The sequence below is a fragment of the Myotis nattereri genome (genome assembly GCF_964212035.1).
Source record: "Myotis nattereri genome assembly, chromosome: 9".
Classification (NCBI taxonomy): domain Eukaryota; kingdom Metazoa; phylum Chordata; class Mammalia; order Chiroptera; family Vespertilionidae; genus Myotis; species Myotis nattereri.
The window spans coordinates 24,747,630-24,891,808 of record NC_138084.1 but is presented as its reverse complement, the minus strand read 5'-3'; the positions used below and the strand labels follow the sequence as shown (position 1 = coordinate 24,891,808).

The following is a 144,179-nucleotide window of genomic DNA, read 5'->3' as shown; positions in this document are numbered from 1 at the left end:
AAAATATATTTTAAAAATGTTTAGTAATAACTGCTGGTATTCTGCTTTTTCCAAATAGCTTTATACATATTATTTAATCTTCACAGATATGAAGGCAGTTATATAACTATGAGGTAGTTATTGTCATCTTTCCCAGTTATTGTCATCTTGCAGAAGAGAAACTGGGCCTAACAGAGGTCAAGCCCAGAGACCTGCCTCAGGGCTCCCTGGTAGGAAGTGTCAGCAGCGGACAGCCTGCTGCTGGAGCCAATGTCCCTGCTTGCTCTCATCTGCTGCCTCAATCACTCGGCATTGGCCCACTGTTGTAAACTCAAACCTTTAGAGCCTGCACTCTCGGGAAAGAGAGTCATGTGTGAAGGTACCAAAGAGGTCACTCTGACAGACAAAGCTGCATTTTAAAGAGCTTGAATTTATTTTCTGTGCAAATTCCCTGAAAATCCTTTTTTCATGAATCCTGTATTTTTCCATTGTATTTAATCACCTCCAGGCTGTGTGCTGCCATTTCAAATGTTTTGAAAAGCATTTTTTTAGTTCTATTCTATTCCATTCTTTTTTTTTAAAATCTTTATTGTTGAAAGTATTACCTATGTCCCCTTTTCCCTTCCATTGACCTCTTCTAGCCCACCCCCACCCCCATCCCAGGCCTTCACCACCCTATTGTCTGTATCCATAGGTTATGCATACATGCATACACGTTCTTTGGTTGATCTCCTCCCACCTACCCCTGCCTTCTCTCTAAGATGCAGTAGTCTGTTGCATGCTATTATGTCTCTGGGTCTATTTTGTTCATCAGTTTATTTTGGTCATTAGATTCCACATATGAGAGAGATCATATGAGAAGTATTTTTGCAGGTTCCTTCCAAGGGGAAAAAAAAATTGTCAAAAGACAGACCATTTTGTTCTTTCCCCTAAGGATGAAAATGACTTCGGAGAAGACTGAGGTGATTGAAATAAGGAAAAAGATGTTCGTACAACAAAGAGCACCATACTGGTAATAAGTTAGGTGATGTAGGTACAGTCCAATCTGAAGGAAATAAAGAAAAAAAATGGAGAGGGACTTCTGCATTCTGAAGGCTCAGGCACCAAGAAGCAAGTGACAAGATGGCCCAAATCTTCATCCGTGCAAAATCACAGCTGCAGGAAACCCCAGGGTGATGGTAAAAGCTACCACTGCATGGCTCCCAACCTTTGCCTGAGACAGCACACATTTATCAGTGGTCTGTAATGCCTCACAGCAAAAAGAACCTTTAAATACTTAAACCCTATTTTAATTTTGAAAGGACACATCCTGCTATAATTTATTTCTCTGATTTTTCCACCATGGCCCAAGTGTTTTCTCTTGAGTTATAGTCGAATGCTTTCCTTGGTTTGGGATTCAAAGTGTAAGCTCTGCAAGGAGACTGCTGGAGATTTTTATGTTGGCTCAAACACCCACTAAGAGATGTGAACCTTGGATCAATTACTCAGCCTCTCTAAATCTCAGCTCTTTTATCTATAAAATGAAAGTGATTATAGCTCATTCCTCACAGAGCTGTTACTTGAGTTAAATGAAGTAATGTATGCTAAGTGCTTGAAATAGTTCCTAGCACATAGTAAACCCTCTAAAAAATTAATAACGGATACTATTTTTTATCAGTTTCCATCCATTTGAGAGAAAGATAAGGTTATTTCTTTCTCTCAAATGGATGGAAACTGATAAAGTAAATAGCTTATTTTACTTCCTATTCTCAGAAGTAAAATTCTGAGAATAGATGACTTATCAAACACTGTTAAGGACCAAATTTTGAAATAAACTGCCAGAAAAATGAAATTACTCTCCTGTGGCCACCATCCCTTCCAACTAGTCCTCTTAAGATGCTGGTTAACTTTATGCTTGTTCAGAGTCTAGTCCAAGAACTATGTTCTCTGGGTGGGACACTCCCTGAGAGGCTTTTTCCACTCAGTTTTTATCCTTTGCCCTGTCTTCCTGGTCTACAACTTTTCTCTCTCCATAAGGTTCTCATTCTCAAAATAATACTTAGCTGATAGGACTGTTAGAGGATTAAATGAAATGATAGGTATACTAAAGTCCTAGCACATAATAAGACTGTATGTTAGATATTAACGTAAATATTACTATTCCTTCCTTCCTCTTAACAGAAACAAAATTCTCCTACCTGTGAAACCTTGTGGCATTTTTGCTCTCTGTTGTAATATCAGTAGTGACCCTCAATTCCAGCTGCTATAAAAGAATACCATAGCCCTGGCCAGGTGGCTCAGTTGATTTGAGCATCATCCCATATACCAAAAGGTTGCAGTTCAATTCGCGGTCAGGACACATACCTAGGTTGTGGGTTCAATCCCAGTCAGTGTGCACAAGGGAGGAAAAACAATTGATCTCTCTCTATATATACATACTATATATATACATACTAGAAGCTGGTGCACAAAATACATACTCTCTCTATATATATACATACTAGAAGCTGGTGCACAAAATTCATGCATGGGTGAGATCCATAGGCCTGGCCAGTGATCGAAGCATGAGCATCTGGTATGGAAGGGCAGGTCCCCAGATGACCTCTGGGCCCTGGGCAGCAACTGGGGCCCTGGGCCCTCGCATGCCCCCCTTTGCCTTAATCATGGTGCCTGAGTCCCCATGTAAAGATGTGGTGAGCACGGCCAGATGCCACGGACCAGGGTGCAGCGTGGGCCTCTGGGCTGCCCAGCAACACTATACTAAAGCCAGACAGGCAGCATGCTCTCTCCTGCCAGCCTCAGAGATCGGCTCCTGGGCAAACCCGTGGGGAGCCAGACCAGCCCCTGAAATCCCAGTAGCTGCAGCCTGGCTCACCAGGAAGAGGCTGTGAAGGTGTGAGTCCTGGTGTCGTGGGAGAGGGTAGCATGGGGAGTGAGAGCGAGCTCAGTAGACACTCTGCATTCTCACCGCACCTCCGTCCCCATCACCCCCACACCCAGGAAGCCAGCGAGAGGTAGCAGTGCATCACTGACACCAGCCATGTTCCGCGCCACCCCCAGTGGTCAGCACACATCATAAAGACTGGTCGAATTCCTGGTCTCCTTGTCAAAATAATCAATGAAAATATATCCTTGAGTGAGGATTAAAAAATATATATATTAAACTACAAATATTTATTTCTCCTAGTCAGGAGACTGAGAAGTCTAAGATCAAAATGCTGGAAGATTTCATGTCTGAAGAGAGACCCCTTCCTGGCTCATAGCCTAGTGTTTTCTCACTGTGTCCTCCCATAGCAGAAGGGACAAGGAGGCCTCTAAGGGCATTAGTCCCACTCAAGAGGGTTCCACCCGCATGGCTTACTTACCTCTTAATACCATCACATTGGGGGGATAGAATTTCAACATATGAATTTGAGGGGGAACGCAAATATTCAGTCCATAACGCCTGCCCACACAATATATTTCATTTTAAATATCTCCAGTTCCTGGGCCATGAAACAATGAATAACTCATGGTGAGCATCTGGATCACTACTATCATCTCCTCCTGGAGGAACCTGTGACCCTTTCCCCAGTTGGTTAGATGTCCTGTCTTTGTACATTCCCCATCATAGCTCTTCTTACACTGAATTGTGTTTGCAAGTTATACGTCTATCTCTCCCCTATACTGTGTGCTCCTTGAGAACAAAGCACTAATCTTACTTATGTCTTTCCAGAACCTCATAGAGAGCCTGGTGTACAGTAGGTTTGCTAGATAATAAACTTATTTACATTTTTAGATAGAAGAATTCTTGGGACCTAGTTCAAATCATAGCACAAATATAGCTGAGTCCTGAGTCTACTTGAGGCAGAGCCACATCTTTTACATGTAGCAAATTTGGATGCACCACATTTGTGTGCAATTGGGTCCACTTTACTTTAAAACTCAACTCAAGAGATTCATGACCCCGGCTTGAAAACTACTTTGCCTGTAATTGGGTAGTGTGCACATTTTGTAGCTAAATTAACTGGGACTATTCAGTAGTAAATCCAAAAAGACCACAATGGAAGAAGGCTGTGATGGTGTGTGGCATTTGCCTATGGTACCTGGTATAGATCCCTGTGACGAGGCCTTTTATACCATCGGCCACTTTGGTCCAGGACACACTGGAATCCCTCAAGGCTTGTTACTTAGTATATTAGGCATATGTTAATGTTTATATATGACAGTGTCTATACTTTTGTTTTTGGCATCAAATATTTTGCTTTTCAATTTTTAATAGAAACCAGACTTCACGTCATTGATGTGTCATCAACAGCAGTGCCAGACTTCCTGAACTCCCTGGGAAGGATTCAATGGCTGGTGAGAATACATGGAGAAGGTCACCCTGGGCATTCAGCTCAAGTCTATGCAGACTAGAAAAGCACCATAGCCAGGGCTCTGATATGTACAAACAGCTTTGCACAGGTGGAAGAGTTGAACTGCTCAGAAGCCTCAGATTCTGGCAGATTCAGTGTCTGAACAGATAGGTATTTGCAAACTATATGCCAACATGTGGCTATATACTAAGATCACAGAGATGAAATGTGCATTTGCATACACATATAAAAATGGTACATTTCAGGAACTAATAAAGAATGATTTAATCTTCCAAAATGGTTAAAATTATATAATAATAGAGAAAACAGACTAATTATGGCATACTGATTGTGTAGATAAACAATAGAAAACTGTAGGTATATTAGAGTAACAGGAAAAAAAATAACCCTATGAAATTTTTCTGGCATGAATCCTATGTATGATTTTTCCTTTTTGTGATATTATAAAATATTAATATCATTGATCATTGTTGTTAAACAAGAAGTGCCAAAATGAGCTAGACGTTTTCTTGTAGAATGACTGAATATTTGCACTGAGAAAAAACACCTATTATTTATAAGCTAATAACTCTGTTGGCCTTGCTTGCTCATCCTGCCAAATGCATTGGAAAGAAGCTTATTTCTTTGTTAAGGTCTAACACAATTGTTTATAAAATGTTCATTGTCAACTGGCTGTGAGGTAACAACCCCCACCCACTCCAAAGAGTTATGAAGAGACAGGTGCTGGAGAACAGACCAGACACCTGCAGAATCTCCAGCATAAAGTCCAGAAATGTCCCCGGGTTCATTCACCCTAAGTGCATACTTATTCTGGAACAAAGTAAAAAGAGGGTGCCAAAACCGGTTTGGCTCAGTAGATAGAGCGTCGGCCTGCGATCTGAAAGGTCCCAGGTTCGATTCCGGTCAAGGGCATGACCTGGGTTGCGGGCACATCCCCAGTAGGAGATGTGCAGGAGGCAGCTGATAGATGTTTCTCTCTCATCGATGTTTCTGACTATCTCTCTCCCTTCCTCTCTATAAAATATCAATAAAATATATTTTTTTAAAAAAAGTAAAAAGAGGGTAAAATCTCCCACCTTCAGAAGACTAAAAGCAATCAGGGCAGTATTTAATCATGTCTGATTGTTGTACTTACTAAGGAAATGAAGAATGTGTGAAACTCTTTTGCTTATTTTGAAAACCTGAAATTTTATTCTCAGTGTAATAAAAGCATCACAGTTGTATCTGGCACAGAAAAAGTTGTCACCAGGTCATTAAAAAGAAACCTTCAGGTGAAAGGGAATAGCACTTGATAAGACAGAGTGAAGTAATAATAATAATAATAATAATAATAATAATAATAATAGTAATGATGTATATTTACTATGTGATTGTACTTAGTGCCATACTTAGGACATTTCAAACAAGCTTTGAATTAGAAATTCTAATCAACATTTTAGGAACGAGTCTAAAAGTTTTACAATTACAGAGGACCAAGTCAACATCCAGGATGAGATTTTATCAATTTCAGAACATTTGTTCCTAAACCTGAATCTACACCAACTCTTGGTGGAACAATGTGGACTGACCGAGCAGCTACAGTAGTCTATTAGTTCTGGAATATGCATGCATCTCTGGAGAGAGTAGTGAAAGTAGACTTATATTACTATTTATATTCAAGACTAATATTAAAATACAACAGATCATTTCATTATCACTACAATAAGATCAGTGTTTGTCCTCTTTTATGATATGAAGAGAAATAACCCCTACAATTGATATCTATCTTTTTTCAGCTTCATTGAGGTATAATTGACAAATAGAAATTGTATATATTTAAGGTATACAACTTGATGTCTTGATATACAGTGTGAAGTGATCACCACAATCAAGCTAATTAACATGTCCACTGCCTCACATAGTTACCATTTTATTTTTCTCCCTATCTCTCTCTTCCTCTCTCTCTCTCTCTCTCTCTCTCTCTCTCTCTCTCTCTCTCTCTCCACTTAAGTTCTAGTCTCTTAACAAATACCATGTATACAATACACTATTGTTAACTATAGTCACCAGGTTGTACATTAGATCTCAAGAACTCATTGATCTTGCATAATAGAAACTTTCTACCCTTTGACCAACGTCATTTTCTGGTCATCACTATCCTACTGTCTGAGTCTATGAGTCTGATTATTTTAGATTCTACATATATGTGAGATCATGTAGCATTTGTCTTTCTGTGTCTGGATTATTTTACTTACCATAATATCCTCCAGGTTCATCCATGTTGTTGCAAATTACAGGATTTCCTTCTTTTTTAAGTCCAGCTAATATTTTGTATATTGTATATGTTATATATTTTATGTGCAATATACAAAATATTATATCTGTGACATATATATCACATTTTCTTTATCCATAAACAGATATTTAGGTGTTTCCATAGATATCTATCCTTTATCACATTTTTTAAAACTCACTTGCACTAGATTGAATTAAACATACCCTTGGTTGATAATACCCACTTATCAGTCCATGTGCAGCCCACTTATTTGTTTGTTTGTTTGTTTGTTTATGTGGTTGGTTAGGTATTTTAATAATCCACAATTCCAACACTAAAACTCTTATATAACCTGTGTCTAACCATTTATTTCCATTCTCAGCCATTGCCTACTTCCCCCAAATAAGGTAATCATCATCATGAATCTTATGTTCATCATTCCATGGTTTTCCTATATATTAAATTTGTATTGCAAATATGAATTTTCAGTAAAAATATACATTGGTTTCATCTCTGTTTAGGATGCAGACATTGCAAAGTACAGATCAGTTACCACTGAAAAACCATCAGGAAAATTTCCTCCCACCTTGAATCCTTATAGAAAGAGGCACATTTTAGACTCCAAGAATCAAGGGGGAAAATTTCTGAAAAAGCCACAATCCTGAGACCTAGATCCCAAATTCTGTTAAGATTGGGGTAGGACTAATAGAACTGAGAAAATTCCATCCCACCCAACAAGTCCAGAACCAAATAAAAAAACAGAAGTCTATGCAGTGGTTGGCAAACTCAATAGTCAACAGAGCCAAATATCAACAGTACAACGATTGAAATTTCTTTTGAGAGCCAAATTTTTTAAACTTAAACTATATAGGTAGGTACATTGTTATTAACTTAATTAGGGTATTCCTAAGGCTTAGGAAGAGCCACACTCAAGGGGCCAAAGAGCCGCATGTGGCTCACGAGCCGCAGTTTGCTGACCACGGGCTAGGGGATGGGTGAGAGCATGGAAGGAGATTCCCACTGTAATACACATGTAGGGACTTCTGAAACAGTACTGTTCCAAAAGTGGAACAGTAAATTGAGAAAAACCCTTTAGTCATCCAAACCATAAAATAACAAGAGCCCACTACTGGAACAAATTAAAATACCTTGTGCATTGAAGATGATTCTAGCAATAGCAAACTCCAAACTGAGATCAACCTCTAACCAAATTTCTCAGTCCCTCACATGAACAGCCTGACAAAGACTTATGTCCATTTTCAGGTGTAAATATTATTTACCTCGGCTGTACTGTTTTCCTACATAGGATGTCCAACATTTAAGTAAAATTGATGACACACACACAAAAAAAAACAGGTTGGCTACTCATAGTGGTGGAAAGGACTGGAGAATAACATGTTTGGAAAGTACAAACAATAATTCAGTTATGGACATTGTATGAGTCAAGATCAGAAGTTACTGAACTATGGACTTCGGGCCAAATCCAGCTGGCCTCCTGTTTTTTGGCTTGTAAGCTAAAGATGATTTTTACATCTATAAATGGCTTAAAATAAGAAAAAGGAGAATGTTTGTGAAAATTATGTAAAATTTAAATTTCAGTGTTAATAATAAAGCTTATTGGAACACAGCTGCACTTATTCACTCACACATTTCCTGTGGTTGCGTTTGCTCTAAAATGACAGGGTTGAGCATTTATGACAGAAACCATATGTGGCATTAATCCCTTCACACTGCTCCTTGGTGCACTATAAATCACAGTGGCAGAGTTACTACTCAACAGCATTTCAAATGTCACACATATTGTCATAAGTTGATATTTTATGTAATTTTTATTACCAATGCATACCGCTCAAGTCAATAAAAGCAAAGAGAAAAGTAGACTTTGGATGTCATGCCTTTAACGCACAGTGGTGTGCAGATTATTTCATTATCAAACTGGAGAGCAAGTCACTGTGTTTCTTATGCAAAGAAATATAGCTATAGAATACAATATGCAATGACATATCCAGATTAAGCAGTTAGAACAATATTCACAATTCACAGGGGAGCAACGGTCCAAAAATTAGAAAGTTTAAAACTAAACATTTCATTACAGCAGAATTTCTTCACACAAATAAAAGTAAAGTTACAACCAAAGAAAATTTCCAAGTGGCTTATTTGTTAGCCAGCCAAACAAGCAAGTTATTGATGGTGAGTTAATTAAATCATGTTTGATTGCAGCAGCCAACGAAATGTGTCCAAAGAAAACTTGCTTAAGACCATTAGCCCTTCAGTAAAAACCATTGTTAAAAGAGTTGAGAACATTGGGAGTGACATCAATAGTCAATTAAAAACAAAACAACTCATTTAAAGTGGTTTTCATGGCACTTACTGAGTCAACAGATGTTACCCATACCACTCAGTAATTGTTTTTTCAAAGAGTTAATACCAAGTTTGAAGTGACTAAAGAATTAGCCTGCTGAAGACTGGAGAATTGATATATATGGAATAATTACAATCAGAAATTATGTCAAAATTGAGAAGACATAATTTAATATAACACAAAGTGGAATCTGCAAAGATGCATTACAACTAAGAATGATAAAAATATGGATGGAGAAGAAAGAGACACAATTTGAACAAATTTGCCAAACCCATAAGCACAGTGTTTATGGCCTGTATTTATTCATTGCATTATTCATCAGAAGATACTTAGCAGAAAAATCTTAGTTATTATGTGATATTAAACCAGTATAGTCAATGGAGCTTCCTTTCCTCCCGTGGACTCAATCACTGTCAGTTCTGTGCATTGAAGCTGTGACTTGCAGCTGAAAGCCCTGACTTTCCCTACTAAAAGCAATTCAATGACTCAGCACTGATTAAATTTCGTTGCTATTTTGTGGAGCTCACATCCAAGATTAGAATTTTTTTTAACAAAATGAGCCATTCCAACCACTCTGACCAAATACTGAACAGCTTTGAAAATTACCTTCTGTGCATGGCCCAAGATACCTCAATGTATAGAAGCTCAGTCAACAAGAGGAAAATGAATATGGGAAGGCCATTGAGACTTACAGCTAGAAGAAAACCAGGAAACTTTAATGTTACAAAATCCAATCAAAGTCATGCTCTGTAGCATCAGTTATCAACTATTACTATGGCAAGTCACAACTTCCCTGGACTGAATTTCCCACACCTGTATAATAATATAGTGATAACACTAATCTTAAAAGATTCATTATGAAGATAAAATGCAATAGTGTATATGAAAGTACTGTGATTCCTACACAAATTATGACATTAATGATCATTGTAGTCACATGCAGAAGCTCCTCTCCTTTGCCAATTCTTTTTGAAGAGTTGGAATTCTCCCATAACCTACCTCAACCATTGCCTCTAATTTACCACATCAGGTTTTACCAAACTGGTTTGGGTGTGGATACCACAATCTAATTGAAATTCAATGATTTCCCAGCTCAAACATTTCAGAGGCAGTACCAACCCAGGGATGTGAATCTCTCTTTCAGTAAAATGGGAGTGGTGTGTTAAATCCTTACGATCTTTCTGGAACAAAGATCTAACTCAAGCTGGCAACTCCTGTGCCTCTACAGACCATAGGTAGACACAGTGAGCTATAGTCTGTAACTCTGGTAAACGGTGCTTCGGGGAAATCATAAAAACAGCTGAATGAAAGCTGTGTTTAAAGCCCTCTGGCTGTTAGTCATGACCAACAGTTGAGGTAAAAATAAACAAATATAAATGTGTCTACTTAACTCTAGACCTTTCAATTCAGTTTTTTATTAAAACACATTTTTCCTTCATAGCAAAAGTACAAAGGTTAGATTGTGTTTTCTTTTTCTTTCCTTTTTTCACAATGACATATTAGAATTGTTCAATTGAAACCATATGTTGGGTCAATAATTCTCAATAGCAAAATGTGTGCCATTTTAAGACCCAATAAAAAAAAAAAGGAGGGGGGAGCTGGTGTGGCAGGATAAATACTTTTGGACAGATGGAGACACTGTGTTTCCAATCTGTTGTGAAAGAGAAAAAGCCACCCTTTTGATTAATCACCTACAGAAAAGAAATGTAATGCAACCAAGATCATGACACACTAGTGTATTGGTGGGAAAAACATAATTTGGAAAGAAACAAACCTGAGTTCAAATCTACCTTTCTTGCCTGTTGGCTTCATGTCCTTTTAAAACATTTGGAATCTCACTGAGACTCAGTTTCATTTCTTGTAATATGAAGACGATAATGCCAACCTTAAATACTTGTTATGTGGACTAAATAGATTTAACAAGATAAAGCACACACATGTCTGGTACATGGTTGGAACTTGCCACTAAATGAAACGGATACAACTTAAAGCCCACTCTAGATGCTGATACCTTCTTTGGTTTTGCTCTTTTTTGTTTTTTCTAGACATTAATTAAGGAAAACTGAAAAGTTAAATGTTATAGAAAATCCATAATATGCCACAACCTGAAGAATAAGTAGGAATGAAAATAAATCTGATCAGTCAGGAGCACCTACTATGTATCTCTCCACCCATTTCAACTTCTCCGAAGTTAATGTGCATCTCAGTTACCTAGGGGCCTTGATTCAGTGAATCTAGGGATGATTCTGAAATTCTGTGTTTGCAAAAATTCCAAGGTGATGCCAATGCTTAATCATTGGTGAGCAACATTTTTGTACAAGGGATAATTTAAGGAAAATAAAATTGTTTATAAGTTACGTTTTTCCCCAAATTCTCATAACTTGACTAAATTTCATAGGGGGGAAAATGTATGTTATTAGAATCCTGGGTGATAAAAATAGCCAATATTATTATGTGCTAAATGGCAATGCAAAATGTTTTAGAAATATGTTCTTATTTCATCCTCTCAAGAATCTATATGTACCCCTGCTGTATTAGTACCTCTACAATAAGAAACCAGTAGCCCAACGAAGTCAAATAACTTGGCCACAGTCATGTAAATATTAGAGGGTATATTTGTTTTTAAAACAAATCTGTTATATTTCTGAGCCTGTACAACTTTCTGCCTCTGGTTAACTGAAAAGTAAAATATCAATGAGAAATTAGGTACCATACTTTACAAAAATACTGTTACTAAAAGAGCAAATTTGAAATTGAGGGATATGGAAACTACTTTCTAATCTTTCTCTTTAAATAGAACTTTAGAGTTCACAAAGGGTATTTATATGCATTATATTATTTTATTTTTGAAGTTCAAATACAGTATTTTTATAATTTCCAGTTTATATCCAATGCCTAAAACAACATCTGGCACTTAACAGGTGTTCAGTAAACACTCACTCAGTTATAAATGTGATGAATGAATGGATTTACTGGTAGTAATTGTCTGAGGCTTTGTTGAGAAAGACATAAGGCTAAGATAGAGGCCATGTTATGATCGATTTGTTAATGATGCCATGGCTGTCACAGCCTATCTATATATATAAAAGGCTAAGTGTCCGTCCACCTGACTGGTAGCTATGACACACACTGACCACCAGGGGGAAGATGCTCAACACAGGAGCTGCTGTGACGCACACTGGCCATTTAAAAATAAATGCCACCATGGACCTGGCACTGACAAACCAATAATCAGCGTCCCCCAAGTGGGACACAGGCCCTGCCACCACCCCTGAGTGACACCCCACCAAATCACAGCTAACACTGCCAAGACCTCATGGCACAAAATGCAGCCCACAGCCCAGACCAGCCTGGAAATGGTCGCTGTGGACATCGGGTAATGACATCACCATCACATAGCAACAACCGGCTTCCTCTCCCTAGCGACTAGCCTCCTTGGAGTTTCTTCAGCCCAGGAACCCAACTTGCTTTATAGCCAGGTGCAAACATTTTACAATTTAACCAAATGTTTGTGAAGTGTTTTCACATGCCTCATCTCATTTGATTCTCACAGAAGTCCTAAAGTAGGTAGATAGGAGACTTGGTAGAATCCTATTTTCTTTTCATTAGCCAGAAAACAGAAATTTAGAAAGTTTAGAAACTTGACCCAACTGAAAAGAAGTAAGAAATGGTGAAACTTGACCATTGAGTATGATGTTGGCTGTAGGTTTGTCGTATATGGCCTTTATTATAGCCCCTATTCTCACTTTGCTGAGAGCTTTTTATAATACTTATTCTGCATCTATGTCCTTCTGACAGCTTAGGCCCACTCTCTGCAGTCTGGCCTCACTCTGCAGGAGGTGACTGGGCTGGCGACCAGGGGATGGTGCCGCCCCCATCACCCGCAGCAGCTGCCACCAGCCTCCCTCTGTGGGAGGCAGCCAGACCGGCTATGAGAAGATGATGCCAGCCCTCCCCCCTATCGCCACTCTGCCACCATTAGTCACTGCTCCACCAGCTCCCATTGCTATCCCCTCCCTCTGCCCACTGGCACATGCCTTGGCTGGCCTGGCACCACCTGCTCACCAGCTCCGCCCCCCGCCAACTGGTGGTTCTGCTGTTTGGTCAATTTGTATATTATGCTTTTATTATATAGGATAGTACTAGAAGTTCTAGCCACACTGATCAGACAAAAGGGGGGAAAAAGGCATCCAGATTGGAAAGGAGAAAGTGAAACTGGCATTGTTTGTAGATGACATGATATTGTACATAGAAAACCCTAAATACTCCACACAAAAACTACTAGATTCAATAATGAGTTTGGCAGGATACAAAATTAACATCCAGAAATCAATGGCATTTTTATACACAAATAATAAACTCTCAGAAAGAGAAACTAAAAAAACAATCCCATTTACCACTGTAACAAAAAGAAATTAAAATACATAGGAATAAACTTAACCAAGAAGATAAAAGACCTGTACTCAGAAAATGACAGGACATTGAAAAAAATAGAGGAAGATATAAACAAGTGGAAGGATATGCTGTGTTTATGGACTGGGAGAACTAACATCATTAAAATTTTCATACTACCCAAAGCAATGTATAGATTCAACACAATCCCTATTAAAATATCAATGGCATATTTCACAGATCTAGAATAAACATTCCAAAAATTTATATGGAGTCAAAAAAGACCTTGAATAGCCACAGCAATTTTGAGAAAGAACAGATTTGAAGAAATCACAATACCATGTATCACCTCATACTACAAAGCCACTGTACCCAAAACAGCCTAGTACTGGCACAAGAACAGGCAGGTAGATCAATGGGACAAAACAGAGACCCCAGAAATCAACCTAAGCCATACTCTCAATATTTGACAAAGTAGGCAAGAGCATACAATGGAGTAAAGGCAGTCTCTTCAATAAATGGTGTTGGGAAAGTTGGACAGTACATGCAAAAAATGAACTAGGCCACCAACTTACAGCATACAAATAATAAACTCAAAATGGATAAAAGACTTAAATGTAAGTCGTGAAACCATAAAAATGATAGAAGAAATCATAGGCAGCAAAATCTCAGACATCTCTTGTATCAATATGCTTACTGATACATCTCAGAGGGTAAGGGAATTTAAGGAGAAAATAAACAAATGGGCTGCATCAAAATAAAATCTTCTGCACAGCAAAAGAAATGACCAACAAAATGAAAAGGGATCCCACTGTGTGAGAGAACATATTTGTCAATGATACATCTGATAAATATTTAAAGAACTCATACAACAAAAGGAAGATAAATAATCAAATTTAAAAATGGCAAAAGACCTAAATAGATACTTCTACAAAGAGAACATACAGATGACCAAAAGAAATATTTTTGAAAATGCTCAAAGTCACTAATCATCAGAGAGATGCAAATTAAAACAACAATGAGGTATCACCTCACATCTGCCAGAATGGCTACCATCAACAAATGAACAAATGACAAAGTGCCAGTGAGGATGTGGAGAAAAGGTAACCCTAGTACACTGCTGTTGGGAATGCAGACTGGTACAGCCACAATGGAAAACAGTATGGAGTTTCCTCAAAAAATTAAATATGAAACTGCCATTTTATCCAGTGATCTCACTTCTTTGAATATAGCCTAAGAATCCTGAAACACCAATCAGAATGAATATATGCAACCCTATGTACATAGCAGTGCAATTTATAATAACTAAGATCTGGGAACAACCCAAGTGGCCATCAGCAGATGAGTGGATAAGAAAGCTGTGGTACATTTATACCAAGGAATACTATGCATCAGTAAAAAATAAGGATCTCTTACCCTTTGAGACACCATGGAAGGACATGGAAGGTATTTTGCTAAGCAAAATAAGTCAGTCAGAGGAAAACACATATCACATGATCTCACTTATATGTGGAATCTAATAAATAAAATAAACTGATGGACAAAACAGATCCAGAGACATGGAACAGACTGAGGAATCTCAGAGGGAAGGGGGGAACAGAAAGATATGAACCAAGGAACTTACATGCATATATGCATAATCCATGGACACAGACAATAGTGCAGTGAAGGCCTGGGTGGGCAGGTGGGGGAGTGGAGAGGAGGTCAGAGGGAGACAAGGGGACATCTGTAATACTTTCAACAATAAAGATAAATTTTTAAAAATATATTTTAGAGTCTTGATCAGAGCAGCATTTAGAATATGGTTAATACTTCCCCACCACTGGAACAAAATATTTTTTAGTAATCTACCCAACATGTAGTGAATTCTGAAGCTTTCTACTCTGCCTGGTCGGAACTGGAGTCCTTTTCAGCCCTGACTAAGCTCTAACAATTGTTGCCTCCAATCCCTTTTGGGTGGCTCTTTCTCTACTTCTGGGAGTTTCCTTTCATGCATGTACTGGTCAATGCTCCTCTGAAGACCAGAGGGAGACCCTCTGCAGGTGTATGGGGTCCTTCTCTGTGCAGCTGTACCTCTCCACTCCTCTGCTCTATGAACTCCAGCCACCTGGCCTCCCTGGACCTCTGGCCCCATTTTCTCAACTCAGGCTCCACTGGGTTCCCATTCCCGACACATGTCTGTTTTCCCATCTCTCAGGGATCACTGTCCTCCTTTGCTTGATGCCCAGTCTTAAAAACTCTTGTTTAATGTCCTATATCCAATGTTTCAGTTATCTCGGGTTGGAGGGCACATTCAAACTTGTTACTCCACCTTGGCCAGAAGCAGAAATCAATGTAATGCGTGCGTGCGTGCGTGCGTGCGTGCGTGTGTGTGTGTGTGTGTGTTTTCCTGTAATACCTGAGTTCATATGTTTTGATGATATTCTGCTTTTAGTTATTTGGGATGGCATTTTCTAATCAATAGTCTTTCTTCCTCCAACAAAAATACCTATAAACTTCTCCATGTTGAAGATTCTAAGGCTAGGATCCCAAAAATATTAACATATCTAGAGTCGGAACAAAACATAGACACAGCTTGCCTACACATTGCCAAACATCTAAAATCTAGATACATCCAAGTAGCCTGATGTTTGGTTTCGTATAGACCTAGCATCTGACTGTTAACATTTCCTCTTTCTTGTCCGTTGCTGGAGCTCAGCATCCACAGTGAATTCCACAGTGCAAACCACAGTGACTCCACCGTTCCAGAGCTAATCCTTTCTTCTCTTCAAGCAGCTTTGGAATGCAGCCATACCTGAGCCAAGGAGGGCCCAGGAGTTTAAAAATAAGAAAGACTTCTCATTCATTGGGGATGGCAAAAATCATTCTAGGCATGGAAAGCTAATATTTAATGACAAATCACGTTTAGTTATTTTTAAACTTATTTATATTATGCCTGACAAGAATATTTTTTCCTCCGGGGATCATTTTGTCTTTTTCCATTTGGCTCCTCCTGCTTTTGAGATAAAGCCATTATCAATAAAGCATTTGGAAGGAGAAAAAAGGAAGATGGCTCATCCTAGGCAGAAAGCCTCATGCTCATCTCAGTGTCCCTAATGCTAACTAAAATCTCTAAGACAGAGAACATTCTTGTTCTCTGTATCAAAACATCTTCAATCCTATTAAATTTCTGTACTATCATAACAGCAATGTTATTAGTCACGTTTTCCCCACTATTTACATATTATAAGTTGCTGCCAGTTTGTACCAGATACTGGCCTGCTTTGGGATAAAAAAAATGATTTTCTAACTTTATATACTGTTAAGAGTCTCTAAACACCATCAGTTACTTGGTTACTTCACAGACCTCCCTGGCAGCACATGGTCTATTTTTAAACTCTGTTAAAATCCAAGCTTCACTTTTATTCTTCACAGCTTTGCAAAAAATACTTCAGAGAATATTTTCCATGATTAGTTTTAAGACCAAGACAAATTTTGTCATTAACTTTATTAAAAACCTGCCCTCTTTATGTGTCATCTTTGGGAATAACAAATTATAACTTTCTCCCCCATTTTCTTTACAATAACATTTGTGGGCAACACACATCTTCAAACTGGTTTAAATATCCCTGAAGGAAACCTTCATTTCTATTAAAAGAGATGAAATTGAAAAAATATGCTAAGTATCTAATAATGTGAATTTTTTCTGGTGCACATGATACAATATAAATGAGCTTGTGCATTTAGGTGATGGTGTGAGACAACATCTGGAAAGCAGCAGTCTTAATAAATATATAAGGCACCTGCAAGTGAGAAAGAAAATAAGATTAAAACTCATGTGTCTTGGATTATTTAGCTTGACTATAATTCCTAGATTTTAGGGTTTCTGGTTAGAAGCTCACTACCTAGCCTAGTTCAGAGAACCTTTGTTACAAAATAACTCAACAATCCATGAGGATTGCATCTCCCCTCACTATGCCTCCAACCTAACCCATAACACTGGCAATAAAAATTCCAGTCCATGAAAATTTAGAAATTTAACCTCAATGTCTATAAGAATCGAACATGCTGATTTTATTTCAATCATGGACGAAGTCCATCAGCGGCTCTTGAATCCAAAGGCTCAGGTATCTGGCTTCAGAGCCAAGTGGTTTAAGAAACTAAGTCAGGTGAAACTCTGCCGTCTGCACACCCAGTATCAGGATGTCAGGGAAGCACAGCCGAAAGCACATGAAGTCAAGTTTCATGAGCTGAGGGCTTCCAGAACGTGGCCCAAGTTGTTATACCCCTTTGAACTACTTCCCTTTCTTTGTTTTTCTTTTTCCTCCTAAAATTTATAGTATATTAACCATAGGATTATGGTGGGCACTGTGGAGAATGCAAACCAAATTAAAGAACATAGCTATTACCTATACAGTAATCCACTCCTGGTCCATGACTTTACTTTCCATTATTCACAGTCAAACTGTGCTCTGAAAATATTAAATGGAAAATTACAGAAATAAACAACTCATATGTTTTAAATCAAACATTGTCCTGAATAACATGATAAAATCCTGCGCTGTCCCATTCCATCTGGCCCAGGATATGAATCATGCCTTTGTCCAGCATATTCATGTCATTTACCAGCCATCTAGGTGATGAGATTGACTACCATGGTGTAGCAGTGTCTGGGTTCAAGTAACCCTTGAAGCATTTTAATACCATGTCAGAAAGCCTGTGTCATTCATCTCACATCATCTCATCACTTGGGCATTGTATCATCTCACATCATCACAAAAAGAAGAGTGAGTATAGTACAATAGTTATTTTGAGAGAGAGAATACATTCACATAACCTTTACTACAGTACATTGTAATAATTGTTCCATTTTATTAGTAGTTGCTGTTAATCTCTTAGTTTGCCTAATTTATAAATTAAATTTGATCATAGGTATATATGTACAGAAAAAAAAATAACATATATAGGCTTCAGTATTACCTGTGGATTAAGGTATTCCCTGCGGGTCATGGAACACATTTCCTATAGATAAGGGGGAACTACTGTAATCCCACCATAGAAATAAGCAGGTACCTTTTGTCATATTACCGTCTTGCCTTTGTATTGCTGCTTTTGTTGTTACTGTTATTTTATTAACCATTTTTTTCATATGGTATTGTATAGTATTCATTTGCCATTTTATTAAAATATCTTTAAATTTAAACGTGCCAATGCAAATAACTAGATTGCATTGCAGAAATCTCTATCCATTAATACCCCTACCTTCAATATATGAGAATGGTTGTTTTTCTGTGTCATTATAGCATTAAGAAATATAATTATTTCATATTATGACATTAGGACAAACATTATCTCATTGTTATTTTTATTTTTGGCTTTTCATTACTTGCAAGGTAACATACTTTATATGTTAAGTTAGTATGTCATTTTCTCTACTGAAAACTGCCTATTCATGTCACTTACTCACTTATCTTCTGGGGTTCTAGTGATTTTTTTCTTCTTAAGCTCTATGAACACAATACACACAAAGAATATTAAACATTCCTTACCAAAATGTGTTGCAAATGTCCCAAATCACTTAAGGTGACTATAATGATTTTCACATATACTTTTTAATGAAAGAAAATCTATCTTATTTTCCCTTTATAGCTGCTTACATTGTTTTATTTGCTGTTCAGTCTTTACAGAGCTGCAATAGCATGCTAAAGGTATGGAAGGCTGTGATTCACTCCCAACAAATTGAGTTGTTGGTCATGAACAAAACTTTGCAGGTAGAATTCACCAATAAATAGGTTTTTACTTTCTAAATAATCTTTAGTTACACAGTATATAACCACTGTTGAAAAGTTTTAACCACACTAAGTCTATACCATTAGTCATCTCATTTCTATGGTTCAAAATATATGGTCAATATTAAATTGACATCTTCGCTTATAACCATTTGCCTCATACTTCTATCAACAAACATTTGTTGAGCACCTATGCTGAACTTGGTCAGAATAAAGAGTATCCCAATTTTGAACAAGAGCATGTCTAAATTAAGATTCGATATCTGGGGGTTTTTATTGAATGTATTGGGGTAACATTGATTAATAAAATTATATGGGATTCAGGTGTACAATTCTATAATATGTCATCTGTATATTGCATTGTGTGTTTACTACCCCAAGTCAAGTCTTGTTCCATCACCACTTATCCCCTCTGTACCCTCTTCTACCTCCCCAAGGCCCTCTTTCCCTCTGGTAATCACCCTACTGTTATCTCTGTCTATGAGTTGATTTTTGCTTAGTCCCTTCACATTTTTGCCCGGCCCTGAAACTTCCCTCCCCTCTGACAGTTGTCAGTCTGTTCTCTATCTATGAGTCTGATTCTATTTTGTTAGTTTCCTTTGTTCATTTGAATCCACATATGAGTGAAATTATATGGTACTTGTCTTTCTCTGATTGGCTTATTTCACTTAGCATAATTCCCTCCAGGTCCATCCATGCTGTCTCAAAGGGTAAGATTTCCTTCCTTTTTACAGCCACGTAGTAATCCATTGTGTAAATGTGCCACCCCTTTTTATTTCTCTCATCTACTGATGGGCACTTGGGCAATATCTAAAAAGCATATTTAAGTGAAATGTTTTATGGCAAACATCTAGATAAGCTTGTCCTTCTACCTCTACCTGTTTGACATTTAGTTTCATCAGGATCATCAGCAACAAGGGCCAAATGAGGAGTAGGTAGAGGAAGTGAGAAGTAAAGTGTGGCTGCTCATTAGGTGGCATAAACAAAGCTACAAAATAAGAAGTGGAGACAATTGGATCCACCCTGGAACTTGGATCTGGAAACAAGCTTTCTGACACAAATTCAGACTTCTCCCAAAGGCAATAATGGCAAGCCCATTTTGACTCATCTTCAAAATAGCCCTTATTATCCTCTTCCAACTGCATTTCTTTAGAAATAAAAGTTGGATTTGGATTTGGATTCTAAACATAATCAAGGACTTGTTCACTGCGGGACAATTCTTAAATCTCCAAGATCTTGGGGCGGGGGGCGGTGGGCGGCGGGGGGAGCAGCCAAGAATTAAGAAACACAAGCGTGGAAGATATTCCTGTTTTCTGACAACAAAAAAGAAAAAGAAATGCTATTAGTAGCCCACCACATCTCTCCACTCCCCACCCTAACTGATGTCTGAGGGGCATCTGCTTGGCCATCTTGTGGACTCCTTTATAAGTTTTATTAATACCAGAAACACCAGAGTGCCTTCATAAGGGAACGACTCAGCCCCATGGTTCCCCAGTAACCTTTGTCAGTGGCTCTTGACCTAAACTATCCATGACACTTGTTTCTGTTTCCATTTAGATTTGAGCTTCCTTCCCTCAAATCATCATAGGTTTTGTAGGTCCCTCTCCTCCGACCCCCACTATATATTTCCATTTGCAGACCATTTGTGCCCCATGGCCCCCACAACCTCAACAGATTGTAGAGCTGCTGCTATGATTTGTTTTCCCATGTGGTTGCTGAACAAAGTGCTTGCAGAATTGAAGTGAGACTGTTCTGTTCTCTTATATTCTTTCTCTCTGCCTTTTCTCAGCTCTTTCAATTCTATTAGACCTGATCATTAAAATAATGAGGCAGAATAGAAGACTAATCAAAGGGGGAAAGAAATAAGGTCTGATTTTTCTCCAGCCTAGCTAGATCATAAACCAGGGTGGGCACTTCCCATAGCAGAGAAGTAAAAATTTTTACCAGGCAAATAGCAAATTGCCCTGCAGGGTGGTCTGATGCTTCTGCGATTCACAGCCCAGAACATTCTGGACTGTCTGTACAGACTGCTGCACAGTTTACTTAGGATGGGTCAGAAGTCAGACTTCTGAGAAATACTCCCTTCTGGATGTTCTGAATAATGGAATTCACAGGGCTCTGTCCCTTCTCTTCTGCCAGGATCATCCAGATTAAGTGTGAGATATCACTGGCTGACTTGGCCGGACAAAACATGTACTCAGATTATCTGGCCATCACTAAATAAATTCTACATTTTGGATATCACAACAACTAACAAATATTTGGCTATCTGCTTGGCTCTGTGCTAATTACAAAGGATACAAAGGTAACTAAAACACACCCCTACACTTGAACTCACAGTCAAGTGGGGGGGGGGGAATATACCAGGTTAATAGATAACCCAATAAAATGCAATACACATTATTTAAAAAAAATAAGAAAATGTACCACTACTTACAAAAACAGGCGTCAAAACACTAAATAGGAAGTGACCAACTTAAGCCAGGGTGCTAACATGTATTCATTAAGTATCTCCTTTGATCCAGGCAGTGGGGAGATAGAAGTGAACACAGCTTCTATTTCTATGTAGTGCACTAGTAAGTCAAGCTATAGAGACACACCTAGGACAAATAAATACCTAAAGTACAATTATAAATAGTGAAAAGTGCCATGAGGAAAAGAACAAGGTGGTACAATAGGGTGAACTAATAGGTAGAATGATAGGGATAACTAATTAAAATCCAGAAATCAAGGAGGGGTTTTTAGGGGGGAAAAATGACATTAAAGTTAAGACATGAGAGGAAATGACATTACAATTAAGTCATAGAGGAGAGTTACTGAATCACCTTGGCTTGCGGGAGACCTGAATTTGGTGTTAGCATTTTAGCGATGTTTGTTATCATGGTGTATCATAGCTTATTCTGACTAATAGAGAAAGATTTGGAGAACTGACCAGATGCTGACCAGATGCTTCCCATATTATACTTATTTCCTTCTAAACATTCTAATTATGTTTTCATGGGTGTGTTTTATTGTCTGTATATAACTGACATTTTTAATTGCTCTTGTTAATCAATTCTCCTCTGCCCCTATCCAATATTCTTATAGCAAATAATAACAACTTCACTGAGCTAATGTAACAAATAAATAGCAGACTAGACATGATATCACTAATATGTGGAATCTAATAAACAAAATAAACTGACAAACAAAATAGAACCAGAGTCATGGATACTAATGTCAGAGGGAAGGGGATGGGGGCTATTGGATAAAAGAAGATGAAGAACATATATGCATAGCCCATGGACAGACAACAAAGTGGTGAAGGCCAGGGAAGGGGGTAGCAGGGGCTGGGTGGAGGTGGGCAAAGGGGGATAAATGGAGGATATCTGTAATAGTGTCAATAATAAGCAACAATAAATAAATAACAGACTAGATAATCAAAACTTATTCCACTCTCTCCCTTCTTTGTCTTCTATCTTTTCTTCCTTGCTTGCTTGCTTGCTACCTTGCTTCCTTCCCTACTTCTCTCTTTCCTTTCTTTCTCATCCATTTCTCTTCCGCTCTTCTTCCCACCCTCTTTAAACAATGGCTGCTCAATAACTACTGATTACCTGTTATTTGATTAAAATAACCCCCTAAGATGTGCTAAACACTGTCCTTCTTCTCATCTTCCCCCTTCTCTTCTCTTCCTCTCTTCTCCCACCGAGACCTCTAATCTGGTCCAGGCTAATTCTCTTTGTTCTTTTTTCCTCTTTGGCGTGGTCCAGGGATTCAGTCTGGCAGTTTTAGGTGGATGTTGGGAGTAGGGCTTCCACTTCTCTGAGGCCCCTTTTGGTTTCTAGACTGTATAGTGGGACCCCATTTCTACAACCCTCCTTTATACCTAGTGCATGCAAGCCCCTTTTCTAGAAAACTTCTATTATTACCATAATCAGAAACAGCCAGGGGATCACAAAAACCTTTGTCAAGAGAAAATCACAGAGCTTAAGAAATCTTACTGGTCTTTAGGCTCATGGTGCCTGAATTCCTGCTTCCCTCTCTGAAGTGGTAACTGGACCAAAGGAATGCAATTTTAAAGTGCACTGAAAGGATAAAAGATAAGTAAGTCTTGAGCTAGCCAACCCTACTGACATTGCATGGCAAGAACTGCAAATGAGGAGCTGTACTGGGCGACGGAGCTCCCCTACATATTTACACGACTCTGGCCCCAGCTCCTGAGGTCCTCCTTTATCCTGAAATTTGCCCAGTTCCAACCCTTTGACTCTGTCTCTAGTTTTCAGCCCTAGACTCAGCTGTGGTTTCTATCAGCCATGGTGCTTCCTCTACTTATCCCTCAAAGTCCTCTGATGTCTGTGCTTGGACATCTCCTTCGGCTCCATTTATTTTAGGCTGATTCTCAGAGACCCACCTTAACTCTGACTCCAGTAGACCAGCCCAAGGAGAAAGTGTGCACATATGAAGAATCTACAAATAAATACCTTTTAAAAGTGGACAAGATGAAGTGTTTAGTGCAAATGGTATGCTGTTGCCTACTAGTACCTGCTCATGAAAGCCAGTTAAGTTTTCAGGAATTTTGCAAGTCAGTTGTTTACCATAGCCATTATTAAAAATTAAGTTGTTTAGCCCTTGTTGGTGGTTCAGTTGGTTGAAGTGTCACCCCGTACACCAAAAGGTTGTGGGTTTGATTCCCAGAAAAGGAATATATCTAGATTGTGCATTAATGATTGAAATCAGGCCAACTGTGACCACCAATGCTTATTTGGAGGACCTGCATTTGAGCTACCAGGGATCTAATCTGTCATTCCTGGTAGACACGAGCCAGGATGTTTGTAGTCCCGAGGACACTGGTAGCCATCTTGGAAACACAAATGAAAGAGATGCCCAAGAATGAATATAAGCTGAGAAAGTAGAACCAAAAATGGTGATACGTAACAGAGGGTTCGTATCTTTACATGAGGAAAGTGCAGGAAAAAGTAAATACTCTTATCCTGATCATGTGTGTGTGTATATATACACATATATCCAACCAGAGAGCAAGCTATCTGTAGACTGAAATTTTTTATTGCACCTTTTTATATCTGTAGCTCACTTAACACTGCACCCTGTAGGTAGTGGAGGACAAGCAGTAGTAAGTGCTTACTAGACATGTGCTTAATAGAATTGGCTAGTAATTCCAGGGGAGATTGTGTAGGAAATGGAGTGAATCAGAGTCAAGCTCTCTTCCCTTTGCCAAGCAGCCAATTTGAATCCATCTGTTATCATCTGTGAATGCCCCAGGGAAAAGGAAGGAAGCTATGTGGTTCTTGAGTCCAAAAATTCAGTTTCTCACCCAGAAGAGGTTGTTGTTTTCTGCTGGACTGTAGGTATGCCCTGGTTTTCCAAAGGTCACCTTGCACCACTTCGCTTTTACGAAAGACCTACTTATTTTTACCAACCAAAAAGAAAAAAAATCTGAAGAATATTTTTGCTTTAAAAAAAAAAGGCAAAAAGTGAAAATAGTGTTCAATGTTTGTTTTGCAGCAAACCGGTCAGAGGGGCAGTGCATACTTGTAACTACACCATACATGCATTATTTCTAGTTTATATAGGCTGTGTAGCATATCATTCCTGCTCTTACTCCATGTTGATGTTATTTCAAGTGTCATGTATTATTTGGTATGATTGGTTTGATTATTATTTGGGTGTGGGAATGCTCTCCAGTTTTTCCTGTATAAATTAATGGTAATTGCTTTACACCATTTTGGATAACAAAAGGTTTCATAGAAACACTGTACTTTCAGATAGTGGGGCAAACCTGCACAGTGCAAATAAGCCATTGCCTTTTAATAAGCATCAACACTAAGAAGACTCCTTTGGTCTATGTTTTCATGATGCCAAATATGTGGATAACAATTAAAGTGTGCAGTCAAGTGCTTACTTCGGCAGCACATATATTAAAACTGGAACAATACAGAGAAGATTAGTTTGGCCCCTGTGCAAATTCATGAAACGTTCCATATTTTTTAATATGCTGTCTGGAGTCAAATTACCTGGGTCTGAAACTAGCTATTTAACCTATCTGTTTCTTCATCTGTAAAATGGGGATAATATATGTAAAATAGATATAAAAATATATTTAAAACATATTATAGGTTGTTGGGAAATAAATTGGTTAACACTGAAAAAAATATGCAGTTAATATATCTCAAAAATCTACACATGTGACACCACATTAACAAAATATCCAATTACTTAAGCAGACTTCTCATGTCTATCCAGGAGTCTGGCCCCATGTCAGTGAAAGTGATGGCAATAACCGTGACAGTCCCAAAGCTGTAAAGACTGTGGCTCTGAATGATACCAGCCACCTATGACTTGGAGAGGGAGATAAGTATAAACACAGGCAAATCATGTGAGTGTTTGTTATATTTTAAGTTGAAAGAGGAAATAACCATGTTAGGAATGCTGCCTCTTGCTTTCCCATCCCTTTCTTGTCTTTCCTCTGCAACTTCATTGCTACCCAACATACAATATGTCTTATTTGTATTAACCTAATCCTTTCTCCATTTCCCAGAACATAAACTCCAGGAGGGCAAGGATTTGTCTCTACTTCTGTTCATTGCTCTAATCACAATACCTTAATAGACTATGGTATATAGTAAACTAGAGGCCCAATGCACAAAAATCATACATTCAGGGGGGTTTCCTCAGCCGAGCCTGCACCCCCTCACAGTCTGGGAGCCCTTGGGGGATGTCCGACTGACAGATGTCCAGGAGCTGTCAGCCGGACGTCCTTAGCACTGCCACTGAGGCAGGAGAGGCTCCTACCACCACTATTGCACCTGCCAGCCATGAGCCCCACTTCTGGCTGAGCGGCGCTTCCCTGTGGGAGTGCACTGACCACCAGGGAGCAGCTCCTGCATTGAGCGTCTGCCTCCTGGTGGTCAGTGCACGTCATAGCAATCGGTCATTCTGCCTTTCGGTCAATTTGCATATTACCCTTTTATTATATAGGATGCTCAGTAAACATTGGTTGAACAAATGAGATGTCCTGAAGGATGGTTATTTGATAATCAATTAATAAATCAGAAACTATAATGGCTGGGTTTTAAAAAATACCATTTTCCCCCCTGAATTAAGTTAAAAGACCCTGTGACTTAGTGAGTGCTGTCTCAACTACAATCTTAACTACAATATAGCTTTATGACTATAATCAATTTGCTTACCATAATGTCCCTTTGTTTCTCCATCTGGAAAATGGGGAAACAGTGCCAGCCCTTTATTCTTCAAAAACTTTTAAGTATCCTCAAAGAGATAATAGCTATAAAGGTGTCAAGTTAAAGATACAATGCAGGAGCTTAGCATGGATGGTTTTTCATAAAATTAAACAATTATCTCAGTTGTCCATTTACTTACTAAACCAGTAAAACTCCATTTCAGCTTTTATTCTTATGTATACTTATAAACATGAATTCATCAGTTTTCTATTTCCTATGTCATCCAACGTATTGTTATTATAAATTTTAACTAACCATTTTCAAGTCAAACTGCCACTTTCTATACTTCAAAGCTGCCTTCATAGTCACAACCTTTTTAATGATAGACATACTCGTCAAATCCACTCTAACTGATCCTTATGAAAAATGTGAAATGTCATTTCTCCAAGGTAACCATCCTTCATCCTCCCCACCTATTAATAGCAAACCAGTCTTTCTGCGGTGGGAATTCCAGTCATCCTGTCCCCAGGTTCTCCTTTAAGCCAAAGTCTGGTTTTTTTAGGGTCTCCCAGTCTTGAAAAAGAGACCCTGTACCTTTAATAACAGAGACCTGGTGAGAGGTTTCTTTCCAAACTTGTTCCCTGGCTTCCAAGTGACGAAACCAGCTGTAATTTGAGAGCAGAGAGATCCTCAGGATATCATTAGCCAAAGGAAAAGCTCGGCATTCCCACCCAGCCCAGGAGTTGAAATAGCACCAGAGGGCCAGAGCCAGCCTTTCTCTCCAGCTCCAGGCTCCAGCTCCCAGCAGCAGGGGAAACTCTGGGAGAGAGCTCGGAGCCGCAGAGCCAGTCCTGCCAAGCCCTGAGACCCGCAGGGGGAAGAGCCTGCTGAGTTGCAGCCGCCCAGCAGCACGTAGCGCGGGAACACAGAGCCCTGTGCATCCTGCGCTACTCTCCCTGCTACCCAGGCGCTGGGGCCACAGCCCCATGAAGCCTGCTGGAGAGGGGGCACCAGGGAGCAGCAAGCCAGCGGGGCCTGAGGCTGACGCTGTCTCCGGGAGGCGGCCCTGACTCCCAAGGGGACCCCCTTCCTCGTGTCCCGGCGAAAAGTCTTCTCCAGGGGTCCCCTGTCCTCCTGCAGCCACAAGATGGCCTTCCTGAAGCTGCTCTGGCTGGTTCTCTTCTGCCACCTGTGTCAGGGCTACTTCGACGGCCCCCTCTACCCGGAGATGTCCAATGGGACGCTGCACCACTACTTCGTGCCCGACGGGGACTACGAGGAGAACGATGACCCCGAGAAGTGCCAGCTGCTCTTCAGGGTGAGTGACCACAGGCGCTGCTCCCAGGGGGAGGGCAGCCAGGCCAGCCGGCTGCTGAGCCTCACCCTGCGGGAGCAATTCACGGTGCTGGGCCGCCAGGTGGAGGACGCGGGGCGGGTGCTGGAGGGCATCAGCAAGAGCATCTCCTACGACCTGGACGGGGAGGAGAGCTACGGCAAGTACCTGCGCCGGGAGTCCCACCAGATCGGGGATGCCTACTCCAACTCGGACAAGTCCCTCACGGAGCTGGAGAGCAAGTTCAAGCAGGGCCAGGAGCAGGACAGCCGGCAGGAGAGCAGGCTCAACGAGGACTTCCTGGGGATGCTGGTCCACACCAAGTCCCTGCTGAAGGAAACGCTGGCCATTTCCGCGGGGCTCCGGGACCGATACGAGCTGCTGGCCCTCACCATCCGCAGCCACGGGACCCGGCTGGGCCGGCTGAAGAACGATTATCTTAAGGTGTAGGTGATGGGGCGTCCTGCAAGCAGAGGGGACCGTGTCTGCCCTGCCGTGGAGGGAGGGGGACAGAAGACAGGGCTAACATTCCCCATAAAGTTCGTTTTTCTATCCAGATTTGCACTTGGGGAGTGATCTGAAGTCATGTTTGAAATGGAAAGAAGTGGGTTTGGTTTCTGTACATTATTTATGAGACTGTCATTGATTTGCCACCTGCAAAGACCGTGCTAAGCCATGCCTCCCACCTTTCCTCAGAGGCTGGGTAACTGCAGAGACACCTGTTCCAGCCACCTCGAAAAGGACACCCTTTACACAGTGTTGAGTTTCCCCATCGTAGAGATTTGCTGCAGATACCCAGATGGCTCGCTCCTTCCCCCTCGCAGCCTTCTCTCCTGGGCGCTGGAAGCTGTCAGTGCTGCCTGTGTTTTCCAGGAGGCCCAAGCACGGCTCTGCATGCCTCCCGGCAGGATGGAAGCTGCCTGTTTCCTCTTCACTTTTTCTCTCTTATTTATTACCATTGTCTCTAAGGTTTTGTTTTAAGGTTTGTTTGTTTTTTTGTTTTGTTTTGTTTTGTTTGTGTTTTGGTAAGAGTATTGGCTAGAAACTATATGCAAATCATCCTTTGCAGGGAGATGTCCGAGTGCCTCTGTGTGTGTAAATCAAAGCGACCACCTTTAAGAAGTCTAAGGTTGGTGGTGGTTGGGCACTCACGTCGATATGTTGATTTGCTATGTCTCTCACTGTATGTCTGTGTCATCAGTGCTCCGGTCCATTAGGAAGAAGTAGCTTGTTTGCTTGAACACACTCCCAAATGCCTTATGAGTGAGGTTATCAATATATTCTTTCTCACTTAGGGGTCTTGCTTCTGTTTGCTTATTGGAGACTTGTACTTCAGGTAGGGGGAATTCTAATAACTCCTTAACCAAGTTTTATTATTCAGACAATAAATACGTTCTTGTGTAACGCTGGCTTATTTTATAATTTCTATCTGTAACTTTCACATTGCCAAGAGGGGCCAAAGCAAAAGGAAAGCGAAGGATGGGACGTAAGCCAGTTTACTTAGAGTGTATATGAAAGGCAGAGGGATAGCTACGTATCTGGCACTCCTTCCTTCCCTGGCCACCCTTATAATCCTCAAAAGAAAAAAAAAAAATCTAGGCCATGTCAGAACTTGATCTCTGTCTGCTGGTCTGCTAAAAACTCTAGTGTTCTCCAGTTTTTCCCAAATAATCAACTGGAAAACTTTAGGCCAAAGCTCATACCTTATATGCCCTCAGAATGCAGAGGGAGTGTTCCATTCAAAGCTATAGGAACTGCAATGGTGTTTAGTCATTCTGAAGCCACGTCTATGTTATCTAATTCATACTTTAAAAGGATGGAAATGTACTTTATTTCATGTCTTTCCCTGGCCAGTTCTCATCCTTACTTAAATTTGCTTTCTTTTCACACATACACACAGAGGGAAATAAATAAATGTTCATAACCTACTCTTCAACAGTGATCCATTTTTTTCTCTTAATGCACAAGGAATCCAGTTTTCTATTCCTATGAAGTGTCAAATATCCTCCTACTAAGTAGGGGGAACTGAGGCTCAGAAAATGATTGATCCTCAGCTAGTTGTAACGGTTCCAGGTGTCTTACATTTGAGTATAGGACTTTCCCATAGTGCTCTTTTCAAGGATGCTGAGAGATGAGAGGAGTGGCATAAGGCCTGAGGCTTTGGATAATTATTTTATTGTTTAAAATAAAAAACACATGGAATACTATTTAAACTAATCATTTGTAATTTCCTCACCCAGAAGCCTGTTTTTAGCTGCCTGTGTGTAGTAAGAAGGTAAATGATCATTGAAAAGCATTATTCTTTATCCTATGAATGATGAGGAAAATAACAGCAGAGGCAAAGGAAATGATATTTGTAGTGAGATGATTGTGGTTTGCAGTCACAAGCTATTTCAAAGCTTTCATATCACTCACTCCACAGGGCTCAAGTCTAATTCATGGGCATATTAAATGTCATCTCCTCGATTTTCCCAACTGTAATAGAAGGACATTAGAAACGTGACATGGATGGAAAACTGGTTTTCTCACACATGCTAATTTGAATCAATTGGTAATGGTTGTGTTCAGTACTACGTTGAGAACAATTTAAAAGACACAGATGTAAAGAGTGCTATCCCCCATCAGCGATGTCCTCCATGAGTGCAGGGTGGGGTGGGGTAGCACATCTGCTACAAATTTAAAAACCCTGAAATAGATCAGGGATGAGGCTCTTTCCAGTACTAACATTCTATGATTTCTACAAAACCAGAATGAAATGATCTGACATTGAATCATCCATTCAAAGCTAGAGGAACAGCCAGCAATCCCACAGTCTTATGTAAATGGCCCCAAAGGCCAAATGGGAATTTCCAGGTGGGCAGAGGGATCCATCCTGGATGGCTAACCCAGAGGCAAGCATCACAAGGCTTTTCCAAATCCTCTGATGGCGGGGAGACAGCAGCACAGATTTTTTTCCTCCCTGCTTCCCAGTTATTTTTATTAGGACTTTAATACTCACACGGTGACAAATTCTTTGTTCAAAGTAGTGGTTCATTAGTTCTTAGACCATGAAATATTTTGAGAATCTGACGAAAACTACATACTGCTTTCTTTCCTGAGATATCTACTTACAAACACATCCATACAATTTGGGATATGTGTTGTTTTTATACATCTTTGTCAATGACTTAATATTTGTCAGGCACTAAGTTAGGCTGTGGGTAATTCTGGGATATGACAAAGCCTTGGGACTTCATCTAACCAAAAACTTTTAAAGCCTCTTAGAGTTTTATTTGGAGAAAGATGCCTTTATTATTTTTTAAATAACAATGAAATAGCTAACGTTTTGGAAACTCATATTTTTGATCAGGCCCCATGCTAAGAACTTTACCTGAGTTATTTACCTCAGTCCTGACAACAAACAGTGTGAGGGGAGCATTTTATAAAAGGAATTGGTACATGCCAAATGCTTAGAATAGTATCTGACAGACTGAATCCTCTATAATTGCTACTTGTTAGTACTGCCATTATCATTATCATTATTTTTATAACTTAGGCCCAGATATTCTAGGTAATATCCCCAAGATTAAACTGTATGCTGTCATATATATGTTACTATGTTCTCACATTTTAAACAAATAATTATCTAGTGAGATAGATAATCAAACAAAAGAAGAATGAAAAGGGTAGGGGTCCTGTGAGGCTGCCAGCTGTCCACTCCAAGTGTGGTCCCCTATAGGCCAGTCAGCCTACCTCCTCCTGCAGTTTAGATGTCTGACTGCTGTCAGTCAGAAGCTGAGTGGCTCCTCTGTTTACAGAATTCCTCAATACTTTCTCTGTATGATTCATTGTTTAATACCACTAATCTTTACGCTCCCAGTCTGACCATGTGAAACTTCCCCATGCCTACTTTGAAGCATTTCTACTTTGCAAATAGAGATCTGTCCATCTACAGTCTGTGGATGAAGAACACCAGGCCACCTTAGCTTCTGCAGCACCCTCAGCCATGCTCATAGAAGCCAGCAGAAGCCGGCAGGTGTAGGTGTGTTACAAACATTAGCACCAAAAGACTAATCCATGATTCACATACTTTTCAATGCCTTTTAAACTCTCCTTTACAACTCTACTAAGGAAACTGGCTCAAAACTCTCTGAGAAAAATCTAAAACTTAGATGATAAACTATTTTAACAAATAACAAAAATGCCCATGAAAATCACTTAAAGATGTGAAATCAACCAAAAGGGTAGTATGGTCGAATTTCCTTAGGGCATTTTTCAGAGGATGATTATAAAAATCTTGACACAGAATACTTGAATATGAAATATAAATGCTAAATGTGGTTTATACATGTTTTCATGTAAAAGAAAAAAACAACATAAGTCTTGGTTAGAAATAAAATACAGAAATGCATAACAATTCACTAAGTATAGAGAATGAGATCCTGTGACTTATATTAGTAATTTTGGAATTAGGGTGGTCCTTAGGAATCCTGTTTCATGAGTCAGAATCCCAATGGCTCTGTCATCCATCAAACATTTTCATAGTGCCCCCATATCAGGTATCCAGGATAGAAACAGTATGTAGACGTGGGAACTGACACTTAAACACAGAATTAGTGTGTGGCAGCATGGGGTTTTGGCCAGTGGACAAGGTTTTGTGGGAACTCACTGAGAGTCTAACCCAGAATTATCTGGAAAATGTAAAAGCATCATAAACAATATAAAGATTTCTATAGACACATTCACATGATATAGCAGTGTCATTGCTGATGTTATTCTTGTAGTTGCATTGTCTTTTACACATATTTTCTGATTATCTAACCCATACCTGCTGAATTCTAATAACATGACAAACGGTGAAACACAAAGAAAAGAACATTGTTTGAAGTTTCAAACTCCCCTTCTATACACAAACTAAAAACTATTGGCATTTTGGTGTACATTCTTTCAGTACTTTTTATACAGATCTATGTATGTATTTTTTCTTTAGAAAAACTATTACAGTAACACATTGCTTTGGAGCCAATGTCTATTTTAGGTTTTAACTTTGCTTAATTGCTTAAATCTTTTTTAAATGCTTAAATCTAGCCACAGCACTTTAAGAGGCAGCAGTTCTGGGTTCCTAGGGCTTGCCCCTTCATGTATTAGCTGTACAATTTTGAGAAAGTTCCTTAAATGTTCCAAAACTCAGTCACTTTGTTGCAAAATGAAGATAATAATAGCTAATATTTATCAAATGGGCACTGCTCAAAGTGTTTTTCTTTATTTTATATAAACCTCTCAGGGTTATATTTCAAATAGATGTCATATTTTCTGAACTTTTTGAATGAGGGAAACTGAGGCACAAAGAGGTTAAATGACTTACCCGAAGTCTCACAACTAGACAGGAATGGAGTCAAAGGCAGGTAGTCTGACTGCTGTATGGCCCTTGTAACCACTAATGATGCTTTTCCTTTCTGAAGGCAGAAGACCAGACGTATTTAAGTCCCTTCCTGTTCTAGGATCTATGATAAATAGCCTGTGAAATGAACATTTTCCTTATATAATCTTCTTAATTGGAAAAATTCAAAGCCAATTTCCCTCAAAAAAATTTTTCCCCACTTTATTTTATTTGGGGTGAAGTATAATTTTCTTAAACCTGCATGCATTAGGCTGATTCTTTGCCCAAAAGCAACTGGCTTCTTGCTCAATTGTGTATTTTTCAAGCACTTTCACATGTATTAGCACATGTGGTCATAATACATGTTTACAGACACTGAACTGTCAGGACAGTTCGTCGTATTCACTACCTGGAAATGACAGCCAACATTCACAGCCAGAGAAGTTAGTCAGGACTGAACCCAGATATAAAGATTCCTTGTCCAGGCACCACTTTCCTTGCAGGTCTGCCTGTCATGCATTTATTCATTATTCAAAAACAAACAAAACATATTTGTCTGCCTACTGTGTGTCAGGATACAGCAGTCAGAAAAGGAAAAAAAATCCGTGCCCTCCTTGATCTTACATTTGAATGTGAATATTTAATGAATTCATTTGGACTCCTCCAATGGAAAAAGTGACAACAAATAAACTAAACTATATATAAAAAATGATAGGCAGTGATATGTGCTATTTTAGATAAAATGGTTAAGGAAGAACCCTCGAGTAAGTACGAGATATTGGAAGTGAGCCTCAAATCTTGAGTAGAAGGCCAAAAACCTTAAGATTAGAGAGAAGAGTGTTCTTGGTAAAAGAACAGCAAAAAAAAAAAAAAAATCCTCCAAGCAGAGACAAGTTCATATGCTTGCTAAGATGATGGAGGGGAGCAAGGAAGGAAGGGGGAAGCTAGTGTGACTATTGCACAGTAAATCAGAGAAGGAATTTAAGAGCTTGAAGTCAGAGAGAACTGGGGCCAGGTAATGTAGGAATAGATGGCCATCAGGAGAAATTGGAATGTTCATCTAATTTCTATGTATTGGAGATCTAGGAAGAGCATATATGTGGATATTAATTAATATATTGGATATTATTCAAATAATAATTATCTAACTTTCATTTGAATAATAGTCCAAGTTCAATGCACTGGAGAGGTACGGAGAGAAGTGATGTGATCTGATTAATACACTCTGGGGGTGAGGCAGCAAGAGTGGAAGCAGAAGGCCACTTGGCTAAGTAGCTAGTAGGTCATGCTGATGAGAGAGGACAGAGGCTTGGTTTAAGGTGGTGGCTAGTGGTGAAGACAACAGGAACTGACCTTGATCCTTATTAATGTGCCCCATTATTGCTGTTGTCCCAGAATAGTGTGTGTCATTCTTCCCAACCTTGTGCATTGATCCAATCCCCCAACCCTTGGCTCCATTTCTTCTCTACCTCCCCCTTTGAATTTGAGCTTAGTAGTGCCTCCCTCAGACTCCTAACCACTTCCCCCTCCCCTGCCAAGGTACCTGGATATGCATGAATGGCATTTGGCTCCTCTGCTGAAACACTAGGCAATATATGGACAATAGCTAAGCTCTCTGACTTGGAAGTCCCACGTCTAACCCACCAGCCCAAGCCTTGTGTACCCTACTTGATGAGCTGAAAAGGACAGACCAGTGAAGGTAGAGATTGGCACTAAACCACAGGAATGCAACACATGATTGACTAGTACACAAAAGTCACTGTGACTACACTAAGGTGTAGACGTCTTCCCTTTATTAATGATCTCTAGCATCATCATTGCATCTCTACTTATTCTTCATTTTGCGTCATAGGAGCTTTAAGTGGGTAAGCTATATCTAAATATCAACCTTTTCTCTTGAGGCTTTCCAATGACTTCAGAAGTCTGCATTGCCTTGTATTCGGTAAGGTCAAAGAGCATCCTATCTTGACACTAACAAGCATTTTACACCGATGACTTGTACATTTCACCATCTCCCTGTTTTGTGTTTCCATGAAAAACAGAAGATATTTTTATGTCAACAGCCTGCTGTTTACAGAAAGGAACCTGACAGCTATGATTAATGAGGTAAAACCTCTGTGCTCTGGGACTGGCAGTGATGGCTCGCATTTTCCAGTTGTGAAAAGTTTCCTCCTGCATGCAGTCAAAGAAATGTGTTTCCTGAACGTCTTCTCTTGCTTTGATCTTTGCCCAGCTCTCATTCCAAGACGAAACAAACACGGGTGCTCCCTTCAACTTTTTAAATGTATGCTTTGCTGGCAGTTCCACTGAGTCAACCACTAACATTTTCCACATGATTCTACTATGGATTAAATTATAAAGAGCAGCAAACCTAGTGGGTTCACTTTGCTCTGAGGTATATTTTTTCCTACCCTTCAAGTGTCAGTTAACTCCTGTCCTGGTTTTCCCCTCCTCACACCTTAGCCAAGCTCTTTTTCTCCTCTTGCCTGCTTATCTCTCTCTCTCTCTCTCTCTCTCTCTCTCTCTCTCTCTCTCTCTCTCTCTCTCATTCTTCTCTTGCTGTTAGGAGCATGGGAAGTAGAGGCAGGATTCGGATTCTCATCATGCCTCTACAATTAATGAGCTGCAGAACCTAAGCAAATTGTGCTACCTCTTAGAGCAGCAGTTCTCACCCTGTGGGTCACGACCCCTTTGGGGGTCGAAGGACCCTTTCACAGGGGTCACCTAAGACCATCGGAAAACACATATATAATTACATATTGTTTTTGTGATTAATCATTATGCTGTAATTATGTTCAATTTGTAACAATGAAATTGGGGGTCACCACAGTATGAGGAACTGTATTAAAGGTTCACAGCATTAGGAAGGTTGAGAACCACTGTTTTAGAGTCTCAGTTTCCTCCACTGTACAGCGGGAATTGTGGCATAGTATACGTGGATTTTGTGAGGATCTGACAAGCCAATGTATGGAGAAGAGTTACTATAAAACCAAGCATTAAAGACCTCCTTTTAAGAAGGGATACCTTGTGTGTTCTTAGGTTGAAATGAATGGATGGGTTTAAAATAAGCCTGAGACATTCTATGTATGTCTATGAACTAGTGTTGACCTCCCCATTCTAGACAGGCCCCTCAGAAACCAAAAAAAAAAAACATTTGTTCCCATTCATAACAGAGCAACTCCTATGTGTGTATTTACACTGCAAACATGCCTCCCTACTTGGGCCAAGAGAATGGATGCTGCAGCAGAAAATAACAGTTAGCAAAGTTGCTTACCCTTTATTTCCTTGAGCATGGAGATGATGCACATGACAGAATGCAGGAATTTTAGTACCTAAGTAGCTACATCGAGAGAGCTTTCAAAACTTGGCAACCAGGCTATCAAGTGAGAGAAAATAGGAATATTAATTTCTGATATTTATTGAGCACTAAATACTATTTCATCCTGAGAACCCTGAAAAAGTCTGGTTTTTGGGCTATAAGACTGAAGGCCAGACCCATTTGTGGTCATCTCAATATGGAAAGCATTAGGGTAACAGCATGAGCCCCTTTATCTAACCCCAGACTCTCACTGTGTGATCTGCCAACCCTAACTGCCTGGAAATCCTCTCCTGGTCATGAGCTTGCCAGGACTGGTAGACTGGACTGATCCCAGCTCAGTCTCAGCTTGGATGTTGTTGGGCCTCATGAGAATACCTGCAGATATTGGTGTGGAGCTTGGAAGACTTCCCAAAGTGAGAAACAGTTAGGTAATTCTCTGCTTGCCCATTTCTCCCATGCAGCCTTAACATGAGCTGCAAGGAAAGAGGCCTTAGGTCGGTTGAACAAGGATTCAGGATAGGGCATGGTGACCCCTACAAACACATGCCCAGAAAAGAGTTGGCTCTCCACCCCCTTCAATAGAAAAGCAGACAATTTGGCCCAGTGAACACTAATATGTGCATATACTTAGCAATAAACATACGGAATGAATAAGCAGTATTTCTTTTCTAATTAGAGGCATTTTGGTCACTTGGGAAACTTCAGAAATAGAAAACAATTTCTAACTGTTTGGCTCAAACAAAAACTCATTCAGGCTTAGAAGTTGGCAAAGGCCATGCTAATGATAAATACTTATCCCATAATCACATTTTCCACAGACCCTCTAAATTTCCAAGCGTTTCATCATAAAAAAGAATAGCAGTGAAATATCTGGACCGACAGTTAAAATAACAACATAATATTAACAGGATGTCAGCATTTACAGGGTTTTCCCATTTCCTCTGTAAAAATCTTACCATTACCCAAACATGCAGCCACCACTTTACCTTTTAATTATTGTTAAAAAAAATTTTCAAAGGAGCTATTCACTGATTTTTCTGCTCTTTCAGCATGTATTGAGTACTTATTATGTGCAATCACTGTAGTAGACTCATAGGATAATAATAGTAATAATAATACAATTGACAATATTTTGATACTACTTATTATGTTGTTATCACACTATTATAAGAATGTCATATCTATTTAACACAACTAATCCTGGCAACAACCCTTCATAAGGGTTACTTGTAAACTGTTCGCCTACCTTTCTGGAATGCCACCTGGTAGCTATGCCAGTCCTCTATTACCATCTCCTTCATCTCCAGCCTTGCCACAGTCCCATCTCTCGCTACCACTCTCTCCTGATATGGCCCATCCCACCCTCTAATGGGACCTTAATTCTGGAAGGACCAGGAAGTCTATAAATCAAGAGTTCGGGAACATTTTGTAGAGAGTTATTCAACAGTGACCCAGGGAGCTAAATAAAGAAAACTTCGGATTTAACTGAAGGAAGAAAAACAACAACAAGAGAGAATTAACAAAAGAAGACCTTGATTCCAGGTTCAAGTTTCCAGGATTGAGCTAGCCAACCTGATAATGAAACCTAAGATATCAACATTATGTTAACCTCTCTCAGGCTGAAATAGTAATAAAATTGTACTTTAAGTTACATCCCTATATATAGTTTGGATCTGAGAGCTACAGAGTCTGAGAACAGTAGGGCTAGAAATAACCTTCAAAAATGGTGAATCTGAGGTCTAAATAGGTGAAGTAATTTATTCTGGGTCATATTAATTCATGGTATTAAGGCCAGGGAGTCACAGAATCGCAACCTAAAGGGCCAAGCTCATCTTAGTCACCTGTTCAACACCTGCCTGAACCTTGTCTATAACATCACAGTCCTACCAAGTGATAGGCCACACATGCTCCTCAAATTACAGGGTTCTCCCTTCACTCTCAGTGAGTGAATTCATTTGTTCGGGGGGTTCTAACTCTTAGCACACCCTTCCATAATCTGAACTGAAATCTCTCATAATGTGGCTTCCACTATTGAGGGACCACAGTCCCCATGTATCCATTGTCTACTTCAAGTTCATTGAAGACCTGACAGCTTCTTTGGCCACACTCAATATCCCCAATTCCTCCAACCCTTTCTTCTGTAACATAAACAATAAGCAAGATCTCCCAGCTGTACTTGACTACCAGGAAGCAATGATTTGCGGTGGTTAAAAGAATGGGCTTTGCAAACAGAAAAATCTATGGGCTAAATTTCAGTTCTACACTTACAATATTAATGTCTAAGGGCAGTCAACATATTCTGACCATACCTTGGATTCCTTTTATGTAAATTGGTGATGATGACATACACTCATAGGCTTGTTGAGGTAAATGAGTAAAATAATGTACATAAAATTTCAAGTATCACGTCTAGCATTGTGTGGGAATTCAACAAATATATTTGAATGGATGAATGAATGAACCCCTGGTTGAGTGCTAGACTCAGCACTAATGATACTTATCAATCTATTAGCAATCCTGGAGAAGATTCTGTTGGGGAGAGGGTCAAAGGAAGAATGAATAGGAAAGGCCCAAATGAGAACCAAAAGCTTCCATGGCTGACCAGCTTTCTGTGCAGCCCTTCCCATCACAAGTTCACCAACCATCTGGAGAAAGTTTGCTTCATGCTCACAGCTCTGCTCAGCAAAGGAAGAGGAGGGAAGAGTCTTCAAGGTTTTTGTAATCAATTCTGGACTTTCTCATAAAAGTCTGACAACATGCTAATTTGAAAGTCTAAACACTAAGTTATTTTGGGGAAGAGGAGAAGAGGTACTTTATGTCTATTTTTTTTCTCCCTTTACAAAAACAGCTGAACAGACTTTCCTAACTCTTTCCCGAAAGTTTCATGTTTGAACTGAGCTCAGCCCTGGAAGGCCTCACTCTCAAGAGGAAGGCCTGAGAAAGTCATTAAAGGCAAATGAAAGCCCTGGAATAGAAATACATGGATAAATGGGAATTCAATTGGCTTTTTCTCTCAGATGATCCATCTTTTAATAACAGGAAGATGAAACCAAAGCAAACCACCTCAAGGATAATGTCTCCTAAATCATTTAACACTTTGAAATGGTATTAAAACCCTTGGACACAACTGCCTGGCACTGAATCATGGCTTCTCCCTTTGTTATCTTGGTTATCTGTGATAAATGAATGACACTTCCTCAGTTTTCTTCTCTGTAAAATGAATATAATGAACCTTATTTCATAGGACTTTGAGGAGCACTAAATGAGATAATCCAGCTTGGTGCTTAAGCATCCTATAGTGCAGAGGGCAGGCCTCATAACAAAGAATTATCTGACCCACAATGTCAACAGTGCCTAGGTTGATAAACCCTGGTCTAGAATATGAAAAACATAAAGTAGTTGGATAAGAGGGAGATGATAATTTGGTTGGAGAACTTGAATATTAGGCTAAGATTCCTCTCAAAGGTAATGGGTGTATTATAGCATTCAATGCATAAAAAAATAGAACTTCAGGAAGATTGACATTATGAAATTTTGTCTAACCTGTAAGATTATACAGATACTAAAGAGTTGAGGCATCCTGATACAAACTCATATATTTTTATATATTATTATGGTTATAACGCTCCAATATCTGATTGAAAAGTGAAAGCATCTATCAACAGACTAAATTTATCTCCTTGGCTTTAACAGGCAAATAGTTGGAGTTCTGGTCTTTCCATTGATTAGGGATTCCCTTACACTCTGGCAAGACAATTAAAGGGAATGAGAAGTGTTGGTTTAGTCTAACTAATAGTTTAGCATAATGTAGACAAAACATTTGGTTGATTGGTGCTTTCATTTTATCATATGGTGGCTTGACATGAAGGAAACATAATCATTGTTGGATGCGTGCTAGTCCTCATTGTAAATCCAGCTGATTTCAGGGTAGAAAAACTGGTCCTAAAATAAAAAATTGTACGTATGAATCTTCAACCTGAAAGACCATTGCTCATAAGGAAAAGGAGCTCTTAAGTTAAAAATGAAAAATTCAAAAAGAAAAAAAACCTCAAGAATAACCTTAATTTATGCTTCACTGCAATTGTTCATATTCAAAACCCTCTCAAAGTAACTTTTACTCCTGGGAAGTCTGTGCAATCCATCAAAGCAATAGATGAAGCCACATTCACTGGACCAGGATTCTATCTGCCTGGAGAAAGGGGTTCCTTAGTCTTCAAACACAAGTTACAGTCTGTTCACAAACCCAAGGGGAAGCATTCATACAAAAGGAGACTATTTATTTATTTTTTATTCACCTGCCATTTTGTTAAGATTCATCAAAAGAAGCAATATAGACTAGTAGACACCTTATCCCTGTTTTCCTTTTTTTCCCAAAATGTTATGTAACTTTCCAATTCCAGCTCATTCTACCTCCCTAAAGCCTTCTCTGGAGCTCCTGTTAACATGTGATATAATAATGTATTGCAACTTTGTTAACTACTATCTGGATCACTGTGTCAAGCAGAATATTGAGTTCTTATCAGAGTATAAGGAGAAAGAGTTCTATGATCCATTAGCAATGCCTTCCATGATTACAAGATGGGGAGGAGGTAATAGATGAATCAAGTATTTATTTTCCTGAGCCTTTCCTGGAATTTATGGACATTGTTTTTATTTTTGGTACCAGTACTAGACACTAGTGTTAACAAGAGTGAGCAACAATAGTTATCCCTGCCTTTTTAGAGTTTAAAGTACAGTGAAAAAAATGTCAGCAATCAAATAATTGTCTACAATTTGGTGAACGAATGACAGCCACAAAATCTCTGCTGATTCATTCATCAGGAGGTGGCATTTACTTCCCTTCCCTTGCATCTGATGGCCTTGTGACTTGCTTTGACCAATAAACTATGATGGAAGTTACACTGCCAGTTCTGGGCCCAAACTTTGTAAGACTTAACAGCTTCCACTCTTTCTAGCCGCCAAGGACTGAAGAACATGGACTAGACTACTAAATGAAGGAAACCATGTGGAGAGAGACCAAGAAGGTGAGAAGCCACATTGGACATGTTAGGGCTAAACAAGCTCCCAGTTGAATGCAGCCCCATGAGTGACCTTATCTCACAATGTGAAACAGAAAAACCACCCAGCTGAGCCCAGCCAACCAAAGAACTGTGAGAAATCTAAGTTGCTATTTTTTTAAGCCACCAAGTATGGAGGTCATTTATTTTGCAGTAATGGATAGCAAAAACACATAATACATAAGGTAGATTGCCACTATATTCTTTTTCTATCACATTACCCCTGTTTCATTTTCTTTATAACTCTTATCAGTACCTAAAATTATTTTACTTAGTTTCCTGCTGTCGGTCTCACCCAACAGGAGAAAGACTCTGAGAGCAGGGACCTTGTCTGTATTGTTTCCTACTGTGACCCCTGAGCCTAGAACATTGCCTGACACAGAACAGAATGCTCAATAAATATTTGTGGATAAAATGAATAGATGGGGGGATAAGGACACATATGTAATACCTTAATCAATAAAGAAGTTTTTTTTTAAAAAAATGAATAGATGTATAGTTGTAAGTATAATTGAATAACTGAGGAGTAGATCTTTTTATAACAGTTTGTATTAAGGGTATCATACCTGGTGAGTAGAATTCAGGGAAGAAAATACTTTTTTATTTTAAAAAAATCTTTACATGTTATGTACAGGAGGAAAGTAAGTAAGGGACTATTTTCTTTCTAGTTACTATTCAATTAACCATTCTCTTAAAAGTGACATCATCACTTTAAACTTCCCTTGGTGTCAGAGAATAGAATTTGTTTCAAAATATTTTAGAGCAACTTTCTGCGACCACAGCTACTAATTAATTAAGTAGGCAAGGAATCCCCTGAATAATAAGAGAATTAGTTTTACAAAAATTGACCAAGAAAAATAAGATGTGGAATCTGTCCTATCCCTCTGCTAGAAAATCAGCATTAAAGGGAAAATCATCCTCAATTTGAAGAAATACCTCTTTCAAAATGTGAAGACAACTTTTAAAAGAGTGTTTTGTGTTTCCTAAGCACGGAGTTCATTTGAAATGTCTGTACACAGAGGAAAAACCAGAAAGTGTTCTTAAAGGAGGCAAGAGAGAAACATGGGAAGATCTTGCTGAGAGAAAGGAAAGCAGAAGAGATCTAGAGTTGAGTGACCCCCAGAGTTGGAGTGCTGAAGACAACTTGTTTGTTCCAAGGCTATGAGTGATTTGGTGCATAAGCAGCCAAGACCTTTCTTTAAAGCCAAAAAATGAAGAAAATAAAAGGAAGATGAGAAAGAGAAAATAATAAAAATGAAAACAATTGGGAAATAATGGAGCAGATATCAGTTTTGATGTATGTGTAAAATATACATGGGGTTTGTAGTAGAATTAAATAATACTACTTTCTTTCTTGTGCTTTCATGTATTTTATAAATGTTGGTTTTATAGTGCTTATATTGGATTAGTGAATGACTGAATTGATCTCTCTTACAGCTTAAATACTGGATAAATTACGTAAGTGTACAGCTTTGTAGCAATCCTGCTCTTGTAGGGCCCGAATAGTGTCCCACTCCCCATTTGCAATCCAATGGCGATCAGCACAACGCTGAGGAAATTATAGAAAGTGTAGATCAATGGCAAACACTAGAACGGCAGAAGAAATGCTCTCTTTGCCACTTTTCACCTGTAAATCACATGCTAGTATCCCTACTTTCAAGAGGGTTTTCAATTTCTTGCTTTCCTTCACATAATAGTCAAATGAGATAATGTAAGTAAAAGTGCTCTGAAAATCGTAAGACATTACACACGAATGAAGGAGTGTTATTATTAAGACACTTTCATGCTTAAACCCCCTGCCATCTGGCTTCAGTTACTCTCTTCATTGGGACTTAGAGCTCAAAAATCACATTATTCATAATTGCCCTTAGCAGTTTTTCAGAGTTAATTATATTTGGGATGAAAATGCATGCAGATTTTTATAGATAAACCAAGATATATAAACCAGAGAGATAGAACTGTTGGGCAATCCCTTTCTGTTGCACTTTCTCTCCCTGTATAAAAGCCAATTTATCCCAAAGTACCTTGGTAAGCAAAAAAAAAAAAAAAAAAAAAATGGCTTTTGGAGTCAACTCTGGTGATTGGATGTTTAATGACTCCAGTGAGCTTGCTTCCAGGTTAATGATGCATCTGCCTGTGAGAAACAGATGTTTATACCATCTAATAAGGGCACTCCCTTCTCTGGCTTGTGTTTCTCTGTTTCTCCTTTGCTGGCCAACATCCCTTCTGAATGACACATTCTTTCTTTTGATAAGGCAATGCCTTTAATCAGGTTTCGGTTCTGTCTTACTTCCTGAACTGCACTCTGTCTCTTTTATGTAATTTTGCCTATCTCTGGCCAATCAAACCTAAAGTGTTCATTTGATAGTTTCACTTTTATGTGGTCACCTTACTGTACCGTTTGTGTTCTTTCACTTGGTGTGTTCTCAGAGGTAGTCCTTGTTACTCTACCTATCATCAACATAATGGCCTTTTAATTCATCTTCGAATTCAGTGTGCCCTACCTGGCCCTCATTCTCCTTCATCTCTATGTAGCATAACAATGCCCACCTTGCCTGCAGTAAAGAGTTTCCAGCATTATTCCTCTTCTCAGTAGTCTCCAATTTAAGGGGGGCGAGAATTACCTTTCCCTCGTTGTATTGGAAATTTGGGAAAGGGAAATTCCTGGCTTGCACATGTCTACCTTCAATTATGGATCAGGCTCTGGTTTAGCCAAGGTAGGTCTGTGACCAAATCTCAAGCAATCAGATGCTTTTGGGACTTTTAGGAGGAGTCCTTCTTACCACCAACATACAGAATGTTAGTTCCTGCTAGAGATATTTGCCAAATGGTCCAAGCTTCCTGCTTTTTGGGCCTCTGAACTAATATATGTGAATTAATATAATCATTATATATATATGTAATAAAGTCTATACTATATAACACATTATATATTAAATTATTACATATTATATTATGCAATAATTTATTACATATAATTGTAATATATTATCTTGTTAGATACATTATTAAATATTATGTTATTAAATGTTACATATTAGTTTCTATTATTCCTAAGCCTTCTCTCCCAACTATCTTTGTTTTTATGTTATAATGCTTTTATTGCAATTGAGGAGATTTTTAATAAATGTCAAATTTGAAGCCTTGTCTGGGTAGTCCTTTTGCAGTAGAAATCAAATTTCTCCAACACAACTTCATTGCTAACTATGGGATTCATTAAAACTACAAGTATGGCATATTGAATATTTCAACATCATTCAATTATCCATATCTAGCTATCTCATTAGTTAGATGACAAACCAAATGTAAATGCTTAATATATGGTAAATTTCAACATATTCTTCACAGATGAAAACAATAAAAGAGTAATTTCTATAACATGTTCATTAATTCTTCAACAATATTTCTTAAGGTATTTCAAGGATTGTAACACTTATCCACCTTTATCCATGTTTCCTCAATTTTTTTAACTAGCTTCTAAAAGGCATAAACAAGGATGCATCTAGTCAGAACTGTTTTCATACGCTTGTAATGTTTATTTTGTCATGCATCTTACAAAAACTCAATATATGGCAATAAGGACAAATGTACAATGACAAGTATACATTTAAATCATTACTGGTGCTATAAATGTTGCTGATATGGCTATTTGTTTGTATGGGTGTTGTAAATGACAGAACAAGATAATTCTACAATTCTAAGATCCCCTGAAATATTTCCACTAAATCCATTTGTTTCAAGTTGCCAGAGGAATTCTTATTGTTTGCTGCCAAGATGTTTTTAGTCTCCTCATGAAAGCAGTAAAAATAGCTTTTCATCACCTCTCCCCAGCACAGTATTTTGTATACAATAGATACTCAGTAAAGTCTGTATAATGGACCTATTGTGTGTTAGATATTCAGCAACTATAATTGAATGGAATTGAATTGAAATGAATTAAGCAGGCTTTTCTCAGACCCATAGCAACTATAAAACTAGACTATTTCATCGCCATTCAGAAAATTGTGTTCACAAGATTACATTCTGGAATCTTGACAGATAAGATTTCAGCAACTCCTTATTTAAACACTTCTTAGACAAATTATGTGTCTCACTATGTTACGAGGAGTTCTGTCAAGAATTTGCAAGAGAAATGTTTTTTCAGAGCAATTGCCTATGTTTGTACATGGTGTGTCATTGTGAGGTGGTTGTAATGGACAGCAGTATCGTGTGGGCCTCTGGTTTAGCCACAGACTGACTCAACAGCAACATCGGTTTGCAGAATCAGAGGAAGGAATGTATGCTGGATAAGAATTGCAGATAATAGCTGGGTTGGGTTTTCCTTCTGAAGTTCAGGGAAAACAATGTTTTCTCTCTATGTTACTGGGTTTCTATAATACCTCCCTTCTTTAGCATTAGATCCATTCCATGTGTCAACTGTTCGAAACCCTTATTAAATAAAAATGAGATATTGCTGTTGTGTTCCTGGGAACTCTTCTCACGCAATTTATTTAATAAGATAACATTCTATCTAATAAAGATGGACTATGCAAATTGACTGTCACTCCACAACAAAGATGGCGGCACCCACAGCCAATAAGGAGGGAATATGCAAATTGACTTGACAAAGATGGAGGTGGCCAGGCCAGAACTCTTGTGTCGTCACCATGGCAATGATGCAGGCATTCCACCTGGCCCCGGCCGCTCCGGGCCTCTGGGTAGCACGCCCGCACAGGCGCAGAGCAGCCGGGGCAGGGCAGGACGCCTGCTATGAGAGGGGGGTGGGGGATGGAGGGAGCTACAGGAGGGCAGCAGGGCCAGAGTGAAAGTGCAAGGTGGCAGCCAGAGTGAAGGCCTGGGTCCTGGGTGCCAGAGGGAAGCCAGTGCCAGCAGCAAGGGGAAGGAAGGCCTATTCTTGCACGAATCTTCGTGCATCGGCCTCTAGTTTTAAAATAATAAGAATAGGCTGAGGTTTTTTTTTAAGTGGCCAGTATTTACTAGTAGATGGCTCAAAAGTTTACCAAAAAAAATAATATATGCTAACTTGGTCAAGTAGTATTTCTCCTTGATCCTGAGAATAAACCTCTCTTCCTGGAGAACCATAATTGGAAGCCACTAGCTCTTGCTAGCCACAGAGATCTGGATTTCCTCAATGAGGCCACAGTGCTCGCTACACACCACCCCAGACTTGTTCTGGGTACGCATATGCTGTGCAGACAATACCATCTCAGCAGCTCCTGATCCAGTGTGTTCTTCCCCAAATGTATAGAACATTCAAATCTAAACTTTCTTAAAAGTGACCCTTGAATGATCTGGATGGAACCTCCACTGAGGAAGATGAAACACTCAAGTCACACATTTCGCCAGTCATTGATAGTGATGACGGAAGGAGGTTTGGGGGCCAATAATATATAGCCCAGTCTAAATTACCCTGAAAGAACCTCTCTGAGAAATTATCAAGAGCAAAGTAAATCAAATAATTATGTCACTAAGAAAATGTAAGAAACAAAGCTTATAGCTTCAAAAAAAAAAAAAAAAAGCATATTGGTGAAGAGAAAACTTCTCTCCTATCCCCCTCAGTTAGAGTAATGATGGAAAGACTTTGTCTAAGAAATGTGGCCCATTATGTACTGTGCATGATTTTAACCAAGGTAGAATGTCCAATTCAATCCCAGAAAATACAAATGATGTAATAGAAAAACCATCATAAATTGTTTATCCATACAGGAAAAAATAAAATTGGATTTCTGCCTGCCCTACAAAAATCAATTCCAGATGTATTAAAGACCTAAATGGCAAAAGTAAATATTTTAGTGAAAAATATTGGTGAATTTCTGTCTGAACTTCAGGTAGAGAAGGATTTGCTAAAACACAAAATATGCCAACGTAAATTAAAACATGAATGAGGAGAAACCAAGATGGCGGCGGAGGGAGTGGACCTGTGCATGCTGCTCTCTCACAGCATCATTGAAACTACCAACTATGAGGCAAACAACCACCACTCAGAACCATGGGGAAGTTGGCCCAGTGGGAGATCTACAACTGGAAGAAAAGAAAGAAGCGCAGTGAGACTGAGTGGGAGCTATGGAGGCGCCAAAAACAGAGGTACGCAGTCACACGCCAGGCGGGCTGCAACTGGATTCGCGGGTTTTTTTCAATCGGAAGCGGTTACGAACCCTCGAACCCTCTGGGCTTGCTCGGGGCGGGTCTCTGAGGCCCCAGACCCCACAGGGAGAGGCGGCCACGGCCTTGCAGTGGTCAGAAAGCGAGGGAAGCTCTGACATGTGGCTGCTCATCGGCACTGAGGGACACGAAGTCCTGGTGTCCCGGGGAGGCGGAGGCGAGGGGCTCGGAGACGCCGCCATTGCTATTTCCTCCGTGCTGGCGACTCCCTGAGACCCCGCCCTATTCAATTTACATCCCCATCCGGGCTGTGCCAGAGGCACACGAGAAAATGACTGTGCTTTTACAAACTCTCAAATCCACTGAGCTGGTTCGGGCGGGTCTCTGAGGCCCCAGATCCCACGGAGAGAGATGGCAGGGCCTTGCAGCCGTCAGAAAGCGAGGGAGGCTCTGACACGCGGCTGCTCGCCGGCACTGGGGGACGCGAAGCCCCGGTGTCCCGGAGAGGCGAGGGGCCGCGGAGACACAGCCAGTGCTATTTGCTCTGCCATGGCGACTCCCTGAGACCCAGCCCTAATCAATTTACATCCCATCCAAGCTGTGCCAGGGGCACAAAAAGACCCACCTGCGCTTCTGCAGCCTAACCCAACAAATTGCAGACTTCAACTGCTCGCAGCCATGGGAGACACACTCAAGAAGCAGACCCAGGAGAACCAAGATGGCGGCGTAAGGAAGAGACCGGTGCGTGCTGCCTCCCACAACAACATCGAAACTTCCAACTATAGGACAAACAGCGATCATACGGAACCATGGAAAAGCTGGCCCAGTGGAAGCTCTACAACTGGAAGGAAAGAAAGAACATTGAGACTGAGTAGGATGTGCAGAGACACCAAGTACAGAGCCCAGCCCAACAAACTGCAGATTTCAACTCCTCGCATAGAAAGAAGAACATTGAGACTGAGTAGGATGTGCAGAGGCACCAAGTACAGAGCCCAGCCCAACAAACTGCAGATTTCAGCTCCTCGCATAGAAAGAAGAGCATTGAGACTGAGTAGGATGTGCAGAGGCACCAAGTACAGAGCCCAACCCAGCAGGCTGCAGATTTCAACTCCTCGCATCGGGGAGGGACACAATCAGGGGGGCAGAGTCAGGTTCGGGGCCGGCTGGGGCTGGGCCCGCCTGGGCCGGTGTTGTGGAACCGCTGTACCATCAGGCTCACAAACATGCCCACTGGTTCCAGTCTCGCATGGGGCGCTAGGGGACGGCAGATGGGCAGTCTGTGCACTTGGTGGAGGGCGTGGTCCGAGCAGGTGTGCTGGATGTTCAGCCACCAGGAACGTCTGGAGATTTTGTCTGGCGGGGAGCCGCCCAGCAGGGGACAGAGGGCCAAACTTCGTGTTTCCCCGGTGTGAGGCTGGGACGGCCCCGGTGAGGTCGGGACAGCCCCAGTGAGGCTGGGACAGCCCCGGTGAGGTTGGGATGCCCCTGGAAAGATTGAGACAGCCCTGGTGAGGTCAAGACTGCCCCGGTGAGGTCGGGATGGCCCCGGTGAGGTCGGGACGGCCCCAGTGAGGTTGGGATGGCCCCGGAGATGTTGAAATGGCCCCGGTGAGGTCGGGACAGCCCCAGTGAGATTGAAACGGCCCAGGTGAGGTAGGGACAGACCCGGTGAGGTTGAAATGGCCCCGGTGAGGCTGAGATGGCCCCAGTGAGGTTGGGACAGATAATGGGGACTAGTATAGACTGATGAACAGGGGTAGATGCAGAGGCAGAGCAACATTGAACAGACTGTCAAACTACAGTGGGAAGCCTGGGGAGGGTTTGGGGGGGGAGATTAAAAGATCAACCTAAGGACTTATATTCATGCATATAAGATTAACCAATGGACACAAGACACCAGGAGGGTGGGGGTAAGGGGCTGGGGGAATGTCAATGGGGGGAAATAAAGGAGACATATGTAATACTCTTTGTAATACTTTAAGAAATAAAAATTATTTAAAAAAAAAACATGAATGAATTTAACTATGTTAAAATTAAGACCACATGCTCATCAGAAGAAATATTAAAGCAAATGAAAACACCTGTTATGAACTGGAAGAAGATATTTTAAACATGCATAATCAATAAAAGATTAATAATATCTAAAGAACTTTTTTAAAATCATAGGGAAAGGATTAGTAAAGCAATAACAAATGGTCAGAGGAATGAGCCAGCACTTCAGGTAAAGAAAACACATGTGAAACAATAAGATTTAGTTTGAGCAGTTATATGAAGAATACAAATTACAACAGACTGGCAAAGTAATAAAAATGATACTACTGCTGTTTGTCAATACCAAGTGTGGGAAAGAATTCAAATGAACAGGATTGAGAAGTAAAGATTAATTTTCCCAGGCCAAGCCACTGCAAGCTTACCTCTAAGAAAAGGAGCTGCAACGCTCCATGGAAACCAGTCTTGGTCAAATACTTAAGGCCATCGAACTACATAGTTAACCAAGAGGCTTAGACCCCAGTCCCCTGACTATGCCCCAAGATGGAATGGTGCTTCCACAAACATGTGACGCATGTCATGTAGCAAATTCTGCCACTCACTCCCACCATCACACAGCTGTGAGATTGGGACCCTGACCTTCTCCTTACTGCAAGGGAGAAGTTGGTGCTACTCTCCAAGAAGACTTAACTAGCAGAATAAGGCTGGACTAAAAGTTCTGCTATGTTATGTTGATATTTCACTCTGGACTCTAACCACACAGGCAGAGGAGCTTGAGCATCCTTCACCAGACAGATGAAAAGCCCTGTAACCAAAGAGCAAGGGTTTTCTATAGTTTGATATCTAGCTATGCTAGATAACTGTGACCTACCCCATAATATGGTGGGCAAAAGGAAATTTCAAGAAATATTCTATTTCTTATATTGAGTGGTGATTCCTCAAGAGTTTGATGTATTATTAAAATCCTATATAATAAAAGGGTAATATGCAAATCGACCAAACTGGGGAACATCCGGTCACTATGATGCTCAACACAGGAGCTGCCCCCTGGTGGTCAGTGTGCTCTCACAGAGGGAGTGCCGCTCAGCCGTAAGTTAGGCTGACAGCTGACAGGGAGCAGGTGTAAGCTGTCAGTCAGACATCTCCCGAGGACTCCCAGACTGCTAAAGGGCACAGGCCAGGCTGTAGGGACCCCCCCCCCTCCCCCAGCCACAGTGCATGAATGTCAAGCACTGAGCCTCTAGATTTTTAAATAATTATAAACAATGAAACAAGTACAACCAATCATGATCCAGTGATGGGAGTACTTCATGACTAAAGATTGATTAATCTAACCCTGGGCTCCTGGGTTCAAAACAGAAGGGGGGAAAATGATCTTATAGTTTTAACTTTGGTGGTTTACAAACCTAACCAAAAACTTAATTATAATATGTGATGAAGCTATTGTTATATCCATATTACACACAAAATAACAATCACAGAGAGGATAAGTGAATAGCCCAATAATATGTATCTAATAAAAAAAAAAAAATCAAGTGGTTGAGTGGCAACCAGGAACCCAGGAGTCATAGTTAAATTTCCAGTCATGGCATGTGTCTGGGTTGGGGGCTTGATCCCCAATAGGAGTGTGCAGGAGGCAGCCAATCAATGATTCTCATCACTGATGCTTCTATCTCTCTCTCCCTCTTCCTTTCTCTCTGAAATCAATAAAATATATATATATATTTAAAAAAATAAATATCAGAGTTGAACCTATGTCTACTTGATCATATACTAGCTTGATTAAACTTATATGACAAGTAGCCTCCAAACATCCAGTGTTTTAACACAATAGGGGCCCAGCAGCATCATTTGAGTCAGTAGAGTTGCTCTCCTATGTGGTCATCCAGTGGCCTAAACTCCTTCCATCTTGTGGCTCCATAACCCTCTAAATCCGCATTTTTATGTGTAGGAGAGAACATAGAAGAACACACTGAGGTTTGGAATAATGACTACTCAAATTGCATTAGAGGAAACTAAGTCACATAAGCACACTGAACTGAGGGAGGCTGAGATATGTGGAAAGAGTGAATTTGGGTGGACTGCTTCACTGGTCCAAAAAGAATGGAAGACACATGGAGCAGAAATGAACCCAACTCACAAACCGCAGGCAAGCCCTGTCTAGAACAATGGACTGGCTAAATTAATTCAAATCTATTTATTTCTCATAACTGGCATAATGTGAGAAATAAATAGATTTGAGTTAATTCAGCCAGTCCACCATATTAATAAGCATTAGTTTGTTTACCTTTTCAAGTTTTTTTTTTTAACTCAGAGAGTGCTCATGCTAAGTGAAATAAATCAGACAGAGAAAGGCAAATGTCTTAATTTCACTCATACGTGAAATCTAAAAAAAAGAAAACCACAGAAAGCAAATGAATAAATAAAATAAAATAGAAACACACATATATAGGGAATAAGCTGATGGTTACCAAAGTAGAGGGGGTGAGGGGTGGGAATAAAAAAAAAATGATAGAGAGACAAAAAAAATGCTTCAGGGTGAGATTGGAGGGAATAGAAGCAATCCCTAAAACCTTCAGGATGACTGTTTTTAGTCTCAATTTAAAAAAAAAAAAAGAAGAAGAAGAAGAAAGAGCTGCAATGAACATCTCTTTGCACAAATCGTTATTCATTTGAGAAAGTATTTCTATAAGCTGGAAAACTAGAATTAGCATTTCTGGTCCATCTTTATTAAAACTTTGTCATATACTGCCTATTTACATCCCCACCTACAGGATATAAGAGGACCAGTTTCTCCATTCCCACCTAAAAACAAGCCTTAATCTTTTCCAATTTTACCAAACCAGTAAAAAATAGAATATCATTGTTTCTATATCAGCGGTTGAAAATAATAAGGTATTACTACATATGCACACATAGAAAGGTTTTCACAATATAAGTGAAAAAGCAATTAGAAATATAATCTCATTTCATATATATATATATATATATATATGTATATATATATATATATATATATATATATATATATATGAGCTTAAACATGTGTTTTATATTTGTAGATGTATGTATGTATGTGGGTGTGTTTGTAGACATACCTTCATGTAAGTCTATATAAACATTAAAAATCTTGAAAGATATTCTCCAAACCATTACCATGATTCTCCCTGACAAATTAATTTGGGGACAGAGGAGTAAGAAGAGAACTTTAATGCTGAAGTTTACATAGTTCTCTATTGTTTGAAATTTCATGATCATGTAAGATTTTATAATAAAAGAGACTGATAGAGATATAATTGTTTCTCTAAATATAAAAAAACTTCATTACTCAGAATTCTGCAGCCATAATCTCCACTTAATGATTTCTTATAATCTCACTGAGAAATAAATTAGTATATTTACATGATGTGTCATAATTCTTATGTGCCTGGCATTTATGACTAATATTATTTAACTTAATAATATATTAAATATTATAAGTTATAAATAAATATTTTAAACATCATTTATTGATAAGGCAGTCAGTAATGATAATCCTCTTATCAATTAAAAGGGATGAAACACAAGGAAAATCTCATGCTATACATACATGTGACTGGGCTCATGAAAGTAACCGAGTCATGCTAATGTTCTATAACGCAAATGAGTTCCAGATTCCCATTTGTATTGCTTTTAGAAGACTTTCAGCTTTAGAACTCTGTGTTTATTAATTTTTGTTTAAATCCATTAATGGGCCTGCCTAACCCTTTCAAGTAATTTATTAGAGGAGTAAAACAACTTTTCCATTGAGATGTTTTTATATCTTCAACTTATCTATCTAAAAGCATTTTAAAATTCACTCCTGCATTGGCAAATTAAGCACACATGTCGGGGTGAAGCCTTTAATAGTGGCTTTTGATATTCAAGATGACATAGTTCCCTAAGTAGGAAAAAAATAGAGTATTTTGAGGAATTCAGATTTGGCTAGACACATAATAAACGCACAAATCATTGTTTTCCAAATGCTTTGTGTAAAGGGTGTGTGAACTCTCCTCACCCACTGCTCAAAACAGGCAGTGAGGGAGGAGCGACTGACTTCTTTCTGCCAAAAAATGCAGTCAGAGCCTTGTGAGCTAATTGGAAAAAATGGTCGTGAAAGGAAAACAAAGGATGCTATAGAACCATATAAAACTGAGGACAAATAAAAAGCATTGTAAACGCACCCAAAAAGGAAAAGAATGTGAGACTTCGGGTCTGGTTTCAAGTGAGCAAAAGCTATTAGCATACATTCCCAAAGGCAGGTTAGCCCACGGATCACACACACTGGGCCATGTTGGTGAAGAGGTTCCGGTGTAGCATATATTTTCTTCCAGACACATTCTAAATTCATCTTTCACAGCATATTATCAAATCCTAAATCTCTTTGCCCAGGCATCTGGTTAAGTCCTTTGTTGAGGTGTCCCAACAGCCTGGAGAATACTTTGTTTGTTGAACAAAGTCAGCAAACAGAAGTATGTGTTACTTTGCTGAAATAACTTTAGAGCCGACTTGTGAACAGGATTCACACAGGAGGTATACTCACAAGAAAACAGCAAGGACATGTGAAAGTTGCTAAGAGAGTAAGTCCTAAAATGAAAATTTGTGCCAGAACCGGTTTAGCTCAGTGGATAAAGCTTCGGCCTGCAGACTCAAGGGTCCCGGGTTCGATTCCGGTCAAGAGCATGTACCTTGGTTGCGGGCACATCCCCACTGGGGGGTGTGCAGGAGGCAGCTGATCCATGTTTCTCTCTCATGGATGTTTCTGGCTCTCTATCCCTCTCCCTTCCTCTCTGTAAGAAATCAATAAAATATATTTTAAATAAATAAATAAATAAATAAATAAATAAAATGAAAATTTGTAACGATGTGTGGTGATGGATGCTAACTAGACTTACTTTGGTGATTGCTGCACAATATATACAAATATCAAATCATTATGTTGTACATCTGAAACTAATGTTATATGTCAATTATATCTCAGCTTTTAAAAAAATAGAAGGAGAAAATAGCAAGGAAAGCTCCCTGCGATCCCACTGAGTCTCCTAGAATTTAGCCAAAGAATAAAAGACATATTCCATCTTCCAGATCACTTGAATTTTTGCCATGAGACTCAGAGGAAACCTGTTAATTTCAAGGTGGACCTATGGGATTCTGACAAATGTTACAGTTTTGATTTGGGAACTATTTGATAATCTTAGGAAAGCATCGGTTTATCGATGTATGTCCTCAAATCCACAGGTAACATTCATTTAGTACCACTTTTAGCTGTTGGAGCTCATTTCAGCCACCATCATTTTGTTACACATCCTTCCAAATGTAAAAGTCTAAACACTAATTTTGTAATAATGAGTGCATGACCTAACTGAAGTCAGTGCTATAGACAATCCCATGTCTTGTGTTCAAAGGGTGGTTGAAGGAATGCAATGGTTTGCATATATAAAACCAAATCTGTAGTACACATCACCAGGTCTGAGGTAGGGGGTTAAAGTTGAGAATGACTGGGAGCATCACTGATCCTAGAAAGAAAAATTAAGAAAAATGCTTATCTTCTGAGACTCCTAAACTTTTCCCTCTTGTACCTTTTATCCAAGAGCAGATTTTGCTCCTTTGTTAAAAAAATTATTTTATTATTGATCTGTTTGTTTTTCAACATTTTTTAATCCTCACCTGAGGGTATTTTCCATTGATTTTTAGAGAGAGTGGAAGAGAGAGGGAAAGACAGAGAGAAATATCGATGTGAGAGAAACATCGATTGGTTGCTTCCTGCACTCACCCTGGAACCTGGAACCGAGGTACATGCCCTTGACTGGAATCGAACCCAGGACCTTTCAGTCCGCAAGCTGATGATCTATCCACTGAGACAAAATGGCTAGAGCAGACGTTGCTCTTTTCATGTTCAGCTTTAAATGATTTGGTTCCTGCCCATCTGTCTCATATCACCTCCTCCTGCCCTCCCCCTTATCACTAGGTGCATCTGCAGTGACCTGTCTGAGCCTCAAGGGCACCAGGCTGACCCTCAACTCAAGCATTTCTGCAGTGCTCTTCTGCCTACCTGGAATGTCCTCATCCTCTCTCCAGCCTGCTGCTCTCTCTGCCTGGAAGGTCTTCCACCCTCTCCCAAAGACTGGCTCTGTCTCTTCATTCAGGACTCAGCCCGAGCATTTTCTCCATAAAATTGTGTGCGTGTGTTTTAAACTTTCCCCAAACCAGCATGATTACTATCTTTTTGCTCAAATTTCTCTAGATCTTATTATGCTGCTTAGTATATGTTACAGGACTTACCACTCATTGAAATTATCTCATTCATTCATTTGCTTTTTGTCTGAAGAGTTCATAGCAGGCTCTTAAACATGCTTGTTGAATAAGTGAATACTGCAGTCATGTTTGGTCTCATCATTGCTACACAGCGATAAGGAGTTTGGGTTTTGAAGTCAGCACTGCATTTGAACCCCAGCCTTACTAATTACTAGCTTAGTAAACTCAGAGGCGTAACCAAACCTCTGCGCTTCAGTTTCCTCATTGGTAAAGTAGGAAATAATCCTAGCTACCTCACTGGGTTTTGTAAAGAGTAAACAAAATAAAGCATAAAACACTGATTAAAGTATCTGCTCCATAAAAAGTGCTCAGTAAATAGTAGTGACAAAGTAGTGCTTCTCTCAAAGGACATTTGTATTTAAAGAGAGCTCAGGAAAAGATTAAATCTTAATGAGGAGATGCTGTGCCTTGCAATCAATGGGACACCTACCCCTAGTGTACTTTCTCTGGGCAGAGAATAGACCATATTAAGGAGGGAGGTTAACTAGCACCCTTCACATCACACTTTGAAGATATTATTATCAATGTGAGAAGGCAAGAACTGTCTTTTGGAGGGTTAGATGGTTGAAGAGTTCAGATATTGCCAGAAGGTTACCTGACCGAGGAGTAGAAGGCCTTATCCAGTAGCATTTCTTGGATGAATTTACCACAGTCAAGTATTGGCCATGCAGACCCTGAAAATGTCAGTCTCCAGAGTTGATAACACTTAGTGAGACTTCCTTACAATGTCCAAACTTCAGCATATAATGCAAAGACCAATTTGTTGGATTAGAATAAGAATACAGCTGTCAAATGTCAAATATTCATATTAGCCTGAACAGTCCATTTTCTCCCTCTAAGAAAAAAAAATCTGTGGAGGCCAAATTTTGACATAAAAATGTCTCTGTGAGCAAGAACTATCTTTGGGTCTACGATGTTACTGAATAATACATGCTATCAGTCATTAATGCATCCATCTGTTTTGCTAAATCCTTGGATGGTGCTGGAGGGGTGACATATGATTTCCTTTTCTAACACTTGTTTTTCAATGTTTCCTCACCTTCCTACTGATCCTTTCCTTAGATATGTTAATATTATTTATCCTACAAGTGCTTGGGTCTTACTAATGCAGCCAGGTGAGAGATGGAAGAAACTTTTCACCTGCTTAATACTGTAATAATTTTCTAGAATAAATTGTCTAGAATCACATTCTCAAAACATTATTTTAAGGTCTTATTAAGTCTTAGTATATTTCATATTTACTATTTGTATCTATTAGTTCATACATTTGAAAATTGTCAATGACAAGCGAAGTCATAAGGATTTCCAGATATTGGGACAGTTAAAATAATATTCCAGTTTCCCCCTTTCAATAACATAGTTGGACTGTAGTTCCCTATGTCCTTGAAAGGACAAGTGACCACTGGACTTACTTTCCCTCTTCACAGCATCTGGTGGTGGACCAGGCAGCAGAGACTTTATCAGTCTTGATCCCCAACCTCATGGAGCAGATCCCACTGCCTACACGTGATTGGCATGCCCTGTGTGTGAGAAATACCCCATAGTTGTCTTAAGGTGCTGAGCTTTTACAGTTATCTATTTATATAACACTAGGGGCCCGGTGCACGAAATTCGTGCACTGAGTGTGGGGGGTGGGAGGGGGAGTGTCCCTCAGCCCAGCCTGCCCCCTCTCACATACTGGGAGCCCTCAGGCGTTGATCTCCATCACCCTCCGATCGCCTGATCGGCCCCTTTCCCAGGCCTGACGCCTCCGCCAGAGGTGTCAGGCTTGGACAGGGGACCCCCATCTCCCCCCGATCACAGGCTCTGGCCCCCGCCCAGGCCTGAGGCCTCTGGCCCAGGAATCATGCCTGGGCAGGGGACCCCCATCTCCCTCTGATTGCTTGCTCCATGCCCCGCCCAAGCCTGACGCCTCTGACCCAGGCTTCAGGCCTGGGCAAGGGGACCATCATATCCCCCCAATCCCCAGCTCCGCCCCCCACCCAGGCCCGATGCCTCAGCCAGAGGAGTTGACCCTCATCACCCTCCGATCACCAATCACCGGATCGGCCCCTTGACCAGGCCTGAGGCCTCCGGCAGAGGTGTCAGGCCTGGGCAGGGGACCCCCAGCTCCCCGCGGTTGCAGGCTCCGCCCCTGCCCAGGCCTGACACCTCTGGCCTAGGCATCCGGCCCGGGCAGCGGGGACCTGCAGTGGCAGCGGGGGGCGCTGCGATCGTGGGCTTCGCGTTAGGCCCAGGCAAGGGACCCCTAGCTCCTGGGACTGCCAGCTTCGACCGTGCCCAGCTCCCATCGCTGGCTCCATCCCTACTTCCTGCTATCACTGGCCAGGGCGGCAAAGGCGCCTGATTCTCCGATCATGGCTGGGGCCGCCTTTGCCCTGCCCCCCACCTCTTAGCTCCCCCCTGGGTTTCTGATCACTGTCAGTGGCAGGGGGCTTCTTCCTGCTTTCCCTTTCGCCTCCCTGCATTGTGCCTACATATGCAAATTAGCCGCCATCTTGTTGGCAGTTAACTGCCAATCTTAGTTGGCAGTTAATTTGCATATAGCCCTGATTAGCCAATGAAAACGGTATCGCCGTACGCCAATTACCATTTTTCTCTTTTATTAGTGTAGATAACCAGCCCATTCTCACTAATATAGACATGAAAATCTGAGTGTCCCTTGATGATATTTGGTTTTCCTTTAGATGGGAAGTATTCCAGATTCACTATCTATAGAATAAGATTGTTGGATCAGAAGATATCTAAGTTTCTTCCAAACTGTAAGTTATGTATCTATATTTGCTAATGATTTTCCTGAGCTCTGCCTTTAACTTAATGTCCATTTTGATAAATCTGTGTTTTCATTCAGCAGCCTGTTCAGATGAGTTTTCAACACTTGATTAATCTGATAGGGGATACTCCTTTAAGGAGATCTTTTAGAGAAAGAAGTGGGTTTTTTTTATAATATAAAGGAAGATTCCCAAAGTCTCTACTATGTTTACCAGAGATTTATTTCCTAAGGTTTTTGAATTTATACAAACAGAGCTCAGTCAAACAACTGTTTTGTAGGAACTCATAGGAGAAACTAAAAGCAATTTGTGGCACTGAAAAGAGAAAAAAAAAATGTCTATCTAACTGCTGGAGCAATATTGAGGAGGAAAAACAATGGCTCATTGAGCTCATGATAGCAACACTGAAATACTTTGGCAGGAAGAAAACATTCCCATGAGAAGGAAAATATCTTCTTTTAGGAATTTCTGAAGAAAAAATAATATTTATATTAAGTGTATCAATCATCAACCAATGGATTTTGTTCATGAGTGACAACTATTCCAAGTAGAAATTATCACTCATGAAGCTTTACTAAATTAGCCAAGCAAATGAAAGGAAGGGTGCACTGTTGAATCATTTGTATTTCCTATTTCTTATGAGTTCGTCTTAAAAACTTAATACATTCCTCACTCAGGGTAACATATGGAATGATAAAATTTTATGTATTAATTCAAAACCATTTTTTCTCTCTACCATCTCAGAATATAAAATACAAGTGAGAACAAAATTAGAGCATACAACACTGCCTTTCCTCCCCTAGGCTCAGACAACAGACTTGCAGCCAAATGGAATTTTACCAAACTTTCTAAAATGAGTAACATTATGTAAGCACTGTTCCCTTGGGAACTGTATGAAAATGAGATGTCTATCACAAAAGGTTCTCCATGGAAAACCCTAAAAGCTATGGGCATGTGTCTTGACCTAGAGACAAATGCAGAAAATTACAAACACCTAAAATTAGTTTAAATTAAAAAACTTGAATTTTCCCAAATATGATAATAAAAAAGATAAGATTGATTGAATGGAAATTATTGTTTCAATATGTATTGATTGTATATGAGGTGCCAAGAACTATGCTGGATGCTTTCACATGAACTGTATCATTTGGTCAATTACTCTGTAAAGTGCAGATTAATTTATAGATGAATGGCTTACCTAAAGTCATACAACTAATAGGGCCTTTTATTCAAGAGGCATTTATTAAGGATCCATTACATGTCAGCACTTTTCCATGCACTAGAATGAAATATTAACATTTGGGGGTCCAAGGATGAGAGTACAAATTGAGGCTCCCATACCATGCCTCAATATAGTCAGTCACACACTACATAACAATGTTTCAGTCAGTGATGGACTGCATATACCACAGCGGTCCCGTAAAATAATAATGGAAATGAAAAATTCCTATTTCTCCTAGTGACATCATAGCTGCCCTAATGTCATAATGCAATGTATTACTCATAATGCAATGGTGATGCTAGTGTAAACAAACTTACTGTACTGCCAGTCATATAAAAGTGTAGCACATACAATTGTGTACAGTACATACCTGATAATTATAACAAATGACTGTGGTACTGGTTTATGTATTTACTATGTATACTATATCTTTATTGTTATTTTAAAATGTACCATTTCTCCTTATTAAAAAAGTTTGCTGTAAAACTAAGCCAGTTATGTTGTCAGTAGCCTCATACATCTTCTGTTTACTTTCTCTTGATTGCATCATTTTCTCTTGTGCTTTATTTAATTCCATGTTGTTTTGTACAATAACATGCCTTATAGTCTTGTAGCACAGGAGCATTATGCTACACCATGTAGCCTAGGTGTGCAGTAGGCTATGTCATCTAGGTTTGTGAAAGTACAATCTATGATGCTCCCACAACCACCTAACAATAATTTCTCAGAATATACCCCAGTTGTTAAGTGGCACATGACTGTATTTAAAATTAAAACAGTGGTGTGCCAGGTCCAGCTGTTATCGGCTCAGGAGAGCCAACTCTATGCACCTTTCCTAAATTCACATTCAATAACATTGCATTGGTAGCTTGAAACTGGCCATGGCAGGATCATTTACACCATCACAATGGCAAACACAGCAATTAACTCATTGTTTTCTCAGAGAGCCTCTTGTTAAACAGCTACCAGCAACACACCACTGTTTGTAACAACCTGTTGAATAAAATGTGCTATATAACCTAACCTTAAAAAATATACCTTCATAGCCTAGAAAATCAAGCTTGAATTTAGAATTCCCATATTCCTTGTTGTTCCACATTAAAATTTGGTAGAGAAGGAAGAACCAGTCTCTACTCTAGCCCCCATCCTGCAGCCCATGGCCCACAGCTATCTCCACTTCCCGTCGCATTTCAAGTTTTATCCTGCAATGGGAGGGAGATCATGTGGGCACTCCAGAACATACAACTAAGCGACATCTATCTATATAGCACACACATAGAGAGCTGCCCCTAAACCACCTCCTGGGATGAGCGTGTACAGACCAGCAGAGCAGAACAACCTGGAGGAAGGGAAGGGAAAACTCACAGGCCCTGGAAGTAGACACAAGTCTGTGAAAGTCAGAAATTTCAGGGTCTGGCTGGCAGAGCATTATCTAGAGTTGGGAGATGGTGCAGGCTCTGGGTGGTCCCTTGGTACCATAGATATATCACTATGTAGAGTGGTACAAATGGAAGAGGGCCAGAGTAGAGCCCCTAAAACACAGGTAGCAGGGTCGAGGCTTCCATTTCCTGTTCTAAGAATGGGACTAAATATGGAAGTCCAGAAGCTTTCATGGAGGGTGTGTTCTACTACAAGAAGGTATAACAGTTTAAATATTAAATATTTAAATACCTAAGATAAATTATTTTCAAGATTAAATTGGCTTATTACCACCCTTCTTTTCAGCCCAAGAAAAATAACGTGACAGCTTATTATTTACTCAAAAATTACTAAGTTCTTAGAGACTAAAACTTCAGAACTTAGCTATTGATTTGAGTTAGCAAAATGAGTACTAACATTTATTTATCATAATAGTTTTTGTTATTGGAAAGACTCAAGACAGCTTCCTATTCAATGCATACCCAGCTGAATCCTTTTGCAAATTCTAAACTGGGCTCTCTCCTTGCTCATGGGTCCTGTCAGCCTGGGTAATAAAAGCACTTTCATTATTACCTGGGAATTAAAAACACATGGGCACAGAGAGCAGATTGTTCAGTGTTTACCAGCATACCACTGTGTTACACATATGCATAATAAATACTTCAGTACATGCCAAAAAAATTATTAACAGTAATTACCTTTGAGGAAAAGGAATTTCAAAGGAGAAAAAAGAAGTACATGTCATTTAATATCTTTCTATAACTTTCTTAATAATATGAGGGCTGTGGGATTATGGGCCATTTTGGTTTTCTTCTTTTTATATAAATACTAGAGGCCTGTTGCACGAAAAGATTCGTGCAATAGGCTTTCCCTTCCCCTAGCTGCCGGCACCGGTTTTCCTCCGGCACCCAGGACCTAGGCCTTCATTCTGGCCAGAGCCACCTTCAAGCCTTGGCTGCTCCGGCCAGAGCCTCCTTCAAGCCTTGGCTGCTCCGGACAGAGCCGCCTTCAAGCCTTCGCGGCCCTGGGCCGGGTCACACACAGGTCGCCCAGGCGGGCCGGCGGATCGCTGCTGCCCTGCCTGGCCACCCTGGGCCGGGTCGCACATGGGGTGCCCGCTGCCCCGGGTCACAGATAGCAGGCCCAAATGGTGGCAGGGCAGTCAGGATGGTGCTGTCCCGCCCCACCGCCCCGGGTGGCAAATAGCAGGCCCGGATGGCAGCAGGGCAGGCAAGATGGCGCTGTCCCACCCTGTCTACAGTATGCAAATTAGCCACCATCCTTGGTGGTGGTTAATTTGCATGTCGCACTGATTAGACAATGGGAGGCATAGCAAAGGTACGGTCAATTACCATGTTTGTCTGTTATTAGATAGGATATATAAAATTGTCTTTAGTATCATTAAAACGCATTTTTGTGCTTAAATTATATGAAATTTTTTAAACCTTTACCAGTGGTTCTCAACCTTCTGGCCCTTTAAATATAGTTCCTCATGTTGTGACCCAACCATAAAATTATTTTCATTGCTACTTCATAACTGTAATGTTGCTATTGTTATGAATCGTAATGTAAATATCTGATATGCAGGATGGTCTTAGGTGACTCCTGTGAAAGGGTCGTTCAACCACCAAAGGGATCGCGACCCACAGGTTGAGAACCATTGCTTTAGACAATTACCAAAATTTAATAAATAAATAAAAAGAATGCTGCTTTCAACTGTTTGTATGAGAAGTATCCTTGGCAAATCCCATTTTTCCTTCTTCAATATAGGAAATGGTGTGAGCTGTGGAATCTTTCTGTAGGTACTAGATTTCGCTGAAGCTAATTAGTCCTGCCATCTATAATATCTTCTTATTCCCAGGACAGCTCCCTGAGCACCAGCATATGCTAAAAATAATACAAGTCTGCTGCCACTGGAGTCACCAGACTCCCATGGCTACATCCTCAAGAAACACCACCTGCCATCAAATCTCTGAGTAATGGACAGACATAGAGGATACCCTGCTCAGTGGAATGAGTCAGATAGAGAAGGATAAATTCCGTATGATTTCAGTTACATGTGGAATCTAAAAACTGAAATAAAACAACACAGAAATAAACTCATAGATACAGACAACAAATTAATGGTTGCTAATGGCAAGGGGGTCGGGAGGGGTATGCAAAATAGGTGAAGGGGATTAAGAGGTACAAACTGCCGGTCATAAAATTAGTAATGAACGTCATAGAAAATATAGTCAATAAAATCATAATAACTATGTGTGGTGACTGATGGTTACTAGATTTATCATAGTGATCACTTCATGAGGTACATAAATATTTGATCACTATGTTGTATACATGAAACTAATATAATATTGTATGTCATATCTATAACAATAAAAGCGTAATGTGCTAATTAGACCGGACAGCTGAATGGCCTTCCAGATGTCATTCCAGACGTCCTTTTGGATGAAGCTGCCATGGCAGGGGCCAAAGCAGAGGTGGTTAGGGGAAATCAGGAAGGAAGGCAGAGTGGTTAGGGGTGATCAGGCAGGCAGGCAGAGGGGTTAGGGACAATCAGGCAGGCAGGCAAGCAGTTAGGAGAGATGAGGCAGGCAGGCAAGTGGTTAGGGGTGACCAAGCAGGCAGGCAGGCAGGTAAGTGGTTAGGAGCCAGCAGTCCCGTGGGATCAGGTCTAAACTGGTAATCAGACATCCACTGAAGGGTCCTGGATTGCAAGAAGGTCTAGGCTGGGCTGAGTTCCCGCACCATCCCCCCACCCCACCCCCGGGCACGAATTTCATGCACTGGGCCTCTAGGAATTAAATTATAATAATAATAATAAAAATCTCTGAGATCCTGCTCAATGTCATAAAACCCTGCTATTTGGACATTACTGAAGAAGTCTTTCAAGCAATCCAGAGTGTCTTTCATTCATCTGTGCTCCTGATAATGAGGGCATTGGTATATTTCTGTTTAAAATGAGCACTGATTTCAACGTGTTTCTAATGTCTAATGCATTGGCTACAGTGAAGTTCAATTAGCTGACCTTAACATGGAATTAATTTTAAGAACAAACTTTTCTTAAATCTAAAAAAAAAGAAGAAGAAGACAAAAAGAATGCCTGGGCAAAGTTTCAACCTTTCTTGCTCTGGTACCAATGCACCTTCGTCACCTTTTGTAGTTCATGAACCTCCATGGTCTCATTTTCTCCATCTGGATTTCAGAAAGGTAATAGTGCTTGTGACTTCCAGGATATTAGACTGAGAAGCCATATGTGAAAGCAGGCTAGAGACTAAAGGGTTAGCACAGGGGAGAGAGAACCTTCAGGGAAATGCTCCTTTTTAAAAAAAAAAAAAATCTTAAAGGGGCTTCTCACACTCAAGGTTAGGAGTTGTTTGTTTTGTTGTTTGTTTTCAATGTGGGGGGTAATTTTTGTTGTTGTTCATCTTCACTCAAGGATATTTTTCCATTGATTTTTAGAGAGAGTGAAAAGGAAGGGGGAGAGAGACAAAGAGAGAAAGAAACCTCGAAGTGAAAGGAACACATCTGATTGGTTGCCTCTGGCACACGCCCCGACTAGTACTGGGGATTGAGCCTGCAACTGAGGTATATGCCCTTGGCCAGAATCGAACCCAGGACGCTTCAGTCAACTGGCCCACTCTCTATCCACTGGGCAAAACCCGCTAGGGCAATATGTGCAGGTTTTTAAACTTTAACTATTGACAGGTTTGTTTGTTGTTTGCTATTTTTGTTTTACTCCTCTTTTAGAAACCATGTACATGCAACACCCTTTTTTCAGCAACATTTTTAAAGCTTAAACAGAATTTACCAAATATATTCCAATAATTGTTACTAATCACCAGGTGTGAAATAAAAATAGTTGAATGTATTTTTATCATATCATCAGAAATTTTAGAAGATAATTAACTGATTGCTACTGGCTGTAAACTCAGTTACCATGGGTTTCAATGGCTGGGGGTATTTACAAGAGCATTCCAGATTCACACACTGTCCTGCCCTGCATGGGAAACAAAACCTGCTGTTATTGTCACTGGGCACTGGGTGTCAGTAACTTGACCTGGATTTGGAGGAAGGAAGGAGAAGATGGAGGAGGGGGCCGCAGGAAGGGACACAATTTAAATGTTGCTGTGAAAGGAGCTGTCAGGGCATCATTGAGGGAGGGGAGGAGGGGATGCTGCAGCCCTGGAAGGGGAGTTGTCCTGGGCAGCCAACCATGGAGGAGGCCATGGAGAGTTGGGCTTTCTCTATGTCTAGCTCTTTTGTTCCTGAGTCTCCCAGCTGTGAATGCCCTTCAGGGAAGAAGCAACAAGTAGCAGGCTGATGCTGCTTCTGATGGTGGTGAGAGGAAGGCAGAGGGCTCAGGCCCCTCTTTCCTAGATATTTGTTGCCACCTGCAGACTTTCTTTTAATGGAATCTGGACCCTGTTAGGAGCTAGGACTTTAGCCTTGTCCACCAGCCCTCCCCCTGCACTGAGCACTTCCCATCTGAATGCCCAGCAGCCAGGCTCTGGGTCCCTGGCCGTCTGCCCATCCTGGCCTTTCCCTTTTGTTGCCCTAAGGGCTGTGTGTTATGAGTCAAGTCACTGGGCAACCAGGTGCCTTCAGAAAAGTCCTCTCTGGCAGCTACTGTTCATTCCAGCCAAAGCAGCAGAGAAAGCAGGGCATAGGGCTCAGGGGGACCCATTCCCGCCTTATACCAGCCCTGGACAACTGATCAAGCTCCCATAGAATATTCATATGGAATATTCTATGGTGGCTGGGTAGATACCACCTCACCTCTTGCTCAGGTGAGAGCTGGTAGCTCCTCCCTGTTCAATGTGCATCTCAATGCCTTTTCTCCAAGCAAGTTTTGCAATAAAAGAGCTGTCACTGTGAACAGGTGGGACGGGAGTGACAGCTCCTTCACTTGCTGCTGTTGCTGCGGCTGGCGCTGGGACAGGAGACAAGACAGGTGAGACCTGCGCCTCCTTCTGTCAGGGAAGGTTCTGAACTAAGGTAATGCTTTTCATTGAAACCTGGGGCTTTGTGGTTTCAGGCACTTGCAAAAGTGAAAGTATTCTTTTCTTTCTAACTGCTTTCCCTCTAGGCCATAAAAGCTCTTTTTTTTCTTTTCTTCTTTAAAATTTCCAAGCTCCTCTCAGGAGTTGCTACACCTTCTGATTGAGACATCGCTCCTCATTTGCAAACCTTAGTTGTGTCTGGGGGCAGGGCTGCAGTGGAGCTGCCAGGAGCAGAGAGAAAGGTTCCCAACTACTAGCCCTACATCAGACATCAGAAACTGGGGACAGATCAATCTGGGAGGTGACAGACACCAGGAGGCTCCCTCCTCAAAGGACATTTAAGAGACATTTTCTTTCGTTGGTATATTTTGCATGGTTTGGCGTCTAAAGCACATCTGAGAACAGGTATGATGGAGCTGAACTTTCCTTTCTTTGAGGAGTCTGTGGATTCAGGTCTATGCGTTGTGGTGGGGTGCAGGGGCCGGGGGGAGCATCCTATTGGAAATCCAGGTGCATGGATCTCATGGCCACGTAGGCTGCAATGAGGATGGTCCAACAGGCATTTGGAACAGGCTTGATTTTGGAATGCAGTGGATCTGATTACTTCTTGGCAGCTTCTCTTTCCTAATTATGTTTGGCTTAGTCTAGCAGTCAATTTACTTTGCAATCCCTAAGTTGATCCAGAAAGCATACAGAGGGGACAGAGAGAAGACTGTCTAAAAAGCAGACTGGGTGGTGGGGGAGTGGGGGAGGAGTGTTCTGGTTGGGAATGTTCCTCATTGAATAATTCACAACCCAACCCAAAGAAAGGTGACTGCATATTAAACCTTGGCCCTTTGTTAAGCCCAAAAAGCTAGATGTACCAAGCTTCTTTAGGAAGGATATAGTGCACCCTTTCAAGTGTTTTGCTCCCTAAATGTAGCTCAAGAGGAGATATGACAGGTATTTTGCATCAATTTCATTGGAATATAAAATTTCTCATAATGAATATATGTTCTGGTTCAGAGCTTTAGAAATCTTCTTAAGTCTAGCATCAATACTCTGCATTACATCAGTAAAGGGACGCCTTGATCATTGGAGTTCCAATCTGAATGTGGCAATTCCACCAGAGCAAAGCTAAAGTTTTCCTTTTTATGATTTAGGAACAAGTGAGTGCATACAATTTAAGACTTTAAACAAAATAGCAAGCAGAATAGTGAACCTGGTCAAGATAATGAACTGGTTCTTCTGATGGCTTTATAGAATTTGTTATTCAGCTGAACATATATTCATAAATTATTAAGTAACTCAGCCACTTATTAAATCAACTTTAAAAAATAAAATAATATCTAAGTTGAAGTGCCTTATGCAGCAAGTATAATGATTAGGGCGTGTATATATTCCAATGATATTAAAGTTCAGACACTGCTAATAAAATCAGGTCAACCCCAACCTTACCAAGTGGAAGTTAATTGAGTTTTATGATTAAAAGTTGAAATATAAAGGAAGAGCAATATGTAATGTTTGGGAATGTGGCGGGGGTCGGGGGAGCATCCAATTATTTGGGAAACAACTTTTGGTCTTCTCCCTCCAAGGATGAAATGTAGCATGGTGAGGTCAACTAACAACCAATTGTATTGAGATTTTAGCTACTATTTTAACAGTACATTTTTGGTGAATCGAATTTATTGCCTGGAAAATTATTCAGCCATAGGTTCTCCATGATGTAGTACTAGGCAGTGGTCAAAAATTCCTATTTCCTCTGCTTTCAAGTCAGCTATTTCACCTATCCAAGCTCAAGATCATCTATAGCCCACTGGAATGGTTGAGGGTTGACCTATGACCTAGGAGGTTACTATTGGATTCCTGATCAGGGCATATGCCTGGATTGCAGGCTCAATCTCCAGTGTGGGACATGCAGGGGATAGCCGATCAATGATTCCTTCTCATCATTGATGTTTCTATCTTTCTCTCCCTCTCCCTTCCTCTCTGAAATCAGTAAAAACATGTTTTTAAAAGAGATTATATATAAAATGGAAGTGATAGTACTGATTTCATAGGAGTGTCAGGAAGATTAAATAAGGTTAACACATAGAAAGCACTATCAGAGTAACCAGAACATAGTAAGTGCTGAATAAATGGTTTTATATATACAGCTTATACCCATACACCCCTACAGTATGCATGTTTCTTGCATTTTGATCATTTTCTGATCCTACCACCTACTAGTAGAAGCAGGAGGTCAAATACATGGGATCCTGCTAGTACAATAGCAGGTCTGCTGACTTACCTAAGGAAGAGAAGATGAATTTTAACTGACGTTTGGTAACATGAGTTCACTCTGTTCTTGTCTTCCAATAAAAAAAACAGTCAAGGAATAATTACTTTTTATTTGGGGTGATGAGTAATCTAGTAGATGAATCAGCCTCCTCAAGTGTATATTATTAGTCTCCCTCAATTTTAATTTTATGTATAGTTACTATGAAGTTTCTACATCAACTTCCTGAGAATCCCATTTGAAACCTATGATTCAAATTAGTTGTAATTCACATTCAAAAATTTTTTGCACTCTCTTTTATTAGAATTAGAAAATACTCACTTTATTTGTGCACAATGGGCTGGCCAAGCTGTTTTGGGACACTCTCTTCCACTAACCAGCAGTGCGGGCTCAGACAAGTCACACCCAACATCTCTGAGCTTCCTTTTTCCTTGCACCAAACCCGGTGATATCCCAGGTTGTTTCTCTCTGGTTTGAGAGTTCTAGTTCTAAGTTTATTTTTTATTTCATTTCTAATGTCAACGCATAAAATAATTTTCAGAGCCACTTTCTTGACTTTCCAAAAAGTGCTGGAGAAACCAGCTTACAAAGTGTGAATTCATCAAATTTTTAAAAAGATAAAAAAAGAAAGACAGAAACCACACCCATTGCTGCAGTAAGATAATCTCTAAAACAAACTTGGTTGTGCCAAACAGGAGTTTCAAGCAAACTTCCATAACTCTGAAGGGAAAAAATAGGGTAAGGGAGTGGGGAGTGGAGAAATTTTTGCACACACACACATGCATACACACACACCAAGAAATTAAAAGAACTCTATCTCATCAGATAGGAATCTCCACCAATCCAAGCTGATTCTCAGGCCAGGAAAAACTACTTCCTCCCCTCCAAAACTAATGTGATATTTCATAAATTAAATTATAATTGTGAAGTAGAAATATATATAGAGAGAGAGTTATCTAGTTTTTTTCTATTTCCTTTTTTAAAAAATATATTTTATTGATTTTTTTAAAGAGAGGAAGGGAGAGAGATAGAGAGTTAGAAACATCAATCAGCTGCCTCCTGCACGCCCCCTACTGGGGATGTGCCTGCAACCAAGGTACATGCCCTTAACCGGAATCGAAACTGGGACCCTTCAGTCTGCAGGCTGATGCTCTATCCATGAGCCAAACCAGTTAGGGTGCTTTTTTTCTACTTCTTTCCTCCAGAGAAACACAATAGTTTATCAAATATGTAAATGTCCATGATGCTTCAAATGGGCTCGCTTTTAACAAGTCAAGTGGATGAAATCGAAAAATAGATTTTAAAATATTACACTCATATACAGCTTATACATTTTTATAATTTGCTTTCAAATACTGATGATCCTTAACTTTTTTCTTTTTTAATGTTCATCACATTTGCCCCAACAAACCTTTACATAAGCCAAGGAACATTAAAGGGGGAACCTGTTTCCCGTTCGTTCCTCCGTGCTTTGGTTTGGATTGCCACGCACATCTGTCCTACAGCTGAGAAAGGGATTGTCAAGAGTAGAAATGACCGGCCAACTCCTTCATAGACACTCAAACAATTAACTTCAGCAACACCCATGTCTTTCCAGTTCTTCCACACTCTCATGTGCCTCAGGCAACCTCCCATCAGCCAAGTCCAGATGGTGCCACCTCTCTTGAAATACCCTCCTAAGGATATCTACTGGTCAAGTGGGTTGGGGGAAGAGTCTCAGGTTCCCCTAATATCTGGAAAAGTGCTTTTCTCTCTCCAGTTCAAACATGCTAGGTAGGAAGAGGAGAAAAAACAAAGGAGGAGGAAATAGAGAGACAGAAAGCTTGAAGCAGAAGTTTGGGTTATAATTAGTGTTGTTGGTGCAGATGTCTGTAGGTGTGATCACTTCAGCAATAATTAGGACATGGGCACAGTGCCATCTTTAAGTACAGGAACAACGTTTACTGTGGTGAAAAATGCACCCTTCAAACAATGTATCCATTAAGAATCAATGTATCTGATTTTAAGTTTTATAAAAATCCTTCCCAACCAAAACATTTTCAAACCCATTAATGACTACAGTACTGAAAATTAGTTGAATTTAGAATATAGATCAGCATACATGGAACTTGGATGATAAAAAAAATAAATGAGCAAGATTTTTCTTAATAGTCTTACTCCCTTGAAGAGCTTAAGATGGCTTTTGTTATTATCTATATGCTAATATCTCTTAACCTCTTTTTTTGCTGCTTATTTGGGTAATTGCAGTAGATTTCTCATTGGGTTGTAGTGAAGATCCCATGAGTTAATATACATGAAGCACTTAGAACAGTGAGTGGCATGAAAAGGCATTCAATAAAGTAAACTTCTACTGCTACTATTATTGTAACCTTAATATCAATATAATTAAAACAAATATTCTTATTTTAGAACCAAACGAGTTGCCCATAAGCAGTTACCACTATTCTTTAAAACTCACAAGTAAAAAAAAAAAAAAATCAAAAAAAACTTCTAGATATTCTTTACTCTTCCTACATAGAAAGTACTAGTTTTCATGTTTTTCTGTAGTAGAAATATTTCATCTATGGTATCTTGTAAACCATTTTTGAAAAACATGTATAGACTGAAAAGGTGCAGAATCTAGATATCAGATCTTATGAAAAATTGCCTTAAAAACTGAGTGGATTTAGAGAAGAAAGAGGATGAAGGGGGCATGATTATAGTCTACAAAAACTGAACTAACAGGCCAGGACCAATTTGTAAATGTATTTTTTAATATTTTATTTTTCAATTACAGTTCACATTCAAAACTGTTTTGTATTCATTTCAATTGTGCCGCATAGTGGTTAGACAATCAGATGTTTTGCAGAGTAGTCCCCCCAATATTTTAAATACCCACCTGGCACTATACACAGTTATTACGATATCATTGACTGTATCCCCTACGCTGTACTTCACACCTCCCTTGGCTATTTTGTAAAATGTACCTTAAAAATTAAATGGTCTCCGGGTAAAGAAAGTGTGCTTTGAAGCTACAAAGGTTTTTCCGTATGTGTTGATATTTTAAGATATGTTTTTGTCTTTGGTTCTTGGCAAGTAATTTTAGCAACTGATTAATCCATCAGTTTACAAATAGGTTAAGTACCAAAAAGAATACCCAGATAAACAAAAGAGGATACATGTAAATAATTTTTCTTGTTTCTATTTGGCCTCTGGGCTCTCCATCATGCCTTTAGATATTTATTTGCCGGAAAGCCAGAATCTACCTTCTCTGTCTGTTTTCCACTCACCAAAAAAGGATAGCCTTGTACTAGAAGAAATCTTGGTATAACCACATGCCTGGTAACATCCGCGTTTTCACATGGCTGTCCATGTGAACAATTGCATTTTGCATTGCATTTCTTGATCATCATTAATAGATTATTGTAATTGTTCTTTTTAAGGAAGCTCACCAAAGAATCGTTTTCTTATAGAATAGAAAACAGTCATTCTCTTTCATAAAACGGTTTTTAGTAAAAGGGCCAAAGAGAAATTAATGAGGACAAACACTGAGGGACACTTTCAAATGAACTTTGCAATGTGGCTCACACCTCTCCTCCCAGCTTTTCCTCTACACATTCACTCCCAGCATTCTCATTTATTCTTAACCTCGTCACTACTAAAACTCCAAACAACTTCTCTAATTCTAGTGTTTTTACCTGCCTCCAATACACTGTACTCAGTATCATCTCCCTTGTCAATCTCCTGCCTACAAGAAATATTTAAAATGTTCCATTTATAACAGAATAGAGGCCAAACTTCTGTGTGCCTAGTGCTTCTTGATCTGGTAACATACCTTTTAATTTTTTTTAACCTGTATTGTCTCTCATAGCCTTTGGCTCCAGCTAAACCAAATATTTTCTGTTGTTCAAACTGAGAAAATCTTAATTCCTTGGCTCATTTTGCCCCCTCTCCTTGGAATGACCTTTCACAATTTTTTCTGCATGTGATCCAACCTATCTGTATCCAGAAAAGCTGGCAGATGGAGGTTTATATCCATAAGGAGTTTATTATTTTTCTTGTGCAAAAACAAGCCCAGACATGACTATCCAGTAGTGGGCATATGATTTCACAGAACCATGGGGAGCCCAGGCTACTTTTAGATTTTAATCTTCTGCTTCTTGCCTCATGTTTGCAAAATGACTGCTCCATTGCCAACACCACATCAATATTCCAGGCATGAAGAAGGGGAAACATCATGTGGCAGCTAAGTCTGCTTATTTTTAAATTGTTCTAAATTCAGCAACTTCCAGATATATTTCATTGACCAGTATCATATCACACACTAACCTTGGCTACAAAGAGAAGATGTAAAATATAGCAAATTACTAGTCACATGCTTGTGCTAAAGAATGAAGGAGGAAAAGCCCTAGCCAGTTTGTCTTAGTGGATAGAGCATCGATCTGCAGACTGTAGGGTCCCAGGTTCAATTCCAGTCAAGGGCATGTATCTCGACTGCAGGCTCCTCTCTAGCCCTAGCTCTGGTCAAGGTTTTTGCAGGAGGCAACCAATGGATGTGTTTCTCTCACATCAATATTTCTGTCTGTCTTTCCCTCTCTCTTCCACTCTCTCTAAAAAAAATCAATGGAAAAATATCCTCAGGTGAGGATTTAAAAAAAAAAGAATGAGGGAGAAATAAAATAAGATGGAATGAGCATGCATTCAGTAACATTGATCACAAAGTCTTTACAGCTTACTCAAATTGCCATTTTCTCTAAGGTGGTGTCCTGGAGCCTCTCAGACAACTATGAATGCCATTTCTGCCCAGACTTATTTTTTATTGACTTTCATAATTATCTTGCTTTTCCCCGTGGTCTAGAACTTCATGGTGATCTTTGTACCCACTACTGCAGCAAGCACAAAGATACTTAGTATATATTTGAATAGGTTTAACCTGATATCTGAGGAGGAAAAAGAGGGTCGTTTTCTGTAGTTAAGCGTGGTTCTATTCCACTGTAGTGAAAGCATGACTTAGGTAACTTGACCAAGGACAAGCAACCCTTCGCCAGATATTGCCTACAGCCTATTTTTCTACAGCCCATGAGGTAAGGATAGCTTTTATATTCTTACAATGTTTGGAAAAATAAAACAAGAATAGGCAACAGGTCCTGTATGTAGCCTACAAGCCCTGAAATATGTACTATCTGTCCTTTTACAAAAATTATTGCCAACCCCTGACTTAGATAAAATTTACTACACTTTCCCATTTTGTCCGTGTATACCATGTGTGATTTAATGGACTGGTTACACTATGCCAGACTGGCTGGAACCATCACTGTCCTTGGAAACCATTCTTATGAGAAAGCCTGCCAGCTGCCCCTTCTATCAGGAAAACTAAATTCCCTACTCATTCCACAGAGAAACTGACATTGGGACTTCCCGAGGGCCTCTTTTTCAATCTGAGATAAATACCCAGGTTTGAACTAAATTAGATTTTTTATGATTTTTTAGGTAACAGCACTCTCCTGTTGCTATATAAATTATTAAGAGAAAATAGATGGGAGTTCCCACGTGGGAACAAGCATGAATCCCAATGAATTGTATTTTGCTTTTCATCATTAGATAACTTTAGAGGGATTATCTAAATGAAAAAAAGAGGCTTTTTTTTTGTCTTGGCCCTCCTTCATAACCTGACTCCATTATCCAAGCTAATGAAGTGTATGTAAAACAGTCACCTAAAAGCTGTTTTATTTTAATGTTGTGGGAAGTATTTTTTAAGTTCTTTTAATGATGTATCAAGTTTTCCTATATATAAGTTTAAGAAAGATGGAGAGCTATTTTGTCTTGCTTGTCACTGAACCCTCCATTGACAATTGCTGTGCCTGGTACATAGAAGATACTTGTTAAGCAGTCACTATGCGTGTGTGTGTGCCTCCCCTTCATCCCAAGACAATGAAGCTTTGTTTCTATTGTCACATGCCACCTTCTATTAATGATGACCTAATTATAACATGAAAGAAATTAAGAAGTTCTACTTCTTCAGTATAAATTCTATTTCTCCCATCTAAGTTTAGCTTCCTGGAGAATGACATATGAAGAAAGTGAGATTTAGAACATTGATATAATTTCTGAAGGTCAAATTTATAGCCATGATTGGAATCAGAAGCAACACTGAGGTGCTCAGTCCACAGCACTACACAGGTCATCAGGTTTGGGTAGTGCTGGGTGCAAAGTAAGCATGCTCTCTCACTTGGCTCCCTTTCCCGCCAATACTGCATCTTCTCAAATTTGGTGGCTTTCTTCATGAAAAGAAGCAATGCATTCCCAAGGAAAGCCATGAACGTACTCATGAAAGGGTTAGAGTAAACTAACCAAAATCTCAAGGTGCACTCTATTCAAACAGAATATCTTCAGCGAACAAACAAAACACATTCTTTGCAGAGCCCAGGAACTTTTATATCACTTTGAGAAAATATACTATATAAGTTAAAGAAAATAAATGATAGAATAGAAATAGTACAATGTATTGGATTACAGTACCTCTTCAAGTATAATTTAAAATTGCATTAATAGTCTCCTTATTGGAACAAGCTTACTAATTTTGTGTCACAGAAACATTTTTTTTTTTCAAAAGGCATGTGCAGCCCTGGCCTGTGTGGCTCAGTTGGTTGGACATCCTCTCGGGCAACAAAGGGTTGCCAGTTCAATTCCCAGTCAGGGCACATGGGCAGGTTGTAGATTCCATCCCCGATAGGGGGCATACAGGAGGCAGTCGATAGATGTTGTGCTCTCATAATGATATTTCTTTCCCTTCCTCTCTCTCCAAAAATCAATAAACTATTCTTTTCTTTAAATGGCATGTACAATTAGGCATCCATTAAAATAGTACAAGTATGATTGTTGTGCTTTCAATCTATGGAGCATTTTTTTTTTCTCTCTTACAAAAATTCCAGAGCTTTTATACAAACAGAACTTAAAGGTGCCCATGTCAGTGGTTCTGAATTTATTATTTAAAATGACTGTGAGAAAAACAAGGAATTCTTTGGATCCTGACTCAGCACATTTATCTTATTGACTTTTAGTCAATGTGTTTCTATTTACAACATACGAAATACTCTCACCAGGACAAAGGTCCCAGTGCTGCTAAGTCAAACCGCAAACTCTGGCAGATGAGCAAATAGCCGAAGCCAGAGTCTACTCGAATGGTTTACACTCTTAGAGGTCAAGTTCAGACCCAATCTGCCTGAGATGCCTTGTCACACTGATTTGCATTAGCAGGTAGCTGACGAGATCTACCTGCAAGGACCAGAAACATGCACTGCGCCATCCAGAAGGCAGAAGTGCTGGATGGGGCTCATCTGATGCAGATTCTCTGGCAGGATGGCACGGAGTCCTTCTACCCTGCCGTGTGGCTGCGGGACAACTGCCAGTGCCCCAGCTGCTACCTGGATTCTGCGAAAGCACGGAAATTTCTCGTGGAATCTCTTGATGTGAACATTGGTATTAAAGACTTGTCGTTTGACAGAAAAAGGGTAATTATCTCTAAATTACCATTTCTCCCTTCCTTCCCAAGATAAATAAAGGGGTGGATGTCCAATAATGTAAATAATGAATTATTATTGGATCATACATGTCGTCAGGCTTGGGTAGTGCTGGGTGCAAAGTAAGCCTTCTCAGTAACTGAAAGATTCTGTTATTATTCCTACTATTTTTATTACTGTGACTATTGTTCATAAAATCTAGTGTTGCTCATTATTCCTTTAGTGACTGACAGCCTTAAAGACGCAAACAAACTATTTCTATAATAAAAAGAATGCTCCTGGGCCTCGGTCTACTCATCTGTGAACTAGGGGTACTAACAGAATTTGTTCAGAGAGATAATGTGAGGATTCAATGAGGTAATATGGGTAAAATGTTTCGCCTAGTGCCTAGCATTATAGTAAGCACTCAAAATTAGTGAGTAGCTGTGCAAGGATTGTTCTAGAATTCCCAAAAGCATAGCTCTCAAAACCACAAACTAGATGTGGCCACCATCCTATGTTTCTCTCTTCCAAATACTAGGATAATTACCAGAGAAGCAAAGGTGACCAGCAAGGTCACCCTCCTCACACCCTTGTCTTCATCTCCACTGGAGCACTTTATTCCCAGGGTTCTCTGCATGCTAGCTGTGTGACCACAGAAATAGTATTTACTCCTACATCCCCCACCTGAAATAATGTCAATGATAGTAATGCCTTCTCCCGAGAGTTGCATGAAGACTAATGAGTTATGTCTGTAGTGCTCATTATACAGTATGCATTCAATGTGGTGTTATTTTGTGCTATTATTATTATCTGCCTGGCCACATCATTACTATTTCTGATACTCTAACTTCAAGTCATGGCAAAAAGTTTGGAAATCATAGGTTTAGAGAATACAGAACAAGAATGTCAGGTCTAGCCAGGTTTTATTGCTTGTGTGATATTTAAGGGGCCTCAGAACTCAGATAGATCCCAGTGGCTTTCAGTGATCTTGTTTTTCAAAAGCTTATTCTATGCCTGTGCGTACATATGCAAAAGGGGCTGGGGGGGGGGTGGAATTGATTCCCTGATTATCTTAAATGACATCCAGAAACAGGGCAATAGTGGAGAACTGAGTATACAAAAGCATAATATACATTTGGTGATATTTGCTTTCTGTGTTATAAGGTTCTTATCACATGGCCAAGCGAACATTACAGTGAATTTGAAGCTGATTGGCTGAAGAAGAGATGCTTTTCACAGCAGGCCAGAGAAAAACTCCAAAGAGAATTGTTTTTCCCAGGTAACCTTGTCATGGTCTTCAATGTCGTTTAAAACTCGTATGGGAAGAAATTTGCTCAGAATCAAATTCAAACCCCTGTGCTTTTGTTAAAATGTTATGGTAATTTATGTGGAATGGCTAATGATTTACCAACACAGGTCATTTGGATAGTGATGAAAAGAAATATAGATCCATTCTAGACATTCTCAAGAGACAGGAAGGAAAGAAACACAGCAAACTTGTATCCTTGTCATATGCTGTGAAACCTGGCACAGCAGACATTCTGAAAGTGTCCGCTGCATAGTGGCAGAACAAACCAGAGTTGCCCTTCTTAATAATGTGACCCAAGGCCAGAATAACACCAAATCAATAACGCAGGAATTCCTAACCTGGTATCCACAGATAAAATTGTGTGATCCATGAACCCCATGCTGTGTTTATATGAGTGTCTGTGTGTGTGTTTGTATGCGTGTGTGTAAGTGTGCACAGCACATCTGCTTGGGGAAAATTTGTATGGTCTCAAGGGAACCTGTGACCACATAAATCTGCATTAATGAACGCTATGGAGAAAAAAAGACTTCATTCTTGAGCAGAGAGACAAGATAAAATAAATATAAATATAAGTATTTTTAAAGTATGACTCTTAGGAGATACATAATAATTACAGCTCAAGAAGAGGCACTAGAGAGAAGTGGGAAGTGTTAATAATTCACTCTCTGTGTATTTTGAATATTTGTATCAAAGATTATGTGGGACAAAGGCAAATTCTAGAAACATGATGATTCTTATGTATTTTCTAGAATCTCAACTTCTACAAACACACTAACAAGGCAAGTTTTCCTGAACTATCTTTTCCACTGTTAACCGGAAATATTGGACCTCTGCCTCTTTGACCAGGCTCCTTGAATTTTGTAACACCTCTCTGGGAATTCTGGGTCATATCCCAAGATCAAAAGATAGTACCTTACTCCTTTCAATTCTGAAAATCTCAGATGTGTGCAGTAACTCTCCGTGCTTTTAAATGCTAGACTTACTAGTATAACAGTTTGGTAATGGGTAAGGAAATGTTACTAATTAATCAACTTCAACCACACAGCTTGACCTTGTCCTGTGGTTATCAACAGGGTATGACTGTTCCTTCCTCTTCAAGCATAGGCCAGTCTTGCAAAGAACTAGGTCCCTAGCCCTAGCCTGTTTGGTTCAGTAGGTAGAGCATTGTTCTGCAGACTGAAGGGTCCTGGGTTTGATTCCGGTCAAGGGCACATGCCTCAGTTGTGGGCTCAATCCCCAGTGGAGAGGGAGGGTGCAGGAGGTAGCCGATCAATGATTTTCTCTCATCATCGATGTTTCTATCTCTCTTTCCCTCTCCCTTCCTCTCTGAAATCAATAAAAATAAATAAAGGAACTAGGTCCCTCTAGTCCAGCGGTTCTCAACCTGTGGGTCGTGACCCATTTGGGGTTTGAACGACCCTTTCACAGGGGTCGCCTAAATACATCCTGCATATCAGATATTTACATTATGATTCATAACAGTAGCAAAATTACAGTTATGAAGTAGCAACGAAAATAATTTTATGGTTGGGGGTCACCACAACATGAGGAACTGTATTAAAGGGTCGCGGCATTAGGAAGGTTGAGAAGCACTGCTCTAGTCCCTTAGCCTCGCCATTCTGACAACTGACACAATTTTGTTCCAGTGCTTTCTGTCTAAACCACCTGGAATCATTTTCCTCTTTCTCAAGCCCAGCCAGCTGGCGGGACCCATATGAGTACCCGGGGAAATGTGTTTTTCTTGCCTTCCCCAGTGAGTGCATTGCTAGTTACTTCACAGACTCTCCAGTTACATAACCGAGTAGCAGTTGGGTCAAATAGCAGAATCACAAATGTATTATTATTTTCTTTTAATTTCTTCTGGCACTCAAAATACTTTTCTTTAACCCTGCCCTAATTTTGTAATCCTGTTGGATTTTACTTTCATTTCCTTCAGGCTCTTCTTTTAATGATTTTAGGGAATAAAAGCCAACTTCTTATTATTACAGCTTAAGCTTTTAAGCATTATAAAAGGATATGGCCACCCCCCTCCCATTAATATTGCTTGACGAGCACAGTTTATAGCTTACATTTCTCAGTGCTATCAGGCAGTAGCAAAATGGAAATGATACTACACTCAGTTAAGTAGTGGAAAAAGCTGGTCACACGGCAATCATGAATAATATAAGGAGAACTGGCTGCTATTTAGACACTGGAAAATATTTTAATGGTTTAAAACAAGATCAGATTTTTAAAATATATTCTCAAGCTGTGCAGTTGGTGGGTTAAAGTAGAAATTAATGGGCCATTTTAGAGAGTATTGCTTTTATGGCTTTTTGCCCGTAGAACTTGACACGTTATTTTACTGTCGTTGCATATTTTCAAACATTTGTACTCCAGAACATGTAAACAGACTCAGTGACATTTGTGAAAGGCCTTTGTTAGGTTTTCGGTCCTCAGTGGCAATTCCTCCTCTTCTGCACTTTCCTTAGAGTGAGGAGAGCCTTTTAAAATCTGGCGTCAAGATGCAGACCACTTTCCCTTGATCTTCCCTTGGCACTGGATGTGGAACTCAAAACTGAAGAGACAGATGATAATCTGCCAGAAAAGGCTTTTGTCATGGGACAGGCACAGCTGGGAGGAAGACGTGGATAATAATCATTCCCTCACAATGTCCTCTCCAGTGGCACATAGATTGGGTACCTATTTTGTGCTGGAAGCTCTTTAAGGAAATACCAAGTTATATATATATATATATATATATATATATATATATATATATATATATATATATATATATAACTGTCCTCCAGGATGTATCAAGTCTAGGAGGGTGCACAAGCCATGAAAACAAATAAATAAAATACATTAAGTCCATGACGGCACGCATAGAAGGTTAATTACAACATAGAAGAAGGAATCTGAAGAGATGAGGAAAGGGTCCCCAAAGGGAAGTCATGGTTTAGCTGGGTTTTGAAGAATCAGTTTGTCAGGCAAAGATAGAAAGTCAAGAAATTCTCAACAGAGAAAAAGGCCTGTGGAAAATCACAGAAGTATAAAATAGCAGAGTAGGTTTAGGAATCTGCAATTAGTTCAATGCTGGTAAAGTTAAAATTATTAGTCCACAGGACAGAAGGAAGGGGCCAAACCATGAAGAGGCGTAAGTTCCCTATTAAGAGTCTCAGTCCTAAACCATTTGGCAAGGGAGTTTCTCAACATAAAGCTCAGGCATATTCCCTCCATTAGTTCTCAGGCTTATGTTATAAAGCCAGAGAAATGAGTTTAAGATCCTGATAAATTTAATAAGAAGATTGCTTTGCTTTTTTTTAGAATGCATTTTACAGTTTCAGAGTTGAATCCTTCTGATTTTGACCAAAGGTATATAATTTCTTAAATGCTTATACATTTGTGAATGTCTCCTTAGCTTTGTTTTTCTCTTGTTGCATTCCCCTTTCTCCACTGTACCCCTTTGGTTCTTGGTTTGTATTCATTTTACAAAAGACAGTAAAGTGATTGGATCTGTGTTGTAGAAAGGTCCTGGCCTGGTCATCTGTGTTGAATGGACTGGTCTGGGGAGTGACTGGGAGCAGGGTGACCATAGCACAGCCTAGAAATGATCCTGAAAAAGACATTGAGAGCCTAAACCAGGGAAGTAGCAAACAGGATGGGGGTAGAATCTGTATTCAAGAGAAACATATAACAACCTGTAAGATAGGAAGTCAGTTGTCCTGTTCTTTAATCTCTACCAAAACACTAATTCCAACAGATATAAGCACCCTGTATTTATTGCAATGTTATTCTCAATAACCAATATATGGAAACAACCGATGTGTCCATTGATGTATGAATGGATAAAGATGTCTCACACACACACTAGACTTATTGTTGGGATCACTTTGTAGTATATACAAAGATCAAATTATTATGCTATATACCTAAAACTAATATAATGTTATGTACCAACTAAAGACCTGGTGCATGAAATTTGTGCACTTGGGGGAGGGAAGGGTGTCCCTCAGCCCAGCCTGCACCCTCTCCAATCTGGGACTTCTTGGGGGATGTCCAACTCACAATCTGGGACTGCAGGCTCCTAACTGCTCGCCTGCCTGCCTGCCTGATTGCCCCTAACAGCTCCCTTGCCAGCCTGATCACCCCCTAACCCAGGGGTCCTCAAACTTTTTAAACAGGGGGCCAGTTCACTGTCCCTCAGACCATTGGAGGGCCGGACTATAGTTTAAAAAATATATATATAAACAAATTCCTATGCACACAGTGGTGGCAAAAACACCTGGCAGGTCAGATAAATGTTTTCGGCGGGCCGCATGTGGCCCATGGGCTGTAGTTTGAGGACCCCCGCCCTAACCACTCCCCTGCCAGCCTGATCAATGCCTAACTGCTCCCCTGCTGGCTTGATTGCCCCCAACTGCCCTCCCCTGCCAGCCTGGTCATTCCTAACTGCCCTCCCCTGCAGGCCTGGTCCCCCCTAACTCCCCTCCCCTGCTGGCCTGGTCACCCCTAACTGCCCTCCCACACCGGCCATCTTGTGGTGGCCATCTTGTGACGACATGGGCACGGCCATCTTGTGACCACATGGGAGCAGCCATCTTGTGTGAGGGCATGACAGTCAATTTGCATATTACCTCTTTATTATATAGGATTTTACCTCAATTTAAAAAATAATAAATAGAAAAATGTTTAAATTAATAACATCCTGGCCATGTGTTTTTAATTATATATTTTAAAAGCTGATGTATTTAAAAGCTTTTAAAAAGTTTGAGGATATTTTTGAGAACCTAAAGCAAATCTATTTCAAGGAAGAATTATTACAGTCCACTTCCTTTTCATGTGTTTTTTTTTTCAGTACACTTACCACATCAAAAATTAAGGAAAATATACCTTTTTTACTATTGGAAAAACAATTTTCTATAGTTACACTAAAGTAAATTTCCTTTTTATGTTTCTATTTTTTTTCAAACAGAGTAAAAGTAGAATGAGCTCTGTTCAATGAATGAAAAACTTTATTTTCTCAGAAACTAGGCTTACTTTTTCTTGCAGACTAGAAGTGGGTTTTATAACATTGGCAGTTGGACTCTAAATTTAGCATTTATACATTTAGAAAATGTAAAAGTGTGGCAATTTCAAGAAGTAAAGTTGGACCACTTTATATGCTGGTTTCATTTTTACCAAACCTGAACATATGTTATATATTTAGCTTGCCATTTTTGCTAATGCCTACACATCAGGAGAGTCATCAGACACACACACACACACACACACACACACACACACACACGACAACTGGTTAAAAAATTGTTACCTCTCACTTCTGACTCTACTTTGCTTTTTCAAAGTGGCAGATCACAGAACTACACGACTTTAGTTTGAGGGTAATAAATATCTCTATCATACTTAAATTTCTTCTTTTTAAGTTTCAGTACCAAACTTTTAAATGTGCATGTGGCAAAAAATAAATAAGTAATAATCAAACAAATTAGCTGACTTTTAGCCTCTGTTCTATTCAATGAATGCTCTAACATTACTAAATTTTTTTTCTCAAAATTCTGCATTTTTCTCAGTCTGTAACTGCTATTAAGAGAACAGTGTAGCGTTGAAGTTAAGAGTGCTCTTGATCTTAGGTGTTGCTAGGTCTATGATCTTGAGCAAGTTACTTAACCTTTTTATGCCTCCAAATCTTTATCTGCATGATAGAAAAAGTGTCTACTTATCCTCTAGAGTAGTGCAATGCTGAGTGAAGGGCAATGTCATGCTTTACGGATTAACTCAATCTTCACAAGTTTCCCTTGATGGCAGATGTAAATAACTATACAGACCAGCTGGTCCTGAGAGGTTGCTTGACCTTCCTGAGCAGTGTATTTGTTTACAAAGAAAGAAACAATGCTGAATCTTATCAGTGAAATTCATTTCTCCTTTTTCCCACTGGCTGTCAAAATTCCATGCATATTGTATGTTTGTCCAGAAAAGACTGATACTCAACAGGTTATAGGGGGGATATATTGCTTTGGTTTTCTCTTTTGCCCACAATTTAGTTTACTTTTATCATCTCATGCCTGGTTGGAGCTTTTCATCATCTCATGTCTAAAATAATATTAAAATAATATGGGCTCTGTGTTCACACCTGGTTTGCACAACTCTGTAGGGTAATTTTCCTGTTGCCCAACATCGTCTCTCCTTCCTTTTGCTCTGTGTCTCACGGTGGCACAATGAAGTCCAACGTTTTCCCATTATCCCACAATCTGGTGCCACGCCCACAAGCATATGAATTCTTACTCTTATCCAAGTTCTCCTTGTTTCCCAGAGAGCCTATTCCATTCTTTCTGTTTGACCAAATTTCAACTGCAGAGTCCAACTCACATCCCAATGAAGCCCTTTAGCAATGATTTGACCTGTTATTTATATGCATCCCTGAGCTAAACCATAAACTACAGATAAGAAGGTAAGCAAGCCTAGGAAATAGACATAATTTCACACTAAAATGCAAGGCTGTAATATAACAATGGAGGTATATACATTTTTTCCAAAAAAAAAAAAGGTGACTAGAGAGGAAGTGAAAGAGTGTTGTATGTCAAGAATGCTCTTCAACTGTGGAATACCGTGTTATGAAAGGAAATAAGGCTTTGGAGTCAGCAGAGCTGGCTTTGACTCTCTGCTCTGTGAACTTGACTTAGTTTCCTAAATGATCTGGGCCTCACTTTTTTCTATGTAAAAGAGGCAGTCCTTTCAGTTTGGGGATGTAAAGAATAAAGGATAAAATGCAACTTCTGGGCTTCACACGGTGCCTGGACACAGACCTCAAAGCCTGTTAGGTCCTCTCCCTCTCCCTTTTTCCTCCAGTTAAGAGAGCCATGAACTTGGAGCAGAGGCATAGTAAAGAGCATTTGGGTGAACAGGAGGAGAGAGAAACAACAGTGGCATGGTAAGATCTTATGTTCAACTTTCCCTTACATGAAAATAATCATGTTATATTTTTTATTAAAAACATGAGAGTGGCTCAGGAATGAACTATTGCCCTCGGAAGGATTTTGGTCATTCAGACATTGGTTCAAAGTCTGGGCCAAATTTACCTCCCTGGCAACAGATAGTTTGAAATAAAATTAAGGATAGCAGTGAAAAGTCTGATTAACTATAAACCTAATTTCAATCTGTGAGTTAGAAATGTTTGCTGAAGCTGGGATGGTCAGCAAACTTGGGAGAAAGTGGCTGTGTTATTTAGTAATAGTTAAAGGGTTTCTATAGATGAAAATACCAGCAATTGGCATATATATTTCATAAAGCTAAATACTTGGATGAAATAAATTTCAGGCCCAAATTAGGCACAATCTCATGACTGTATATACAAGTAGATAATCTCAATAAGGAAGATAAAGGAAAGAAAAACAATATGGTCATTCCAGGAGGAAGCAGTCTCCAAACTCTAACTTTAATGGGGCATAATGAGAGTTTCTACCTCAGAATAAAGTGACCCAGCAAAATATATGATGGATAGCCAAAAAGGGGATTTATAGAATAATTTACTTGGAGTAATAAAGAAAAAAAAAGAGGAAAAATGATCCTCCAACAATGAGACTCAATGGTGTTAGATAATCCTGCTCCTCACACAGTCTTTTCCATCTCAGTTGAGGGCAAAACTCCATCTCTCTGGCAGCAGAACCACCTTTGGTTCCCCGTTATCCCTTATACTGTACATCCAGTATCTCAAGAAAATCTGTTAGCTCCATCATCAAAATAATTCAGAATCTGATCAAATCTTACTGCCTTCACTACAACTCTCTGAACTACCAACATCATTTGCCCCTTTTTTTCTATCACTTTTCCTACTCCATTGCCAGTCTTCTTCCTTACATTTTTTAAAGAATTTAGATGTGAAGAGAATATTACCAACTCATATGCCTTGAAGAAACCCTCTTTTTCATCTGCAAGGCAAGGATTAAGTACAAAGACAACTTTCTAGTTCTGATTACCATCAGTGTCATCAGTTTGTTTGTGTCCAGGAATTAATGTGTCATTTTATAAATATTTAACATATTCAGAATTTTTTAAAAAGCATTACTTTATGTCAGGCACTGAGCTCAGTATTTTACATTTATTTCTCAATTTAATCCTAGCAACATCTTCACAAAGGCCACACTATTATTACAATCATTTTACACATGAGGAAAATGAGGCTGATAGAACTGAAGTAATTAATCCAAAATCAAAGAGACAAGAACTAGCGGAGCCAAGACTTGAATAAAGATCATCTGTTCTATTAAATACTGTTCATCCCCCACCTCCCTCTTCTGTGTGGTCACAGCAGTTTGTGTGGGCTCCTCTCTCTGTGTCACTGTAGTTATTGCAATGAATGGTCAATGTTTGTGCATTGACCATCTTCCCCACTAGACAGTTGGAATCTAGGAAAATATCTAAGATTAGTGACCATTTATTGAGCATCTAGCATTTATTGTGAATTTATTCAGCAAATATTTATGAGTGTTTACTGTGTACCAGGCACTGTCCTAGGTGCTGGGGATGCAGTGGTGAACAAAACAGAGGAAGGCCTTGTCCCTAAATAGCTTACATCTTGGTAGAGAAAGCAATCAATACATTGATAAATATGTCTTATACTACATCAAATGGCGATAAGGACACGGGATGCAGGCAGGTTGGTGACTGTGATAGTGGGAGCACGTGGAAGGTCTCTTCTGAGTCCTTCTATGTTTTTACTGAAATACAAAGTCAAGTTGTCAGCTGAACATGAGTAGGAGAAGAAAGTGTGAGAGATTTGATGACAGAGAACGTGAGAAACTGTCAGCAAGAAGAATATAAGACTTCACTAGAGTTTAGTGGGCGTGCCATAAGATCAGTCATCACAGTGTGTTTTCCTCCAGACAGTCTGGTTCAAGTGCATAGTTAATCAAGTATACTATGGTGAGCTTTTTATAAACATCATCTCATTTAACTTTAACAGCAACCCTGTGGGTTGTTTTCATCCTGTAACTTCCAGATGAAGAAATTGAACTGAGAGAATATATCACTTTCTGAGGGTCATGTAGATGGGAACTATCAGAATTCATATTTGAATCCAGATCTGTTACCTTAAAACCTTGAGTTAATAACTTTGACACAACGTCCCTATCAAATTGGACCAATATCTTCCTCTCTGGGTGTGCCTCATACAACCTCAATGAACTAGCTTTGGAAACAACTTCCACTTCATTTGCTAAATGCCCTTTTTACATCATGTGTTCTCCCTCAGTGACTCTGAGTTCCTCCAACAAGCTAAGAGATTCTCCATCTCCCTTCTGCCCCTCCCACGAGGACACTCATCTCCTTGCCCCCTTGACCTAGGCATGACTGGCTTCTCTCACTGCTCAGGATTTGGCTTAAATAGCATCCTTCCAGCTAGTCTTTTCATAACTGCCATGTATAAATAGGTCCCCATCTATCTCCCAATGAGTATCAATATTCCCTGTTACCCCCCAGCACTTGTTACAATGTTTACTTTTATGTGAGCTTATATGCTCACAGGGGAAGCAATTACATCTATTTCTATTCACTCATGAAATCTCTTTTGCCTCACAAGGCTTTCAATAAACATGTGTTGAATAAGCAAAAGATCACTCCCGCATAATGTGACAAGCACTATAACTGTGGTGTGTATCAGGCTGGGGGACCAGAGACGACAGCCACCTCACCCACCCTTGCAGATCCTGAAGGAGGCACAGTAGAGGCTGTCAGTGCCCACCCATAGCCCCCAGCACTCTTTCTACACTTCATGCTGCTTGGTTGCCTCTTGGCTGGAAGGTTTCTCTGCCTGAGAGCACAATTGGCCAGCACACACGGAAGGCCAGAAAGACCAGGAGAGAGGGGATTCCCTGCCCCAGGGTGGGACAACTCTGAAGTGTACTCTACAGTGTTGCCATAGGTCCAGCAGTGCCAAGCCCCGTGGCCAAAAGCAGTAACCTGTTCAGTAATACACCTTCCACCTCCTAATAGTGACCCCAGGATACCTCTTTAATCAATTGATTGCATTCACATCCTCATCTCAGGGTCAGAAGATCTCAATCGAAGTGAGGACACGTGACCAGAATCTTGAAAGACATGTTGAGTTCACTAGACAAGAAGTAAAAACACATCCAAAGAGGGCTGGATCTCCTTAGGGCAGAGAGAAAAATCAAAGCCAAATTTCCACGCAGGTGTCCTAGGCGTCAGATTTTTGTTTTAGCTGGACCTCTATGAGGCATTTGTAGGAAAAATACAGTTAAGAGATTGGCTGTTTCAGAGCCAACAGCACAGTTAGGCGCAGGTGATCGGAAGGTCCTAAACTCTTGAAGTAACACGTTGCAACTCGGCATGTCGCGCTCAGGAGTCTGTAGCTGAAGCGCTTCTTTGTGCCTTTTCCTTTTCTGAAATAGAACTTAGGATCCAGGAATGTGATTCATAACCCCAAGAAGGAAACCTTGTACAAATAATTTCTTGAAAGCCAGCCTGTAGCCTGTTCGTAAACTTTATGATGTGTGAAGCACATGTTCAAGGAAGTCTTTATTAGCGGGCCCGTAAGTTAAATTAGACGGGGTGGTTCATGCCTTAAATACTCCGTCATTTTCCATACTGTTTATGTATCCAGACCCAGGTGGGAAATTTCAATTAGCTTTCAGTGTATCTGCCTGACAAATGATTTACTCTAGTCAAACGGGTTTTCTTTTGGACCCCCAGGAGTCATGTTTTACAGTTGGGGGAGACTGAAAAAGATGCTTCTAAGTTAGATTTCAATATTAAGGTTTCTGTGGATTTCATAAAATGTAGTTTATCTTTCATGCATTTCATAAAAATGTAATTTATCTCTCATGGAAATTTGAGTGGCTTACATTGGAAATGTGATGATAGACTTGGGGACTGGTGAGTCACAGTGCTGTCTCTGAAAGTCACCCGTAGCTTTATCACGTGTATGAGCAGCTCACACTAGGACACGGGTTCCACACAGGGCTGTGGCCCTCGGTCACTGATTTCTGCGAAGCTCCTGCCAGGGTACACCAAAATGAGAGCTATAGCTGGAACACTATAAATTTTGCGGAACTTAAAAATCTTTGTAACCTCACTCTGAAAGTGAAATCCTGCCGGCCTGAATTATGTATAGTCCACACCATGCTTCTATGGAACTGATAACCTTGCTTTATACCCAGTATCTTTGTGTGAAATTGGTTAACTTTACACATGCAGAGTATAACCTTGATTGAAAGAATCTAACTCCTCCTGCAGTTTTAAAACAGAGGGTATTGTGTGTGTGTGCACTTGTGTGTTGGCGAGCATGCTGTGTGTGCGTGTTATTCTATCATGGGAAAGTGACTCACGTAGAAACAAATTCACTGAAACATGCTATAAATGTATACAGATGTGTTCAGTGTGTGCCCAAAGCAGATGCTTCTGGAATCCCCCAAAGTAGTCAAAATACAAACTCAAAGTTTTAAAAACATTTACATCTAGTGAAATTGTTTTTCCAATCTCTCTTTATTCTATTTCCTGGCCACAGTCACCAAAGCTCTCTGGAAAGTGATACTGGCCTCAAGTAAAACCAAACTGACATGGGTCCCTGAATTATAATGGCATAAGGTAGAGGAGCCGGCTGATTGTGAAGCCTCGGTTCATTTCACAACAGGTGAAAGCAGTGCTGTTGTAGAGTTGTGCAATGGAGCCTACTCATAATGTTTTCTTCTGCATTTAAAATCCTGATGAGGAGCCAAGATTTATCTTTAAACACCCAGGCTAGAGCAAGTTCAGACACAGTGTTCCTTATTGTAAGTTGCTCTGCTTTCTTGTTTATCTAGTAGAATTCCTTCATAAGGGACAGGAAAAACTGTGGACCTTCAGACATAGAACATAAAAATACATGGGATGACAGTATTTCAGGGCATCCAATGTTTATTTTATGTGTAGTTGTTAAAATTATAGACTTTGGAACCAGTCACCTAGATTTGACTGACTAACTCTGAAAATCATTAGCTACAGGACTTGGATCTCTGTTCCCTTCTCTGTCACATGAAAATACTAAAAGCATCTCTCATGTATATTTATTGTGGACATTAAAGGAAATAATATATAGGGAGCACCTTGCACTATTCCTGACACCTACAAAGTACTCAGCAATTATTAGCTATACTTTATTATTATTATTATTATTATTATTATTATTATTATTATTAGAGGCCCAGTGCATGAAATTCATGCAATCGGGGGCTTCCCTCAGCCTGGCCTGCATCCTCTCACAATGTGGGAGCCCTCGGGGGATGTCCGACTGTTGAGGCGGGAGAGGCTCCTGCCACTGCCTCTGCGCTCACCAGCCATGAGCCCAGCTTCTGGCTGAGCGGCGTTCCCCCTGTGGGAGCGCACTGACCACCAGGGGACAGCTCCTGCATTGAGTGTCTGTCCCCAGGTGGTCAGTGCAAGTCATTGAGACCAGTGGTTCCCACATTAGTCAATTTGCATATTAGCCTTTTATTATATAGGATTATTATTAGTCTACTATGTGCCAGGCACTGTGCTAGGTTCCTTGTACAATCTCACTGCATTGTTAATAAAAGACTTGCAAGGTAAATGTAACAATGGCTATTTTATAAATTATGAGACAGCAGTTCAGAGAAGAGACCAAGAAACTAGCTGCTAAGAGGCAAAATAATAATATTTAAAACCAGGCCTCTTTGCCTCTATGCACTTTACTCATGTCCTGTCTCATCTACTACTGGTCACATGTAACTACTTAAGTTTAAATTAGGTAATATTAAATTTTTAAAAATTAGTTCTTCAGTTCCACTTGCCATATGTCAAGTCTCAACAGCCATAGGTTGTTGCTAGTAGCCACAGTACTGGACAGTACAACAGAATATTTCCGAATTTTCTCAGAAGTTCTGCTTGACAATACCGCATCTGGAGCATACCAACTCTCCACGCTGGTTTGCTGTCACCAGGACATAAGATTTTCTTCTAAACATTACAATAAAGGTTCATTAGTAAATTAGTTTACAGTTTGTAATAACGGTAACACATTTGCTACATGGCCATGTAGAAAACTAATCTATCTAACAGTCTACCCAGCAATGAACAACCTGTCATCAGTCAGATCATCACAGCGTCCAAGAACTAAGAGGATCCTCGGTTGTGGCTTAAACAATCTTGTTGGTCAATAATGAGAACTAATGATGACGGGGAATCCTAAAGCCATGGGAAGATGCCAGCTGAGTCCCTAACACGCCTGCCTCTAATACTCTATGGGCCTGTGCTTTTCATTTAGGTCCAATAAGCTTAAAGCAGTTTGAGATATTTTTCAAGTTTCTGGATAAGGTTTATCTAGGGTAAGCTTTGGAAAGAAGAGACGGTGATTTGTTATTTATGTCTTTAACACTGACGTTTTGCCCAGGAAATGTTTCTCCTAACTGGAAGCCAAATGACTTTGCTAGTGAGGCAGCCAATAAGCATTATTTATGACATGTATCACCTTCTCTCTGCAGACTTTCTTGATTGGTATCAGATATTACAATCTGAAGACTTTAAACAAAAAGAGCAAGTGGGATGGCAAAGCAAACAACCACATAATTGAACATTCACAACAAAGCCAAGTAGAATGCTTCTTTGAGAAGAGGCTCCCTCATATGAAACCAGGCCTGTTTGATTTTAGAAGAAATAGTGGAGCCATGAGGAACAGACCTGTGGAACTTCATGATGCAAAAGAATAGCTGGCATCCAAGAAGGAGCATGGGATAAGGGGTCAGAAGATCTGATGCCTTCACAGTATCTTGAACATATTTCAACTATAGAAGGGGTGGGGAACGACCCGCCCACAAGCTGTAGGAGGCCTGCAAAATCATTTGGTCTGGCCCTGCCAAGGCATTAGGAGGAGTTAATCAAATGTTTGACCAGATATAGCAAGCTAAATTTTAAGGTGATAATTTTGTATGGCCTGTGGATGATGTCATAAACATCCAATGGCTCTTGGCAGAAAAAAAAAAAATTCCCCACCCCTGAACTGTAGCCTCTATCATATTGTGTTTTCATTGTCAGTTCCAAGGTCTACTTCTCCCATAGACTATGAGCTCCTTAAAACCCACCACCGATCCCAGTGCCTTGATATAGTAAAATACTAGGTTTATTGAAAAGATAAACCAACAAATAATTGTTGAGTTACTAATATAATCAAGGAATACCAAGAACTTGTATGTTAAACCAACTCCCCCCCCCAAAAAAAAAAAAAAAAAAAGTATGACCATTACTCCAAAGCCTTCACTTTAGCCGACTTGCTTTGGCATAATACAAAATGGCCCATGTGCAGAGCTGCTTCTCTTTGCCAAAGTGATTTGATTAACATTACACCCAAGATTGTCTCAAGTGTAAGAAGCACTTGATAAGCAATGCTTTAAAAAGAAAAAGGAGCAGGTAAGGCTATCGTCCTTTCAGTCCCAAAGAGAGAGAGGCGTTAAAAGGAGAAATTATAAAAGGAGAAGTTAGGAATCAATGGCTGGATATAAACTCAACTACTGGAGAAGATACATTAAGTTACTTTGGTTTGTGGAATATATGAGATACTAAATAATATTAACACCAAATGTATTAATTCAGCAACCTGGAAGAACTAATTTATAGTTTTTAATTTAGGCCCCAGAAGTTCTGCCTCATTATGCAAGCTGTTATGCATAATAACCCAGAAACTTTGGCAATATGTGCATGCATAGTCTGATTGGGTCTTCCCACAGGCACACACCTACTCACCTGTGAATGTCCTTATGCCACTAGCTGGTAGAAGAGTAGGAAGTGGCTCCTTGCACCTGCCTGCATCTTTTCATTATCTGACTCCTAAGAAATCCCTGTTTCTGCAGAAATAGCTATGTTGACATCGAAGGAATGATTTCCAGTCTATAACTACTACCAGGGAACATTGACCCATTCCTCATTCTTAAATGGGAAGGGGGTGTTAAGGTTGTTTTCTGTAACATGGCGTATAGTCCCCAGTTAGAAAAGTGAGGCATTGCTTAGATATTGAGATCATAATTTCTCATTCTGTCACTTGTTAGGAAGGTTTGCCTTCCTAAGGTAAATTCATTCCTGAAAAAAAATAAATAAATCAAATGGATTAGCTCGAGTTAAGTCTTTCCTGAATGCAGTTGTAATGTCTGAGTTATTTCCCCTGAAAAAAGTCCATGTCCTCTGTGCTCCACCTCTTTTGGGAGATCCTGGTTTGCAATCAAATTGTTTTTTATATTTGTTTTTCTTCCTGTTGTGTTTTTTTTCCAAGTAAACATTTTATGAGCATTTAAGATAAAGAACCAAAGAGCTAAGGCATGCATTTGACTTTATCTCCTGTGGCTTTGTCACCAAGGTGTCTATGCACACGAGGACCACACCTTTCAACTTCTCTTCCCACTGCCAGCTTTTGCTGATGCCAAAGGACAATGCAACCCCAGAGAAATCATCTTATCAGACAAAATAAGAAAGAAGGAACTGTACCTACCATGAGAAACAGTCCCCACACTCTCAAGATTAGGCATATGATGTTCTAGGCCACCATTCCAATTTTATCATCTATTTGGAGTTGAGCAATAGGACTTGGCTGTTAAAACACACAGTGTTCAAGGTTATTTTTAAGCAGTTTCCAGACAGAGAAGCCTAAGGGTGTAACAGATCAAAAGTCATCCATGAGCTAAACTACATTCTCTCAACAAATGTGGTATAATGAGTATCTGTCATGGATCAGGCATAGTAGAAAACGGGGCGGGGGGGAGGGGAAGGACAGGGGGGCATATAAGTAGACTAGCATGGCTCCAAGGAAGAAAACCTGGTAACTTAGGCATTTGTAATATGACTGAAAGTCCATGATGAACCAAAAGCCAACTTCAAAGAACTAGCCCCTTCCCTGAGGTTATCACTGTAAATAAAAACAAAGAAATCCCATCTGCTTTCTTCATTTTCTTAATTCACAGAATGTCAGTACTGGGGCTCAGAACTCCAGCTACCTACTCTGGATTTTGAAGACGTTTTAAAAAATGATGAACATGCATACAAGTGGCTCTCCAGCCTCAAGAGAGTAGGCATAGTGCGACTCACTGGAGCATCCAACAAACGAGGAGAAGTTGTCAAACTTGGGAAAAGGGTTGGTTTCCTTTATCTCACATTTTACGGGTGAGTTATCAAATAGTTTATATTCTGCCATTATATGTAAAGTTTAATATGGTTCTCAGAAGGGATCATATTTTGGTTGGAGATACAGAAATTTCTATAATATCTTGAGCAGGAAGTCAAATGAGAAGATAAGTCTAAAAATGAAGTTTCTCTGAGAATGACTGGAATTTTTAAGAAGTCTAAATATCCAAAGACATCAGATACCAAAGGCATCAGGCTAGTTTTAGGTGTGTATTAGTTTGCTAGAGCTGCCATAAGAGAATACCATAGATCGGGTGGCTTAGACAGCAGAAATGTATTTCCTCACAGTTTGAAGGCCAGAAGTTCAAGATCAGGGGGCCAGCAGGGTTGGTTTCTGGTGAGACCCCTCTTCCTGGCTTGCAGATGACCACTTCCTCACTGTCCCCTCTGTGGACCCACAGTCCTAGTATCTGCTCCTCTTCTTACCAGTCTCATAGGCCCCACACTTATGACTTAACCTTAATCCTCCCTTACAGGCCCTATATCCCAACATAGCCACATTGGGGGTTAGTTAGGGCTTCCTCATATAATTTTCAAGGGACACAATTCGGTCCATAAGAGATGGGATGGAAGACTGTGTTTCTTCAAGATTTTTATAAAAACAGTGTTACAAATGTTAAAGTTCATTCAAGTTTTACCTCCCAAGAGTTGGTGAAAAATAAAATTGGACCCTGGACAACATTGCTCAATGATTAGAGCATCAGCCCGTGCACTGAGGAGTCATGGGTTTGATTCCTGGTCAAGGGCACACACCTGGGTTGCAGGTTCAATCCAGACCCCAGTCAGGGTGGAAGGCAATCTTACAGGCCTTATCTCGATGTGTCTCGCTCACATCGATGTTCCTCTCTCTCTCTTCCCCTCCCTCCCTTCCACTCTCTCTGAAAATCAATGGAAAAAATATCCTCTGGTAAGGATTAACCAAAAAATTAATAATAATAAAATAAAATTGGGCCCTGGGGGATTGAAACTAGCAACCAGAGGTGTTAAAACAAACAAACAGAAAAGGATAAAATTAACATGCAGAAAATTAAGTCTAGGCACTTCAGCAAGTAACAGGAAACATATTTTAACTTTGGAACAAGAACCTGTCTGCAGAAGAAATGCCTGGGAGGTAAAACTAATTATAGATGGTGAAACACTAACAGGAAACACTTATCTGGAAGTGGGCACATGACTTTATTTCCAACTTTTAGGGTGAACCTCTCATATGAGATATAGATAATTATTCTTGGGCTCATAGAGTAGAGAACACTGGAAGAGAAAAGGACCTTCAAAATCCCAAGATTGAAAACTGATGGCACACAGGCTGTACTCAGATGTTTTGTTTGGCCCACATGATGTAGAAATAAAATTAAATTAGTCATCAGTACTTTAAAAATGGGAGATTTTACATTAAATATGGATCTGACTTTTCTTGAAAAATCAAATCTGGCAACAGCTCAGCCTAAGTTCCTTCATGCCAACAACCTGTGGACCTAAGTGGAGGCTGCCCCTGAGAGAACACCTACTCTCCAGTTTGCCAAAGTCCTTCCCAGCCTCAGGCCTGCAAGGGCCCTGCTAGCCTTTGAGTTAGCCAGCCCTAAGCTACTAGTATAGTAAGACCTCAAAAGAGGATTGGAAAAGCTCAATCACTTGCCCCCAATGATTTCAGCAAGTTCATTCATTACAGAAGATGCTATATGTAGACCTGGATGACCCACTCCACGAATGCCATATAAAATGTGTACCTTTCCTACATCTGCAAGAATTTGAATGGCCTTAGAGATCACAGCAGTTACACAGGCAAACAAAAAATTACTAAGAGCCTCAACTGTATTATTTGTTCTTTATTAATTTTCACAACTTTCTGAACCAGTTATTATCTCCCATTTCACTGATAAGAAATCTGAAGCCCACATTAAACTATACCCACATTCCCACAGGTGGTTAAAAGGGAACCAGGGTTGGGACCTGGGTCTTTTCTATCCCTGGGCTTCTTAATCCATGTCACTATCAATAGTATAAAGGAAAAACGGGGAAAGGATGCTTCCAGGCACCAGAGGTAAACAGAACATTTCAAAATAAATCTCTCCTACGTTGCTGCACTGAGCTTTTATTTGCTGACGCAGACTTTTTGTATCTATGCCAACACATTTCACAATTTCATATTAGTGGCCAAATGGGTGGCTCTTTGTTGTAGTTCCCTAATGCCCACCCCCATCCATCACATAAGGGTCAAATTCTCAGTCCTGATTTATGAGTTGTATCTTTATTTGTTTGTTTTATTATTACAAATTGTAAAAATACAATTTGGCCACTGATCTAATATTGTGAAGTTTATTGGAATACATACTAAGGGTTTGTTGTTGAAATAAATCAGACCTCCTACTACTATTCCATTTCCTTTGTCTAAGACCTGTGCATCTAATCGGACAGGTTTAACCTACTCGGTCTCACCTTCCTTAGATGATGACATTTCTTTGCTGAATCTCTCAAACTATATACCCCAGGCCACAAATGCCCTTCTTGCCTCCTTACTGCTAGTCCCACCACTGATTATCAAGATCTCTCCTTTGGTGGGAAGGGGGATTTTTTCATTTCCTATCTTATGAACTTACAGAAGGGGACAGTTTTGTTGGGTTTTGCTTTGTATTTGTTTGCTTACTTGTGGGGTTTTGTTGTTATTGTTGTTGTTGTTGTTGTTGTTGTTGTTGTTGTTGTGAAGAAAATGAGAAAAGTGAATATTTTCCCTGAAGTTATTTTTCTTTTCTGCTCCTCTCCATGGTAACGAGGGAAAGTGATATTAAAGTTTGGGTAACATGAGATTTAAAAGGATGGGGAATATTTAGAACAATGGTTCTTAACCAAGGCTGCACCATTCTCCGCATATTTTTTTAGGTTCCATCATAAACTTTTTAAAAAATTTATCTTTATTTTTGAAAGTATTACAGACATCCCCTTTTTTTCCTAGAGGGAAGGGGGAAGGGAATGGGAAGAGATTAACAAATGCATTTATATGCATATATGCATAACCCATGGACACAGACAATAGTCCAGAGACTTTTTTTTTTTTTTTTTTTTTTAGCAGGACTTGGATTTGACTTGGGTATCAGGACTTTTGAAAACTCTGTAGGTGATGCTGATGTGCAGCAATGGTTACAAACCTCTGGTTGAGAGGAAGAGGTTCTTCAAGGGAAGGCGGGTCTCAATTGGCAAATAACTTGGGTATTTTACATTCTCTGAGCGCTCACAGTTATGTACACTAAATGGCATTTATCATGTTCATCTTTGTACTGTGCTGATGCCTGGACATGACTTATCCTCACAGAAGAATCAGTAGCTGCCTTAATCAAGGCTCCTCTCTTTCAAATCTTCGTTTTTCCACTGGCCAAGTGCCTTACTCTTGTTTGAAAAATAATTGGTTGGTGAGTGAATGTATGTAATGAATCAATGGAGACAATAAATAATGGAGAAGAGGCATTGCCAAAATTCAGAGAGGGATAGAGAAAGGAAAATGGATAAGGTTAAAGGTAAACTTTGCTTTTCATGTACATTTTTCAAGGAGACTGGTTTCCACTCTTGCTTAGATGCCAAAACCAGTAATAGTGTGGTCTTACTTTTCATATGCCTCCCTTACAAACTAATACCCACCTAGCACTTTTCCATTCAAATAGGGTTATATTTGGCGAATTTGAATTGCATGGGTCTAAAATGAGACGTATTATATCTACTTTTGGTTTTTGGCTGTCATCTCAATTGTTAAATGGTTGATTGGATGAACAAAAACAGTAGATTCCAGGATTTTGTGCAGCCTCGGTATATAGTGGGCAAAGAATAAATGTTTAGTGGATAAATGCATGCCTAAATGTTTTTAAAGGGCTGCAAAGCAGCAGATGAAGGCAATAATTATTAGAATATTTTATAACTATAAAATTATGTTCAACTACTAAGACAAAAATGGTAACAGCTTTGAGGACAAAAGTGCATGTCATTATCCACATCTGTATTTTCTCAGATGCTTGTCATTATTATGTCAGTGTATCATCAGACAACACACTTTTCATGCAACCACGTGAAATGCTCGGCAACCTAATGCCTTGATGATGAAAGCATTCCTGGGAGAAAAGAGTAAGAGTTAGTAAAGAGACTTCCATTGTCAATGTCCTCAAATATATCTACTTGTGGGACAGTCTATAAAATGATAAGTTTTTTAGGATGATTTAAACCAGAGGTCCTCAATCTACGGCCCGCGGGCCACATGCAAATACAAATATTGTATTTGTTCCCATTTTGTTTTTTTTTACTTCAAAATAAGATATGTGCAGTGTGCATAGGAATTTGTTCATAGTTTTTTTTTTAAACTATAGTCCGGCCCTCCAATGGTCTGAAGGACAGTGAACTGGCCCCCTGTTTAAAAAGTTTGAGGACCCCTGATTTAAACCTTTGATTTGGGGCAATGCAGTTTTTACAGAGTGGGACCAGATGCCTCACCCATGTCCCTGTTGCTCACTCCCCAAAAATTGGCAAAAATTACTTTATTTATTGGAGAAATTATCTTAATTTTATGGCAAAATTTAACCCAACAGAAAAGAGTACTAGCTCAGTGCCTGACACATACTTACCTCTCAGGAAATTTTAGTGAAAGGGAATATATGCTAAAATTCTTTCTTAGTGCTACTATCATTTGTCAGTCCTTAGTTAGAAAATTAACTTCATGACCAATTCTGAGGGACCCTTCTTTATTAGACAGTCAGTCAGGCCCAGTCAGCGTGGCTCAATGGTTGAACATCAACCTATGAACCAGGAGATCAAAGTTCAATTCCTGGTCAGGGCACATTGCTGGATCGATCCCCAATAGGAGGCAGCTGATCAATGACTCTCTCATCATTGATATTTCCATCTCTCTCTCCCTGCCTCTTCCTCTCCACAATCAATAAAAGTATATATTTTTTTAAAAAGTAAAGAAACTTATGGATCTTCATGATAGTTAAATTTTACCTGAGGAAGTGAGCATGGAAGCTGTATGATTGCTGAATAAAAGTTATAAGGCCACAAATTGTAGAGAAAATATAAATAAATACTGCAGAATATTTAGTTCCAAAAGAATTGAGGACCCAGTGCCCCAAAGCAGCTGTATTCTGTTACTGCCCGGACAGCTGACCATAGGACCAATAGGGAAACAGTTTAGTCATGGCTTCCCTGGTGGCTATTTGTTAGAAGTAGATCCAAACTTTTCATTTAATTTCCCAGAGCTCTAGGACTCTCCTCAACTGCGGACTTGCTTCTCTCTTTCTGTAGGAGTGTGTGAATACCTGCCATGCCCTTTGAGGCCTTCAGATAAAAGTTTGCTGGAGAAATGTAAAATTCTATACTACTGCCCAACTTGGCATCTGCATGGGTGCCTTGCACGCAGGCTTTATGAGGTGAATAAAATAATGTCAATCAGAAAGTGTCCACACTGGGCACTTTGTCAAATAACCAGCCAGTCCAATTAAGGATTAAGAAAATTGAAATGGCTTCTGGGAGTACAAGAATATCTCCCTTCCAGCATTCACTGAATTTCTGCTAGCGTTTCTGTAAGCCAGCCCAGCAGTATTTCACACATTAGATTGTATTAGAGATTGAGGATGTACGAGTGAAAAATATTATTATTCCTTGGCATTGGGACCCGTAGAAATTGCAACTACCCTTAGCACAGCCTCTAGATCTGACTTTGGAAGCAGCTACTTGCTTGATATTCATGTTATCAGAAAACATTTGTGAAGTGTGGGGCTGAACTGGGAAGGAAAAAAACATGTTTACCCATTTTGGTGAAGTTGTAGCCAAGAAATTGCTTGAGAAAACCACACAACCCACCTTGAATAAAAATGGCTTCTGAGTTATGGAAAAAGAAAAAAAAAAAAAACCACCTAAAAGCAATTCAGACTTGGGAAGAAAGCAAAGAAAACTTGTCTGAGTTCTGACTTTAGTTGTAATTCCATCCTACTTTGTAAAAAATTCACACTGGGATTTCTTAATGAGTTGTTTAAAGATTTAGTACTAACCATAGTGTTTGACTTGGGGCAGGGGCCTTTAAAATGTGTATTCTTGTGAGTATTAGAGTTTCCTAAGCAGAGTTACAAGCTATGTTCTTTGGCCATTGTGAACCCCAGGTTATGTTATCAGCCAAGAGTCAGTCCCTGGGGTTCCCTCTGTAATATCAGGTTTCCTGGTAATTAAAGTTGCTGCCAACAAAACCACTTGAGTATGAGGTCATCTCATGAATGAAAAGAAAAATAACTTCTGTGTCGCATGCTCCTCTAGAAATCATTTGAGAAAATTTATAAAATACCGTAATAAGGCAGTTGTTTCTCAAGTCCTCTGAACCCCATTGCCTCTGTGGTTATATTCTAAGTAGCCAGGACAGACAACTGTTATTATTGGGATGGGGAAAATAATTTTTTATGAAGCACCCTTTATGGGCTAAGTATTGAGCTAAATGCTTTATCATTATCTTGCATCTTCATGATTCTGATAAGAATCATTATCCCCATTTTAAAGGTAAGAAAGCTGAGGCAGAACAATCAGGTTGCAAACCCAGGAGTACTTGATTCAACAGTCTGCAATATTTCCTTTGGCAGTTTGTTATCATCTAACATTTCCCCTATAGTTCCTAAGCCATAATAATGTTGACTATCAAATGTGGCTTCTACTCATATTTTTGGCTCAGATGCTAGGAAATAATTTGACAGAATAATATAGAAATTTCTAAATTATAACAACAGCAACAGAATATTAATTATCTTCCCCCCTATTAAGTTCAATTATAGCTAAATTTTATGCAAAGGGAAAATGACAAGGAAGCAGCTAACGTGTCACAAGAGAAGATAGAGTGTATAGTTTAATCTTTCACATCAGGAGTCTAAACTAGCATCTAATTCTTGTTCAGATGAAATAAGTTAAGCACAATTTGACCTCCCACCCCCCCACCTCCCCCACCCCAAAAAAAAACTACTAAATAGGCTTAATGTGGAATTACTTTGTAATGCAATGCATTCTAATTTTTCATAAGAAAGACCTTTAGGACTTTGGAGCAAATTGCTATCACACTTTTCTTTATGTTTTTAGAGGGTGTTATCTATATATATAAAAGCCTAAGTGACCATCACAACCGAACAGACAACTGAACAGGCTGCATGGGGTTACCAGTCGGGCAGGGGGGTTAGTGAGGGACGACCAAATGACTGAACAGCAGGCTGCAAAGATGGCAGCACCCACAGTCACAAGATGGCTGGCAGGGGAAGGCAGTTGGGGGCAATTGGGCCAGCAGGGAGCAGTTAGGTGTCAATCAGGCAGGCAGGGGAGTGGTTAGGGGCAATCAGGCAGGTAGGCAGGCGAGCAGTTGGGAGGCAGGGTCCTAGATTGTGAGAGGGATGTCCGACTGCCAGTTTAGGTCTGATCCCACAGGGATTGGCAGTTGGACATCCCCCAAGGGGTCCCAGATTGGAGAAGGTACAGGCTGGGCTGAGGGTCAAACCTTCCCCCAGCCCCCAGTGCACAAATTTCATGCACCGGGCCTCTAGTCTTTTATAATTACCTGTCTTCATTTTGACTATTGGGAGTATCATTAACCTTTAAAAATAAATTTTTAAAAGCATTTCCCATGGTAACATATAATACAGATACATAAAAATCACATAAAGCAAAATAAATTATAACAAGGCAAACACTTTTGAATACCATCCAGGTCAAGAAATGGAACATTGCCACTCACTCCAGAACCCGCCTATATATCCTAACCAGTTCCCAAATATAACGGCTCTTCTGGATTTTATGATATTGACCACCTTATTTGGGGGCGGCGGGGGGGGGGGGGGGGGGGGGCGGGGCGGCGGTGGTGTTAAAGTATTTTCACCAAGTGCGCATCACTTGGCATTACAGCTTGGTTTCCCAATTTTGCAGTTTTTTGGTATCTGCTTTTTTCCTTCCCTGCAATTAGTTCTGTTAGTAAAACAAGTTGAGTAATCAGCACCAGTGCTTTGTCTATGTATCACTCACTACTCACTTTAGTTGTCTGAAGCTCATTCCCTTGTAAATTCCTCAGGAAGGACTCAGGGGAACAATATTCTCTGAATTCTTGCATGTTGACAGCAGTTAAGTCCTTTATACTTGAAAATTGAGTTGGCTAAATATAAAATTCTTAGCTCAAGGCATCTTCAATATGCACTATGGTTTTATTGGTTATCTAATTTTCTTTTCCTTCTAAATAATTTGATTTATTTTTACCTGGATTCCCAAATATATATATTTTTAAAGATCATTAAGTTTACAGACTATGTAAAGTTGGTGGTTGTTCTGGGGCAATTTTTAAGACAGTATATGATATGGTCTTTCAGTATGAAGTTTCAAACCTTTTTCTTTAATTTCAAGAAAAAAAGTTTAATTGCAGTTTTTAGTGTTTGTTCTGGCCTTTACTTTGGGTTTTTTCTTGTAAGAAATCCTAATATGCATACATTAAATCATCTTTGCCTTTTGTTACTTTCAGATCCTTCTTATCTCTTTTTTGTTTACATTTAAATTTTTCCTTCTTTTATCTTCTAGTTATCTAAAGGCATTACCTTTTATGTGTAATGATCTTTTTAAAAATATATTTTATTGATTATTTACAGAGAGGAAGGGAGAGGGATAGAGAGCTAGAAACATCGATGAGAGAGAAACATCAATCAGCTGCCTCCTGCACACCTCCCACCAGGGATGTGCCCACAACCAAGGTACATGCCCTTGACCAGAATCAAACCTGTGACCTTTCAGTCTGCAGGATGATGCTCTATCCACTGAGCCAAACTGGTCAGGGCTATGTGTATTGATCTTGCATTCCTTCTAGTTTCATCTTCATTTTTAATGATTTTTTTTAAAAAATTTTCCTGAATATGTCACCCTATTTTTTAGTTTCCAATTCTCAGGTAGATTATTTTTTCATATATGGCATCATTTATTAAAATCCTTTGGTTCATTAGATGTAGCTATAAATAGACTAAACTTTAATCATTTTATGTTGCCAATTTCTATGTAAAAATCTGTCTTCTTAACTATTTAAGGAGAGATATGATTCAGAAACCTTTTGAAATTTATGGTTTTAAGCTGTATTTCAAAACTATGGCTGATAACACTATGCTGTATTTCAAAACTATGGCTGCAGTTTGAAACATTGTAACAAATATAGAAGCTAAACAAAACCCCAGAAACCTGCTTTCAGCGAGCAGGGATCTCAGAGCTGGAGTTATACATTGTTTTGATTATAGAACCCAAACAAACCAGATACCTGCTTTCATAAGCAGAGGCCTCAGAGCTAGAGCCAGATCTAAAGCTGGCACAGAATTAAAAAAAAGAAAAAAAGGAGCAGTTGGGAGCTTCAGCCCTCAGCCGCTCACCCAGACAGACTGGCCAGGCACCCCAGTGGGGACCCCCACCCTGAAGGGGGTGTGACCAGCTGCAAACAGCCATCAGCCCCTCACACAGGCTGGCCAGGCACCCCAGTGGGGACCCCCACCCTGATCCAGGACACCCTTCAGGGCAAACCAGCCAGCCCCACCCATGCACCAGGCCTCTATTCTATATAGTAAAAGGGTAATATGCCTCCCAGCACCGGGATCAGCGGAGCCACGAGGCCTCCCAGCACCGGGATCAGCATGACAGGGGGCAGCGCCCAAACCCCCTGATCGCCCTCCGGCTCTGTGTGTGACAGGGGGCGGGGCCACAACCTCCCTATCCACCCTGCTCTGTTCATGACAGGGGAAGGGGCCCCAAACTCCTGATCAGCCCTGCTCTGTGCCTGATAGGGGGAGTTCCCCAACCACCTGATCAGCCCTGCTCTGTGGGTGATAGAGGGTGGCGCCCCAACCCCCTGATGGGCCCTGCCCTGTGCGTGACAGGGGGGAGCTCCCCAACCCCCTGATCGGCCCTGCTCTGTGTATGAGAGGGTGTGGCGCCCCAACCCCCTGATCCGCCCTGCTCTGTGCGTGACAGGGGGCAGCACCCCAACCCCCGGATTGGCCCTGCTCTGTGCATGACAGGGGGTGGCGCCACAACCTCACCATCGACCCTGCCTTGAGTGTGACAGGGGGCGGTGCCCCAACTCCCCAATCAGCCCTACCCTGAGCGTGACTGAGGGTGGCATCACAACCTCCCAATCTGCCCTGCCCTGTGCATGACAGGGGGCGGCGCCCCAACTCCCCAATCGGCCCTGCTCTGAGCCCGACCAGGGGCTGCACCTAGGGATTGGGCCTGCCCTCTGTCACCGGGGAGCAGGCCTAAGCCAGCAGGGTGTTATCTCCCGAGGGGTCCCAGTCTGCGAGAGGGCACAGGCCAGGCTGAGGGACCCCCCTTTCCCTCTGAGTGCACAAATTTTTGTGCACCGGGCCTCTAGTATATATACATATATATATATATATATATATATCCCCCTTCCTTCCTCTCTGAAATCAATAAAAATATTTTTTTTTTAAAAAAAAAAGGGGGGGGGGTGAGGGAGATGCTGTGCTGAGCCTGCCTCTTCAGCTACAGAAGGGTCAGTCCTGCCCCTTTGCTTCAGTCCTGGGAATTCTTGATAATCTGCTTGAGTTTTGCCTTACTTGGAACACTTTAGAATATGTCTCAAGTGAGAGGTGCATGTCAGTACACCCTCACCTGGTGAAAGCTCCCCAAGTGGGCTTTTAAAAGATAGTTTCTACACAGGTCGATAGATTTTGTTTGCATTTGTTCCTGCTTGTTTCATGGGAGATTTGGATTTAAGAAGGATAAGTGAAAGCCTCGAGTCCCAGACAGTCAGCAGCTTTCTTGGCATGATTCATTTCTACAAGGAAAGGTAGTCCAGATGACATTTTCAGGACTTTTCAAGACTTATGCTAAAACTCTTAGGAGGATATTTTGTGATTGGAACTGGCAAGCTCTTTTCTTGGGACTTATCATTATGTATGAGCGCAGACGTGTAGACTACACGTCCCAGAGATACTCTAGGGCTAAAAAATGTTTATCATCCCCTGCCAGTTAGCTCAGAGGGCCGGAGAACTGCTCCAATGAAGCCAAGACACTGGCCGCCTTCCCTGTAGAAGCCAATTAATGTCAAACAAAGAAGAGAGCTGTTCTCTGGCGAAAGCTCTCACCTGCTCTCTCAGCCAGCTCTTGGCTGCAGCAAAACTCGTTAGTTGACCCTTGATCAACTAACTAGGGGGAACCAAGAAAGAGAATGGAGGTGGATCAATGCAAAACTATCATCACTTTTGAAAAGAAAATTTGAATGCAGTCATTCCCTACTGACAGTGTCAACAGCATCATCTTCTCAGTCAGAAGATATTATATATTCTGCAACTTGATGATTTTAGTTCTTTTGACTCCTTAAATCCCATCCTTTCCTATGTCTTGATAATTCTTAGGATGCTGATGCTGAAAATATTCTGAATCTGTATTATATATGTTACATGGAGTGGCATGAACTTCATAAAGATTGTGTATTTCTTGGCAGCAGTCACTATATATACTGGATTGCTTGACTCATACTTGAAATGAGTTTCAGCAGGATATATATGCTTCTCCAATTTACACTGGCTCTCTTTGCAGTTTATGGCCACAAGTGGATAGCTCTTTAACCTCTCCTGAAAGATATGAAAGATACACCAGGCTTTCCATCCAGAATTTATATGAGAAGAAAAATCCCTGGCCAATGTGGCTCAGTTGGTTGGGCATCATCCTATGCACCAAAGGGATGCTGGTTCTATTCCCATTCAGGGCACATGCCCCAGTTGTGGGATTCCCCGGAGGCAGTCCATGTATAATTTACTCTCACTTTCTCTTCCTCTCATTAAAAATCAATAAAAATAGTTTTAAATGAGAAGAAAAAAAATAGGTAGTTTTACTCTCTGCCCCAGAAAATAGGGAGAAACCCCAACCTTTTCTTGTCAGATTTCTCTGCCTAAAATACTAAATGTCCCAGAAATATATACTTCTCCTTCCCTGACTTCATTCAAATCTCTATGAAAAACTCCAGCTCTTTCCGAACACTTCCCAAAGCATTATCTCTGCCGTGATAGTCCTCTGGCCCCCAGTCCTTACCTCCTTATCTGACTTGATATTTTTATAGCACTTATCTCCGTGTGATATTAGATTTGGTCATTTGCTTCACTTTTTTGTTCCCTGCTCTAGCTCTATTGAAAAGCAATGTCTCAAATAGAATATGTGCTCAATATACATTTCTTGAAAAATGATTTCATAAGTGTGAACATAGTTAATAAATATACATTGTAACAGCAATAAAATGATGTGCAGGTATAGTGACTTTTTTTTCAAACTACACTTGGGTTCATTTAGGAATACTGTTTCTTTCCAATTACCCATTGTCTTAATCTTCTGAAAAGCCTTACAAAATCTGAAAAATGGTTTCTTTCCTTGTCACAGGGTTGCAAGTCATTACTAGTTCTGCTAACTTATTTTAACTTTTAAGGCAAGCTATTTTTTGGCAATGAAAGTAAACTTTACATAGCATAAATTTAACCGTTTTAAAGCATACAATTCTGTCATTTAGTAAAATGACAATGTTGTGAAACCATTATCTCTATCTAGTTTTAATACATTTTTATCAATAAATGTTATTTTTTTTAAATTAATCATTCACCTTATAGTGGTAAAAAAGCTAATTCATTACATTGCAATATCTATATATATAAAAGCCTAAGTGACCAAACGACCGAACAACCAGTTGACCAGTGGCTATGATGTGCACTGACCACCAGGGGGCAGATGCTCAATGCAGAAGCTGACCCCTGGTGGTCAGTATGCTCCCACAGAGGGAGCGCTGCTCAGCTGACCGATGGGCGCCAGAAACCTGGCTCATGGCGGGTGAGTGCAGCTGCAGCAGCACGAGCCTCTCCTGCCTCCGCAGCAGTGCTACCTGCAGTGGAGGCAGGCACAGTGGGGCCAGGATGAGCAGGAATAGCATGGCACCCAGCCAGGGCTCCGGCTCCTCCCTGGCCACCTGCCACTTTGTGCACTACTACATCCCTCAGGAAATGTCGGACTGCTGGTTTCGGCCCGATCCCCGCAGGCCAGGGAATCGGGCCGAAACCGGCAGTCCAACATCCCCCAAGGTGTCCTGGATTGTGAGAGGGCACAGGCCAAGCTGAGGGATCCCACCAGTGCACGAATCTATGCACCAGGCCTCTAGTGTTAAATAAAAAAGAATCAAGCATTTTTCTCATCATCCCTATAGAAGCTATTATATGAGGAAACCAAATAGTAGTTGAGGGTAAAGTTAAAAGTGAAAAAACATTACAAACAGAAAGACACCTAGATATTCTGTCTTCTATCGTTTTGCCAAAGAGAGAAAATAGAGTGTCCAAGCCTCTGCATTTTCCAGACACACAGAGGAGAGGGGACGATGTTGAACTATAACTGTAGAATGGAAAGAAACTTCTAATGGGTAAGAGGTTTGAGTTTAAAGTGATGGCAATGTTTTTGAAACCAGATAGGTAGAGGTGGTAGTTACCAACATTATAAAGGTATAACATGCCACTGAATTATTCATTTTAAAATGGCTTATGTTATGTCAATTTAACCTCAATAAATCATTTCTAGAAAAGCATGAAGCTATTAAAAACAACCTAAATTCCACATACACCTCTTGATAAACTCTGTCGAATAGACAAATTTACTCTATTTTGGAGAGGAGAAGAGCAGTGAAGAGATGCTAATTCGGAAATGGTTACTTTAGACAAAGAAGGGTCAGACTCGTCTTCCTTGGCTCATCATCATGATGGGAATTATTTCATAAAATGAAAAGTTTCCATTCCCCCCATGTCTCAAGTTCATTTTAACACATTTCCTCTGGCTCAGTTACAGCCTGTTTAAACATATGTTTCTTGTATTTTACAGACATACTTGGCAGGTGCAAGACAAAATCGACGCAAACAATGTGGCTTACACAACTGGGAAGCTCAGCTTTCACACTGATTACCCAGCGCTCCATCACCCACCTGGGGTAAGGTGAGCCTTGCCACAGTCCACAAGGCAGGCCAAGGACTAATATCCTCTATTCGGAGCCTAGACGATCATATTATATAGCTAACTTGTCCTATGCTTTCTCCAAATACAATCCAAACTCATAATATCTCTGTACCAAAATCCTGAATAGCTTCCCATTCCCAAGGGATAAAAGATTCTCATGTATATTTCTTAACATGTTTTGTTTGTTCCTGTAACTAGTGGCACTTTTGGCTTTGCTAAGACATTTTACCACAGCAGGTCTTTTTGCACATTTACCAATCGCAAGAGAGTTAAAAGAAAAAATAAAACAAGGGAACACAATGTAGATTTTCCCCACAAAGTCATATGACCATCATTCATATTAATTAGCTATTACAACACAAAAAACAAACAAACAAACAAACACCATCTCCCTAACTTTGTGGTTTAAAAGAACAGCCACTTACTTACTTAGGTCATGTTTGTACAGTTTGGGCTGCGTTCATCTGGGCAGTTCTGCTGCTGCTGCTGAGTCGGCGGGGGCTGGTTGACCGAGGTGATGGTTGAGATGGCTTGTCCCTGTCCCACATGCTCTATCATATCGTCCTCCAGCTGGCTAGTTCAGGCTAATGCACATGGCAGCTGGCAGAGTGTCCAGAGAGAAAACCAAATATACAAAGCCTCTCAAGATTTAGGCTAGTAACCAACATTATGTCACTTCTGCTATGCTTTTTGGTCAAAGTAAATCATAAGTTCAGCCCAGATTCAAGAAGTGAGGAAGCAGAGTTCACCTTTTATGGGAGAAGCTGCAAAGACAGACTACAAAGGGGGTGTAAATGCATGGAGCAGAGCAACCCTGGCTAGTTTGGGAAACCACCTACTCTCCCATCTATCAGATTCCTCGTCAAGGAGGATGTTCAGCGTGGAGCCACAAATCTCTCGGGAGAACGTCTAGGATCCTCTTCCACTATGTTATTGCAAAACTGTCATTTTAGTAAACCAGCTACATATTTGCAAAAGCACCATTTTGCTAAACCAAAAAATATATGGTCAGGAAACTACCTTTAAAAAGACATTTTGTTTCTACTTTTTAATATATTTTTACTGATTTCAGAGAGGAGAGAGAAATAGAAACATCAACGATGAGAGAGAATCATTGATCAGCTGCCACCTGCACACCCCACACTGGGGAGCTAGCCCACAACCCAGACATAAGTCCTGACCGGGAATTGAACCATGACCTCTTGGTTCCTAGGTCATTGCTCAACCACAGAGCCACACCAGTTGGGCTTGTTTCTATTTTTAGAGTTAAATAGGACAATGAAATATTACACAGAAATCCATATCATCAAGGGTAAATGGAAGTGGAAATTTGGGTTAATTATCTAGTTAATGAAGGTAAAATGGATAAAAATCAAAATTAGTCTGTTTTTTTTTTAATATATTTTATTGATTTTTTACAGAGAGGAAGGGAGAGAGATAGAGAGTTAGAAACATCGATCAGCTGCCTCCTGCACATCTCCTACTGGGGATGTGCCCGCAACCCAGGTACATGCCCTTGACCGGAATCGAACCTGGGACCCTTCAGTCCGCAAGCCGACGCTCTATCCACTGAGCCAAACCGGTTTCGGCGTCTGGTTTTTTTTTTAACACGTTGACTGAACACATTTTCTCTGTGCCCTTCTTGTTACCCATTGTCCTTGCCTGTGTTAGCTAAGCTAGTCTAGAATATGACTTCATATTTTAAATTATTTTGTTGATACCACATGATTTTTTTTTTAACTAAATGATACTAAAATGACCATTCTAGTCACCTTTTCAAATGGAGTTTGGAGTCAGGAAGAGACACACGATGTGATTTGTTCTAACTGTGGTCCAGAAATTTTCTAAAAGCCTTGGGGTTAAAAGCCAAACTAATCAGCCCCATTCATCTGCTCAAGATAGGTTGGAGAAGTTAGATGGAATAAAGTTTTAAAAATCAAACTAGAAAGCTTTTATTTGAATTTTTAAATTATCTGCTTTTTTTGTTTGTTTGTTTGTTGTTTTTATGAGTTTAGGTTTTGTTTCTGAGTTAAAATTGGAAGCCTATGAAAAAGTGACTAAATGACTTCATAAATATTCCTGAAGTATAATGCTTGACATTTTCACAGCATTTTATACCCCTTCAAAGTATTTTTACTTATACCACTTTATCTGCTACATCCCTTTAAGGTAGACAGAATAGATCGTGTCTTTTTTATGTCAAATGAGGAAATGATGCATAGCAAGGCTAAATACTTTCACAGGGTAACATCTGATGAATAGGGAACTTGAACTTGGGCCTCCAATTTTCACTGCACAATATGGGTCTTGAGTCGGACTTTCAAATTTCCATAATTGATATAATGTGATGATTATTTATACACATTATCATATATTACAAACTCTTTAAATATGGAACTTAATTTTAGACTTCTCTATATCTCAAGACTTAACCCAGCACCTTTCCTGCAATAGAGATGTAACAGATATGCTATAAAGAGGTAAAGAAATGTCACAAAAGGGTGCCTGTCTCCCATCAGCAAATGAAACATCTAAAAGTAATGACCCAATGGGAGATTTTTAAAATAAAAGATGATTCCTGAAAGGTCTAAATTCTAGCAGAGGAATCATTAAAATGTAGGCACTGTTTGTGTACTGTTGAAGTTTCCATTTTGAATTATTGAAGGGGTTTTGTCCCTAAGTTCCAATGTTTTCATAACAAACAGAATTAGTCTATGTTCTTCCAGTACAGATGAAATGATCTGGATTAGTTACCTGTTGAGAGTTCCGTTTGATCAATTTGGATCACATGGGGCAGGGACAAGGAGACACGACCCTAATGAAACACAGATGTTGCTTCACCAACTTCTCTGTCTGGGCCAGAAGTCACATGCTGCCATAAAGCAACATTTAGAAAGAAAATATTTTTGGTTCTGTATGACTTACATGAAATAAAATTGGGTTTTATACACATCACACATATATTTTCCTCTTGAATTAGCAGTGAAAGTGTCATCTGGCTCCATCACCTTTTTTCTTTTATAAGATTGCAATAAAATGTAAACATAGAAGAGAAGATTATTACTTGGCCTTGCCATATGTAAAAGGCATCAGTTGACCTTTTTTAAAGATTTATATTTGAAATATTCTATGACTTCATTATGGCAAAATCTAAAAGGATTTAAGGAACATTTTTATTCTCCCTGAGACAAAGTTATGCTATTGTTTTGCCTTCTTGGAGTTTAGTATATTTGAAGTGGAGATTTTCATTTTATCTTATTTTTAATCATGCTGCTTCACCCCTCAGTGGCCTGGTGATGAGATAGTTTTCTGCAATGACTTGGCCAGCTTTGGCACATATGTGTTTGTTTTTTTAGTTTAAAAGAAAACAGCATCAACTTAAGGACTGAATTATTATTAATTTAGACCAGTTTTCTCCTAACATCAGAAAATAAGGCATCATCAATCTAAGATGAAAGTTTACATTTACAAACCACAGAGACACAAACCACACAATACTGAATTATTAGGAGTGCTATAAAGAGGTTTCTCTCTTTATAGGGAAGGAAGTTGCTGTATGAGGATTTTGAGGCAAATAGACCAAAGTTTGAATAGCAGTGTTACCATGGATTAGCTGAGTTTTACTAGCTGGTTGAATTTTTCAACTCTAGGTCTCAGCTTCTTCACCTATAAAATGAAGATGAAAGTATAAAATTCTAAGGACAGGAGTGAGGACTTAATAAATGTAAATCACACAATCATAGTTTGAGAACAAGTATGCATAACATTTAAAACATTGAGAAAATGTATGCAGTTTTGGGAGGGTGGAGGATTGTGGTCTAGACCTGCACTATTTCCTACAGTAGTCATGAGCCACAAATGGCTTTTTAAATTTTAATTTAAATTGGTTATGATTAAATAAAATCTAAAATTCAGCTCCTTGGTCATACTAACCACATTTCAAGTGCACAGTAGCCATGTGGGACTAGTCACTACATTTCCATCATTACAGGAAGTTCAAATGGATGGCATTGTTCTAGACAATCTATGGAGATAAGCAAGCTAAATCGATATTTCCCCCACTTATAATTATTCCCTAGTCTGGGTATTTGATCATATTTGCCTCTTCCTTTCAATAAGAACTGCCAGACATTGGTTTTTATTTTTATTCCACTCTGTAAGAATAAAGTTTTCACAGCTGAATGGTGTTAGTCTCTCTAAGCAGAAAGTCAGGGTCTAAATTTAGTTATTAAAAATAATCCACCCATGCTGACTTACCAAAAGGAGTCACATAACCAAAGAAAATAAACTCTGCTTAATAAAAGAAAGTATTTTTAAAATTTTACCATGTTTTGCTTTACAAAATGAAATAATGTTTAACGTTTCCTTCTAAGTCTTAATAAAAATAACTAATACTCTCCTTTTGGTTTCTCATTCCCAATGTTTCTTAGGTTTATTCATCCTCATATCCCTCATCATTAGCTTCTTTTTAAAATATTTTTATTGATTTCAGAGAGGAAGAAAGAGGGTGAGAGAGATAGAAACATCAATGATGAGAGAGAATCATTGATTGGCTGCCTCCTGCACACCTCCTTCTATGGATCAAGCCTGCAACCTGGGCATGTGCCCTTGATCGGAATCAAACCTAGGACCCTTCAGTCTGTAGGCCAATGCTCTATCCACTAAGCCAAACCAGCTAGGGCCATCATTAGCTTCTTATCCATCCATATGAACTATCACATAACACTCTCATTAGTTCCCACCTTAAATAATTTATCCCATATATCACCACTAGACTGATATTGTTTAATTCAGTCTTTACTTCCATATTCAAAAGCCTTTAACAACTCTCCTCTGAGCACAAAACAAAGTCCAATACCCTTCATCTGATATTCAAGACTCTCCATGATGAGGTTCCAAATTGACTTTCCAACTGCATCTACCATTCCCAGGAGTGATCCTCTACTGCAGCCAAACTTTTTGATGCCCAGGGAAGTGTGCATTTTTGCATACCCATCATTGCTGCCACCTGATTTGCTCTCTCCATTCTATTCTACGTATTCAAAATCATATCCACCCTCCTTGACCCAGATTAGGTCCCACCTCCTTTGTAAGGCCAAGGGGAGGTGCATAAATACTCCAACATGAAGTGCTAGCTCCCAGCCCCTATTTTTATCTGTGCCTTTTGTTTGCTAATGAACATTAGTATATCCATGTCCATGTCTTCAACTGCAACAATTTTTGAACTATAAAGTATTGATGGCGAGCAACTTTTTCTCCCCAACCCCTTTGATGACCCAAAGACAGATAAAACAAGGTTTGTTGATTTTAGTGCATCCATATCTTCCTGCAGCTTTCTTTAATGCAGTGTAAAAAATATGTGAGTACGTGTCATTTAAAAACCTATTTCTCTATTTCTTTTTATAGGTTCAGCTTCTGCACTGCATAAAACAAACAGTCACCGGAGGTGATACAGAAATTGTAGATGGATTTGACGTATGCCGAAAGCTCAAGGAAAAAAATCCTCGAGCATTCCAGATTTTGTCCTCTACCTTCGTGGACTTCACAGACATTGGAGTGGATTACTGCGATTTCTCTGTGCAATCCAAACACAAAATTATAGAGTAAGAATTATTTAAAAATTTCTCACAGCAATACAACAGCTGATAGCAAAAGCTTCATTAACCTAAAGCTAAAACACAGAAAGCTTCAGTTAATGCCAGAGCTCTATTTTTTATTACAGTAAAAAAGAATTTTTCTACCATAAAAATTTATCAAATTTCATATGAGACATAACTAAGACTTCATATACACTTAATTTTCACTTAGTTTTTAAAACATAAGTTCTACCTAGTTATGATCAGTATGATTGTGCTAGTCAGAACACTTTCAGCCAGAAGTAGAAGAATCTAATGAGATAGATCCAGGAGTTAAAACAGTGTTATCTGAAATTGATCTCTTTTTTCTTCACCTCTTAGCCTTGCCATCCTCTGTGTTGGCTTCATTTTCAAAGATAATCAATGGAAGTTCCAAGTTTTCATTATCCTGAGAGCTGGTAAACACAGCACAGAGAAAGTGTTTATTTCCCAATAGCCACAACAAAGCTAAATGACTCACTACCCAATTTGTGTCCAAGTGTATCCTTGAAGCAATCTCCATAGGCAGAAAGTCAGACAATTCTTATTAACCATTCGTAGGTCACATGTTCATTCCCGGGGCAAAGACAGCCTCATCTGAACCACATGGATTGAGAATGAAACGGGATGTCTTCCCAAATAGATTCCAACAAAAATCACATGTTCCCTACATGGAACGTTTTGTGTTCTCTTTTCATCAGACATTATCTGATCATAATTTTTTAAGTATCTACAAAGGCCACAAATGTATTCTTCTATTTGAAAATTATTTTACAGTGTGTTTCTAGGATATGGTTTATTTAATAAGATCCCATTGGTGGATTTTGGGGTGTTTCCAATTTTAGAATTGAGTTTATATTCTTCTTTCAGGAGACATAGCCAGATACTATGAAAGTAAACTCATTTAATAAATAAGCAGATTCCCAGTGTACTAACTCACTTGTCTGATATACACAATAGAGCCTTCATTTATTCATTCAACAAATATTTATGGAGGCCAGCCACTCTTCTTGGTGCTTGGCATACATCAGTGAACAAAACAAAGATCCCTGCTTACAGTCTAACAGAGAATGGGAGAATTAGAAATTTTAAAACAAATGAATAAATTACAATGAATGTGAAAACATTTTTACGTACTCAAGAAAAAAGGAAAAGTAGGGCAGGATAAGGAGAATCTGTAAGACCAAATACTTAGAGAGGAGAGAACTTGCATGATTAAATAATGTGGTGAGGAAAGCTTTACTAAGTAGGTGATACTTGAGTAAAAACTTAAAGCAATGAGGAAGATTGCTCAGAGGTAAGCATTTCCTGAAACAGCTAGAGCAAAGGACTTGAGAAGGCCTAGGAGCATGTCTGCTGCAATCAATCAAGCCAAGGGCCAGGGTAGAGCTGAGTATTAAGAGAAGAGGTCAAATGGGGGCAAGTCTATGAAGAGCTTTGCTAGCCATTGGAAGTCATTGGCTTTCACTGTTAATGAAATAGGAGCTGCTGCAAGATTTTGATCAAAAGAGAAACATTTGCATTTATACAAACTTATGTACATTTTAAACCCATCATCCTGGCTGCTGGGTTGAATGGAGTGTAGAAAAGCAAGGACTGGTGCAGGAAGACCAAGTTAGAGGAGAGGGTGCCTTGAACATGAGTGGTCCAAGTGGTGATGGTGGAAGTGTGGAGACGTACTCATTTGGGGACATATTTTATAGTCAAAACAGCATATTTTTCTGACATAGTAGATGAAGGATGTGAGATAAAAACAGAGGTCAAAAATAAACTCTAGATCAAGATAACATTCTCTGAGAGGTCAGTCATTGAGATGGGAAAGAGAAGAACTAACTCTTGGATTACCAGTTTTATCATGACAGTTTTAACTGTTCAAAAGTTACCTTAAAAACCTATGAGAGACAGAGAATGACTAATACTATATGATTTCACTTGTATGTGGCATCTGCAGAACAAAATAAACCAGTGTTCTCAACCTTGACTGCACATTAGAATCACCTGGGAATCTTTTTAAAATCCTGATTTCTGGGCCTCATTCTCCAGAAATTCTGAGGCCCAGAAATCAGGATTTTAAAAAGATTCCCAGGTGATTCTAATGTGCAGCCATGGTTGAGAACCACTGAAATAAACAAACAAAGCAGAAACAGACTCATAGATACAAATAATAAATTACTAGCTGTTGATGGGCTGGGCTGAGGAGGATGGTTGAAAAAGTAAAGAGATTAAGTAGTTACAAAGTAGTCATTGGGATGTGAAGTATTGCTCAGGTAATATAGTCAATAATACTGTAATAACTATGTATGCTGTCAGGTGGGTGCTAGACTTATCAGAGGGGATCCACTGGGGGTGGGGGACCCATGATAAATGTTAATTTTGTTGTGGCCCAATATAATTGCCAATTCTGCAAGGCTAGAGAAGAGAGGCCAAAAACTTAGCTATTGAGTGGAATTACCTGAATGTTCACCATCTGAATCATAATTTGGCTTTGTAATTTTTGGTAGTAAAATTCCAAAATTTGACCATTTTCAAGGTCTCAGAGCATCCCCTAGAGAATATCAAATGGCTAACATTAACTCGCGTAAAAATGTATTTTTAACAATACGAGATGAAACAATGAGGGTTTTTAGTTAATCAAGGGCCTTGGTCATCTCTGCATTTGGGTTCATTTAATCTTCTTTTTTTTAAGTGCTATAATTCTTTTGAGATGTTTATGCTCCATCTAGTACAAAAAGACTTGGAGGCTGTTGACAGAGTTAGGTACAGTACAAGAAAAAATAAACAAATAAAGAAACTTGGACAAAAAATAATAATAGTGAGATTAAGCTATTGCAATGCTTCTTAGTGGTTTCAAATTCAATCACATAAATAAAACCCCTTCCCTAGTTTTACAATTTTGGTCAAGTGACTTATGCTGGCTACCCATGGTAAGAAGAGAGCCAGTAAAAAGGGAGTAATTTAATACCTACCACATACCATTGAAGTAGGAATGAATAGAGATAATCGATGAACGCACCCTCTGACTCAGAAAGGGCAGAATAAATTTTAGCTAGCTAGAATGTCCATAAAGTTCAACACATACAAGTATACTGGTAATAGATTTCAGCTCTAAGTTTCTAGAGACCAAAGAAAGGAGGGAACATATTTAATTTGCAAGATTCAAGATGCTTCTAATCTGAAATAAAATTTTACTGCCCGTCCTCATAAAATGTGATGTAGTGGACAACACCATAGTGCCATTTCCTCAACAAATTCAAGAAGTCCCATCAAGTATCATTATCTCTCAATGAGACATAATACTGTAAGTAGTGAGGGGGACTCACAGCACCAGCAGATTGTAGAGGTGATGCTATAGTCCTTTCATTGTGTTCTGTTTTTGGCATCACTGATGATCTCTTGCTAGTTTATAGTTACCATGGTGCTAGTTTATATTTAAATCTTTGTCCCTGTATAGTTAATATATAGCCAGTCATTCCTCATTTGGGGGAGCTTTTTACCTTTCCTTAGCATGTAACCCTGCATTGGGACCTTCCTTTTATTCTGTTATTGCACACATGATTTCCTTCTTACAAAGCTTTTACATACTGAAGTATTTTTTATGTTATAAGGTCATAGGCAGCTTTTCAAGATGCTGGCTATTCATCTCCTCTAACATTTTTCAATCAACAAAAACAATGTCTTCTATAGACCTTATACTAATTTGCTTTCTATTTCCTCTCATGTCATTGCAGACAATGTCAAATAATAAATGTGTCTTGTTTTCTCAGATAGAGAGAGAGTAAATACTAGGTGCAAGGAGACAGAGACTGTGTTACAGAGAGAGAGAGAGAGAGAGAGAGAGAGAGAGAGAGAGAGAGAGAGAGAGAGAGAGAGAAACTGATTATTTTTGCTTATGTATGTGAACTCTTGGAAATTAAAGCTTAGCACAATATACCGTGAGACACACAATTCTTATTGCATTTGATTAATGAATCACAAAGTTCCTTTTTACTGTAAAAGAGAGAGATCATAATTACCATAACCATTCCCATCAAGGAATTATGGTATTAGTGAAAAAAAGAACTGCCCAGCTGGCATGGCTCAGTGGTTGAGCATCCACCTATGAACCAAGAGGTCATGGTTCAATTCCCAGTCAGGGCACATGCCTGGGTTGTGGTCTCTATTCCCAGTGTGGGGCATGCAGGAGGCAGCCGATCAATTATTCTCTCTCATCATTGATGTTTCTATCTCTCTCTCCCTCTCCATTCCTCTCTGAAATCAGTAAAAATGTATTTTAAAAAATAGCTGATCACCAGAGTGGCTAAGACAAAAAAACCCAAAGAAGTTTAAAAGTCATGGCATCCTTGTCAGTAACATGGAGGATGGCACAAAGGGTGCCACAGGTAGAAAGATTCAAAGAATCTACCTTAGGCTAGTCTCTTCTTTTCTCTGTCCCTCAGTTTCCTCAACTGTAAACTAGGGATTGAGTTAGAAAAGTATATTTCACACTTTTAAAAAACAGGTCTTTCTTTCCAATAATATTCCAATAAAATCAGACTTAAAAGCCCAATTTCTGAAGTATAACATAAAAATACTTTAGTAATGTAAAAGCTACTATTTTAAAGAATGAAGAATGAATTTGTTTCTCCAAACATAAAAACTTTATAATATAGTCTTCAGTAATGTTTATTTTAAATTAATTTGAATCATTCTGGCACTTAGGGGGTAAGCTTTAAAAAAATACTCTCTAAATGAAAAAAGAAATAAATACATTGTACCACAGATAGCATTAACTTTTTCTGTACATGTGTTTGGATTCTTTAGTACTGTATTTTAGAAACATCTCCCAAGACAAATTGATCCTTATAAATGTAAATCGATACTTTGTAACTTATATGTTTAACTTTTTTCTCTTTCAAAAAAACAGATTAGATGATAAAGGTCAAGTGATTCGGATCAACTTCAATAATGCAACGAGAGACACGATATTCGATGTGCCTGTTGAAAAAGTTCAGCCCTTTTATGCTGCTTTGAAGGAGTTTGTTGACCTCATGAACTGTAAAGAATCCAAGTTCACTTTTAAGATGAATCCAGGTCAGTGAACACGTTTTCTCAAACAACTGAAAGGACGTATTTCCTTCAACCTTCACCATTTAGAGCAGTAGAGAGCTGTTTTGCTCAGGCACCGAATGTGGAACACTTACAGTAGAATCTTGGGGAGCAGCCAGCTTGCTTAAAGAGCAGACTCCCAGCCCCCACTTCTACTCTACTGACTCCCCAGGCTTTAAAATATTCATTTTTAATAAGCTCCTATGTATTTCTTAAACACAGAAAAAAATTAATAATTTCAACCTAAAGAATAAATACCTGAAAGATGAGCTATAGACCTAAGGAAATCTCATGTCTGATGTCAAGACTGATAACTTATATTTTCTACCCTGATAGCCAATCAATACAAACTGAAGCTTGTACTTAATTCTTCTATCCTGGTAGACATCAAATTACCCTCATGATTCTCACTCTAAACTATAGGAGTAATGTTTACACATTAAACTTATCTGATCTGGTAGATGTAGTGTTAACAGAAATAAAGCAATTCTTTTAAAAACTATATTTTTTTATTTATTTCAGAGAGGAAGGGAGAGGGAGAGGGAGAGAAAGATAGAAACATCAATGACAGAGAATCATTGATCAGCTGCTTCCTGCACACCTCTTATTGGGGATTGAGCCCACAACCTGGCATGTGCCCTGAGAATCAAACCAGTGACCTCTTGATTCATGGGTCAATGCTCAACCAATGAGCCACACCAGCCTTCTCTGCTCCTTTATTTCAAGTAACTGGAAAACTTCAAGAACTGCTTTATTTTGCTGGGCTGGTGTGGCTCGGTGGTTGAGCGTGGACCTTTGAGCAAAGAGATCACTGGTTTAGTTCTCTGTCAGGGCACATGCCCAGGTTGTGGGCTCCGTCTCCAGTAATGGGCATGCAGGAGGAAACTGATCGATGATGTTTCCATCTCTATATCCCTCTCCCTTCCTCTCTCAATTAAAAAAAAAAAAATCCTAAAAAAAAAAATAAGGGAGCAGAAAGCATTGTGTTTTTCCTGGACCATCTTGACTCAGTAAAACAACATCAAACTCAAGGTTTCAAATAAAAAGCATAATTTCTCTCTGGCACTGATTTGACCAAGTAGAAGACTTTTTTCACTTGTGATTATTTTTTTAATTGATCGTGGTATAATAAAGCAATACTAGGAATCTTCATAAACCCACTGCTATGGAGTCACACCACGCTGAATTTTTAGAGCAGTAACGTAAAATGGAAATACCATGGGAGAAAAACACAAAATAAATAAGAGCTGGAATCCAAGCTTCCCCATTTAATGGCACCGTAGCTTCAGGCAAATCCCTCAACTTCTTGGAGCCCTAGTTTTCTCGTGTATAAAAAGATGAGATAATACTCTCTTTTTTAGGATTTTTACAAGGCTTAGAAATAATGTATATAAAATACCAGAAACATAGAAGACAAACCAAGAAGGTCATTATCTTTATAATTATTTGATGCTATTATACTGGAAACAAACATTTCTAAATAAGAGATAAATAACAATCAGGGAGAACAACTCAAACATTTTACACAAAGATAACACTTTAAGTAAAAACAATGTAAATGCCCACAAGGAGCCGGCCAGGCTGTGTAGTTTAAATGTCAAAATGTCTAAAGCTATTTGCATCCCGTGGCCTGATTTGGGTGAAAAGTGCATGCATAGGTTTTATGTAAAGAAGTAAACATACTGTTTCTTGATGTGAACTAAGCAGCAAGGATATTTTTCATTTTCTAGCTCTGCAAACATTAAAGGCATGATTATTCATATTGAAAAATCTTTTGTCTAGGTGATGTGATTACTTTTGATAACTGGCGCTTACTGCATGGCCGCAGTAGCTACGAAGCTGGGACTGAGATATCCCGCCATCTCGAAGGAGCTTACGCTGACTGGGATGTGGTCATGTCAAGGCTTCGCATCTTAAGGCGGAGTGTCCAGAATAGAAAATGAATCTCCTGCCTGTAATTTCAGTTAGATTCCAATGAGTGTATCTGGTAAGATATGCTAAGGATACTTGTCTTCGGGGACCACGCTCCATGTCATTTACATATTAATTTCTTTAGCATTGAACATGTCACCTTTCTCACGAGAGTTTTCTTTTCTTTGTAATCATCTCCAATGCCAACTCTTTAGATGTTTGCAGCCGTGTTCTCTCTCTTCCAAACAGAGCATCCCTTCTGGTGTAGTGCATGTATGATCTAAATTCTTTTGCCCATAAATGAGAGTCTCCAGAATGCCTACAAATAGTGTTGTACCAAATAAAACCTTTCTTCAAATAATGCCTTTTTTAAAGAAAGCCTTTGTTTCAAATAAAGCTTGTGTTTCAAATAAAACTTGTCTCGTATAAAATGTGGTTTTGTACTATTGCCTATAGGGTCTCATTTTTTCGTGACTGCATATGACTGTCTTTACCATGCTTGAGAAAAGGTTCATATTTTCAAAGGTTTGTTTTATTCACTCTTTTTTTAATTTCTTTATTGATTAAGGTATTACATATGTGTTCTTTTTCTGCCATTACCCCCTTACCGCCCCCCCCCCACTCATGCCCTCACACCCTGTTGTCTGTGTCCATTGGTTAGGTTTATATGCATGCATACAAGTCCTTTGGTTGATCTCTCCCTTTTACCCCCACCCTCCCCTACCTTCCCTCTGAGGTTTGACGATCTGATGATGCTTCCCTGTCTCTGGATCTGTTTGTGATCATCAGTTTATGTTGTTCATTATATTCTATTAATGAGTGAGATCATGTGATATTTATCTTTCTCTGACTGGCTTATTTCACTTAGCATAATGCTCTCCAGTTCCATCCATGCTGTTGCAAATGGTAAGAATTCCTTCTTTTTTACCACAGCGTAGTATTCCATTATGTAGATGTACCACAGTTTTTTAATCCACTTTTCTGCTGATGGGCAATTGGGCTGTTTCCACATCTTAGCTATGGTGAATTGTGCTGCTATGAATATAGGGGTGCATATATCCATTCTGATTGGTATTTCTAGTTTCTTGGGATATATTCCTAGAAGTGGGATCACTGGGTCAAATGGGAGTTCCATTTTGAACTTTTTGAGAAAACCCCATACTGTCTTCCATAGTGGCTGCACCAGTCTGCATTCCCACCAGCAGTGCATGAGTGTTCCTTTTTCTCTGCATCCTCTCCTGCACTTGTCATTTGTTGATTTGTTGATGATAGCCATTCTGACAGGTGTGAGATGATACAGCATTGTCATTTTGATTTGCATCTATTGGATGATTAGTGACTTTGAGCATGTTTTCATATGTCTCTTGGCCTTCCTTCTGTCTTCTTTCAAAAGGTATCTATTTAGGTCCTTTGCCCATTTTTTGATTGGGTTGTTTATCTTCCTTTTGTTAAATTGTATGAGTTCCCTGTAAATGTTGGAGACTAAACCCTTATCAGTAATAACATTGGCAAATATGTTCTCCCATACAGTTGGTTTTCTTGTTTTGTTGATAGTTTCTTTTGCTGTGTTGATGGTTTTATTTTGATGTAGTCCCATTTGTTTGTTTTCTCTTTAGTTTTCATTGCCCTAGGAGCAATATCAGTGAAGAAATTGCTTCGGCATATGTCTGAGATTTTGCTGCCTGTGGATTCCTCTAGAATTTTTATGGTTTTCTTTCTTATTTAAGTCCTTTAATCCATTTTGAGTTTACTTTTGTGTATGGTGTAAATTGGTGGTCTAGTTTCATTTTTTTTTTTTTTTGCATGTATCTATCCAATTTTCCCAACACCATTTATTGAAGAGACAGTCTTGAGTCCATTGTATGTTTATGCCTCCTTTGTCGAATATTAATTGAGCATAGTGGTTTTGGTCGATTTCTGGGTTATCTGTTCTATTCCATTGATCTATATGTCTGTTCTTGTGCCAGTACCAGGCTGTTTTGAGAACAGTAGCTTTGTAATACAGCTTGATATCTGGTATTGAGATCCCACCTACTTTGTTCTTCTTTCTCAGGATTGCTGCAGTTATTCAGGGTCTTTTTTTATTCCAGATGAATTTTTGGAGAGTTCATTCTAGGTCTGTGAAATATGCCGTTGGTATTCTAATGGGGAGTGCATTGAATCTAGAGATTGCTTTAGGTAGTATGGACATTCTGGTGATTTGATTCTACCAATCCATGAACACGGTATGTGCTTCCATCTGTTTATGTCTTCCTCTTTCTCTTTTTTCAGTGTCCTGTAGTTTTCCGTGTATAGATCTTTTACCTCCTTAGTTAAGTTTATTCCTAGGTGTCTTAATTTTTTTTTTTTTTGGTGCAATGGTAAATGGGATTGCTTTTTCAGTCTCTCTTTCTGTATGTTCACTATTGGTGTATAGAAATGCCATAGACTTCTTGGCGTTAATTTTGTATCCTGCTACATTGCTGAATTCATTTATTAAGTCTAATAATTTTTTGATGGAGTCTTTAGGGCAGCGATTCTCAATCTGTGGGTCGTGACCCCTTTGGGGGTCAAACGACCCTTTCACAGGGGTTGCCTAAGACCATCAGAAAACACATATATAATTACATGTTGTTTTTTTGATTAATCACTATGCTTTAATTATGTTCAATTTGTAACAATGAAATTGGAAGTCACCACAACATGAGGAAATGTATTAAAGGGTTGCGGCATTAGAAGGTTGAGAACCACTGCTTTAGGGTTTTCTATGTACAGTATCATGTCATCTGAAAATTCTATTACCCAAATTTCCACACCTCCTTGACCTGGTGATTTCAACATTTCCTTTAAATGTAAGTTATGACACCACACACAAGCATGCACCTTAAGAGAAAATCTAGTCTGCCTAAGTTTCTCGTGCAGAAATAAAGATTCCAAGACCTGCCAGGATAGCTTACACCTGTCCATGAGACAGCTCCCCTCATTCCTTGCCTTCAACTCATAACTTGGAAAGGAACAACCAAGACACATGCAACCCTCATAAATGAACATGGTATCTGTGAGCTTCTGGACAGCTTCACCTGATGGTCTTGACTTCCTCTATGGCCATGGCCTCCTCCCCAATAGTGGAAGACAATGTCACTGGCAGCCATGGAAATCCCACTCCTGTGAGCTCAGTCCCTTTCATACCCCTACAGAAAAGGGCAGCCTGGGTATTACCATTTGCTGAAATCCTGGAAATGTTGACACTTAGTCCATACATTTTGGGCCCTCACCAAGACTCCTGTCTTAAAAGTCTTACTGACACCACTACAGAGCTCTCTACCTGTTGCCTTAAGACCAAGTGAGAACAGTACTTCCAACTATGTTTTAACTTACGCTTTGCACGTATAGTGTACCCATAGCACTAGGAGTCTGGATCAAGAGTGCCCCAAGCACATGTCAGCACACCCCTCTGATTGAACTCCGGCATTGAGCCTTCTAAATCCATGGCTCACATTGCCAGATCAGTCCTTTCTTTCCCTTATAACACTCTCCCCTTCTGAGGCCTTCATTGTCTTTTTCTATTAGAGCTACCAAAGTATATTACACATTTGATTTCTTTGAACTTCAAAAAGAAGGGTTTGTTTCTCAGTCCCATCTCTCCCAAGAACACTCCTAGAATGAAAAGCCAAGTGAGTTCAAAGGGACATGGCCTGGTTCTAAGAGGCAGCATTCAATAACCCAAAACAAGTAATTTTCTGGAGTGAGCCTAACCCCATAGACTTACAGCATCTAAACCCCAAGCACTTGCCAAGCTAAAGTGACTTATTGCACTTTTATTCATTCAGAAGATATTTATCACATAACTTGTATGTGTCAGGCACTCTGCTAGACCAAGGACACAGAAAGACTGGAGATGTGCCTGCTTATAGTCTGGTAGGGGAACAGACAAGGATATAAATGATGATACATTATGTCAACAGAATAACAGAATAGTTCATAGGAAAGCAACCAACCAGACTGAGGAGGTTAATGAAAGCTTCAGCTGAGTTGAATAAGGATTGATAGTAGTTTTCTAGGCAAAGATGGGAAAATGACTTCCCAAATCAAAGGGCAGAAGAGGCACAGAGAATTAAGAGTGCACACAGCACATGTGTTAACACACATGTGAGAAGGTAGAATTTAACAGTGGTGTAAACTCTGGAATTGGATGCCTCAGTTCAAATCATAATAATCACAATCAATTAACTATGTGTCTTTGGACCAATTATCTCTTCCCTTATGCCTCAGTTTTTCTGTCTATAAATGAGACTAACAACAGTTCTTATTTCATTCATTTTTATGAGGATTAAATAAAAGCTTATATAAAGCATTGTTTTCCCAAATGTCTCTAATAATAAGAGTCACCATGATGGGGTGTGTGTGTGTGTGTGTGTGTGTGTGTGTGTGTGCGTGTGTGTGTGTGTATTTGTTTATTACAGCTTCTCAGGGTCATTCCTTGATGATTTTGATTCAGTGGGTCTGGAATATGGACCAGGAATTAGATTTTTAGCAAACACCTCAGATGATACATATCTTCAGAGAACTTTGGAAAATACTGATTTAAAGCCTTTAGCATAGTTCCTAGCTTAGGGTGAGTGCCCAATAGATGTTAACTATTATTAGGTATAATAAGAGGTTGAAGAGGGAGAGGGTGGATTAAGGTGAGAAGAGATATACAAGGCTGGAGACAGAGAGGGGAACCAAGTCACAAAATGTTGAAACATGTGTTGCACTTAAGAGTTGATATTTAATCCTTAAAGCAATGAGGAACCATTTAAATGTTTTCAAGTGATAGACTGCCTTGATCAGATATTTATTTTTTAAATATCCATCTGGGTACAATGTGGAGAGAATTGTAAATGAGAAAGATTAGAAGTCATAAATCCATGTATGTGCTTATAAATCTACCTTAGGAAGTCATATGAGAAATTAAAAAGATTGAATTAAAATGCTGGAAGAGGGAATGGAGATATACTTAAGAGGCTCAATCTAGACTTGATGACCCAGTGTAAGTGAAGAATGAGGGAGATGCCTAGGATGTCTCCCAGGTTTCTAGTCAGAAGAAATTAACCGCAATTCCATTGCTCAAGGAAAGAAGCCACAATCGCAGAAGCAAAATTTTGAGCAAGAAAATGAATGCAGTCTTGAACAGACTGAACTTGCATTACCCCTAAGCTATTTCACTTGGCAGTTGGAGATACACACACACACACACACACACACACACACACACACACACACATACAGCTCAGGACAAAGACCTGGATTGGAGATCTCTAGTTGGAAAGTATATCGATGGTGGATGAAATCATTACTTATTTTCCTGGAGACATTTCGTGTTTGGGACCAAGGTTATAAGCCTCATGGTATGATGATAAGCTAGTTATATTGGCCTCGCTTGTGGAATCGGTTACACTTTATTCATAAAGAAACAATGGTGGCTTGTATTCAAAATCAGCTAGACCTCTTACACGTTGTATTTTGTCATTAGAAGACAGCATCCCAAGCCAGCTCCCCATGGACTAGCTGTTTCCTTCTCTGTTGAAAAAAATTATTTTTGCCCTGGAAAGGAAGAACAGAAGGATTGGATACAGTTGCAACAATTTCTTAAGTGTTATATAGGACATGACATATTATGGGCTATGGCAGCTGGTTCAGACTACAGATGATTAGGTTTCCTGGATATAACGGTCTAAAGATTTGACTTTCCCCCAAATTTATAATAGATCTGATGTAACTTGGATAAGAACTTACCCCTATTTGGCAGCATGGACTCACTGTCTATTCATCTCACTGATTTGACTCAGAGCACATTACCTTCTTGGCTGGTTCATTGGAATGACTCCCCAGGTCACCAGAATGACGTGTCAGACACAAGGTATCTTCATTGGTTTCTATTTCTCCCCACAGCTGACCACTAAACAGTGAGTGCATAAATGTCTACTAGAGAAGTAGAGCGAATTTATGCAACAGAAATAATTCTATGGAAAAAACTGAGTAACATAGAGGGTAATCTCTCTGTTCAGGAATTTAAACTAAGAAACAGGAGACATTTTATACACAAAAATACCCCTTTATGTCATCCTCAAAAAAATGTCATTTTGAGGATAAGTTTGAACTGTAAGTTCTTGCAATGAAAATGTGATTTGGTTGGACTTAAGGGCAGAGAGCATACCTCTAGGCTTCTGCACATATTTTTCCAGCTGCCTGGACTCCTCTTCCCTACAACCTTGTAAGCCTGGAAAACTCCTTCTCTTCCTTCAAGATTCAGCTTAAGTTTCACCTCCCCTATAAATCCTTCTCTAGTTCTCCAAGTTAGGCTTAAGCACTCTTTCCTCAAGTTCCCATTGAGCCTTACATACACGTTTTTACATTTATCCATTCATTCTAGCATTACTCATGCATACCTACTATGTGCCAGACACTATTCGGGCCACTGGTGCACAAGACAGACATAAGGGATTACACAATCCTAAAGTCTAGTAAGAACATCAGGAATTGATCACATACATAATCACAGGAATAAACTACTAACTGTGGTAAATTCTATAGATGGAAAGTCTGAGAAGCTACAAGATCAGAAAATAAGACAGGACTAATCTCAGGGGAGTGGGGATCGAGGAAGGCTTCCCTAAGGAAGTGACTTTTGAGCTATTTGATGAAGGATGATATACAATTATGATACTTTTGGCTTCAATTAACAGAAACTCTGAATCTAAGAATAAGGACTTTTTTTAATCTCATATAAAACATAAAGTCCAGGATATAAGGCAGTCTCTCCACATTATACATCCCCAGTCCCACATCTCTGTAGTTCTCTTGGTTCTGTGCTTTCTCCTCTCAAGCTGATGAAATGGATAAAATAAAGAGGCTAACTTTTCCTGTGTCTTTCTTAAAAGCAGAGAAAGCTTCCTTAAAACCCCTCCCACAGGCTTCCTCTAATGCCTCCTCAAACAGAATTATGTCAAATACACTCAAAAACTAATTATAGCTATAGGAAATGAAATGTCCATGATTAGCTTAAATGTATCAGATATACCCTCAGGCTAGGGAGGTGGTTTCTACCCCTGGTGTCCATGCTTGTGTGGAGGAGTGGATAACTAAAAATTAGGATGAAGATGAATGTGAGATGATGTGTAGGCAACTACCAGGGTCTGCTCTAGATAAGAGATGCTTGTCTAGGTAGGAGAAAGCAGGCAGGTAAAGCATACCAGGCAGAACAGAGTAAGGGCTCTGACCTAGTAAGCAAGATGGAGCTCTTGGATAAACAGATAAAGGCCATGAGTCTAGCAGTTGAGTAGCCAATCAACAGTGTCCAATAAATTGTGAATGGTTTAGGCAGAGATATTTTTGTGTCTCCCCAGTGCCTAAATATTTGTGAAACAAATGAAAGGAGCTAAGGTGATTCTTTCTTTGGTCATTCTCCATTTTATTATATCTTGAAACCAAATCACATCTCCAGGAATTCAGTAATGGAGAAAAGTCTCTGTTTCTATACCGAGGAGGACTTCATTTCTCTTCCCTCCTAACACACTTTATCTGTGCACATACCCAATTTTAGCCTCAAAAGCTTTCCCATTTTCTATTAGGATCAGTCCATTCATCAATTTAAAACATCCCAGCAGGAAACTTCCAGTGTCCATTCCATCATGTAAGGAGTTTCAATATCCTCACTATATCCTAATAACAAGTAAAAAGCTGGACAAACTGAAAAATCAGTGACTCGGTTCAGATTCATCAGACAAGTGAGGTCACAGGGCAAATCATTGCCCCCAAAATTGTAGAGACAAACAGGCAAACACAGAAAAGCACAACTTCCCAGAGCAGAAACCTCCCTAGGAACCAGCGCCAGGGCAGGCTCCATGTGGACAAGCCTAAAAGAGAAAAACTCCAGGCGGACACAGCCACAGGAAGGCTTTACATTTGTGTGTGTTTTGCCTCCAGGCACTCTAACAGGTCCTCATAGTGACTATCTGAGAAAAATCTCCTATGTTTCCAACAGGGGGAGGGGAAAAAAGACTATTTTGAAATGCTCCAGATTATTCTGTTCTTATGGAGGCCTGCTCTCAGGAGAAACTCTTTTAGCCTACCTTACCTGGAGGAAGGAAAATACACAACTAAGATGCCCTGGTGAAGTTCACAGCCCAGGGGCCCAGGTTCACCGAGGGACTGAGACTTAATCAGAGACTTAATTAGAGAACACACCCCTTCCCTCCCACATCTAACCACTACAGTATTAAAGACCTATCTGCCGCATTTCCTTTTGCCTGGTATACCATGGCCAGGTTTCAACAACAAAAAACTTACACGACACGCTAAAAGGCAATAACATAGTGTGAAGGGCCTGAACAAGCACCAGAACCAGAGTCAATACAGTTGGAATTGCCAGGCAAGGAAATTAAAAAAACACACAACTATGATTAGTAGCTAAGGGCTGTAATGGAAAAGGTATGCAACATGCAAGAACAAGTGGGGTGCCTGGCCAATTTGGCTCAGTGGATAGAGCATCGGCCTGCAGATCGAAGGGTCCCGGGTTTGATTCTGGTCAAGAGCACCTACCTCGGTTGCAGGCTCCATCCTGGCCTGGGGCCCTAATCAGGGTGTGTGCAGGGGGCAACCAATTGACGTGTTTCTCTCAAATTGATATTTCCCTCTGTCTTTCCCTGTCTTTTCCACTCTCTCTAAAAATCAATGGAAAAATCTCCTCAGGTTAGGATTTTTAAAAAAGAACAGTTGGGTAATGGAAGCAGAGAGATGAAAATTCTAAGAAAGATTCTAAAAGAAATTCTAGAGATCAAAAACACTATAACTGAAATGAATAATATCTTTGATAGACTCACTAGTAGAGTGAAATAGCTGAGGAAAAAATTTCTAAGCTGGAGAAAATAAAAATAGAAATTTCCAAGACTGTAAAGTGAAGAGAAAAAAGACTGGAAAAAATACAGAGCAGAGTAATCAAGGACTTGCATTTCAGAGCTTCATGGATAAAATTTTTAATTTTAATTGTTATCTATTTTATAGTGACAAACTTCTAATTACAGAAGGTGATGATTGGTTTTCCATTTATGGTAATGATATAATTTTTTTTTTCAAATGAAATTTAACGATTGAAAGAAAAATATTTCTAACAGTACAGGTGATACTATTTTGAAGGTGGTTCTCCATTGACTGCAGTTTGGAAAATGCTGATCATTTTAGGAACAAGCAAATGGAATGAGAGAGGAGCAATTACTTCCCTTGGCCATGTAGAGAGAGTGACAGAGCCAAAATTCAAATGCAAGTTTTGGTTTTCAGTTCAGTTCTCTTTCCTTCTATTTTGCCACACTGTGAGGATTTTAATTTCATGTAGAATTAGGTTGGCTCCTTACTGTTTCCAAATGTCTGACCAATGGCTTTACTTCACATTCTCTATAAAGTAATCCCAGAATTGATCTAGAGACAAAGCGAAAGGGCACCAAAGTCATTGATGTGAAGGTCTAATCAACATGAGAATCTAAATCAGCGCAAAAGGTCTCAAATTATAGAATGCATACAAATCATTGGCAACCCTGTTTAAAATGCTGACTCCCAATACGCCCTCAGTTGGATTCAGTAGGCCTCAGTCTAGGAATCTTGATATTTAACAAGCATCCCAGGGATCTGGCGGTAGGTGGTCCATGGAGCACACTTTAAGAAACAGTGCCCTGATCACAAGGTCTAAAAGAAGTATTCCAGTCCTGACTTCAAAGGCCTCTGGGATTTCTAATAGCCACATATTGTCTGCATTTGCTTCACCCTCCTTGCTCAAGATTTTCCTTGTCTTCCTTTGGTACACAAGTAGGGAAAAGAGATGTCAGAGAGGATCTCCTTACCCTACTCTACGTTATTAGGAGTCAGTCACTAGGTCTTTCTGTTAGTCCCAGGAGGTCAATTTTTCCTCAGTCTCTTTCCCACCACACACTCTCCTTATAAACTGAATGTTTCCTTGGAAGTATTTATCATAACTGTAATCAAAGGGTTTTCCACATAATTAATTATCTAGGCATTGTGATAATTTTCCCCTGGGCATTGCGATATTCACAGTACACAGCATGCAAGGGACACAGGAGACAATCAATAGATTGTTGCGGAATACACAAGCAAAGTATCACTTTGGGGTACAGATTTTTTTTTCTTTGGAAAGGATCCACATTTTATATTTGGTAGGTAGAAGAAAGGACATCTTCCTCCCTTTATTTTTGGAGAAAGTGGCACTTCCAAAGTCATTCTATGTTGTGGCCTGGAAGATGCTAGTTATAAATGTTTTCCAACTGCTAAAAATCAATATAATAAGAAAACATTTACAATAAGCAAAAAAAAGAAAAAAGAGGAGCTTCTTTTGGCTTATGTATGTATAATGTAAGCAGTGGCCCTGAGCTATGTTTTCCATTCTCCGGAAGACATATGGAAAATATCACTGTCAGTGATGTTTGATGAGCCCAAACACTGTTAGTTTCCCTCCAAGAAATCTTCCTGTGCTGCCCCAGCTGCTTAATGCTCATTATATATTTAAAGACATAAATCACAAGGTTTCCCTTTTAATAGATTTAGGCAAAATTACAGATCCTACCACACTAGTTGTTCTGGGTTAAGTCATACACAAGGAGACCTAATTCTCCAACTGGTGGTGGGGAAGTAGGGTACGGAAGATGCAACGCACATAGATATGCAGTTTCATTTCAAGACGTCAATTACAGCATTTCCTTTTTAATACACTTGGGCAAAATTGCAGTCCTGGTTGTTTTGACTTACATCAAACAGGGAGAGATGTAATTTCTGGGCCAGTGGTAGGGCAGATCCAGATGGGGAAAACGATGAATTAGTATAAATATGCACATGAAAAGAAAACTTATTTCATGGTTTCTGTTTTCCACCTATACAATTTGCTTTCAAATTTTAGGCAGTATCTTTGAAATATTGGGTTCAGCCAGAATTAAAATGAGAGCTAGCATTTAATGATATCTGGATCATTAAAGTCCTCCATGTTTTCTTGGATACAACTGAAGCAATTGGTGATGGTAAATAATGTACCTTCTTTCCAAGAAACCAAAGGATCTCAAGTTTGAAGAAGCCCTTATCTGAAGCTGTCACCATGCTATTCTCCCTGGAACCATCTGATGAACAAACTGAACCAGGATCCAAGACGAAGCCTCTCAAGTAAGGCAGACTAAGATGCCATGTGCTTTACCTTAGCAACGACCACTAATTATATAGCATTTAAATTAATTTGTAAAGGGGGACATATGTAATACTTTCAACAGTAAAGATTTTTTGAAATAAATTAATTTTAGCCCGGCCAGTGTGGCTCAGTGGATGAGTATCGACCTATGAACCAGGAGATCGAGGTTCAATTCCCAGTTAGGGCACATGCCTGGGTTGTGGGCTCAATCCCCAATGTGGGGCATGCAGGAGGCAGCCAATCAATGATTTTCTCTCATCATTGATGTTTCTATCTGTCTCTCCCTCTCCCTTCCTCTCTGAAATCAATAAAAATATTTTTAAATGAATTAATTCATTCATTCATTTTTTTAAAAAAAAGTGTGGTACTTAAAAAGAAAAGAAGATTCATTTTACTTATCTAATAGACCAACCAAACCAGATGACACATATCAAATGTAAAATTTGGCAATTTTTACCTTTACATTTTGGCGCGCGTGCGCACACACACACACACACACACACACACGCACCCAAACTGGTTCAGCAAGTATTTCTGATTGAAATAGTAAGCTGTGGCCTGCACTGGGGACTCTGGAAATGTGCCTTGTCCTTGGTGACAGAATTGTCCTGAGAATAACTTCAGCTGAGCCCCTGAGGATTCAAGAGATTCACAGCAAAGCCACTGTAATCCACTTGTTATGGTATTGATACTGAAATAGCCAGAAGATCAAGTGACATAGAATAAAGAATCTGGAAATAAAACTTCTGTGTAAAAGAATTTACATGGCAAAAATGGCAATTCAATTCCAAAGTAAAAGGATAGTTATTTATTAAATGATGATGATACAACTGTCAATCCTTCTGGAAAACTAAAAATAGAAACCTCCCTATCCTGATCTTACACCATCTACAAAAAGATATATAATTATAGATGGATATAGAGCTCACATTTTTTTAAAGAGTAAAATCCTGACAATAAATCTAGGACCTAGATTGCATGTACAATCTGCCCCCAAAATCCCAGAGTTACTCAATGAGGTCATAGCCACTTGAGTATATAAAAATTTTTGCAAGTTTTTGGTCTGAATAGCAAACCAGCAGGGGCTGTTGCTGGCTCCCTACCAAATATCCAACCTGATGAAACCACAACCATCAGAGAAAACCATGGCTTCCGGAACCATCAAGAAAATATGACAAACCTTGGGAGAATAATGAGTACCTTGACCAGGTTGTGTAGGAAATGGTGAATGCAGCATGGAGCTGAAGATGGTCTGAAAAGCAGTGAGAAGATAAATTGGGGAAAGTCTCTTACATTCTCTTCTTGTCTCAGGCTTGTTACCTTGGGAAAACCAGGGCCTGTCCCCTCAGCACCCAAAGCAAGAACAATACTCAGGGCTGTAGGAGTCAGCCAGGTAAAACCAAGGCAGCTCAAAGCCTTAATGAGGTGAAGATTTGTTGAAAATGGATCCAGCTTCCCAAATCCTACCCTTCTACTTCCAAAACCCCAGGGCTGGCAACATAACAACCTATAGCTCTTACCTCCTCACCCTGCTATTGCCTCCCAAGAGTGAAGAGAGATCAGTAGATGAGTGGATAAAGAAGCCGTGATACATTTATACCTTAGAATACTATGCATCAGTAAAAAAGAAGAATCTCCTACCCTTTGAGACAGCCTGGAGGGACCCGGAGAGTATCATGCTAAGTGAAATAAGTTGTCAGAGAAAGCAAGTATCACATGATCTCATTAATATGTGGCATCTAAGTAACAAACTGATAAATGGAGTGGATCCAAAGACATGGAAGCATGGAACAGAGTGTGGAATCTCAGAGGGAAGGCAGGGAGGGTGGGTGGGTAGGAGGTAATCAACCAAGGACCTTGTATGCACATAGGCATGGCCCATGGACACAGACAATGGGGTGATGAGGGCCTGGGGCAGGGTCGGGCTGGAGGGGGGGATCAATGGGGGAAAAAAGGGGAACATATGTAATACTTTCAACAATAAAGGGTTATTATTTTAAAAAATCCACAGGTGAGGATTAACAAAAAATAAATAAATTTTTTTTAAAATAAAAGAGTGAAGAGAGAAGTTCCCAGGTGAAGTGGTGGTAAACAAGAATGATCTTCCGTTGTGCTGGGATGCAGGCATTCCACCCCTCCCCTCAAACTCACTGAGGTGAACAGAGACTAGGGCCTGGCCTTGGCCCTTCAATAATATTTATTTCCAGCAATGAGGCATAATCCTATTTTTTATTCTAAATCTAGTATATTTTCTTCTACTTAAAATTAATGTTACCATATTGTTCAGCATGACAGAATATTACATGACTCAAACAAATTTCTCTGAAATGAGTAAACTCTTGCCAAAACAAGGCTGGCAATACCAACAAGAGAAGACAATTTAAAAGGAAACTTGGAATGGATAGGAATAAATAAATCTAGCAACATATATGAAAGATTTAGATGAAAAACAATGTTAACTTCACCAGAACACATAAAAAGACCTAAACAATGTAGAGATACTGTGGCTCCAGATGGAAAAATTCAATATTATAAAAATGTCGGTTCTGTTCCAATTAATTAATATGTAATAAAGTAAAATTAGAACCATAATTCCAACTGGATCATTTATGAACTATAACAAGCTAATCTGAAAATTCACGAAGAAGACAAAAGGCGCAGGAATAGCCAAGAACATGAGAAACAAAGTAAACAAAGAAGAATAAGAGACTTCTACCCAACCAGATGTCAAAGCAAACTATGCTGCAGTAACAAAAACCATGGCATTGGCAAAAGAATAGAAAACTCTTTCATGGTATAAGATAGAGTACAGAAACATATATATAATGTTATTTTAATAAAAGTGATATTTCATATCAATGGGGACAATAAAAGTGATATTTTATATCAATAAACAGCATTGAAAACTATGGGCCATTCATTTTGAAAGCTTTAAATTTAGGCCTCCCTCCACCTCCCCACCCACATTATCCTATATACAAAAATAAACTCAATAGATTATGGATTTAAAATAAGTGCAGAAAACATGAGCATATCATAAGAACTGTAGGAAAATATTTGATCATCTTTTGGTGTAGGGAAGATCTTCCTAGATAAGACACAAAACCTAAAAGATAAAGGAAAAATCTGACCTCATAAAAAAAGCAAAACATCAGCATAAAGACTAAAATCATATAACAAACTGAAAGAAAATATTTCCAAAATATTATACAAATAACACTATAGACAAAATGAAGGATTACAAATTATTTTTTAAATAACTAACCAAGAAATTATAAAAAGACATGAGCAGGCAACTTATGGAAGAAATGTGATTGTCTAATATATACATAAGAAGATGCTCTATCTCACTAATAATTAGGAAATTATAAATTTAAAATTTTTTTGTCTATCAGAGTGGGAGAAAATTTTTTTTAAAAAAACGAACATGCAAGACAAACAAAGATGGCGGCATAGGTAAACACTGGAAATTGCTGCCTCGCACAACCACTTCAAAAATACAACTAAAAGACAAAACGGACATCATCCAGAACCACAGGAAGGCTGGCTGAGTGTAAATTCTACAACTAGAAGGAAAGAGAAAAGCACACTGAGACTCAGAGGAGGTGCGGAAGTAAAGTGCAGAGGTACGGAAGCACACACGGAAAGGGCTGGCAACTAAGGACACAGTTGTCTTTTTCAATCGGGAGGGAGTCACAAGCTCCCGACTGTTCTGAACTCCAGTTCTGGGCAAGTCTCTGGGAACCCAGACTCATACGGGGAGAAACTGGACTGTCTGGCATCGGGCGGAACTCGAGGGTAGCTTTCTCTCAGAGGTGCTTGCAGTGATCACTGCAGGACACTGAGACCCAGGACCTCTTAGGGCAGGGCAGAGGAGCAGCCATGGCTATTAGCTCCACCCTATTCATTCCCTGAGACCCTGCCACACCCAAGCTGTGTGCAGAGGCTTTTGCATATGAAAGGTAATTTTAGATTGCAAAGGGCTAGACCAGCCGTGGGCAAACTATGGCCCGCGGGCCGGATCCGGCCCATTTGAAATGAATAAAACTAAGAGAAAAAAAAAGACCGTACCCTTTTATGTAATGATGTTTGCTTTGAATTTATATTAGTTCACACAAACATCCCATCCATGCTTTTGTTCCGGCCCTCCTGTCCAGTTTAAGAACCCATTGTGGCCCTCGAGTCAAAAAGTTTGCCCACCCCTGGGCTAGACCAAACAAACTGCACCTGGGTCAAAGAGATCCAGAATATCCGAAAGAAGGCCCAAGGCCCCACAGCAGCTTGCATTGCTTCACAGCTGGGCCTCATCTGGGCACCTGCAAACCCCAAACAAAGAAAAGAAATCTGCAGATCTCTCCATAGCTCCTGCTGGGTAGCCTCAGGCAGAAGCTAAATTAGCACCTCCTTAGAGATCCAAGAGCCAGTGTACCCAGTGGTCAGAGAGGGACCATCCAGATTACAACTCCTCAGATCCATAAGGGGCACACTCAGGGGGCAGACTCAGTGAGCACCAAAGCCCCACTGAAGCAAGTCTTGCCCCAGAAGGGTGTCTCCAGCACAGAAGTTCTCCCATTATAGACACAGCTGATTCTCATAGCCAATTGGCCTGGAGGTCAATTCCTCCCAGTGATACCTACAACAATCAAGGCTTAACTACAACAAGACTGTGCACAAAGCCCACAAAGGGGTGCACCAAGAGTGTCCTCCTCAGGTAATTGGGGAGGCTGAGCCACTGGGTCCTATAGGACACCTAGCACACAAAGCCACTCTATCAACACAGGGAAGCAGCCAAAATGCTGAGACAAAGAAACATGTCACAAATGACAGAAATGGAGGAAAGCAAACTACTGGATATAGAGTTCAAAACCACACTTATAAGGTTTTTCAATAATTTTCTAGAAACTGCCGATAAATTTAGTGAGATCCTCAAGAAATCTAGTGAGACCCTCGATGTTGTGATAAAGGACCAACTAGAAATTAAGCATACACTGACTGAAATAAAGAATATTATACAGACTCCCAACAGCAGACCAGAGGATCCCAAGAATCAAGTCAAAGATTTGAAATGCAAAGAAGCAAAAAACACCCAACCAGAAAAGCAAAATGAAAAAAGAATCCAAGAATATGAAGATAGTGTAAGGAGCCTCTGGGACAACATCCGAATTATGGGGGTGCCAGAAGAAGAGAGAGAGCAAGAAATTGAAAACCTATTTGAAGATATAATGACAGAAAACTTCCCCTACCTGTTGAAACAGACTTACAAGTCCAGGAAGTGCAGAGCACCCCAAACAAAAGGAATCCAACGAGGACAACACCAAGACACATCATAATTAAAATGCCAACGGCAAAAGACAAAGAGAGAATCTTAAAAGCATCAAGAGAAAAGCAGTTACCTACAAGGGAGTACCCATATGACTGTCAGCTGATTTCTCAATAGAAACTATGCAGGCCAGAAGGGAGTGGCAAGAAATATTCAAAGTAATGAATAGCAAGAACCTACAACCAAGATTACTTTACCCAGCAAAGCTATCATTCAGAATTGAAGGTCAGATAATGAGCTTCACAGACAAAAAAAAAAAAGCTAAAGGAGTTCATCACCACCAAACCAGTATTATATGAAATGCTGAAAGGTATCCTTTAAGAAGAGGAAGAAGAAGAAAAAGGTAAAGATACAAATTATGAACAACAAATACATATCTATCAACAAGTGAATCTAAAAATCAAGTGAATAAATAACCTGATGAACAGAATAAACTGGTGAATATAATAGAATCAGGGGCATAGAAAGGTAATGGACTGACAATTCTTGGGGGGGGGAAGGGGTGTGGGGGGTGTGGGAAGAGACTGGAAAAAAAAATCGTACAGCTATGGATGAGGACAGTGGGGGGGGCGGGGGGTAAGGGCAGAAGGTGCGGTGGGAACTGGGTGGAAGGGAGCTATGGGGGGGGGGGAGAGGAACAACTGTAATAATCTCAACAATAAATATTTAATTTAAATAAATAAATAAATGAACATGCACCCCTAGCCAGTTTGGCTCAGTGGATAGAACATCAGCCTGTGGACTGAAAGGTTCCGTGTTCAATTCCCACCAAGGGCACATGCGTGGGTTGGGTGCTCGATCCCCAGTATGGGTGTGCAAGAAGCAGCTGATCAATGATTCTCTCTCATCATTGATGTTTTTTCTCTCTCTCTCCCTCTCCCTTCCTCTCTGAAATCAATAAATATATATTTAAAAAACAAAATAACAGGCATGCAATGATGGGGCAGAGTAAGGAAAAAGATACTCTGACCCAGAGGAGTAAGAAAGACAATGATGGTGACAAGCAGACACTCTAGATGAGGAAATCTGGATAAAAGTAATTACTCCTCTTTTCCTGAAGCAAGGCCAACATGAAATAGAGACAAAGTCCCAACTTTAAAGCAAATCCAGGTTTTTTAATTGTTACTTGGGCCTTAACATGGTAATTAGTGCACTGAGATGGCATTTTGTGACTTGAAGTAGCTAGAGAAGGCCTAAGACCTAACTGTGTTTTCATCCAGGGCAGGAGAAGAACCAGCTCGCTCAAGGGACAGTAGAAAGCAAAAATAAAATTGCTTTATGATTATACCTATGATTTATGCTTAGTAACCATTATATATGTATGCATATACATCACGTATGTATGTGTGTAAATGTCTGTATATTACAGTGGTGGATACATGTCATTGTACATTTGTCAAAGCCCATGGAATGTACCGCCCCAAGAATGAACCCTGATGTAAACTACAGACTCTGTGTGATGATGATGATGAGTCCAAGTTGGTTCATCAACTATAACAAACATGCCACTGTGGTATGGGAGGTTGTTCACATGTAAGGGAGTGTACAAGAATTCTCTTCACTTTCTGCTTCATTTTTCTGTAAACTGGTCTAAAAATTGTTAATGAATTTAAAAATAAATTCAAGAATTTAAAAATTGTCTCTAAAAGTACATTTACATATTCAACACATCTGTCCTTCTCTGGCTATGGACCTAATGGAACGCCAAGAGCAGCAGGCTTGAGTGTTGTTAATTACCAGAAGGATTTTGCTTCTTAATATTTTATTTTACTGTCTGAAGAGATCCTAAGCGGGATCCAACCACTTAAATTAAAAAGAATTTGGACTGGATCAGAAATTAAATTTTATTTGGAGAAGTTTTGAACAGTTTTCATCATTTGATTCTTTATACATGCATTTCTTACCCTCATCCTTATTTTCCATTTTGAGAATTCTAGGCAGAGACGGGTGTTTAGACTACTGTGTGATCATTGGTGCTTACTATTATGGGAGGAAGGTAGATAAGAGGGAGGAAAAACAGAGGGTGGAAAAGAAGGAAAGGATGGGGGAAAGTGGGAGAAGAGAGGAAGAAGTAGTCTTAAATACTTTCTATAACTTTGCCATCTGCTTCAATGGCAGGTTATAATTTGATAGCCTAATAAATGACCATTTTATTATTGTCAGATCCTGTCTTTATAGAAGGTTTTTTCATAATATTTGAGATTAGAAAAAAATTAAGACCAAATGCCAATTTTGCAACATGCCTTATCTGTGTTTTCCTGTCAGGAAATTTCTTTGTGTAGAGTCACAGAAAATGGCACCAGTATGGACTGTATTTTATAGGGTTTATAAAACATATTTTGAAAGAAAAAGTAAATTAAAAAACATAACTTTTAATAGAATCAGGATGGAAAAGACTTTCTGTGTTTTTTCACATGATTTCAAAGGCCACATAGAACTATCTGGAACTAAAATAGAGAACGAAATCAGACTAGAGGGCTCCAAATTAGTGGATGTCTACGTACAGAAATGCTGGCAAGCCAGCAGAAAATGACTTAGTAAACATTCATGTCCCCATCACAATATGCACCCTTCCAGCCCCCTGAACTGAGCTTGCTCAATACAGAATGGTATCTTGATGCAGAGATGTTCACCATTCCTGTCTAAGGGGCCTTCTTCTCCTTGAAGTGCCTAAGTACTTTACTAAACTATTGGAAGTGACTCCAGAGGTAGAGCAGAAGATTCCATGGCCCAACCACATTCATCCTACATTTTCCCCACATACTCGACACGTGCTTCTCCACTTTGTCTCCTAACTCAGTGAAGGGCTTCACCATTCATCCCATTGCCCAAGCCCATAACCTATGAGCAATCCATGTCTTTTCCTCCCTCTCAATATTGGCATCCAATCACTCTCTTAACCCCTTTGATTCTACATCTGAAAGATAGAGTCTGTACATTCACCCCCATTCCACTGTCCATTTCCAAGTAGAGGCCCCATCATCTCTTTTCTAGATTATTATAATTAATATCTCCTCCCTAATCCCCCTCTAATCTTGTAGGATGCCTCCCATGCTTGACAGCTAGACCAGCTTTTAACACACAAATCCAGCCCATCTTCAGCCCCTATGTACCCACACTGTTATAGCAGTTGTTTGGGCCTGATTAGTCACTGCATGTAGCAGTTGTTAAATATTGAATATCATCCTGATGGCTAATGCTGTCACTCTCTTCCTTAAAAGTGTTTTCTTATTTAAAATGTATTGCTCTTGGGTAATGGTCCAAACTATTTAGCAAAGCAAATAAGACAAGACAATTTTCCAAATGCCGATTTGTTTGTTATCACCATTTCTACCTAATGCTTATGATTTGGGTTGTTTTCCTGAGCAGGATGCAAGGGTGATTTCTTTCCCGGGTCCTTGTCCAGATGGATTTGAAGAATGAAGCCACAGATAAAAGGTGGTAGGTGAAAAGGGTGGAAATCTCTTGGAAGCAAGTACAGACTCCCACATAGGGAGGGGGTCCCAAGGGGGTAACCCACAAAGCCCCTTTTTCTAAGGTTTATAAATGCTATAGTTCTTTGTTTCTTCATGCTCCCTTCTAATTAGACCCTTCCTCACTTTATGATCCTATACTCGTCTAATTAGTCACTCTTTTTGCAGAAGATCATCTTCAAAACCTAAAACCCACGTGGTGCCCCTCTCTTGCTCTCCCCCTTATCTTGTAACATTTCTCTATCTCTTGTGAAATTCTGTTTTCCTCTTTCCGCCATTTGTCGACATTTCTCTATCCTCTGTGAAAGTTTGTTTCCTTCTTCCCCATACTCGTGTGATTTTTCTTGATCCTCTGTGAATGTATGTCTTCCTCTCCCCTTATCCTGGGGCACCTTTTTTATTCCCTGTGAATGTATGTCTTCCTCTCCCCTTATCCTGGGGCACCTTTTTTATTCCCTGTGAATGTATGTCTTCCTCTCCCCTTATCCTGGGGCACCTTTTTTATTCCCTGTGAATGTATGTCTTCTGGAAGCTCCAAGCTCTCACCTATGCATTCCTCCCTATGGACCCTCTTTATTCCTAAAACTCCCTAAACCTGCCTATTTTATCCCTAAAATTCCTTTCATTTATTTCAAACTAGTAACAACGCTTTGTAATTTCTTGCTTTAAGGATTCTTATAAGAGAAAATTAGAAGCTGAGGGATTTTGTAAACATCTAAATCTTCTGAAGAAATTAGATTATGGAAGGGAGAGGGAGAGACAGAGAGGAGTGATGAGGTCATAGGAAACGACTGTAGGCCATTGAGGGAAAAGGGAGAAATTTATGAACAATAGAGATCCAAGCCCTACACTTCAACAGTATAGCAGGAAGGTGGAGAGAACTTAGGAAGGAAAGCAGAGTGACTAATCTAGATGCTAACACTAGAGTTCCCATCTCAGCAAAAGATTTTTATAGGTGACTAGAAGGCACCTAGTTTAACAAATACCCAAGGGCCTTGAGAGCCTGGGAAGCTCTACGAATAATCAAAGTATGGCCTAAGGCATCTTATCCATTCTAAAGTATATTTCCTATCATAGATCTTATTATACTCCATGCAGTTACTATTTTTTTAATATATTTTATTGATTTTTTTCACAGAGAGGAAGGGAGAGAGATAGAGAGTTAGAAACATTGATGAGAGAGAAACATCGATCAGCTGCCTCCTGCACATCTCCTACTGAGGATGTGCCCACAACCCAGGTACATGCCCTTGACCAGAATTGAACCTGGGACCTTTCAGTCCGCAGGCCGACACTCTATCCACTGAGCCAAACCAATTTCGGCCATGCAGTTACTATTTATTTGTCAGTCCAGGGGACAACAAACATTTTCTGTAAAGAGCCAAATAATAAATATCTTAGCCCCAAATTGCAACCTGTGCAGTCTGTCACAGCCATTCAACTCTACCATTGTAGCACAAAAACAGCCAAAACACTATGTGAATGAATGGGTATGACAGTGATCTAAAGAACTGTGCTTACAAGCACAAGTCATAGGCCAGATTTGGCCCAAGAACCATAATTTCCCAACCCCTAGTTCAGTATATTAAACTATAAACTCACTGAGGTCAAAGATTGTATATTTCCCTAATTCAGCAAAATTTGAGAATTTACCATAAGCACTCCTCAAAAGGTGGACATAGGTGTTCAGTAGTGAATAAGATAAAGTCTATGCAATAATGTAGCTTAGACTACAGCACATGGGGAAACAGTAAATAAGCAAAATCAATAAAATCCAAGCCTTATTCACCAATGATATTCTGCTGCCTAGTCTATTGTTCAGGACCCTATAAGTACTAAGTACATATTTGTTCAATCAATATGCCTAACACTATGAAGTTTATACCCAATCCTCAGCTCCCTTCTTCCTAAAGAATCAGTGCCTAAGTTGCTGAGAATTCCAATAGCAGGTGGAGTCCCAAACTCACCGTAAAGCAGCTGGTTCAATTATTCACCAATTTAATGAAGTCACAAGGCAGAGCCTTCCTCAGCTCCCACCAGAAGAGTGGTGAAGACCAGAAGCTGAAGAATAGGCATTTCCAGGTGGTGATTCTGCAAGGACCCTGTGCCATCTACTGAAATGACAGGGGATGAGAGCCCTTGTGGCCTTCTGGAGAATGGCCCCCAAAGATATCCACATCTTAACCCCCTGAATCTGTGAATAAGTTCTTACATAGTCAAGGGGACTTTGCAGATGTGATTCAATTAAGGATTTCAAGATGATGAGATTATCCTGGATTGTCTAAGTGGGCCCAATACAATCACAAGGCACTCATAAGAGCCGAGTGGGAGAGTCTGCATAGGAGTAGACATAGGAGAGAGAAATGGATACGTGGTGAGATGTCAGGGGGAAAATGTGAGGATATCAAGTTGCTGGAAGACAGAGAAAGGAGCCAGGAATCAAGAAATATAGGTGCCCCTAGAAGCTTCAAAAGGGAAGAACTGAATTCTCCCCTAGAATCTCTAAAAGGAAATCACCCTTCCAACACCTTGATTTTAGCCCCGTAAGACTCATTTCAGACTTCTGACCTCCAGAACTGCAAAATAATAATTTTTTGTTGTGTGGGGTTTTTTAAATATATTTTGTTTTGATTTCAGAGATGAAGGACGAGAAAGAGATAGAAACAACAACATTGAGAGAGAATCACCCATCAGCCGCCTTCTGCACACCTCCCATGGGAGATCAAGCCCACAACCCAGGGATGTGCCCTGACATGGAATTGAACCGTAACCTCCTGATTCATAGGTCAACATTCAACCACTGAGCCACGCTGGCTGGGCTAAATTTGTGTTGTTTTAAATCACTACAGTTGTTGTAACCTGCTACAGCAGCAAGAGGAAATGAATACAAACCCTCACTCAAGAACTGGCATAACTGAGAAGGCCTGCAGGCCCTTTGGGTCTTACCTTGGAGGCCTTGATGCACCACCAGCTCTGTTTGGGCCCGATCTGTAAGCAGCTCTGCAGGCAGCCCCAGGCACCACTTGAGAGGTGGAGTGAACCTGAGGCCAGTTCAGGAGCTTGGTCTGCTCTGCATCTTTCTTCCCCCTTGAGGTGTTTCCTCCAGCTGCTCTACTAAACCCAGCCAAGGGTTCTGCAGGACTATCCTCCGCCACTCCCTACCTCGGAATCAATCTTGACTCACCCCACGCCACAGAGCTTCCTGTGTCCTTGATGAGAAGCCATTGCTCTCAGCTGTGCAGCTCAGTTCACTGAACCAAACTAACTTACTCCGGGAATGGATCCCAAAGGAGTAATTGACCACCATCAAACACACTTGTGTCAATTCCAAAAGTTCAGGTAAGTAAAAAAGAATTATTTAAGAAGGTGCTTGAGAAGAGGGTCTTTAACTGGACAGGCCTCCTAATCAGGTGGTGTTGCCAAGAAAGTTTCCCTATGTCTCCACCTATCCACCCCCATCTCTGGAATTACACCTTTTTCTTCAACTTTGGCCTTAGTTTGCAACTATAGAAAAAAATTGGACTAGATGATTTTTCCAAAGAACCATCCAGTGCACCATGATCTGTGACCTAAACAGTCAATGAGGTCTAAGAGATTTTTCTTAGCAGATTTAAGCTACATTACAGTAGCTTCAACTCATAGCCCTGAGGGCCCTCTGCCCTGGACTTCTTTCCAGTGCCTCCAGGTCTCTAGAATTTACAGGTCTGGCTCAGCCACTACAGCCATCATGGTTTTTGTATGACAGGGTGAGACAAAGAACTCCTAATGCTGCCCAAGTCCATGTCCACTCTTTAATGGATTTACTGTTTATAAGCCTAAACCTGTACTTACTCTCATCTCTTTTTACCTTGATTTATTCTTTTAATATTTTATTCCTTTCATTTCAACTCTTTTATTCTACTTCCACTGTCCTTAGTCTACTTTGTTATTTTATTATTTACTAGAGGCCAGTCTACTTTGTTATTTTGTTATTTACTAGTGGCCTGGTGCATGAAATTTGTGCACTTGGGGGGAGTCCTCAGCCCAGCCTGCACCCTCTCACAGTTGAGGAGCTCTTGGGGGATGTCCGACTGCCGGCTTAGGCCTATTCCCCATGGGAAGCTGGCAGACGGACATCCTTAGAGCTGCTGCAGAGGCGGGAGAGGCTCCCACCACCGCCGCTGCACTCCCCAGCCAT

At 39.7% G+C, this 144,179-nt stretch overlaps 2 protein-coding genes across 4 annotated transcripts; both read left to right on the top strand.

Moving 5' to 3' along the window:
* Nucleotides 1-27,350: 27,350 nt before the first annotated feature.
* On the top strand, nt 27,351-29,012 carry FIBIN (fin bud initiation factor homolog). The gene is made up of 2 exons (XM_081098172.1): nt 27,351-28,049; nt 28,161-29,012. The coding sequence occupies exons 1-2, from the start codon at nt 27,418-27,420 to the stop codon at nt 28,177-28,179; spliced, it is 651 nt and encodes a 216-aa protein (XP_080954298.1). The 5' UTR covers nt 27,351-27,417; the 3' UTR covers nt 28,180-29,012.
* A 36,814-nt stretch (nt 29,013-65,826) lies between these two features.
* On the top strand, nt 65,827-120,450 carry BBOX1 (gamma-butyrobetaine hydroxylase 1). 3 transcript variants are annotated; one of them, XM_081098169.1, is made up of 8 exons: nt 65,827-66,128; nt 75,671-75,924; nt 77,080-77,194; nt 93,166-93,364; nt 107,267-107,372; nt 112,805-113,001; nt 117,917-118,083; nt 119,881-120,450. In XM_081098169.1, the coding sequence occupies exons 2-8, from the start codon at nt 75,706-75,708 to the stop codon at nt 120,039-120,041; spliced, it is 1,164 nt and encodes a 387-aa protein (XP_080954295.1). In that variant the 5' UTR covers nt 65,827-66,128; nt 75,671-75,705; the 3' UTR covers nt 120,042-120,450. The 3 variants fall into 3 exon arrangements, with proteins under 3 accessions (XP_080954295.1, XP_080954296.1, XP_080954297.1); XM_081098170.1 differs by having other exon boundaries at nt 66,110-66,172; XM_081098171.1 differs by lacking the exon at nt 65,827-66,128 and adding an exon at nt 66,406-66,582.
* Nucleotides 120,451-144,179: the final 23,729 nt, after the last annotated feature.

Coding starts and splice junctions, on each gene's coding strand:
- FIBIN (XM_081098172.1), top strand. CDS start 27,418: ATGGCCTTCCTGAAGCTGCTCTGGCTGGTTCTCTTCTGCCACCTGTGT.
- BBOX1 (XM_081098169.1), top strand. CDS start 75,706: ATGCACTGCGCCATCCAGAAGGCAGAAGTGCTGGATGGGGCTCATCTG. Junction 77,195..93,165: donor AAGAGAATTGTTTTTCCCAG/GTAACCTTGTCA, acceptor CTTAATTCACAG/AATGTCAGTACTGGGGCTCA. Junction 93,365..107,266: donor CTTTATCTCACATTTTACGG/GTGAGTTATCAA, acceptor TGTATTTTACAG/ACATACTTGGCAGGTGCAAG.